The 123,133-nt window shown below is 40.2% G+C and overlaps 2 protein-coding genes across 3 annotated transcripts in view; both read left to right on the forward strand.

The window, feature by feature from the left end:
• LOC131446936 (uncharacterized) overlaps positions 1–1,676 on the forward strand; it is a 4,116-nt gene extending 2,440 nt beyond the window's left edge. The window contains exons 2-3 of one of the 2 annotated variants that reach the window (XM_058618334.1): positions 1–993; positions 1,445–1,676. The exon at positions 1–993 is cut by the window's left edge and continues 617 nt beyond it. In XM_058618334.1, the coding sequence (XP_058474317.1) occupies positions 1–993; positions 1,445–1,455 (1,004 nt within the window). In that variant the 3' untranslated portion in view covers positions 1,456–1,676. The other variant, XM_058618333.1, reaches the window with a different exon arrangement.
• A 63,658-nt stretch (positions 1,677–65,334) lies between these two features.
• angpt1 (angiopoietin 1) lies at positions 65,335–121,260 on the forward strand. Its single transcript, XM_058619965.1, has 9 exons — positions 65,335–66,240; positions 90,291–90,446; positions 91,016–91,137; positions 92,215–92,447; positions 98,632–98,759; positions 100,271–100,372; positions 103,357–103,523; positions 114,161–114,291; positions 119,425–121,260. The coding sequence occupies exons 1-9, from the start codon at positions 65,827–65,829 to the stop codon at positions 119,586–119,588; spliced, it is 1,617 nt and encodes a 538-aa protein (XP_058475948.1). The 5' UTR covers positions 65,335–65,826; the 3' UTR covers positions 119,589–121,260.
• The last annotated feature ends 1,873 nt before the right edge of the window (positions 121,261–123,133 follow it).

Below are 123,133 nucleotides of genomic sequence, written 5' to 3' on the forward strand. Positions count from 1 at the left end.
GCACGTTTATCATCGAGGAACTGAAAGAGATTATAAATGAAGTGGGACCTCAGAAGGTCTTTGCTGTCATAACTGATGACGCCCCTGAGATGATGACAGTTTGGACTCAGGTAGAAGAAGCTTTCCCGCACATTTTAGCTATTGGCTGCACAGCGTGTGGCATCCAGCAGCTCTTTGATGACATAGTGGCACAGCCATCTGTGAAGGCATTGTGCAGGAGAGCTGAGCAGGTGGTGAGGCATGTTAAAGAAAAGAAATTATTAGCAGAGACCTTCAGGTGCTGGCAGACTACCAAGAGAAGAAGCAATACTCCCAATGGGACGACGCTGGCACTGCCCACCAGCTCTGGCTGGTCTGGTGTGCTTAACATGTTCAACAGCCTCCTGGAGGGTCAGAGCTCCTTACAAGAAATGGCTGTCTCACCCACGCTCAATGTTGATGCATCCATCAGGGCCACTTTGCAGGATTCTACATTTTGGAAAGGGTTGATGAGCAGTCATAACCTGCTCTACTTGATTGGGAATTCTATTGATTACATGAAAAGAGAAGACGCTGTGCTCAGTGGCGTTGTTGACATGTTCAGTCAGCTGAGATACCACATTGGAGCCTCACTGTCTGGGTCTGTGCTGCACAGCGCGGAGCAGAAAGCCGTGTTGACTTCATTAGACCGGTGTCAGGAGTTCTGCGTGAAGCCCATCCACGCAGCGGCGTACATGCTTGATCCAAAGTATGTTGGGCAGCAGACGCTCTCCGGGGAGCAGATCAACAGCGCTTACTATGTGATAACCAACCTGTCACACCATCTAAACCTTGATGAGGGAAAAGTGCTCGGCAGCTTTGCGAGGTTCTCAGCCAAGCAGGGCCTGTGGAAAGGGGCTGGGATCTGGAGCTCATGCCAGCACGTGTCCGCGTCCACTTGGTGGAAAGGGCTGTGTTCCTCCGAGCCGCTGTCGGCCATTGCCTCCGCCATCCTCCAGATCCCTCCAACAGCGGGTGCGTGTGAGAGGCTGTGGTCACGTTTCTGTAGCACAAAGATCGAAGGTTCTTTCACAGCTGACAGGGCCCAGAAACTGGTAGCAGTGCAGGCCAATCTTAATCTTTTAGAGCCAAGTGATTGTGACTTTGCTCCGCTGGAGAGTGAGGAGGAGAGGAAAGTTTCGTTCCAGTCTGAGACTCAGTAGAACAACAAATACAGTATATAGAGCAGAGCACATGGGCTGTTTAGAAGGACATTTAAAGAATAGTCACAGAAAATCAGAGACAGCGTATTAATCAGGATGTAAATGAATGAATTAAGAACTTTCCTAGCTCTTAATGCACTGTGCTCACATTCCATATGGACTCACTGATTAAATGTGTTTTGATCCTATATAATACATATTAATGTAGTGTTTTGTTTCCATTTGAACAAATATGTATCATTTTACATTCACAACATTTGCAGATGAAGTGTGATGCAGGGTGAGGGACAAAATACAGACCACTGAGAAGCTGTTATCGAAGCCAACAATAAGCCAGCACTGCTAACGGAGAGGTACCCGGATGTGGAACCGTGACTTAGCTGGTAATTAATCAACATTCATTTTGTCCTTAACACTGCACTGTACATTTACCTGTGTTTCAAAGTTTTTTGTCACATTGATAAAAGGGTGTTATTAAAGGCACAGTATTTATAGCAGATTTTGTCAGTTCTGAGTTCATGACTTTCACTTCCTAAATTGTACTTCAACAGGACATGTGATGTTTTCTAATTTTTTAAAACATAGAAGCACAGTGTGAGCACAGCGCGGACACAGAGACAGACAAACACACAAACACAGCGCACATAAACAGAGTCACAGACAAGAACAAGCTCTTTATTTTACGATTGCATGCAAATGGAATGCAAAACAATGAAGCAGTAGTCCAGCAGCTCCTGTTTCCCCCCACAAGCTAACAGTATTTGGTCTCTCATTGGAGTGTGATGAGTGAGCTGCTTCTAAACTACAATGTTCTTGTAGGCAAAGCCTGTCTAATTGTGAGATAAAATGAGGAGCATATTCTTTGATCCTTTTTCTTAGTTGAGAACAAGGAGCTTTCTTGAACTGGTTTGTTGGAATTAAACCACCATGAAAACTGGACACACTATAAATAAAGATGAATTAACAACGAAAAATGCTTGCACAGCAAAGCAAAACATGAAAATAAAACAAGTTACCTTGTTGGCTGCAAGTGTCATGTTTTTTCTCAGTAAGGTACTTCAGGTCTTGCTCATGTGAGTCCTATGTAGCGACAGCTTCCCCTTTCTCCCAGATTTCAAAATAAAAGCACTTGTAGTAAATAACCATAAATAATAGATGTAACCGACATTTGGGTGGGTTACAGCAAAATAGATGAAAGTGACATGTTATAGAAAACAAGAATGCCTTTTATTGTCAATGAATGTGACATTAAACAAATGTGGTGTCTCTCATTAAAGGAAAACTCTATACATTTAACCACACAGGAAAAACTGGTGATTCATGGCTCTCAAACTGTGGTTATGGAGTAAAATCAGGATTTTGGGAGTGTGCATAGAAAAGGAAAGAAATAAAAAATAACAAACTAAATGATAATAATGATAAAGTAAGTTCACTATACCAGTGTGTGAAGCATATGTGAGGAAGAGGAGAATGATGAAAGAGTTAATGATCTTATTGGGAATAAATCTGCCTCCTGTGAAAAGTCTGTAGCTGACTTTGTTTAAAAACAAATTTACACCACTGTATTTTAACTTTGGTATTTTAAGGTGTTACTTCAATAGCTCAATATTTTTCCAGGTGGTACTTGGTATAAAATCCACAGCTGTAGATTATTCAAATGCAATTCACAGTCAAACATTCAATTCCTCACACAATCCCACTTCAAAATACCTGAACTGTCCCTTTAAGGAGCAAATAACTCTCAGTCAAACTTAAGCACGTTTCACAAAAGTTTAAGTGAAGCATAAATCAAAGTTTCAGTTTGTAGCAAAATAAATACCAAAACCGGCAGCATTCCAGATAACTGCTGGAGTGATTTTATTGTCATCAATTTTTAATTTCAGGAATTAAATCAAAACGTCAGAGCAGGAGCAGCACGATGTGCAGATTACCGCTGCAGTGATGAATTGATGTGTTCTCTAAGACGCTCACTGTTCCTCATCAGCCTCGGTTCTGTGCTTTGTCTCACGGAGGCTGCAGGGCTGTGAGGTCTGGGCCGTGTAAATACCAGCATTAATAATCTTAATAGGAACAAGCCAGAAATGGTTGTGGAGGTAAGTCTGCCTTGAAGGCAGCAGACCTGCTGTAAATCTCACACCCTGTTCTCTCCGCTCCATACATCACTCACTGAAACTATCACTATCACACCCCCCCCACTCTCTGTCGCACAGAGGCTTCACTCTTCTGCCCATCGTCTCTTTTGCATGTTTTTTGTTTCTGTCAGTGGTGATAACAGATGTGTGGGCGGTAATTAAGAGTGATGGTACATATCACTTGACAGCTGCGGGTCCTCGTGATGTATGCCGTTTGTGACAGATGGTGACGTGTTGCCGTTATATATATATAAGTGATGCAGTCATAGAAGACAGAATGTATGAAATGACTGTTCTCCTTCTTGTGCTTGTATCCTCGTTTCATCTTTTGCAGAAGGTTTATCAGTATAATGATGTGTGTTATCAGCTCTTGAAGTGGTGTCACAATGCAGTGCTGTTCAGAATTCAACAAAGGCTAACTTTGTTAACTGCAGGCTGTAATGTCTTATTGTCAACACATGTCCTATAGCTTCTGTAGCACAAGAACAGTGATTTCATTTATAGATTGAGATCTTTGAAAATTCATACATTTTTGATATTAATATAGTTTATGTAAATATATATAGATATAAAATAATATAGCAGGAGAAGATTTTTTAAACAAAATGAAAATAAAAAAAGGTCTGACATTTTACTCTGCTATACTAATTCTTTTTTTTTATTTCCAACAAAATTAAAACAAGTGGCTGTAAATCCAGACTTGTTCCACCATGCCACTGACACATTTAGTCACCATATATATGTGTTTTTATTTTTAACTATATAACGTTCCATATCAAAACACTTTTATTTTGATATTCTGTAAAATCTCATCATGAACATCATTATTGCCATATCCTGGTGGAATAATGAATTATGGGCCACATGGTTGGTGTAGTGGTTAGCACGCTTGCCTGGGATCGAGGTGTTTCTGCATGGAGTTTGCATGCCGTGTGTGCGTGAGTTTTATCAGGGCTCTCCAGCTTCCTCTCACAGACCAAAAACATGCAATATGTAAGTTGGACATTCTAAATTGACTGTAGTGTGAGAGTGAATGTGTCATGCACCGTCAATTGGGTTAGTTAGTTTTAGTTCAGTGTCACTTCCTGTTTTATTCTGGTAAGGGGTTTCGTCTACTTCCTGTGAGCACCTTGTCTGCCTTGTTCTGTGTCTCGTCTGATTCCCTGATTGTTTTCACCTGGTGCTCCTCACCCTCACTCCCTACTTATACTCCCTTCTCCCACTTTCTGTTGCCAGTGCGTCTTATGTGTGTTGTCAGCGTCCGCGTCACTTCAGGGTTTGAACAAAGATATTTTGCTGTGTTAGTCTAGCTTACGTTCTTGTTTGGTTCTCAGTTATTTTAAGTCAAGTTTAGCTTAGAGTTTAGCCTTTTTCCGAGCTGACCGAGCAAACCCTTACTGAACAGATTTTCTTTACCCAAAATCGTTTGACTTATTCACTTGACTGGCCCCCCTCAATGACCAGACTAGAAGCTCATTGAACACCCAGGTCACCCCCAAACCTTTAACCCAATGGTATAATGCCATTCCATGGCAGCAGATTTCTTCTTCTTTCAACTTCTACCTTTAGGGTTCACCACAGTCGATCATCTGGGAACATCTTGCCCGATCGTTTGTCTCCTCTTGTGTTAACATCCATGAACCCAGGCAGCAGGTTTCACTTTAGAAAAAAGTGGTTTTGTGGATTACGTGGATTAAAATTAACCTATATACATGTATAATAGGAAGTGACCACTACACATGAAATCATACCGGTATATTCAAGGTTTACCAAAAGAGTACAACTCTTAACCTCACTTGATCCGTCCACTACTAAAGAATGTTATTATTGGCAACTTCTCACAGTTTTCCAGCATAATTGCTTTCAAATTGAATAATGCAGCAAAATACAAAAGCCTATCACAAATACATAAGCCCAACAGAATATGTATCTGTTTGCTGTGGTTGGAATTAACACAATAAATTCAGAAAATGGGGTCAAATATGTGCCTCTAGAATTTAATAGTAAATCAAATGGAGAAGGCGTCCTAGAGGCCAACGTGTTTGAAGTTTAATTATTAATTCTTACAATATTTCGATTTGGTAAAAAATAAATAATGTTTATTCCTTAATTCTTAAGAGATTACTATTATTGATTTTTGACAATTTCTGTTGTTGGTGCAAATAGAAAAGCAATTTCTCATCTGTTTCCCCCTGCAACACACATTTGTACAAAGATCACGACATTGGACAAACGTTTGTGCAAATGTAATTTGCTCATGCTCGTTACAACACATTGACTGATGTATATTTACATGAGGAAATTACATTTCCGCATGGGCACCGTTCACCAAGGAGGAAACACAAGCTCCTAAAAGCATTAACTAAAAATTCATGGGAATTGTGACCGGGATGCTGATTAATCTGTGGATTCCATGTGAGTGTCTCTAAACGCCATGACAGGAAATGTAGGTGTGTCTCTTAACTCTTGCCACGTTGCACTGCAGAGCGAGAGGCACCATGTGGTACAACACACAGCTCAGTTAGCACTGTATTACTGCTGAATAATTGATGTCAGATGAGATGGAGTGTAATTTTGTTATCTAATCAGGTTTGCAGAGCAAAGTATGGTTGCTGCAACACGCAGCTGGTGCCAATCCAACTGTAACTCCCCCCATCAAGGCCTGATAGTATTATCAAGGCCTGGAACAATGGCTGGCTTTAGCCACAGTGTGTGTATGAGGCAGTCAGAGAGAGCAAGAGAGGAACTGATGGGCAGCTCACGTTGCTAACAAAAGCAAGCTTTGTCTGGGGATCATTGAGAGGAGAAACTTATATTTTCACTCTAGTATCAATGACTGAATATGAAACCCTGAGGGGAGAGAAGGTACAGAGTGAGATTTCATCAACAAGTCTTTCCCTGCTCATTCTGCCTCTGCACATGTTTTATTTATTTTTTTATTCAAGTTAAGGTTTGGGTTTTCTTATTGTTTTTTTGTTAAAGGTCAAGTGTATATCTAGGGGAGTTTATTGAAAAGTCTATGCATGTTTGTACACATGTTTGGTTTTATAGCCTCAAAATCAAATGACCTGGGGTCAATATGAGCTAAAAATTATATCACTATATTACAACATGATATAGTAATAAAGACCCAATTCACTTGCACTGCCATGTTTCTACAGCAGCCCGATGGACAAATCAGCCAGAGTGTACATTTTAAATTGGAAGCTTACGATGCAAATGGAAAAATAACTACATTTCTGCTATCCTAAGGCCTAACAAGTTTGTGCCATAGCATGTAAGAGAAGGACGGGGTTGAGTGGACGAGTCCTCCGTTTCTTACAATCTGCAGTCTTATCATAATATGTCACATTGTACTTTATTATGACTGTAGGTTAAGACATTTTTAGGATTTATAAAAATATTGATTCTCCATTGCTCCACAACATCGAGAGGAGTCCATTCTGGGAAGAGACCTGAGGTTAGACCCAGGACATGCTGGACAAACCACTTCTCGCTGCTACTTTGAGAACACCTCAGTATCCACCAGTAGGAGTTGCTTGATTTAGCCAGGGACATGATTGTCTGGGGTGCCCTGCTGAGACTGCTGCCCCTGCAACCTGGGTAAGTGACAACAAGACAAAATTGATTCTCCACTGTCTGTGCGGTAATTAATAAGCAAAACAATTAGCCCCTGCTTTGAAAACTAGCTTTGATTTGGCTAACCTAGCTTAACTTAATGACTGAAGGTTTCAATTTAAAAAAACATAATACTTGATTAAGTTCCAAAACTTTTGTATTGAAGGTAGAGTTTGTAGAGATGAGCTGTCTGATGTTTCCATCTCTAGGGTTTCTACCTGAAAGTCAATCAAAATTCTGGGCTATTGCAGAGAGCCAGAATGTTGTGGGATGCAGAGTCAAGCATGTGATCCATCCAGCTACGCAAATTATCTTTTAAGTTTATGGCCTGACTATATAAATCTTGCTGGTGAGAGCACATGGAAGCAAACCTATTTGGTTTTACTGCTGTGGAAGCACAATCTTGAGGTGTGCTAGCTAAATCAGGTGCGCTATCTGGTGCCTCCCAAGACTGTGGCCTTTTGCAGAGGGCTGAGTTTGATTCTGGCTTGTGGCCTTTTGCTGCATGTCTACTCCTTGCAAAGTTTTACCTCATCTATTATATTATATTATATTATATTATACTACTCCTACTTTGGACTGAATTTCCTTTTCCCTACACGGCAGTTATGCTAACTGTTTAGATAAAAGTATTTAGCCACTCCTCTGTGTCTTCATTACCAGTTGCAGTTCACCTACCTGGTTGTAACACACAGCGTAAACTCCAGGGTGGATATCTGAGGCTTTGACCGCTGATCCACCCTGCCACCAAATTTGTGAACCTAATGGGACGTTTCTGATTCCGAAACACAGACATTTTCACATTTTTGACCTTGATATAAATTTAATTTGCTTTAGATTCCGGTCTGACTCCGTCGCGGTTGCAACCAGATTACAAACTGCCTCCTCAGCTTCATCTCTCTCACCAAACCCAAGTGCGTCAGTAGGTTGCGGCTTAATATAGAGATGACCATTGTGTCCGGGCACTAAGGCCGTGTAACTATGCTAACATTCAGACTACTATAATAACAGACTGGCAACAATTTGTGGCTGCAACCTCCCAGCATTTTCTCATTCCTCACCCAGGATAACACCGACCCACTCGTCAACCCACTCCCTCACCACCCTGATTATAAAAAAAAAGAAAAGAAAACAGATATTTGTGCCAAGAAGGCTGTGACTACTACTTGTCATTACCGCAGCAAGGAGCCAGAGAAGTGGTGTGGGGTTTAGATGCTTGGGTTGCAGATATGCAAAGTAACCTGGTGGCAAGGAGAAACTGGGCAGCTCCCCCCTCCTGTGTCTCCTGTTCTTGCTGCTCTCAGCACTTCGTAATGCTTTTATAATTACATTCCACTACAGCTGAATCACGATGAGGTGATCACAGCACATGTAGATATATATATTATATATATATATATATATATATATACCAGCTGCTAAAACTTGTACTAACATCAGGTAGAGCTGTAGTGGTGAAAGATAAGTTACTTAAAGTACCAAAAGCAAAACGTAATAATACTCCAATACCTGTACTCCCAAACTCACTCAGAGAACTGCTAAATGTACTTCAGAAAAAAAGCAATTGATTGATTGATAAATTATTATATTATATCATTAGAATTTAATGTTCATACAGCGATGTCTAACCATCCGTTTACTGCTTCATTATTATTATTATTATTATTATTATTATCATTATTATTATAAGCAGTAGCATCACCTCTATGGCACTTTTCATGAATAAAATGTTCTCAAAGTGCTTTTAATTAAACTTGAGACACAAATTAACACCATGACCATTAAAAGTGGATAATGGTGAAAATCAAAACCCAGTATGAAAAGCATATGTTTGTTGCTGGAGTCAAAACGTAACTAGTGGTGTAGGTCGAGGTCTAACATTAAATCAAATAAATTTGAGGTGAATTATAAATAAAATGGTATATGACACTGATTTGCCATTTTATTAGGTACACATGACACCCAGGGAGTTGCTGCCATATGATTGGCCAAATAGTATGTGCAGCAAGTGACACTGTCTATCCTTAGACCCTCACACTGAATGAGGGAAAAACCCCACAAAACCCTTGTACAGGGAAAAAAATGTGACAAACCTCAGGAAGGGCCAGAGAGGCGGGATCCCTCTCCCAGACACGTGTAGCCTCATAAAGAGGCCAGTTAGTGTTTACTGTAAACAAAACTGGTAGGAGCCGGCTTCACACATGACCTCATTTATTTCAACAAACAATGGCTTTAGCTGAATGCTGATTGGACTCACCTGGATGAGTCCAAACGTAAATAGTTGTAGCTCTGCTGGAGACGATTCCATTTGCACTACACAGAAGGTTGAGCTATTTCATCTTTTCATCATTAAAGTCATTTTTATTTGTTGTTGTACCGAGACCTGGTTATCAGTAAGAACTAAAGGCACAGAGTCTGGAGAAGAACACAAAACGAAGACAGCTGAAATGAGAAGGATCTTAGACTCAGCTGTTCAAACACTCTGTGCTCCTGCCACTGGCCAATCGAAACTATGGGAACAGTGATGGTCACAAAGTCATGCACAATATCTCTCTGAGCAACAGGGGGACGTATGATGAGATGAGATTGAGATTGAGATTCAACTTTATTGTCATTGAAAATACAAGTTTCGGGTAACAAAATGAGGTTTGCATCTCACCAGAAGTGCACCAAGCAGAAGTGCAAGAATATGAATATGTACAGAAGTAGATTTGTTCTATGGATAAATATAAATATAAAAAGAACAAATATGAATATGAATGAGCGTGCAGCACGGTGGATCAGAATCAGAATCAGAATCAGAATCAGCTTTATTGGCCAAGTATGTAACACATACAAGGAATTCGACTCCGGTTTTTCAAACACACGCTGTACATGAAACATAGACATCAACATAACTTAACAGACTGCATCTTCTGTGCTCCTATTGCTGCGGTAGGCAAACTGGTATGGGTCCAGTGTGGGTGGGAGGCAGTTCTTCATGTGTGCCAGGACCAGTCGCTCAAAGCACTTCATAATAATGGGTGTGAGTGCTACAGGGCGATAGTCATTCAGGCACGTCGGGCTGGAGTGTTTCGGCACTGGGACGATGGAGGTAGCTTTGAGGCATGCTGGCACAGCTGCTTGGGCGAGGGACAGGTTAAATATGTCCGTAAAAACCCCTGTATGCTGTTCCGCACATGCCCTAAGCACACGCCCGGGGGTGCCATCTGGACCAGCAGCCTTTCGGGTGTTGATGCGGCTCAGTGCAGCATGGACGTCTGTGGGGGTTAATGAGAGGGGCTGGTCATCTGCAGGGGGTCCGGTATAAAAGTGATTTAGCTCGTTCAGGAAGGAGACATCTGTTGTTATTGGGGTGGAGTAGCTGGGTTTGTAGTCACTGATGGCCTGGATGCCCTGCCACATGCGTCTGGGGTCGAAAGTTGGAGAAGTGTTCCTCTACCTTCTGCTTGTAGCAGTGCTTGGCCTTGATGATGCCCCCCCTCAGGTTTGCCCTGGATGTGCTGTAGGCATGTGCAACACTGACGATGGTGGTGTTGATATAGTCCAGCACAGAGGAGGTGTAGCTGTTGATATCTGTGTAAGAACCACAGGTAGCCTGAGAAGCAAACATACTCCAGTCTGTGTGATGGAACTTGTCCTGAAGTACAGTGGCTGTCCCCACTGGCCACACTTTGATGTTTGTCACTGATGGCTTCACACGTTGGATGAGTATGAACAGTCAAAATGACCGCTAGGGTCTTTATCGTAGATGCATAATTTTTTTTTGCCAATTTTCGAATGTTTCGGTGGACGAATTTTCGGTGCATCTTTAGCGACCACCAAAGAGCAGCTGGCACTGGATCAAATGCACCCTTTTTAGAGACTTACTCCATGGAGCTCCACTTGGACACCTTACTAGATAGCCATCACTCCTGGAAAACTACAACTTTGTTGTAGGTCTACCCACTTGCGTACAGAGGCACTTTCATCTAGGTCCGGTGGTCACGCCTCTTGGAAAGTGGGAGCTGACTACAACTTTTCCAGACTCATACTCAATATCATTTCTGAGTCTGGTGTTAGCTATTCTAGTCTAACACTGCTGAATTCATATCCAAAAAGGATAAAGTAAAAGTACAGATCCCGACCTGAGCTGCTCCTGGAGCGTGTTGCAGAACTCTTCAAGTGGCAAAAACCTCTGTGATGCCAAGTACGCAGCTCTAACTGCTACCACATGTTACAGTTACTCCCACTTGCAACCACTGAGGCCCTTCTGGTGGGTAAAGAAAAGATGAACGATCTGAAAAGCAGAACATTCTGCAGAAACATTTATCTGTTTCTACTTTAAACATGTGTGTTTTATTGTTTCTAAGATGCAGATTGTGTGTTCTCAGCAACATAAACCACTAAACAAGCCAGTGTGTTTTATATGCTAATTATAACCCAAACAGACACACTAAATAAGCGAGGCGGGTGTATTGATTTTCATCCAGCTCATTATTGGGGCCGATATAACCAGCCAGATTCTTTCCTCTGCTCCAAAAAGTTGGATGGAGCGATCAAAAGGATTACTAACCCGCGTTATTGTTCTCTCTCTGAGGATTTAATGTTTATTTAAGGTGACAAACAGTTTTCTGAGCAATACCAGGAAGTATTCAGTGTAAAGAACTTGGTGGGATTCATGGGAAATTTTAAAAAGAGGAGATGATAGAAGAAAAATAATAAGAAACATTTGTTTCACATGTTTGGAGGTCCAACTTTTCTTAATTGTTGTTGTCCAAGCCTTTGAGTCTAAATGTATCAATTAGTGGAATTTCAGAAGTACTGGCAGACAACACTTGGGAAGGGCAGGTAGATATACACTGCATGGCCAAAAGAAAAGTCGCAACCTGGATTTAACTAAGCAAATAGGTGCAGTTGGTCAGGTCTAGGTTCAACAACATTATGTGCCCAAAGAATGAGGTCAGCTGACTACCTGAATATACTGAATTACCAGATTATTCCATCAAAGCATTTTTTTCTTCCCTGATGACATGGGCATATTCCAAGATAACAATACCAGGATTCATCAGGCTCAAATTGTGAAAGAGTGGTTCAGGGAGTTCGGGGAGCATGAGACATCCTTTTCACACATGGATTGGCCACCACAGAGTCCAGACCTTAATCCCATTGAGAATCTTTGGGATGTGCTGGAGAAGGCTTTGCTCAGTGGCCCGACTCTCCCATCATCAATACAAGATCTTGGTGAAAAATGAATGCAACACTGGACGGAAATAAATCTTGTGACATTGCAGTAGCTTATGGAAACAATGCCACAGTGAATGAGTGCCGTAATCATAGCTAAAGGCGGTCCAACCAGGTGGCAACTTTCTTTTGGCCAGGCAGTGTACATTGATGAGGGGAGACAATTAGTCACAGGTGAAACAAATTGGGGCAGGTGCATGTACTCAAAGAGGCAGGAAACACAGAAAGTGAAGACTGACAACATAAAAATAATTAAAAAAATAACTAGTACCGCGCGCGGTTCTGAACGGGTTCGAGCCGACCCACGCGGGTCGCCGTGTGCCACGGCTCCCCGCGTGCCTCGCGCTCTCACCCGTTCATTCACCGCGCGCGGTACTAGTTATTTTCAGTACTAGTTATTTTCAGCGGCGTCCCCGCGCATGTCGATCCAAATTTCGGGGGGATCGGGCAACGTATGGCAAAGTTATAGGGCACTTCCTGTTTAAAATGGCTGACTTCCTGTTCGGTCAAATGCGCGTCCGTTAACGAGTACAGGGAAGTTCCCTTGTCTTACATATCAAGTTTTGTTCAGATCGGTCAATCTTAGAGTTTACTTCCTGTTTCGGGCATTCCACTTCCTGTTGGGAGGTCATCTTTTGCAGACATGCTCAGGACAGGTCCCTGGTGTCACATATAAGCTTTCGTGCAAATCGGACAACGTACGGCAAAGTTAGAGGGCACTTCCTGTTTAAAATGGCCAACTTCCTGTTTGTCTCTGGAAACATGTTCAGGGACAGTCCCGTAACTCACATATCTAGTTTCGTGTCAATCGGACAATGTAAGACTTTACTTCCTGTTTCGGGCGTTCCACTTCCTGTAGGGAGGTGACCTTTTACGGAGATGCTCAGGACAGGTCCCTGGTGTCACATATAAGGTTTTGTGCAGATCGGACAATGTACGGCAAAGTTAGAAGGCACTTCCTGTTTAAAATGGCCGACTTCCTGTTCGGTCAACGGCGTCTCCGTAAACATATTCAGGGAAGGTCCCGTAACTCACATATAAGGTTTCGTGCAAATCGGACAACGTACGGCAAAGTTAGAGGGCACTTCCTGTTTAAAATGGCCGACTTCCTGTTCGTCTCCGGAAACATGTTCAGGGAAGGTCCCGTAACTCACATATCTAGTTTCGTGTCAATCGGACAATGTAAGACTTTACTTCCTGTTTCGGGCGTTCCACTTCCTGTAGGGAGGTGACCTTCTACGGACATGTAGAGGAAGGGTCTGGGGTCCCACATACTAAGTTTCAAGTGGATACAACAATCCCTGTTGGAGCAGCATCAAAAACTATAAATGTAATTCTGTCTGCTATCACCAGGGGGCGCTGTATTTGAAAATGAATATTTTCATATAGACGTGTTCAGGGCCGGACTGTCATCAATCCTTGCAAGTTTGGTTCAGATCGGACCAGGATTGGCAAAGTTGTAACAGTTTGTTTTTTTAGAATTTTCTACCACCACCAGGAGGCGCTGTTTTCAAAATGTACCGTTTCAGCAACACAGTCGTCTTCAGCAACTAACCATCATCAACTATAGCAAGTTTGGTTGGGATCAGACCTTCCATCGCGAAGTTATAAGAGTTTCATTGTCTGTTATGAAAAATTATTATTATCTCCAATTTTGGCGCCCCCTATCTCGTACGCCATACAATATTTTAAAAAGCTTTTGATAACTTTTGATGCTCAACTCGTCTACATTGATCTCACCAAGTTTGAAGGTGATCGCACAAAAGCTCTAGGAGGAGATAATTGAAATACCAGCTGTCATATTGTCTGCTGTCACCAGGGGGCGCTGTTTTCGAAATTTATTATTTTCATATAGACGTCTTTAGGGCCGGACTATCATCAATCCTAGCAAGTTTGGTTCAGATTGGACCAGGATTCACGAAGTTGTAGCAGTTTGATTTTTTGTCCCAAAAATCCGACTTTGCGTCGTTGCCATGGCAACACCGTTAAACGATTTGTCGTCATATTGATCACGCATCATCTACCATGTGTTTTGACTGTTGTCACCAATTTTGAGTGCGGTACGATTATCTGTGTAAAAGTTATTCCCGAAATCGTAAAAAAACTTTTTTTTGGTGTATTTTCTTTCACCACAAGGAGGCGCTGTTTTCAAACTTCACCGTTTTTTCATAGACGTCTTCAGCCATGGCCCATCATCAATCATAGCAAGTTTGGTTCGGATCGGACCTTCCATCGCAAAGTTATAAGAGTTTTGTTTTTCTGATGCGAAACATCAGAATCATCACGAACTTTGCCGCCCCCTATCTCGTGCGCCGTGCGACATTTGAAAAAACTTTTGATACCGTGAGCTCCTCAACTGGTCCACAGGGACCTCACCAAGTTTGAAGGTGATCGCACGAAAACTCTAGGAGGAGTTAGTTCAAATACCATTGCTGCGAATTCGCCAAAATCGCCAAAAAATGGCCAATCAACCCAAGATGGCGGCTTTCCTGTTGGGTTTGGATCATGGTCATAATGTAATTTTTTCTTCATCCTGACCCACTACACATGTGTACCGATTTTCGTGCATGTGCGATAATTGTGTTGGTCATGGTGAATTTTGACAGGTCGCTTCGCACGTTTTGGCCCCTCCCACATTCAATTTTCGACGCACATTCCCCGAACCTTTTTCAGACGTAAATTTACACCACGATTGATGCGGTCACAAAAATTGGTGAGTTTTGGGGTATGGGAAAGGCCTCAAAAACGCGATTTACTTTAAGGAATAATAAGAATAAAAATAACTAGTACCGCGCGCGGTTCTGAACGGGTTCGAGCCGACCCACGCGGGTCGCCGTGTGCCACGGCTCCCCGCGTGCCTCGCGCTCTCACCCGTTCATTCACCGCGCGCGGTACTAGTTATTTTTAGTACTAGTTATTTTCAGCGGCGTCCCCGTGCATGTCGATCCAAATTTCGGGGGGGATCGCGGCAACGTATGGCAAAGTTATAGGGCACTTCCTGTTTAAAATGGCCGACTTCCTGTTCGGTCAAATGCGCGTCCGTAAACGTGTTCAGGGAACTTCCCTTGTCTTACATATCAAGTTTTGTTCAGATCGGACAATCTTAGAGTTTACTTCCTGTTTCGGGCATTCCACTTCCTGTTGGGAGGTCACCTTTTGCAGACATGCTCAGGACAGGTCCCTGGTGTCACATATAAGGTTTTGTGCAAATCGGACAATGTACTGCAAAGTTAGAGGGCACTTCCTGTTTAAAATGGCCAACTTCCTGTTCATCTCTGGAAACATGTTCAGGGAAGGTCCCGTAACTCACATATCTAGTTTTGTGTCAATCGGACAATGTAAGACTTTACTTCCTGTTTCGGGCGTTCCACTTCCTGTAGGGAGGTGACCTTTTACGGACATGCTCAGGACAGGTCCCTGGTGTCACATATAAGATTATGTGCAAATCGGACAACGTACGGCAAAGTTAGAGGGCACTTCCTGTTTAAAATGGCCGACTTCCTGTTTGTCTCCGGAAACATGTTCAGGGAAGGTCCTGTAACTCACATATCTAGTTTCGTGTCAATCGGACAATGTAAGACTTTACTTCCTGTTTCGGGTGTTCCACTTCCTGTAGGGAGGTGACCTTTTACGGACATGTTGAGGAAGGGTCTGGGGTCCCACATACTAAGTTTCAAGCGGATACAACAATCCCTGTTGGAGCAGCATCAAAAACTATAAATGTAATTCTGTCTGCTGTCACCAGGGGGCGCTGTATTTGAAAATGAATATTTTCATATAGACGTGTTCAGGGCCGGACTGTCATCAATCCTTGCAAGTTTGGTTCAGATCGGACCAGGATTAGCAAAGTTGTAACAGTTTGTTTTTTTAGAATTTTCTACCACCACCAGGAGGCGCTGTTTTCAAAATGTACCGTTTCAGCAACATAGTCGTCTTCAGCAACTAACCATCATCAACTATAGCAAGTTTGGTTGGGATCAGACCTTCCATCGCGAAGTTATAAGAGTTTCATTGTCTGTTATGAAAAATTATTATTATCTCCAATTTTGGCGCCCCCTATCTCCTACGCCATACAATATTTTAAAAAGCTTTTGATAACTTTTGATGCTCAACTCGTCCACATTGATCTCAGCAAGTTTGAAGGTGATCGCACAAAAGCTCTAGGAGGAGATAATTGAAATACAAGCTGTCATATTGTCTGCTGTCACCAGGGGGCGCTGTTTTCGAAATTGAATATTTTCATATAAACGTCTTTAGGGCCGGACTATCATCAATCCTAGCAAGTTTGGTTCAGATCGGACCAGGATTCACGAAGTTGTAGCAGTTTGATTTTTTGTCCCAAAAATCCGACTTTGCGTCGTTGCCATGGCAACACCGTTAAACGTTTTGTCGTCATATTGATCACGCACCATCTACCATGTGTTTTGACTGTTGTCACCAATTTTGAGTGCGGTACGATTATCTGTGTAAAAGTTATTCCCGAAATCGTAAAAAAAAATTTTTTTTGTGTATTTTCTTTCACCACAAGGAGGCGCTGTTTTCAAACTTCACCGTTTTTTCATAGACGTCTTCAGCCATGGCCCATCATCAATCATAGCAAGTTTGGTTCGGATCGGACCTTCCATCGCAAAGTTATAAGAGTTTTGTTTTTCTGATGCGAAACATCAGAATCATCACGAACTTTGCCGCCCCCTATCTCGTGCGCCGTGCGACATTTGAAAAAACATTTGATACCGTGAGCTCCTCAACTGGTCCACAGGGACCTCACCAAGTTTGAAGGTGATCGCACGAAAACTCTAGGAGGAGTTAGTTCAAATACCATTGCTGCGAATTCGCCAAAATCGCCAAAAAATGGCCAATCAACTCAAGATGGCGGATTTCCTGTTGGGTTTGGATCATGGTCATAATGTAATTTTTTCTTCATCCTGACCCACTACACATGTGTACCGAATTTCGTGCATGTGCGATAATTGTGTTGGTCATGGTGAATTTGGACAGGTGGCGCCGCACTTATTGGCCCCTCCCACATTCAATTTTCGACGCACATTCCCCGAACCTTTTTCAGACGTAAATTTACACCACGATTGATGCGGTCACAAAAATCTGTGAGTTTTGGGGTATGGGAAAGGCCTCAAAAAGGCAATTTACTTTAAGGAATAATAAGAATAATAATAATAATAATAATAATAATCCTTCCAGTTTCAATAGGGTTCTTGCAACCTTGTTGCTCGAACCCTAATAATAATAATCCTTCCAGTTTCAATAGGTTTCTTGCAACCTTGTTGCTCGAACCCTAAAAAAACACTTGAAAACCAAGAAGAGACCATATAGTCAATTGTGGGACCTAAACATCTTCTTCTCGTGGCTCTCTTGATTGTCTCTTCCTCCATTAACAAGCAATGGTTTAACTGCTCAGGAAACACAGGTTGGAAAGTAGTATATGACTGTGGCAGTGGGGTGTGGTGAGGTGAGAGCAGCGGCTGCTGGGAGAGAGGGAGGAGTGGCTCAGCCGGTGATCAGACAGCTGGACAGAATCAGGTAATCAGTCAGCTATATAAGCACACTTGTAACCTGGTTCTGGTCTCTTGCAGTAGTCTGGGTCCAGAAAGAGGGAGCAAGAGCGAGAAAGAGAGCGAGCGCGTCAAGCTGAGCGACAGCGGTGTTTTTGTTAAATTATTTTTGGTGGACTTTTTTCTGTTAAGACAATAAGGGATTATTTTCCACCACAAAGCTGACTCTTCCTTCCTTTGAACAAGCTGCGAGTGGTGAAGTTCACAGACTGGTTACCATGGAGATGGAGATGACTGAATAAATTGTACACGTCATGCAACTTGTTAAAAAATAATAATAATTCAGCCACAATTATTAAAAGAAAAACGAGGCCATAGACGCTTTCCCAGAGTTTTCCTTGTGGAAAAGTAGCTGTCACTGTGAAGTGTCATGTAGCCTCTCCAGGCCAGAGAAAACGAACACAAGCTAAGAGCTCGAGAGTACGTTTCCCCGTCACCTCATACAGTTTGTTATTATACGCGACGTGTGAGGTCCACACTGCATACGTACATCATACAAAGGAGATTATCTTTTTATTAAAGACTCATTCACAGAATGCCATTCACTAAGGCCTAGTGCAGTTTTTCCGTGGTTCCTGTAGCTGCTCTGATGATTTTGTCCAAAGTCTGCCTTTATAACAATACGTCATGTTTTTACGTGATGAAAAAGAATGGTACTTAGCCACCATGAAAACCTAACATCATGCAAAGCAGTCACCCTTGTAATACATTTTCTACTGAATGAATGTCGTGTCTGTTGTCTGCACTGTAACAGAAATAAAACGTAAGGCTATGCAAGCAAATAAAAAGCTGACTTAGCCAGACTGTGGCTCACAGGTGTGTGACAGAATATATAAAAGCATGTTATTACAGGTGTGTGACCACATGTTGACATGCCCTCCCTCCTCTGCTGACAGGGTGTTATACTGTTGAGTCTCCTCTGACCCTGAAGGCTGGCTGAGCACGCTGCAGTGGACTGTAACCTAACCACCATGACATTATGACTTAGCCTCAGTTTTGCCGTTTGGAATGTCATGACGGAGAGGGTCTCAGGGAGTTGGTGCACAATCCTAAATCACCGCTGTGATAAATTCAAATGAAATATCAATCATGTGAAGCCACCGACGAGGATGACCAGTCGACCACATGAACATTTAACGGCTTATTATTAACTGGAAAATCTTGAAATATCACTGAAAACGTGAGGAAAATGGAAAGCTTGGCGTGTCAATGGGAAGAAGCAACAAAACAATAACTGCTTGGCACTATTGTTGTGTTGGTCGGGAATGAAATCTCAGTATTTCCCCTAAACCATGGGTGATTAAAATGAATATATAGCCTATGTCTGTAAATATACATGTAGCTGTGCATACTCCCACCACTGACATGTACATCTTATGGCTCTTTGCCCTTTGCAATGGTGTTATATTATCATATATACTGCTTTGACTGTGAGAGCACAGTCTCTCTCTGTTATTACTTAAACAACCTTTGTGAAAAGGTCGGCACTGAAATATCTGCAAACATTCAGATTCTTTCATAAAGATGTTTCTTCCATCCATCCAGAAATCTGTGCTTGCAAGGATAACTACACTAGGCTGTGAATTTACATTTGAGAAGTTGTTGTGGTAAATAATTGAAGTTAATGCATTTTACTCTACTCTACTGTTAGTAAATATTACAGTGCTACATGAAATACAGTATGTAAAAAAAATGCTTTTTCCAGCATGGACAGTGATGATTTTCATCCAATTTTGATGTCAGAAACTATAAAAAAAACAACATGTATCCTCATGTTGTTTCTACTAGTTGAGCCTAATAACCAGTAATAATAAATGTATAAAATGAAAATCTGACACTAGTTTCAATCATGTTATTAATTAGGAAAATATTAAACAAATTAAAAAATGACTAACAGGAGAAAAATAATGACAGAGGAAGAGAAAACAAAGTTAAAGAGTCACAGAGAAAATTATAAGACACACTCAAAGACACATTTGTGCATGAAAAGGTTGTTTTTATAGCATTGCAAGTGCAGAACTAGACATCATTAGTCAAGAAGTCTGAGCTGGTTTGTGTGTACATTCAAACACAGTGATAAAGAGGACTCAAGTCCATCTGTGTGTGTGTGTGTGTGGGTAAATCTTGCCTGCGAAGGCATCTGTGGCATTTGCAGACTGTTATCTGCCTGAGTCCCCACAGTCTCCAGAGTCTGAAAGGAAATAATCCAAACATCTGACACTTTCTGTCTCACCAAGTCTAAAAACAAGTATGTGCCGCTGACTTTCTGGTGCTTTATCTGATATGACTCACAGTTAAACTACAGGTAAATATGCAGGAGAAAATTTGATGTTGTTTGCTGCACTTACTGCCATCAAAGCTGTGAAGACAACAATCCCATGATCCCAGACTAATGTCATGTTCCATTTGAAGTTGGAACTCAGAAAAGCAACCTCACATACCCATACCCATCCATGTTTTTTTTCTCCATATTCTTTGTGGAACTCTCTCTGAAGCACTAACTTGTGATGTAAATGGGACACAGCACATGTCTTTAGTTATGGTTTTCATTAAGAAAGCCCTAGTGGCAGAAATGACGTACACGTTAGGTTCCAGGTTCCAGATTAAGTATCCACTCAGCTGTTAATTATGTCAAATGGGCAGGTCTAACAAAAGCTGCTATCATTAGCTCGTCCAGTTCATTATCACACCACCTACAGCTATGGTAACAACTTTAATGATGAACAAGCTAATTTACTATGTCCATCAGGTTTATGGGGTTTTAGCGTAAAATAATACAAGCCCTTTCTTGGCTTGATTTAACCAATCAAGCCTAGTTCTAAATATTACTACCTTCTGCCCAAAAGTTGTGTGACTTGATTTCATTCACAAGGGTATATATATTTCATTTTTTACCTATTGAGATCCCTATGAAGTTCTATTACACGCAGTGAAATAGAGTTAATTTCTAAAAAAGTGATGACAGCACCTATATTATGCCAACATGTTGTTCTACTTCAAAATGTTTCAGATAAGATACAAAATTACAGCCAATTCTTTTGCCCACTGAAATACAAATAAAGGAAAATACAGTTTTCTCATGCCAATAATATTATCCCAGTCACCATTATCTGGTCAAAAAGTTGCTTCTGTCTCAAAATGACTTCATTCATGAGGGTTATATTTGCTAGATTTATGCCAGCTCAGTTTTCTTCTGTAAAATACCGATAAATTGTAATATAATCAGTAAAATACTGTATTTTATTTTATTTTTGTTATTTTATGAAAGTTAGATTTGACAGATAAACCCCACTTTCTTTGCATTTTGAAGTACCTGATAAAAGCTGACTTTTGATGAATTAAAATACACTTTTTAACTTATCAGAAAGGGCAAGGAAAGTGTGAGACAGACATTCAACACTACGGCACATCTTCCTGATCTCAAAATGTATGAAATACTGTACATACTGTACATATGCTATATTATCTCATAATATACAGAGCGCTGACATCACGTCCAACCACCATTTAATTCTCCCTGGAAACAAATCTGTCTCTTCACAGTTTACACTACTGCAACGCTTTCTTCAGATTGGATTTCCATTGATTCTGCACCTTCCATGTCATTCCTATACCAACACAGTAATATGGATTTCAGTAAGTCTTTGTGTTGACAATGAGGCAGGAATGATAGCACCAGCCACTTTCTCATTTGGAATTCATTGGAAACTATAAATTGACACGCTGTCAGCACCCTCTCTAGTGTGTGGCTTATCAATTTATTAATAGTAGATTTAATTTAGATTTATTTCAAACTTGCTGTGGGATTTTGACTTTTTGGTAGATTGTATGGAAGAATTAAATAGTTTGGAGCATTTGTCAATATAGTGTGTCTCTCAGCAGTGATGGAAAACCAACGACTGAGCATGAATGCCCTCCCCATCATCTGGAGAACAACTTTCCAGAACTTGTCTGAAGGTTCATTCAGCGGAAGTCAGTTGCAGAGAGTTTGTAACCACCTCTACATACATACAGACTACTTTGGGAGATAGGAGTGCAAGGAAAGACCCACCAGACCTTTCTGGTGCTGCAGAAAGTCAGTGGCTGTGCTTAAAGAGGAAGGATTCCACCTGGGCAGTCAGGTGAGTGAACCCGGGACGCTTGGTTTCACTGCTGAACCCTCCTGAAGGTGCGGTGGGACCCGCAGAGTGCCTTCACTTACAGGACCATCCCATAGTGTCTCAAGTATGCAAGAAAGGGGTATAATACAATTATATCAAATACAATAGTGTTACAATTAGTATAATAATAATATAATAATTGTAACACTACAGTTAAGAGCAGGGAGCCTATTGATTTTCTTGTGGCGCTCGTCATTTCAGCGACGCACTTTGCAGACGGTCCCTGGGCACTCGCCTCACACCTGTCTCGCTGCCGCTGCAAATAGAGACACATGTTATTCTTCCAGCATGGAATTCAGGTCACTTGGATGTAAATGCTACTGTAGCTCATTGAGTACACAATCCTGATTGGGAAGAGACTACGTTTGTGTTTATAGAACGTTTTTGAAAGTTATTGAAAGTCTGAATCTGTCAATATCTTTCCAACTTTACTGGACTGGCGAACCACAGGTCACTTTGGGCGCTTTTGCCAGAAAACATCAACTTCCGGTTGGAGAATATGAAAAAAACTGGCATTTGTATGTTTCTGTCTGCGAGGGATTTTAATTTTTGTTATTATAACTAGAACATGAAAAACAAATCATTTTTTAAATTTAGTCCATCCCTTTCTGACCTTGACAAAGAAAAAAACCGTTGTAATTCAATTTAGATTTTTGTATTTTAAAACGAAAATCAAACAACCACTCATTATTTAGTTTTTTTAATATCGGTTAACTTTGAAGTTTTGGGTTCAACCACAGAAATCAAACAGAAAAAGGAGATTTCACATAAATTCAAACAAAAAAAAAATGTTTATGGCATTTTGAAATCAGCTTCAAACACAATTATTTTTATCCATACTACCATCTTTCTGGGTGTGTGGCTTCTTATGTTCAGAAATAGCATATTGAAATAGTGCCGCACAGGTGCGCTGTCTTCATTATAAACTTTATACATTATAAAATAAAGTTAATGAAAACATGGTTCGTAGAACCGGAAGGCACAATTAATAAAAATAAAAAATAAAAACATGTTGGTGTTAGAATGTTAAAAAATAGCATTGAAATAAACAGAGTGAAATGATAGCATGCTTTGATTGGTCTGTGTTCTTTCTTTCCGTGTTTATCCTCCCTGTCAGCTGTGTAGACAGTAAGTGGGATGTTTTTCTTCCACCCCTGGGGTTGCCTTGGAAACCCAGGAGGAAAACGCATTCGGAGGCTGTGCAAACTGAGGTGTGGGCAGGGACGTGTTTTTTCACAACCTGCAGGGTCCATCAGCGAGCCAAACAACTGACCGCATGTCAGGATACATGGACACCAGCCAGCATTTGTTCACAGTAAGAGCTTTCAGACAGAGCCTGCACTGACAGACAGTGAGTGAATGCAGGTCCACAGAAAGTTAATGTGAGGTTTACCTCAGGAGAACTCAGCTGCCTACACTTTGAAAAACCCCAAACGCCCTCGTACTTTAACAAGTGTGATTTTTATTTGAGGAAAGATCCAAACAAAAATATCAATCTTGAATTCCCCACCACTGAAAATATTGTATGTTTTATAACAACGTAAATAGTGTTCTGTGAGTTTTCTTAAAGTCTTACACTGTACATGACTCTCAACTCAATTTACAATGGAAGTAGCCATTCACGACCAGAGCTAACCGCTACGACCATCCTACTTCCTGGGCTTCACTACATCCATGTTCTGGTACCCCAATAGGCTAATTGACCTTGTGTGTGTGTGTGTGTTTGACGTATAAAACAAAGTCAACGCAGTTTCACACAGTCGTGCAGTGATGACTCCGCCCACATTGGTAGGACAAGGGAGGAAAGGGGACTGAGACTGACTTCAAAACAAAACTTCAAACAACCCTCATTGCAACACATTGGAACACGGTGATATCTTACTCTTGCAGTTTGAAAAATATCATACACTGTCATAATAATAAATCATATTCATGGGGCGGTCCATACCCAAGTGGAAAGGGAACTCGGCTTTTAACCAGAGGGTTGCCAGTTCATATCCCTGCAGGCCAAGGACTCCAGTACCAACGAGCAAGGTCCTCAAATCAAATCCCCCTTGGAACCTTGCTCAGGGGGAACCCAGCAAGAGTCCCAATGACTGAGCGAGAGCAAGGTACCCCATCCCCATTGATTGGGTTAATTGGACACTCTCAATTGATCCTAACCATGGGGGGTGGGGGGGCACATCCAGTGTACTCCTACTGCTGGTCCCAAACCCGGATAAATGAGAGGGTTGTGTCAGGAAGGACATCTGGTATAAAAATCTCTGCCAAACCAAATATGTGGGTCAATGAAAAAGCATGTGATCAACTGGGGCGACTCCTAGAGAGGGAGAAGGTGGAAGAAAACAAAATAAATCGTGCCAACATGGAGATCCAAGGAACAGAGGAAAGTAACTTTGGCTAAGCCTGTTTTGAACCTAATATCTTGTCAAATTTGCATAAAACGTAGTTTTCCTTGAGCTAAATTCCGTAGCACAGAGAGATAACATGACAGCGCCATGTTTTGCACAAACAGTGAGTCATCTGAAGGGAGCTGCAAACTCTAAAGTGTTTAATCAACTCACGAAACTTTTAACACAGATTCCCTTTCAGGTTCATTAGCCCGATCAGCTGCTCAGTATGAAATCTAGACCAGCTTTAATTTATAATTCCTTGATCCTCCTCTGTCCCAGAAATCAAATCCCCACCCCGATTGGCTGCCTTTTCTTTTTTTTCTCCCATAACGATACATATTCATCACGGTAACGAGGGCGTTCTCCACTGCCGTCACTCTGGTTAATGATAATTGCATCAGTTTCTCTTTTCTCCTCTTTGGAAATAAGCCACCAAAGCGTTGCTTTTTGCAATGACACTAATTTAATTTCATCCCCCAACGTTTTTAGCAAAATCTTTTTTCTTGTAGCATGTCACTTTGCCTCCTACTGTCATCCTCACTGCTTTGCCACTTCTCTCCAATACATCCAAATGCAATGCCAGCGCTCATGCATTTTTAAAAAGAGCAGAGGGACATGCTTGTTGGAGTGCTGCTCATACTCGTTTGTGAAGGAGAAACACTGATGTAAAAAGTGCAAAAGTGGTCTCGACTCAGCCGAACACAGGCTATTTTAGACTCTCCTTGGATGCTTCCTTTAGAATATTACTGTACAAGAGGTTGAGTGTTGAGTATTCTTATTCTGGATTCACACACCACATCATTCTGTGTCAGATCAACATGACCTCACCATCGTCAATGAATGTGCACCAAATACTAGACTTTGTGTAGTTTTGTAATCATTGCAAGGTCATCTTGTCTTGTGTCATCATGTTTCTGAAACACACCATGAGACAGAGAAAACACGGGGCTTTCAGTGGTGTCCCATTTCGACGCAGAAGAGACCTGCAGATGTCTCTGAAAACAAGTCAAATAAAAATGGCTACATCAGTCTTTTTATTCATGGTTTTACCCACAAAAGCCAAGCTGCATTTCTGGGAAGAGCAGCAGTGGTTATGGGAAATTTCAGGTTGACGGTCGATTTTTTTGCAGATGAAATCCATCCATTCATCCATCCATCCATCCATCCGTAAGCAAGGGAAGTAGCCTATTACAGTGCCAACATAGTGTCAATGAACCATTCACATTCACACGTAAAGTAAATGTTGTTATTACTGTAATAGCATGTCCTTATTACCACACTAGCAACGTGGAAATTACAATCAAAACAAGTTAAGATACGCTAACCTTTCATTAGTCTCACTATGTGGAAACTTACATTATTACAGCAGTAATGACATAATCTATGTACAAACATAAAAATACATCAACTATAGATTATATACATAGAATTCACAGTATATACATTAAGTAACCACAATCAATACAAAAGGAGCTAATATTTCCAATTCAATCCAGGATTTCTATGAGATTCAGAATACAACATCTAGAAATATGATGACATTAACATAATATTAACACAATTTACACAACTTTTAATTCATTATACGACATTGAGTGGGAATTTCCTTATTTGTAGTGATATTGCATTGGGCAGTCCATGGATGAGCGGAAGGGAATTGTGCTTGTAATTGAAGGGTTGCTTGTTCAAATCCTCGCCAGGTCAAGGGCTGGGTTACCCCTGAGCAAGGTACCCAATCCCCATTGCCCATTTTTAACTGCACACTAAGTTGACCAAGAGGCATTTGAAATCTCCGCCAAATCAAACATGAAAATCATCCACTGTGGCGACTCTGAGAGAGGGAGAAGCTGAAAGGAAAAACAAACTGTAAACCATGGTTCTCAAACTGTGTGAGCTGCATTGGTGGTACTAATACTACTCTTCCACTGTACAGTATACTACGGTATGTGATCAGAGTGAAGTATTTTGAACGGAGAGCATAGAACATATGCATAATTGTAAATGAAATTATAATAATTAGAGTCACAGTATAGAGAGCTCAATATGTTCTTTAGTTTGAGAAACACTGGGATAGCATGAGACAATTTAAGAATCTGAAGTGTTCATTTTACCTTTTTGTTGAATTGTGGCACACAGCTGGACTACCTGGAGAAATTCAAATTAATGTTGCTGGATTAAATAATGTTTCTCACAAGCATCTGGCACAAGTCAGGACATGCAAACGCCTAAATAAAAAGACTTTGCTTGAATTGGGATTCAAACCAGCTATTAAACTATTGATGTAGAGACCATCTACATGGATGTTAATTGCTAAACCATGATGAACAGTATTGCATATTCTTGGAGCAACATTTCCAGAATATGAATATTTTACATTCAGAATAAGAATAATATACTGTGTAATAGAGTTGTAAATTATCAAACAGGCCCCCCAAAAAACTGCATCATAAAATATAATAATGTCCTGTATGCAGTTAATAAGCAGAGTCACAGCACGTCAGCCACTCCACAATTCTCCGCTTGCAAGCACAAGTTCTAATAATGCATTTCAGAGTCTGTATTTTATTGTCACACAAATCAAGCATTACCAATTACACAGGACTTGCACAGTGTATAATTTATCCGTGCATTGCTCTGAGTGGCTGGTTGTCAGAACAGCTCACACAGAACAAACGCTGACGCAACACCCGTGACAAATCCCACCATTTCATTTATAAAGATTAAGTGAGAAATTGGCTTTGAAGCCAGTGATCATTCACTGAAACGCCCGTATTGTAAAGTTGAGACGATACTGAAAGTCTCGACTCCTCATTTTACCTCACGCAGAGTCCTTGTCTCGCTCTGTGTAAATCTGTTTGGCTTTTGGGATTTGTGTGTAGCTTTGACAAATTACTCCACCAACTCAACACCAACACTTTCCAGGTGTGCAACGACGTGAACCTGAGTCACATGGTGTTTTTGCAGCCAAGTGCAACACCTTGAATCCGTCTTTGGGAGAGGCTCCTTCAAAGTCTGTCATGACATGTATTTGTACAGTTCAATATGTTGAGACTTCAAAGTTTCTGGAACGAGAACAGGAAGACAGTGGGAGGGAGTCAGGAGGAAGTTATTCCATCCAGCATCGTGTGCGGCCCTTTCGTGCACTTTTTGCCTTCAGGCATGGTGAGGTGACAACTTCATTTAAATGACTCCTCCAAACACATTACGACTTCTTAGCCTTTTCAATATTTAATTTTGCTTTTTGTTTAAAGCAGAACTTTGCAGGATTATTACCCTAAATTTACAGCTTCAGAGTCATCCCGCCATCCCAGAGTCTTCGGAATCAGGTGGTTTTGCACAACACACACCCTACCAGTGTAGCCTGTGTATAGAACTGGTTAAATGTCTTTTTGAAAGCAATCAGAGCTCGGGATCCTGCTGGTCAAGTCAGTTTCTGCTCAGTTAGTCAAAATCCATCATTTACACGTGACTGCACAAGTAAATAAACAGCATGAAGAGCAGGGTCATGCATTAAATGCACTTTTAAATAATACACTGCATTTGTGTTCAAATAATATTGAAAGCGTCTTATCTAATAGAGAATAGTCAACTTTGACCTATTGCCAATAAGGATGGTGTTACATCACATTCATCTGGACCACATTCATTACATCAAAGCCATTTATCCTGGGAGGCGATTCATTAGACGGCAGAAAGCAATCAGACTGTGCATCTGTAATTACCAGTCATCTCTCCATACCATTAAATATCACACTAATATCTGAGCCTTGTATCGCTATTATGCACTGCTTAATTAAAAATTCAAATCAAGGTCCCTCTAATTACACATTAGCTGACATGGAAGTGGCTACACCATTGTGTGTGTGTAGGTCTGGTTGTGAGTTTCATGGAAATGTCATTAATGGAACTTTGTTCGTGTTAGTCAAACTTTAAAGGGTAAAATTAATCCTGGCGCTGAGTGTGTCCGCCGCTGACATATCATGTGCTCGGAAGCAAAAACACAGCAGATGAAAAACAGCTCTCAGTCAGTGCTGAAGTGAAAGTACACATGTTTAATCCTCGTGTTGCTCAGTTGTCACAGATCAGTGTGAGGTCAGGTCGGTGTCATATACCACTGCTCTGTCATGTCCCTCAGCATCACCTGACACAAGGTATAATTCCTCTACACAATGGGCTTTCATCTGACTCCAATATAAACCCACGCAGAGTGGGTCATGATTCCCATGATTCCCATTGAATCGTGGGAATTGTTGTCATGTCGACATCAGAATAGTAAGTATACTTTACCAACACTGAATCAAACATTAATAATCCTGTGTTATGCTTTAATTTAAACTAGGGACGAGTCAGTACGATGCTCAGTATCCGTCCGATTACTGTTTTATCGCGTCAAGTTTGTTGATTTTAGTCACTCATGTTTTGTTTTCATATGCACTTCCTGTTTTATTTTGTATTCACCTTTCCCTCTCATTTCAGACCCTGACTTCCTCCCCTTGTGTGATTTCCCACCACTGTGACTGTCTGCCCCGCCCCTGATTGCTTTCACCTGTTACCACTTACTGTCATGTCGCCAGTTCGTGTTGTTTGGTCCATGAGTTACGTCGTCAAGTTCTTTCATAGCAAGTTATTCATGTTTCCCTGGTTTTGTTTACTCGTGTTGAGATTTGTTTGATCCTCCTGATGAACGCCTTTTGTTATCGTTTTTGATCCTCCTTGTGAGCATTTTTTTGTTTATATTCTTACGAAGTAAACTTTTTGTTTAACTTTACATTGATTTTGAGTCCTCTAGTCTCGTGTCTAAAAGCTTAACAGATACTGGTTAAAATCACAGGATATCAGACATATCAGACAATTTTTGCATCCAATACAATCCAAAAATCCTACATGTTTCACTATACGGACTCAAAAATCACCATAGGCATTTTTTATCTTTCTTTATGGGAAAAGAACATTTGTTACACTGTTTGAAATGACAGAAATGTGTTGTTAACAGCTTCTCAGTTTGAAAGGTACAAAATGAAAATGATTGATATCGGCATCGGACACGGAAAAGTGGTTATTTAAACACACAAATGCTAATAAAAGGGCTGAATAATTACAGGTATACCTCGGTGGTTGAAGAAGTGATATGAAATTGCATGTGACACATGGCGAAATACAGATGTAGTGATACACAGAGGAGCGAGACTCAAAACATGCACCTCTATCTGCTGCTTATTTATATGGAAATGATTTGAAAGAAAGTCAAGGCTTGTGGAAACTCATCAAATCCTGCACAGACAGCTGTAGTGAGTGTCAGCGCTGTCATATTGACCCAACCTCGTCAGCGCTTATGTGGCACGAGGGCGGAGGGTTGATAGGATAAGGATAATCTGCAGATTTTGTTCAATAGTACAATTCTGACAACACCACCCTGGAGATGTTAAAGCCAGGGAAAGTATTTCATCTGGAAATGAAAAAAGATCTATACACCCACACAAGGGCACACAGGTTCATTATTATACCAAGGAGCAAGAGACGTGGTTCCATCCAACAAGAATCTTTATTCCATGTTGCACATGTAAAATTAAAACACCATATACAGTACAAACGTCATTTTCAATTTTCACTGCATTCATAAATTGAGCATCATGACTACGGTATAAAATACAAAGAAAAAGAAAGACGTACCGAGAGCGATCCACGAGAGGGGAACAGGGAAGAGCTCAGAGACAGCCTCCCATTTTATAGAATACCATCTGCTGGGACTGATTGACAATTAAAGGGACACACAAGAGCGTCATTCATGGCATCTAAAGAACATCTTTAAGGACTAAAACAAAGGGCATGGAAGAGAATCTGTCATAAAAACAGTAGAAAATGACGTGAAAAGAAGAAACAGGAGACAAAAGGAGAGGAGAGTGAGGGAAATGAGGATGTAGGTTTTTTACATAAAACATGGAGAAAATGCTACAGTAACATGAGGGAGTTCATCTGCAGGTAAAACATTGATTTGGAGATGTGGGACCTTTAAATCACCCCACAGCTAAACTTCACCACCTTTCTCTTAAATCAAACAAGACAAGCAGAACGGTCCTGACTGGGGAAAAAAGGTGACACACAGAAATAAACAGAGAAGCAAAATGTAAAATAATAATAATAACTGTCTCCATGGGTAGTCGTATGTGTGCTGATCTCTCATTTTGTCTCATTTGGACGACCTCCAGCTCACACAGGCCCCGTGGGCTGCAGCGCTCTACTGTACATGCGTAGGCACCACTTCCTCTTTCTCATGGAACCAACAAGGTTTGAGTCGACCATGGGAATTTCCTTGCACTGCAAACATCTCCCATTTAACCTGCACTGTGAGCAAAGAGATTCCATTCACCCTTTTATTGGCCCTCGTGGAATTTCATTCTCTCTGCTTGTTATTGTTCAGAAAAATTTGCCTCCTTTCATTTCAGATTTTTCAGATTCATGCTTCCAAATATGTTTTGCCCACATTCCACATTCTTATTCCACTTAAAAGACAAATGGGAGCACATTTTAATGTTTGTATTTCAGAGGCGCATTTATTAAAAACCCTAAGTTGTCTTTTATTTTGAAATGGAAATCATTCAAAAAATATGGGGCACTGTCACCTCACTGTGCATCTCACCGTGAAACCATTGATGTGGAAGAAGCAGAGAACAGAACGTTCCACTTTAGGGGCCGTGACAAACTCAAAACAACAATCTGACGGCAAAGACACTAATTGACGAGGCGACGACGAGGAAACTGCTGAGTCATCTCAGACTTCATATGTGAACAACTTCTGCAAACCCATTCAAACACAGAGGGCTGTTTTTTTCTGTCTGTTGAACTGGTTTGAACTCATCCAATAGTTTTCATTAAGGGGACCACACTGAATGGATTTCTGAAGCTACTCTGCACTGAAGTGAACTCAGGTGATGTCAATTAAAGTCAAGTCACATTATTGTGTCCGCTGTCTCTTTAAGTGACCTGAATTGTATTAAGGCAAATTGAAATGCGCTACAGTGCTACAGCGCAGTGATGGACTGAACCACAACGCCCTGCACGTGGTACACAATACACAATACACAATAAGGAAGTAGACAACTTATTGACATCATCCATGTTTATGTTGATCACTATATAAGCAACAAGGAGGCAGATTTTGTGTGAAAATGGTGACTTGAAACTGCATTATTTCATATGGAAATCAAAACAGAGAATAGAAAAATAACCAAAAAGAAGCCGTGTTTAGAAAGTTTGATCTTAAAAAAGGGTTATATAGAACAGTGCTTCCCAAATACACAGCTATCAAACTACTGTGACCCAAAGTTTGTGCATAATGGAGCCACTAATTTACAGCCTTATATGTAACAAATAATATACTTTTGAATTGGTAAACAAATGATTTCCAGGAGGTGATTTACAGCTTAATTGTACACAGAAATGTATACTCATAAATTTTTGAATAAAAGGTTGGGCAAAAGATTTCTGGGGACCCAAATAAAATCTCCTAAGATCCATATCTGGGTAACAACCCACATTTTGAAGTAGATAAGAATAAGCATTATTTTATATGTTTGTAAAAGGTTGTTGCTCCTAAAACAATGAAGGCTTTATTTTGAAAAACAAACACACATCTGTAAAAGGAAGCATACATTTATTTAATCCTACCCCTTCTCCACTATTTCATAACTAATAATCATCACTTGACTTTATATTTACATAATTTTGCATGTGCAAACCCCCCCCCAAAGAAATACAAACACATATTTATTATACACAAACAACCTAAATAATATATGATAAAACATGTGAATAAACAAGTAAATAAATAATTATGGGAAAAGACTGAAATGAACTAGGCCACTGTATTGGCTTATGATTTAGAAAATGGAAGCTAAGCTGTTCCTTCATTCCAAATTCTCCACCATTCACCAACAACTGTGACCCAGAGGACTTTGATCTCAGGAGAACACAAACTATGTTTAGGATGGTGCAGAATCCTCGCTCATGCCTCATGTGGTTTTCTGCTCCGCGCAGTCGGACTGTTTTGAAACCAAGACGCAAGACGGAGCATGGCACGAGATTGTTGGCTGCTTGAACTGGTCACACTTGGCACGGGCATCCTATTAAATGTGGGAGAACGCCATTCTGCAAGCTAAGTCAACTTGGCTGCATATATCAAATATTTGAGCGGTAGCAATGGCAGCGCATCACAGGATCTGAAGTCAGGAGGGTGGAGAGGTGGTCAGAGGTGGAGTCTCCCTTCAGTCTCCCTTCAGTCTCCCTCCCTGTTCCACATTTATCTGAGGGACTTTTTTAACAAATAGGGGTGGGCAAGATACATTGTCAAAGATAAAATCATGGTTGTTGTTTTTAAGATTGACATTATTGAGTTTTTAAATGGCTTCGCTGCATCCTCTTTGCCACTTGGGTTAGCCACACCTAGTTATGCTAATATGGAGAAAACATAGAGGCACCAGCTAAGCTAACTAAGTCTTTGAATTCTTGTATTATTTGCTCTTGCTTGTTTGCTGCACAAGTCACCTTCAATATTTCTACACTGTAGTTCAATTATAAGTCTTTGCATTTGTACTTGAATGCTTGAAGTTAAAAGAAAAACAAATAGGAGTTTTTTCTCATTAATACAGACAGACGTTCCTTAGCCACTGCATAACTGTGTTTGTTGTCGTGTTGTTGCAAAATCCGCTGACTCATTGTAACTCATTGTAATGCTGCTTTTCCTCTCAGGTAGCCCACAGTGCTGTGTGAGTGAGAGGGGGAGTGGCTACAGTAGAGCAGCCAATGTGTGCTTCTTTTACCGATCTTTTGCATTACTTATCCAAACAACGTCAAACTTGGCACTGCACTTACTCATGCCCATAGAAATACACCTGTCAAGTTTATAGTTATTTGGTTTTATTTTGTAGTTTTAAATTCTGCTTTGGGCCCCGTACAAACTTGGACCGGCACTGCTCACTCAATAGTTCACTATAGTACAGATAAATAAATCCAAAACATGATAATAAATAAATAAGTAAATGCTTGAGATCATTTTCGGAGCAGGACTCTCTGAGAGTATTCGTGAATTATAAATATATGAAGGTCTATACAAGTACTGAATATAAAAGGATCTATTTTAAAACCCGACACATTTCCAGAAATCCAAACATTTTGGACAAGCTCAAAACACATGAATAAAGTCCCCCTCTCTCACAGTTCCTCTAGCACAGATTAGAGGTATTGCGATATTTTGAGGTGGTAAATGGTTTTTTTGTGTGTGTGTTTTTATCACATGGATTTGATGAGGTGTTTTGGCAGCTGAATCAAATCTTTTGGCTGTGAGGAGGAGTTTTCATATCAGCTTTCACTGTATTAAAACCATCTGGCAGACAATGCAGAAATGTGTTGGGTGAGAATATCAGTGTACAGACAAACTGCCGTTCTGATTTAACACATTGAGTCCACGTGTGTCCCAAACTCTCCTCATCAGACAGGAAGTACAGCAGAGTAAAGTAAGCGCAGACATGACATGACTAAAAACCTTAATTTATGACATGTTTCATTGCACAGAAAGTAGAAGACTATTGGAACATTTTATTTCTTTAAGGCTTTATTTGGCAGCAGTCAAATCGGCTAAATGCAGGTGAGCATTAGCCTCGCTAAAATAAATATAAAACAGACTTTACTGAATAAAATATGATATAGTTATCATTTGTAACTGACATTTTAATAACATTATGTATGTCTCATATGACACATGGGTTTTTGGTCTGACAGTTTGGTGAATTAAGCTATCTTGAAATCACAGCATTCATTATTAAATTGTACATTTATTTCCAATATTAATGATTCATGTCATCATTATTTTGGATCAACAGCTTCTCAGTTCGATTAGACTTCACTGTGACAGGACACAATGTGCAAAATGTGTGAAATGTCATATTTCATATGCAATTACCATATCACTTAAATATGCGGTGACATATTTATATTATATAACCTTTATTATTAATATGTATTATTATATATTATTGTTTGCTACTGTGTGCTTTTTGTCAGACTTCTGTGGGTTTTTTCAATCTCAGAATTCTGACCCAAAAATCTTCACATGCGATCTTAATCGTCCTCTGTAGTAACAGGCATACTTTGATTTGAGGATGACACTTTATGAACCCTCTTACTTCTCTGCTTCTTCTTTTTTTAAATACTTACTTTCTTGCTGCAAAAATGTGCTGCGCTAAATCTCGCTCAGCGTATACGTATTCCTCTCTTGTTGACAAATAAAACGTACATTTGTGAGGATAGAGAGCGGTACCTGTTTTTAATAGCTGCCATTTCCCCAGCCTCCAGCACTGACTGCACAAAAACATATCCAGTTCTCTTGAGTCACCTCAGTGAGCCAGCTGTGAGTACTTTATATCTCAGACTGAAATATTAGGCCCATAGGGTTAGTGTATGCTGAAGCAACACTCACCTATTCAGATATCAAGTTGCAGCTATGGCATTTATAAAAACCCATAACAGAGGAGGCAAGGCCTCCTTACAGCAGAGTGTAACTCTAGACTATTGTGTTCCTTCTCCGCTAAAAGAGTGAAATAGCCTGTTTTTATTCACAGTCACAGTCGCCGGTGGGTGGATATGGATTTATTCTCTCAGCTTTTGTGTCGCAAAAAAACTAGTAAATAAAAGGCAAGTCTACCACGGCCTTTGCACCCACTCACCTTCCACCCATGTTCTCATCAAACAGGAAAAAGCTCTTTATATGCAGATGATAAATACTATTATTCTATAATAATAATCATATAGACTCCATATATTATGCCATTAAATCATTGTTGTGTGTTGATGATTCAGAAGCCTGGTAACGAGCTGTTCATCTAAATGAAGTGTTTTGGAGCAGGGCAACTAAAACATGCAGGGCAGTGTTCCCTGAGGACCAGGGTTAGATGTGTGGCATATTTTCATATAAACTACTGTATTGCCATCTAGTGGTTGCTTAGTGTGTGTGCATTACTGAGCACACACGTACACACACACTGATTTTACACACAAACACACTGACACAGGAGAAATATCTGTCGTCACATGTACAACAACCCACCAGGGGACACTTTAGGACAATTTTACCTCCCACAAGGAAGGACAGAGAGGATACATGGAGCCTAAACACCATCACCACCTCCCTGTGGTGCAGCACCACATGGCTCTGGGACATAAACAAAATCAAATTGTCCTCAGGGGGTAAAGTGGAAAGCAGTTTCCATCAATTCAGCCGGGATATTAAGGTGAAACGGGCACAGACTGTGTGTGTTCAGTCTGTGATGAATCATTGTTGGACTCAACGGTGTCGACCTCATGCTCCGTCTCTGCTTTGACCCTGAGGCAGCAGACTCTCGTTTTTTTATCACAGATGCTGCATTTAATAGTCTGATAGCGGTGACCTTGGATTCATTTGGTCTCACTGTTTTTAAAACACAGACAAAGTAATGAACTTCATTAAAGGACAGGACACATGAAACCATTAAAAAAAAGATTAATAGCTGAAGGTTATGGGGAATTGAGGCTGGTTTATTTAATGATTTTACAAACTGATCATGTTTGGCAATCACGTTTTTGTAAATTCCATCTGAATCTACCATGGAAATCTAAAATAATGTGATTTCCATTATTTTAGTGACTGGAAGTAAAACAAAGACTAAAAGATTAAGATATTATCTTTAAAACAGGGTTAGAAAATATCTTCAGAATAACAATCACTGCCTCTCTATGTGAAGTAATTTCACGTAATGTTTGTTGTTTTGATAAAAGTCTGGGCTAACAGCAAGAAGATCATCTGTTTGAATCCTGGAAATCCAGGACATATTTTCATTGTCATTATTTAAAATTACTCTTACAGGTTCACGTTACTGTAAATGCCTTTACATTTGCATTTTCCTGTTTTTTTTCCCTGTATTTCAGTGATATTCATGTGTGGCCATATGAGACGATCTTCATGAAGCAATACTAAATACTAACCCCCCCCCCACCCCCCCACTCCCAAAAAAGGCAGCTGCTTCCTGTAATAAACAACATGCAGGGATGAGAGTACATGAGGAGTTATTTCCTGTACTGCAGAATGACTGACTATGACCATACATTTACTCACACACACACACACACACACACGTGTGTTTTGTGTTCTGAGGAAATGTACAAGGATGCATCTGGACACAAAATGGAAACAATATAGGAGCGTAAATCTCTCAACAATTTCCCATAAGACTTAAAACATTGAGACATACAGTATGGCCACACACACACACACACACACACACACACACACTCATTTGTAGAAAAAAGTCAACAATAATCTGACATTTACAAGACACGCAGCAGGCTGTAGACCCTGTAGTCTGCTGAGTGATGACCTCGCTGCTAGACAGTGTGTCATCAACTTCAACTTCAAAGCCTTAAATAAAGCTGTTTATGGGTTAAGAGTTTGTTTTAGGGTTAGACTTACTCTTAGGTTAAGGGTTAGGCATTATATGTGATGGTTAAGGTTAGTGTAAAGGGCTATGGAATACATAATGACGACGAGTCCAAAGACTCACAAAAACCACACGTGACAGAGTAGAACGTTGTCTCACAATGTTGTGGATTGATCTGCGGACACACAGACATCACAGCAGAAGATACAGAGAAAGTAAACTAACACTGTAACAAACACTTTTATAATTATTTTAGTTTTGTTTTCCAGCAGGTGGCACTCTCGCCTCACTGTGCCTTAAAGTGACAACTCTACAAAGTGATGAATCAGAGGCAATTTACACAGACGCTAACCCTGATGATTTCTTTTATCTTCCTGCAGCTATTATTCAATCAATCATGTTGTAGTTTATTTATAGTACTATAAGAGTACTATACGTTTTGCTTATAGTACTCCTTTCATCCATGTCATCTGTTACTGAATATATATATATATATATATATATATATATATATATATATAGGAGGAAATGCATATACAGTACATACTCACATACTCTTATACAGTACATACTCACATAAAACCCTTCTGTTTATTTGTATATTCAGGGATGGGCACGGCCTTGTATGAAAAGTGGTACATGAATAAAGTTTGATTGATCCATTGATTGACAGTAATGAGTCACACTAATGCTATTAAATAGGAAACACAGAGAAAACCAGGAAATATTGTATTATTACATCAAATGATTCAAAATATCATTCATAATTTTTTATATAAAAGCAAAATTAAAATGTCCTTCCAGCTTTGTGTTAGTCTTTGTTTTAGTTTTTATAAACATTTACATACAACACTGTAAAATGCAAAAATGACACAGACGTGCTGTCTAATCCAACTTAAATCACCTGAATGAAGAATGCCTCTTTAACAAATGTGCGTCATCTCTACCTCAGCTGGGATGAATCACTAAATCATCGCCTTGTCTGTGGATGTTACATTTGTGCCGACGCTATTCCCACTGTGACAATTTACAACTCGGATCCTCCTCTTTTCATGACAGATACTGAATTCCCAAACCGACAGATAGTGAAAGGAAAAACGATAACACGCACATGACTGATGATTTATTGACTTGACATGTCATGTTGGTGGGCCAACTAAAAACAAAACAAAAAAAAAGGTCATGAGACAATTCCTGCAATGACTGAGAGAAACCAGCTTTCTTTTCCTCTGATTTTCACCGAGACCCCACCTAAAAGGTCCCCCCCCCCCCCCCCCCGCTCGCTATCAGCAGGACTGCTGAGTCTTTCTAGAGATAATGTCCGTCTAATAAATACTTTCCTCGCCTCCACTTTGTCCCTGTCCCACCCCAGAGCTGTGGCTATCAGAGGTGTCCATGGCCCATCAGCCCCCGAGGATTTGCTTGACCATAACTGACCGACACACACTCCTTTGATCTCTGACGCACATATGCTTCCTCACAGGTCATCTGCACAACTGACTCTGAGGTTCTGACCGGGGTTTAATGGAGAAATCACCTTCCACACTAACTGCTACTGTTGGAGTACTCGAGTCCAGGATTTTGACTTGTGTCCTGATTTCCAGATTCTGTGACTCGTCTTGGACTCGACTGTTGCCTGCGTTTGGATTTGGAAGACGGAAACAAGGAACACTCAGAGTTAAACACTGAGGACAACACTGACAACTGCCAGGTCTTTGAATACGTCTCTCTCAAGAGAGAAAGAGAGAAAAAATGAAATGTTAATGGAAGTGAATTTGTGTTATGTGTGATGAATTATCAACAGAACTTGAAGTTTGAAGTGGTTTCAAAAGCATTGGATTTTGTTGGAGGAGGCTTTTTGTGCCACACAAATTGAATATTTACACATGAAGGCACATAAAGGGCTGTCAGAGATCAGATATTTGGGTAAAGAATGAAAGCAGGGAAAGCAGAACAGATCTAGAACAGTGGTTCCCAAAGACTGGGTCGGGACCCACAGGAGATTTATTTTTCAGGCCTTTACCTTTATTTGTTAAATAATGTGCACAAAATAAGGACGCGGTTCATTTATCAAATATCTATATATCTTGGAAGTGGCCAGTCAACCTGTTCTAAATGATATATGTTGATAAATCAGTTGAGAAGTGGCAGTAAAAATAGTCAAATATGTTATAACATGACCTATTCATAGGTATTGCACTCTATATTTGATTTATTTTTCATAATGATCCGGTATGAAGTGAAATCTTGATCCAATCTGGTGTGAAATTTCACGTGTTCTTCCTTAGCCCATATCCCACCCTCTCACCAAAATGTGTTCCCTACTTTTCAGGTAAACTAAAACAACTACAACATAACGTCATTGGTTAAAATAACAGAAAATCTTGCCTAAAAGAAAACTCAATACGTTGAAAAATATTGAAAATGAAAGGCTACTGAAAAGATGAAGGCCAAGACATTTTCATCCTTGAAGTCATTTTTCCTTTAGTCAGAAATTCTGTCCACACTGACTTTTACTGCAAGGGAGACACGCAGGGGTTTTGTCTCAGGCCAAGTGTCGCTGTTAAAGCTCTGTCTGTCCACTCTATGGTCTGTGCACCACACTGCTATCAACTGTCTGGTCTGTTTCCTAAGTCATTACACACACACACACACACACACACATACACACAGATGCCCCTGTGACCCCGTCTCAGTCGCGTGCCTACAGACTGATGAATAAGAGGCTCTGGACGCAGCAGGCTTCAGTTACCTCTGACATTCACCACATTGTGTGGCGCTGACATCCATCGCTAAAGTATGTCCACTCAGACAGACACACACACAAGGCAGTGAAGATGGAGTACGACACTGTGGCTCTGAGATTCTGTTACATCATCTGAAATAGAAAATCCTCTTCTCTCTTTGTGCTCCCTTTACATCTGACATTAAAATGTGTTTCCTGTGATCAGATTGCAATGGGATAGCACCTAATCACTTATAAGTAACTGCTTCTGAAAATCTTTGCAGAAGAAGGGGGAGGACGACCGTGATCGGATAGCTATCAGATCTCGATGTGGACACCGGAGACACATGTTAATACTAGGTGTAAATGCATGTGGTGAGGTGCTATCTGATCAGAGAATGCATTCTGATGCCAGCTGTAAAGGAGCCTTATTTGTCTCATCAGTAATCCCTTCAGGGAAGGAACTGAAAGAAGTCGGAGCTGGGAGTGACGTCACCTCCGAGTTCACAACGTTCTTGAGAGAAGTTTGAAAAACCATGGATGCAAACATATCCTGGCCTATGTTAGCAATTCCAGTCGACAACAAGGCTCAACATGGTATTTGGTGCACAGCAAGGCGTTTTTGTGTTATGTCCCCACCAACATTTGGAAAATGCATCACAGCCGAGCAGAAATATCGCTGAGGAGACGAGAGAGAGAGACAGAGAGAGAGCAGGTGTTCTGTGTTCTGAGTTCTTAGGGCCAAACTTAAAGCATACAGGCAAATCTCTCTGGCCTGCATTACTTAACACACGTCATTCTGTTCATGCCTATTCATTTTCTCTTTTGTAGACATCATGTTGCCAAAAAAGAGATCAGTGTGCAACATTCTTTTTTAACCACTCGTAAAATTATGGAAGCCCATTTGTGCCAGAAAAAAAGAGGTAAAACTTAGCCTAGATAATAAAAATATCCTCAAAGTAAGTCAAAATTATGAGGATCGACTATTTTATCTCATAATTTAAAATTTTTATCTCATAATTATGGTGTATGTGTGTGTATGTGTGTACGCCTTTGTGTTGCTGATGCATTACGTAAAAACAAGTCAATAAGTAAATATCTACAGTGTCAGGGTTATTTAAAATCCTGGAAAACAACACAACTGTAGGTAGTTTCCCTTTCTTTCTAATGGATCTATCAGCTCTATGTCTAACTATGTAACATAAACACTCAGTCTCTGGGGTGGAGGTTGGTGAGTCATTTTTTTGGATGCTGTCTTTCGTAGCTGCTACGTCTTCCATCAGTGGTGACAGATGTGGACTCAGTGATTGAATGAGCGTGAAACCTCGGGGTTTTCACCTTTCTCTCGATGACACGTGATGACAACATCAGCAACATGCCCGCGTATGTTAGCTCACATCATTACACATACTTTTAAAACAAAACTTTTGTAAAGTATTCACAGGAGCGTAAAACATGGGCAACTTCCATAGTGGATGATATATATAAAGGACAATTTTGTCCTCCCTGTCGTTATTGTGCAGCCTTTTCCTCAGGTGCTGCTCTGCAGCTGGTGCCCGTCAAATGTCCATAGGAGGCAGAGCTTATGTAAATCGCACAGCTGATTCCTCAATCTGCCTCAGTGTTCCTGTCACTGGGGTGACAGTGAAGTTTAAAGGTGAATGTGCAATATTCCCCGGAGTAATCAAATGTGTGTGTGTTCTAACACAAGTGTTTGTATCATTTCTCAAAAAAAAAGCCACTGTTTTGCTGTTTTAAGCCAATGATTATGTGAGCATGACGAAAATAGATCATTCAGTTTTATCTGAAATGTTGTATCCGTGCCATAAACTATATGTACTGCTCTGGTCTTGACCAGGACACTCTTGCATAGGAGATTTTTGATCTCTTTGAGTTGAATTCCTTGTTAAGTTATAACAAAACAGTTTAGAAACTGCTTAGAAACAAAGACGCACACTTTGCTCTTATCTGGTGATTTTACTTTAATACAATGTCTAATAGATAAACCCAATCATTATTGGACACCACATTATTATTGAATAGATAGAACAGGTTCAATAACGGGGATTAATGAGATGATTACTTCTCGTAGAAATGGAAGTAAAAAACTTAATTTCTTTGAAAAATGCATTTAAAATTCCTTTTTTCTTGTATTTGAAAAGACTTTGTTAAAGAATCGTGTGGATGCTTAATTTCAACCTAATTGGAAAAAGGGGTGAAATTGCTGTTCAGTCTAATTTAATGAAAAAGTGCACCATGACTAACCTACTCGAGAGACTCCAGGAGGAACGCCCTACATTAGCTTTGAAGTATGGAAAACAGCACTTGTAGTTATATCCATGCAAAACATGTTATTTCAAAGAGAAGCAGCTCAAATGAACATGTGATTAACAGCTTCTTTTTCTGCTCACACTGTGACTCACAGTAACAATATTTTACAACGTGATGCCAGAATTTAAAAATGGCCTTCAAAGGGATGACAAATCACCAACCAGATCTAAGATAACACACTCGTTTTCCCCTCTAAATGTCCCACACAAGTCTGGAACTCATTTCTGTCTGTTGTCAGATAAGGACAGGAGCAGCACTTTTTTTGTGTGACACTCTACAGAAACGTGGGTTTGAGCTGCCGGTCACACAAAGAGTCCTTTCAGCTACCAAGGCAGAAATATCCTTTCAACGCAGATGCCATCTTTCCAGCCTCATAGGGGACACTCGAGAGAGACGTGGCGGTAACACGCTTGGAAACGTTTTTGGCAGCTTGTGGCCAGACATAGCTCAGGTATGTGTGGTGAAGAGGGAATAAAACACAACACCGGAGTGAAATGAAGCAGCTCTCTGGAATAACCCGCTGTATTGATGTCAGATTTATTAAGGGACCACTCTGGGGGAACGCGTCAGTTTTCAGATTAATCACATTTACGCTCAGTCACATACACAGACGCACACCGCGCTGGCGGGGTCGAGACACTGCAATTACATTGGAAATCCTTCGCTAAACCTCTTTTCATCGATCGCGCCGCAGCTCGTTGGCGCGCGTTCTGCGACTCCTGTCACATTAGACACGTCAAGTGGACAGTTGTGTGCATCCCGATGCCAAATCAAACACATCGTATCATAGGAAGAGTGTGGCATTGCAGCACTGGAGTCACATCGAGGCGTGTGCAACAAATTGACCATAATCCCCAGCAGCTGTTGAAGTGATTGTATAATTATAGATAAACAGAGACATCTCACACTGTTGGGATCTCTCAGGGCAACGCACTCTATAGGGTGGTCTGTTTGCACAATGTGACAATGTGGATGAATTAGGATGGATTGGTCATTGAAGCGTGTTATTTAGGAAATAAAAAGGAACCCTGTCTTAATGAAACATGATGGCACACACTGTGTTTTTTTATTTACTTTACTTAACTTTATTTACAAATGACTTCCTGATCCCTGCAGGTGCGACGTCAACTGAGGAGGATATTGTGGAGGACGTCCTCTTGCCTGAAGGGTAACACTGGGACGATACCAATGTTTGGGACTAATTCAATCTTGCAATGATTGGATTGGAGTAGATGTGTGTCTTAGTGCACTAATGCAGTTGTTCCCAAGCTTGCTGGAAGAGGTTTCATGTGCAGTGCTGGAGCAGCTGTCAGTGGCTGGTAAAAATAGAGAGGTGTAAGAGAGTGAAAGACGCTCACGCCCTCTCTGTCCTGACACCTTGCAGCAGATATGAAATGCAATTAATTCAGTGGTCCTTCCATGGTGGGTACAATCGCCCGACACTTCGGTGACACCAGGTCATGGAACTCGAGAGCAGAAAAGGCCAAACTCCCCTCTCATGCTTCAAGTCTTGAACATGTGGTCTCACACAATAGACTTTAAAATGGCTGTAATCTGTCATCTATGTAGGCTCTGTTCTGTTAGGAGCATGTTTTTTTACATGACAACACCTGAACACAACACTTTTGGGCTATAAAAACTCGAGGGACTGAGCTAATGCTGCATTCTATTTACATCGGACCTCGGACGTTGGACTGAAGTGACATGGGTCATGGTAAAAGTAGCCGTGTTTGTATAGTAGCAGCCGTCTTTCAATCCCAAATATTGGTAAGGTTGCTCCAATTTTCGGAAATTCTGAGTTCCGACTACAATTGTAATGGACCATAAAGACGGAGGATGTAACTGCATCTGGCTCAAGTGGGGTTCAAACACAAAAAGCAGATACCTGTTCTCTTTGGCTTAGTTTGGTTTGCCAAGAAGTTAAACCTTCTGTTAACAATCCTGTTGCCGCCGACAGGATTTGGCATCTCATAGACCACTCCTAGACCATTTGTAATATCTAGAAAAATTCAAAATCTATGGACTGGCGACCTGTCCAGGGTGTGACCCCGCCTTTCGCCCTATGTCAGCTCAGAACGGCACAGCACCCCCCGCGACCCTCATATGGAGGATAAAGAGGTAGAAGGTGGATGGATGGATACCGAGAGCAGAGAAATAGAGCTTTGCGCATATATACTTGTCATTACGGTAGCCCTCTGGACTTCCACGTCAGCTTCTCATTACTGTAATTCCTAAACGGTTGAATCACTGCCAGATATTGAAAGTGAAAGCACTCACTCATTGATCCAGTCCAGTGGGTAAGAATTAGTGACATCTTATGGTGAGTATAACACTCTCTTTACCTAAGTTCAGTAAACTACGGTGACCTCCACATACCAGACAGGTTGGTGGCTTGCACTTCAAAAAATTTTGTTAGAGCAAATGAAAAATTATTTATAGTGAGTGATTTTGAAACTCTTCCCTGACTTTTACCCTTTTTTACGTGACAGAATGGTAATGGAAAAACAAGCTAAAAGAATCCCTTATCTGAGATATTTATTGTTCTTTTCGGATAAAGTTCCCTCTAAAATCTCCAAGTCTGCCCTGCAGTGCCAGTTAGGCTGCATTATATCACCACAGCAAAGACAAAGTAGTCTGGCAGCAGTGCCAGCATTGCATTGTATCACAGTGTTCAGTTTCCAGGCAGAAGCTGGACTGCATCTGGTCCTTTATCCAGCTCCAAGGTGACAGGGGAGGGCCAGTAAAGAGGGTGCTCGGGTGCACACCAGAGGGGCATAAAGCTGTCTGCACTTAACAAGAATTTAGTTACAGCTGCACTCACAGATCCTCAACACAAAGGTGTGAACATAAAGAAATTGGCCTCGATAAGTTTAGAATTGAGTGTTCATGTAAATTGTTTGCAATCATTATTTCTCAGTTGTAAAGTTAGCTTTGCAGTTATACAGCGATACTCGGTATAATTTTGTCCTCAGTGTATTCAGTGTATTCAGTCCCCTCTAGCGACTCTTTTTCAAAAAAGCGAGTGACAAATCCAGCTACTTATTCTGGTGTTATTGGAGATATTTAGGGACTAAAACTTTACTTGAACATGCCGTGGGCCCTCGTCCCAAAGCACTCACAGGCGGCCCAGATATTCACCCCTCCTTGTCCAGACTACCATTGAATCGTGAATGTGCCAAACTGCCGCTGGCTGATCCATAAATAGAAAAGACCACACTGCTTATCATCATTTTGTCACATTGCCATTGACAGTTTTTAGTCCATTTAGATAGACAGAGTTAATTAGACTGTGTACAAGTAAAACTGTTCATGTTTTACTGTGACTTCTTGTAGTTAAGTGGAGCACATGGTTAAAAGACCAAACCAGACTTCAGAAAAGTAAACTAATAAGAACCCAAAAAAAACTATGTAACTCCACCAGACGATAAAGCCCAGATAAAGGAGGAGGGCTGGAATTTAACATTAACAAAAAATAAAAAACAAAACGACAGAAGAAAGTTCATATGTAGTTCTATGCATATTAAGGGTGTGTTTTTTTTTTTTACTAATTTTTATCTATTACCCACAGTATGCTTAGTGGGATAATTAGCATCCCACTTAGCTTACTTTTCCACCTAGCCTATGTTTATATATATATGAATGTGTATATTTTAATTTACATCAAATTATCTCATAATTTTTATGAATCTAATGTTATAATGTCACAATATGTTACTTCAATGTAATGATGCTGTACTCTGCTGTACTTCTAGCCTGTTTTGTGTAGCATGGGTGCAAATCAAGTGCTATGCTAAACATGCTAATGAATATGCTCAAATATAATATATGTCATGATGCATTATGTGCAGTGGTTGAAGTGAAGTGAATTCCAATGATGAAATGTTGAAATTGGTACGTTTTCTTGAGTATACACCAGTGTCTGTAACCCCTGTGACATTAGCTTGAATGTTTGGAAGTCTTTGTGGTGTAGCCTGCTAACAAGCAGTTGGCTAAATCATTTTGTTTTTGTGGTTTCTTCAGCTTGTGTTTTTTTTCTCTTTTCTTTTTTAAACCACAGAGTTGGCCGTAGTGACACCAAACTGTGTTTTGTTGTAAGCAGAATAAAAGGATGTTTGAAGCCAAAAGTGTTATGTTTGACCAGGTTGTCACATTAGCTCAGTTTGCCTCATGTTTGACTTTAGATTATCTTTTGCTCTAAAATACAGCACCAAAAACCATTTCACCGTCCTCTTTTGTCAAAGATGCAGATTGACCTAAAGTTAAACTGTCAGTGATGAATAATTTAGCTGTTTCCTTGTTGATATTAATCACTGATTATCTGCTGGAAACAAGACTGCTGAGTTGAAGTGGAACAACAGACTAATTTAACATTGATCAGGATCTCATCTTACATTATTAGAACACTTTGTCTTTGGCAGGGAACTTCTCTGTTCAAGCCAGAGGTTTTTTTCTTTTCTGACCTACTGAATTTCCTACTCAAGACAGTGCCCAGATAAAAAATATGACATAATATTCAGATACACATCAGAAACCCTTTTCTTTTTTTAAACAAACAAGTTCAAAAGTTTGTTTTTAGATTTATTTTCTCTCTCTTATAATCACAGTTGCTGCCAAACGTCTTTTGTGAAGTTCCGTGTGAAGCCCCAGCATGGGAGCTCATCCTCACACTCCACAGTCTCCTGCTGTGGTGTGATTTTATTACAAACATTACACACACATTAACTCTAACTCTCCATTCCTGAACTTGAGAATCAACTAGTGTCCAACATCCATTCGTTATCCGTTAAGAAGGCTGAAAGAAACAATTATGGCCACCGGACAATCAGTGATATCGAGTTTTACTTCTGCATTTAAGCCACACACCAGTAAACTGGCAACCCTCTGATTACAAGCCCAAATTCCCTTCCATTTACAACGGAGCCCACACCAAAGTTTTCTCTTACCCTCCTTGTTTAGAGGCTGATGCTTATCAGAGGTGATGGTTTCATTATATTACAAATGGACTTGACAAATCTTAAGAGGAGTAAACAAGGTCACAGCTGAGGTAATGTGAGACCACCAACTCTTTTAGAGCAACAGCATTTCTCGAGTATCTGCCAAAGAAAATGGAAAGAAATGCTCATTTTCATCAGTTTATGCTATGGCAACACTGTTTAGGAATTCTAATAGTTCCATTGGCAACAGGTGGCTAAAGTCCTTTGTAATCACTAAAGAGGAAAAATGCTGTTTACATCATAAACGCATATTTATATTTACTTTATGTAATAAACTGAGGAATTTTACAGTTTCATACATTGGTCCCAAATGACCTTTGAGTCCCGTCAAAAAGTAGATGGAGATGCACTTTAAATAAACTGAAGATCCCTTTACTTAGACGCGGTAAATGTATTCTATTTACTGAAAGATTAAACAATACTATAACTACACCTGTCAGTATCTTCTTTCTCAGTCATCTCATCCACCCCAGCTCACCAGCCCCTCCTCCTCACCTGCCAGCCACTCCCTGCTCATTAGTCCAACTCTCCCCACCTGTTGCACTCACCAATCAACCCAGTATATAAACTCACCTCTCAGTTCACTCAGTGCCAGATTGTTCTATGTTGCCAGTACTAGTCTCTCCGGCGTTTTTCGGATTGATTCCCCGGTACCGACCCTGCCTTTCCCCGACCTGCCTGCTCTGTCTCTGCCCCGGTGATCTACTCTGACTTCTGCCTGCTCCCTGCCTGACTTCTGCCTGCTTGTTCCTGTGGCGGAACAGCCCTGCACTGGACCTGTCATCTCCCTTGTGTGGGCTTGTTGTCTTGGGCTCAAGTTCCCTCTGCATTTCACGGTACGGAGCTCAGCCTATGAATTATCGTGTGTGTGTGTTTGGGTCCAGTCCTGTAAGTGATAAGATTATTGGAATGAACAACATAAATACACAAAGTAATGGAAAAAAAACAGTTTTAGGGGATACAGCAGCAAACTATAGTATAGTGTCCCCCCCCCACTATGGTAGAACATTTGATGATGTGCTAATATGTGTTGTTTTTGTTCCCTCTACATTGCATTATATTTGTAAAGAGGGTTTGCCATTGCTGTGTTGTAAGGCTTATAATGAGTAAAATGCTATAAAAGTCAGTAAAGAATAATGAGCAAAGCCACAAAAGTATGACAGGTTTACTCTCTCTCGTGAAGTGACACTGAACAGAGAGAATGCAATATGTCAATAGCTACATTCAGGGATGAGAATTGGACTTAAGGAGTTGTAAAAGGGAGAGGTTATCAGTCTTTTTTTTTATTATCATAGCTGCAATTATAAAACAGCACATAAATGAAAATAAGCAGCATTTCCACCCCAAAAACCCTCACTGAATTCCCATTGCATATACAAGAAGTCAAACACTAATTCCAAGCATGAGCCAATAACGCCTTACACAATTCTTAGCTTTTCACCTCTTTCTGTGAAATAAATGTTTGGTTATTTTAGATGTGCTTTCTAACTTGCACAATTTAAACTGGAGCGTGCCAGTTTCCCACAAACTGAGTTAAATGTTTGAGTGAAGAGTTGTACTTTAAGCCTGTGAAGCCAAATGGAAAGGAGTAAGGATCTGTCATGGGTTTGTCTCTTTTTATTTTCCATTAAATTTATAAAGATGACCACATGGCTCTTCAGAGGTCAAGGGGTCTACTGTAACTGTTTCTTTGCCCATTCTCCACTCATAACCCTGCCTAAAAACCACAAAGGTACACAATATGTCAAGACAATGAGTCATTCATTAAAAGAACATTTTAGGTACTGTTGAAAGCCTTCTCTGGAATTAAATTATTGCTGTTTCATGTTGAAAATCGGGGCACGGACATTGTATTATCAAAAGCACATTTCATATCAAAGGTAAGAAGGACAGTTGATTTACAGTCTTACGAGAAGTTCCTGTTATAATGTTGCCAAAGAGCTGAGTTATCATGAACTTAAGTTGGCCCAACCTGCTCTGAAATCCGCAGAGAAACGAGCCATCACAAGTAACTTGGGGATTTAAACCAATCCTCCTCTTTAGTACCTTTGTCCAACAGATAAAGGTGCTTGTCAGACCTGAAAAGAAGCATTGACAGGCCAAACGTTTTAACAAGCCCTACAAAAACCATCATTTGTAGGCAACTCTCCATTAATGGAGAGCTTTTCTGGCAACCACAACTCTGCATATGAAGGTGTTTAGTGTATAATGTCTCACTCAACATGGCATGATGAAACAGGGAGGGATAAAAAGGAGGGATATAGTGTCAGTCTGGCTGGTTTCCACTGTCGTGTGCAGTGTTGTGTGATAGACAAGCCACGGGTGAAATAAAAGGTTCTGACCTAGACTTTCCCGCCTTTACAGATAATGGTAGCAATGAAAAGACACAATACTTACTAATTATTAAGGTCATTCCAGGCTTTGATTTTTCAATCTTTTGCTGCTAAGAAACTGCATTTTATCTTGGCATCAAACAAAGCTCAACTCTCATTTTCCTCATTTTTACACAAGACAACCTTGAGAGTGGTCTGTCATAGGTTTAAGATAAATCATATTCATGACCATACGTTTGGATCCCACATGTTCAAACTCTGCTTTTTATGTTGCTGTAGAGCCCTCCAACTAAAAAGTTCATTTAGTCATTCACTAACGCTTTATCCTCCACATGAGGGTCGAGGGGAAAGCTGGAGCAAATCCCAGCTGACACAGGGCGAAAGTCGAGTTAAGTTGACCTTTGCATGTTTTTGCAAACTCCACTCAGAAAAGGCCTTTGGTTGAACTGGTATCCAAACTTGTGACCTTCTTTCTGTGAGTCAACAATGCTAGCCGCTTCACCAATATGTTCCCACTAAAATGTTGAATTATTCACTTACTCACTCACTCACTCACTCACTTGTATTCTACCGCTTTATCCTCCCCATGAGGGTCACGGGGGGGCGCTGGTGCCAATCTCAGCTGACAGGGTACATCCTGGACAGGTCGCCAGTCCATCAGTGCCACATATAGAGACAAACAACCATTCACTCTCACACTCAGTCAATTTAGGGAGTCCAATTTGCCTAATCCCCAAATCTGCATGTTTTTGGACTGGGAGGAAAGTGCAAAACCCGGAGAAAACACCACCCGCACACTTGTATGCAAATTCCACAAAGAAGGTTGAACGGGGATCCGAACTTGTGACCTTGTGATTCAACAATGCTAGCCACTGCACCACCATGTTCCCACTAAAATGTTGAATTAATAAAAAAAAAAAAATATATATATATATATATATTACAAATTTATAGAATAGGTTGAATTTCAGAGTTTCACTTACCTTTTCACTCAGTTATCTTAAATTTGCAAAAAGTGTTTAATTTACAATTAAATTAGGCTTTTTATTTATTTGTACCATGCTACCAAGTTTTCAGTTTCTAACCAACGCTACAATAAATGACTGAATCATTTTTGCTTTTCCCAGTGCATGGTGAGCATAATTATGTCTGCCGATATGTGAAAAGTGGAAGCTCTGTGCACCTCCAGGCGTTCCTTCTGTCAACCGTTAAAGCAGGAGAAACAAACAGAGCCAGAGAGATCAGCAGGTTGGTCAACCCTTCATGTCGTGGGGGTCATGGACCATGTGGCGGTGCTTTTGCAACCCATTTGCTAAATTAGTTTCCATTTATTTTTACTTGGTAATAGCCACTTTATTGTGTGACAACTTCATAGATACACACCCTCAAAGTGGTGCTAAGGAGCCACGGTGGTGTGTCCTGAAGGCAAGGCAATAGGGCCAGTCATTGATTATGTTTAGCGTTGGCCCTCTGACCCATGCAACAAAGTGACGTGATGTAAACCACTGGTGCACGTCTGGCTTTATTTGATGTGACAGATCACTAGTCAACATATACACAGCAGAGCTAAGTTTATACACCACTTCTCCACCTTCCAACTAATTTCCTGACATTAATTTGAAGTGGTCAAATTGCTCTTTTTTTAAGGGAATCGATTCATCAGTCATGACAGTTTAATGATAACATTTATTTCTGATGAGCAGCCGAGGAATTTACTCCAAGAAGCAACTCAGGTCAACTTCTTTCCTTACAAAGTGTGAAGGTAGAACATGAGGATCTGGTTTGTAGCGAAGTCAGTTTTTCTGGCAGATCACTGAAACCTACCCGCCCCAAATCACCAGGTGAATAACTGCCAGTTTGCTAAGAGACAAGTGTGACATGTTCTTTTTGCTATTTTAGTTTTAATAGACAGCTAATAGCCCTGCTTTTTGTGAGGCATTTAAGGTCCGCGGGAAATTCCATCACTCACTACCCTGACCTCATTGTGTTTCCAGTGGTTGAGGCAATCGTCAGACAGTGACTTGATGATGCCTCACAGGTTATAACCTTATTCAGAGAAGCAGTAAGTGGAAATTTGGGTTGCATGTTTTTAATGTATCAATTTTTATTTTTCCCAACCACACTCCCTGACTTTAAACTTTAAGTCTGTAAACGTCTCCAGTTATCAGTGGGCGCTGTCAGGCGAAGCAAGAGGTGCTATCAACAATAGTGATATGTGTTATTTATTTATTTATTCATATCACTTTGACGTTAAACACGATCCCACGCAACTCGCTAAATCTTGCAGCACTGCATAAGATCAACTTTTTTGGCAAGAGGGAAAAAAAATTAATTGCTTTGGCTCACGTGACCTTTTAACTTCACAAATGTGCCTCGTTATGTGGTCATATCTGTCGGGTGCTTTTTTCCGTATGGCTGTCATGAATGTGTGATCTTATAAGCTTCAAATATATTATGTTATTAATTAAATGTTGGCACAGTAGCAGGTTTGGCACCAATCAGCAGAAAATCACTACAGCATGATCTGATTTGAAGTGGGTGGTCACCAACTGTGTTTTGTGCACAAATGAAAATAACCACCCTAAATGGTAAAAGCATGTAATATTAGTCTGTTTAGAATAATATTTTGGTGTTTAATCTCAGTGAGCAGCTATAAATATCCTTTTGGAGGCAAATCAGCAATTAATTTAACAGACTTCATGGCAGTTTGACATTTTAACGTCACTTTTAATGACAACAGCGTCAGATTCAATGATGTTATTCATGAGCACATCACTGTTTTGATTTTTTTTCCTGCAGTGAACTTGTGTCCTGGTCACACATGGTCACAAAAAAAAAAAAAAGTGAGAGAAAACCTTTGAGTTACATTGTCATTGGTGTGGTGGAAAGGCAACGAGGAAACACAAGCAAAACAATCCCTTAAATTTCTCCAAGAATGCATGACTTGCTTGAAAATGAGGCAAAAGGTTAAAACCAACAATTATTCCTCTGGATAACATGTTTATTTGCTCCTCTCTCCTGATGTGTGCTGATTTTGGTGACTGAAACATGACATGACTTTCACAAATGAAAATATGTAAATATAATTTCAAAATAAGTTCCTATAGCATTACATTCATCAAACTTAGTGTAACATTAACCGTGGCAATGAGCCTGAGCTGATGACAGCACATTGTGCAGCAGGTTACCTGGGTAGGTGGCGACATATGTGGTTCACCTTTGATTAAAAAAGGTTTCAAACTACCTTTGTTATGTGTATTTAAAGGCACAGCATTGATAGAAGACTTCATGATGACACAAGAATGACCAAAAACTGCATGCTACATTACTATAACCTTTCATAAGGGTATAAGTCAACAGTGTATGTTGGCAGCAAAGCCAAGTGAATTTGAAAGTAGAAACCTGACGATGACCACTGCTTTATAATCAGTCAAGTAAACTGATGAAGCAATTGAACAACAAGCAACCTAAACCCTGAGTGGTATCACCATTTACCATCATCAAGCTGCTGATTAATGTCAGGGCGCCAATTTATGTTGTCATCAGGTGATTCAAATGTAGAGGGCAGAATTGGAAACAGACCATTTTGTGCATGTACGAAAGAAAAGAAAAAAAGAGGGTAGGAGAAATATAGTAAGGCAAAAGACTAACTATTATGACCCCCCCCACACACACACACACATTTTACTTGCAGTACACATTAAGAAAAACTAATTACAGGAATATAATCAACAAAAAAAAGTGGTAATCTAACATCTACAGCTAAAAAGAGATAAAATCTACATAGTAAAGACAATAAATATTACACTTATACATGTAACTTGTTGAATGTTTGTAGGCCTTTTAAAAATTGGTTAATTAGGAACTACATTAAAGAATAAAGGGACTATAGCATGTGTAAACTAAAAAACAAAAAAAAATCTGGATTTGACAAACTGGCTTATAGTTTTACATATTTTGGCCAAGCAGAATCAAAAAAGTAATAGCCTGATGCACATTTAGACAGATTTTTCTAAATAAAATGATGCCTTGTGTCAATGTTCATCTGGTCAATAACTGGTTATTGTTTGTACAATGCACAGTTACATAAAGTTGCATTTCAATTTGACTGAAACCAATGTCATGCATATTTATAACGTTAAGTGCAGAAAATTGTGTTTAAGAACAGTGGGCCCAGAATCGAGCCTTGGGGCACTCCAAACAACTTATTGGATAATTTATCGGATAATTGCGTCAATAAAAAAAGAGATGAGGAAAGACGTATAACATTATTTGTCTCGAGGGCCATGGTACAAGTACATTTGATTTCCTTTTATTTATTAAGGCAAATAGTTTTTGGTCTTTTGCAAATGAAACATGACATTGGCTTGCAGTGTTTCTGATTTATACTAGCACTCAACATTGGTTTCTCATTGCCCACTTGTACATAATATTGATTTATTACGACATAACAAAAAACAGTGTTGCATAAAGGAGTTTGTGTTTCTGTGACACAGAATATATCTTCATGTTTTACATTTTGTAGAATTTCTTCTTTTCTCTGACACAAATAAATCCTTTGGGATTTACTGTAGCATGCTAGCTAACATACATTTCCAACCATAGTTTTCTGACAAATATTTAAACCATTTTTGATTAGTTTTTAACAGACTTCCAGCAGCATTTTGTCACAGTTTAAGGGAACTATTTAACAATTCAAGTTTTCTTGAATTTAATAAATCACATTGTTCTCTGTGTTTGCTGCGTTAGGTTTCTTCATGCCGTCACTTGAAGATAACAGTTTTAAAGATGAATGTTCTATCAAATACAGAATCGCAACGATCCATCTTCTCTCAGGAGTTTTTATATTATACATCTCCTGACACACCAGAGACATTGCGAACATTCTTAGGCTCTTTGCAAACTAACCTTTGGTCCATTAAGGGATTACCATCATGACAGAATCGACAAAAACCCTGCTCAGTCTGGTGCTGGCTGTATCATACCTCATAATGTTCACAAACAGAGATGTGAGTAGGTGTAGGGACACGTACAGAACAAGCCTTGTTCACTGGACCTCTTATCAGATGTCTTACCCTCCATCCGTCATGCGGTATGCAAGGAGTCATGTTGAGGGGAGTCAGCTCTGAGGTAAGGCTGGAGGTTTAAGCAGCCTCTTCCTTATTCATCTCCACCTCATAGACTGTCTCTTTCTCTTTCTTTCAATGTGATGCATGGCAAAGACACAGACAACGATTAAACATATTAAGTGTATCTTTGGCAAATTGTGTGCGACATGAGTTTTCAGCACTGGTTTCCTGTCTGTGTAGATTATTATTCATTCAGGTCATAGTTATCCAAAAAAAAAAACACTGAATCCGCAGCAACTGAACTTGTTTTCTTTAAGATGTTCCACCTCTCATCCAAAGGTGAAACATATTTGAGAAAGTCGTTACTCCAGTTTACTGTGAGTGCTGAACAAGACATCCAAGAAGAAAATTCAAGCATGACCTCAGTCTAGTGCATCACACACCTACGCACTGACTCCATACGTGCCGTTGTTTCCATACTTATGTGAAACAGCCATGTGCTGACATCATGCTCTGCCCATTACCGCAGAGAAAAATCCAACATGAGAGATGGCAGCAAGCTGGCTGACCATTCATTTAAAGAGAATAAACAAGGATTTTGCTAGTGGTAAAATTAGCAAAGTAAGATAATATAGTCCGCCTTACTGTGTATCCTCTGATGTATGACACTGGACAATGTAAACTATCTGAAGCCAACAATAGGCGTCGTCATGATTGATGTCAAACAGTGGTCCAAGTAGCCAGGCTAAATTAGTTACCACTAATTAAAGCAGCATTTCTGCCTCATATCCCACAGCAGATCAGGTTTCATCATTCCCATTGTGTCATGCAGTGCTGACAAACACTAGGGTGCAAGTGCCACACTATATCAATGCATTTGTTCTTCCTGACTGACAGAGACTGACAAGCATGTTTCTGTTCATGACCACTATCTGATTGTGTAACCTTACTCCTATTGTGAAGGAAACATTGTGATATCAACAGTCATCAGGTTGTACCAGGCGTCAGCCTAACATTGTCCAAAATGTTAAAGTTCACGTTATCTGATGTGGCAGAAAACGATGGAAAAATGAGCAGAAAATATAAGCTAAAGGCAGAGGAATGTGATGGGCAAGGGTTTTATAGTCATGAATCCTGGAAACCTGGAGCCTGAGCACGTAGGACAATTTATGGACGTGATTTGTTCCTTTTTTTTTTTTTGAAGGAATTGCTAAAAATCCTGGAAGATTTTCAGTACAAGATTTGCATCCTCAGGTCACTGAATTCTTCATTTTTTGGGATCAAGGTTCTGGATTCTGAAGACCTCCCACCAGACACTGAACATTGACTGACACATGCTTTTGCATTCATTGTTTTAGACTTTCAAGACTTGAGTGTAGAGAAGGTGCAGAAGTCTTCTTCTCTCTCAGATCAGTTATACGATGTCTAACCTTACTTTAATGGCTCTGTGCTTCTGCACTCTTTTGTCTACAATTTTGTGTCTCTTTAAATAATTGTATCATCCAGAATCTGGTTTGGAAAGATGGTCCCGATTCCCGTAACAGCATCCATGTTTAATATCATCTTATTAAAAATGACAGGCAATGTGGTTCAGGACATTTAGATCAGAAGGCACATTTTAAAGTCATTCAACTTTAGAAAGACATTAATCAAAAGTCAACAGCAGCAGCAGGGAGATTTGGTCCAACTTGCTTTTGTCAACCGTGACACATCACCCATATGCGACCCACCACTGACTCAGCAGCCTCCAGTTTAATGACTGTTTCTTTTGGTTACATGAACATTTTCTCTGTACTTTGGTCAATCTGGGCCACTAACCAATGAGACTTGATTGAGAGACGTAGGAAGTGACAATGCTTCATTGCTGATATCTATGTAGAATATGCACAGTCGGTGTATGTGACTGTTTTTTTGTGTTCTGCAGACCTGCATTCTCGAGTGTTTACTCACTAGTTGAGGAACAGAGAGTAACATACCCAGAGTTCCACAGCAGATATGCAGAGTCTGGCCAAACCTTGTCCGACCTTTGCAACAACCAAGCACTGCAACAGCAAAGGTCAGACTTTCTTTGGGCAGTCACTCAACGATTGCAAAATAAACACAAGTATCTCAAGTGAAATCATTTAAGTCTGGGACAAATACAAGGACATTGATTTGCAGTAAGTTATTGCTCACAGACATATACATGAACATTTAAAAAATCACCCTGAACTTAAAACTCAACTGATGAATTGGTGAAACAGAGGGAAAAAAGAGCCAGTTTTTTTTTGGATGTCTTGTGGCAATGCTACTGTGGCTTTCTTTGAACTGTTGCACCAACAGGAGAATGGTTACTTTCAATGTGAATATCCCCTTTTTCCAAATGTCTTCTTCTGTTTCTGTTTTGAAAGAAGAGGTGAGTGTAAGGAAAGAACGCCCCCTTCACAACTGAAATAAAAGATCCAGCATCATAATGCCGGACACAACCCACCTTTCCTTTCAGTTCACCGGGGTCTGAACTCTGCCTCACGAGGGGAGGATGGCAGGGATTGAGGAGGGACTGCAAAAGCAGATAGGCGTCATGCCTGTGGGGAGTGCAGACTGAGGGCCAAAGGAAGCGAGGAAACAAGGACTGACAGCCACTTTGTGCTAATGGCTCCGTGGTGTCACTCTTCCATCGGGTCTCACCCTAATGACATCATCGCTTTTTAGAAAACCCATCAAATCCTCCACTTGAGCCCGTATTGATGGCAGCAATTAATAAGCATTTATTTATAGATGAGTGGAGTCTTTTTAAAACCAGATGATTATGATTATGATGGCACTCATTGGTTTGTGAAATTGCATTTATTTGAGTTTTTTGGCAGCTTCATGTGGGTTTATTAAAACCAGAAGTAACCATATTTAGAATAGTGGGGGCCGAATGGGAGCTCTTCCACAGCACATCTACCACTACCACGACTATGCCCCAATACATGATGTGGTTTATTATTACTTTTACTTTAAATGGAACCATATTTAACTAAACTGACACTATGCTGTATTAAAGACAACAAGGAAACATGGGCTCAGACTTCTCCCTGGATTTAAACTTTTCTTTGAGAAGTCAGATATTTTCCTCTAGACTTCATTTAACAACAATGGAGTCGTCTCCATGGCCATTCAAGAAACTACAGTTTTCAGCCTAGATTTTAAGGTATTGAGGGATTAACTTAATTCCTTAAAATCTTCCACCAGCTGAGTACCAAGCTCTTAATCTTCTCTTAATATGTTCTCTTAAAAGAAAACTGTTGGGGGTCAATGTCAGGATTGTTTTCAGTTTGGATTTTGGACAAGCAGATTTTTCTAAATTGAGCTTATTACTCTTAAGACTTCAGACAATGGGCCATGAGTTAAAGCTTAACTCTGCGCACACACACACATAACAACGGTTCTTCAAAGAATCCACATTTCCTTAACCAGTTAAATATGAACTAGTGTGCATGACAATGCTAGATGCTAACAAGCTTGTCATGTGTGGGATTATGCTGCGTGCCATTTATATCAGAACTCATACATTGGAACTGGGAGTGACGTCACCCTCAAGCTCAGTTGTTAACAATGCATTCAGAATCAGCTGTTTTAGATAGTTTTACATAATTATTGCGTTTCCTTGATTTAGTTGCAGAATTTATGTATAAATAACAGCCTGAAATGAGCCACCACTGGCAGACTTTAAGATGTAAAAGTACTATGTAAACAGTACTATGTGTACAACTGATTGACTGTGAAACAATTATGACATTATGTGTGATTGATGGTAGCAAAAAACAAAGTTTGCAAAGTTTGTATGGTGGTAACCATCTTCCAATCCCATGTTAGGGAGGTTGACGTGCTGCCTTTTTCTTGGCCTTCTTTTCTTGGCCTTCTTGCCTGTTCATAATGATAGATTGGAATTTTGGAGACATATAATGACTTATTTACAGAGTTGATGCTACACCTACTAATACTGACGGCACTGTTCTGCTTTAAGGTAATGTCTGCGACAGTGTAGGATTGTCATACTGGTTTGTGGAGAAATTGTGTAGACGCTGCAAACAAATCACTCTGTGGAGCGATTGTTGATTTCCCTTAGGTACTGTGAGTAGATTACACGTTTGTTATGCTAGAGTGTACACAGAATGTCACTGTGTGTTCATGTACACGATTATATCTGTGATTCAGAAAAAGGAAACAGAGTGAAGAGCAAGTTTTATGTGGACATGACATCCTTCCTGCACCATCAACATGACATGAACACATGAACACATGAACACAAACTGTGACATAGACGTTGTGGCAGTGACCGTTACATAAGGAATGCACCATTGGAAAGTTTTGACTACAAATGGAACGTGTCCCCTCACGGTCACAAAGGACAGGACTCAGAATATGACAAGTCCACCTGGAACTCAATTCACTGTATTAGCACTTGGCAACAGATCCTCCCTCTGATGACTCATTGGTATGGATGCTGGCACTGCTCCAGCATTGCCATGATACTGTGTTTGAGAAAGAGTGTGTGTGTGTGTGTGTGTGTGCACTATAATCACCATCTCCATGACAAATGGTGAAGCTCAGCAAGCGAAGGACACGGTGCCATCAGAGTTTTGGCAGTGTGATTCCACAGTTTAATCAAATTCAAATTTTCCCAGTTGAAAGAAGATGGTAAACACTGAGGGCGCCAGCGCCATTCAAGCGAGTCTGAATGAGTTGCTGAGGAGTCAAACAGAACGCTTTCACTTTATCTCCTGTGACAACTGCATTTGTAACCCACAGTGTTTTTTGTTCCCGGCAAAGGATTAAGGATCAAAGACTCCAATTTACTATTGCAAAGTGTTAATCATTTTTAGATGTCCCACATTTAATAGTGAATAATTAAAAAAAATGAAGATATATGTGTATATGGATGGTATAATAAAAGGTTACATACTGTCAGGTTTGGTCCTTGTCTGCATAGTATTTGTATTTTACGTCTCATTTGACCTGTTTTGCCTCCATGTTTTTATCACTTAATACATTTCATTTGAATTTCCCCGATGGGAGATTAATAATAGTACATCTTATCATATCGTGTTGTATCTTGTCTTGCCTTGTCTTATAATCGAGCTAAAATACACAATTTAAAATTAGATTGTTACCTTGATAATTCAGGGTCGGAAAATTATTAAAAGCTATTTTTAGAAACACTTCACTGAGTCACTGAGTGCAAAGTGAATATCTTTGGGTTTTGGAAACCTCTTTAAACAAAACAAAGACTTTCAACGTGTCACCTTTGGCTCTTGGACTCTGTGTTGGAGACTGTGATAATCTGTGGATTATACAAAAATGAAAACAACTGCTCTCTGTTACAATGGTGGTCTTTTTTAGCAAAGTTGCTACTTGGATGACCCGAAAGATGAACAGTAAGGTTGCACAAGTGCACGTCTGCCTTAACAGCAGGTTTAAATCCTTGCACGCTTCTCTATTGTTATTATTATTATTATTATTATTATAATACTGCATCTCATTCTGCTTCTGCTTCCTGTGTCTTCTTCACGATGTCTGTCCAAATAAGGCAAAACAGGCCAAAATGGTTACTCATGAAATAGGTTGATTGCTATTTCACTCTGAAAAACGCATACTTATCGTAAACAATGTTCCATTTCCCCCGCAAATAAACAGACAAAATGGATTGCCAGTCAAAATGAGGGATGGTCATGATATTTCTAAAAAGAACATGGTCAGTTTAATCCTAAGAACACATTATTTTATTAACTCTGACCGGACATCTTCAGTGCACAGCCCTAAAAGTGCCATTGGTCATTGATGGAGCAGCATTCATGTTACATTTAAGGGCTTACAGGAACAATTGACATCCACTGTTACTCTGAAGCTGAAACACTGTTTAAAATACATGGTAGTAACAGTGATACAACATGTTCAAGCACATTTTATGAGGTGGGGGCTTTTGTATTGTCCCTGGGACTTAAGGGATGCAGTGGTGACACCAGGAAGGACTGAAAAAAGCTTGAAAGGCTCTGATCCTCCACGTTCCCACATCATATATTAAATGTCACTTTACATGCGGAAGGCACTGTCAGTCAGATTGATGTTGAGTTATACACAATGTCCTCCCAAACTTCTCACAAAGCAAAACACAAGCCAGATTCCCATGGAGGCCTGTTGCCTCCAGGCGTCTCTCCCAATCCGACGTGACCCGCACTCTGCCTGACTGTCACTAAATCATTATTGCACTTCACTGAGCTTTAGATCTCAATAAATTTAGATTACAGCAAGAACCCAGATCTGAGATTAGAGCATGTCTTTCCTCTTAAGTTCTGCAGCATGTTCAAGTGAGACAAGCTAATGCTGCGTGGCTGTAATTCAGTGACTCACTATATGGAGAAAAGGATTTGGGCGCCTGACTGTATACTAACATTCTTCCATATTCTTGTAAGACTTTCCTCAAGATTTTGACGTGTTGAAGAGTGAATTTGTGTCCATTCATTGTGTAGACCATGTATGAGGTTAGGCACTGATGTTTAAACTAGAAGACCTGGCTCACAATCTCTGTTCCAGTCAGGGCTCTGTGTGGCACAACATGACCAACAGAGGCCTCCAGAGGCTTGTTGCCTGAATGGGGTGAAGTCTGCCATCTCTGATTGCCTTGTTTTATTTGTTTTTATTGTGTTTTATTATATGGCTGTAACGTTGACCTGTGTGTTATGCCTTTAAATTTATTTTATTTGTGTTTTTATATGTATATGATTGCCTTGTGTGAGCTTTTAAGTCTATCATTTATATACTTTGGTCCACTGTGGTTGTTTTAAACCAGGTTCAGCAGTTAAAAACAAATGTTTCCTTTCGTAATATTGTTCATAAGACTCATCAGAAAGTCCACCTTTGCCAAGTGAAGAAATGATATTTAAAATGTGCTTAATGAAAACAGTTATTAAAAGTATATTGATAGTGACAGATTTGCAACTTCAAGTTCAAGTTCATGTTTTATTTAATTATTTTAGTTTTTTAAAAAACTAGCTCTCTGATTTCACGCAGAGGTAGGTAAAAACAAGGTTGGTTATTTTTAGCCAACGAGTGTTGAGTGATTTGATGAATAATTGGCTCTGCGAGTCACTTGAAATCATTCTTAATATCTTCAGCTGAGTTGTTTTTTGAAAACAAGCAACATTCACTGAAGACTAGACACAACATCTCCCACCCCGATGTCCTTGCCGATCATAGAAGTGATGTGCCGTTTTAATTTTTGCTCACTCGGGGTTGATCAGAGGTAGCAATTATCTCCCACTTAGTTTCCATTGGAAGCAGCAACTTGGCGCCCCAACTCTAGGACAGCAGGGAGGCGTACGCCAACCAAAGACAAGCATGCTGATAGATATTTGCGCATGCTTTGTGTCCTGGCCAGTCCTGGGTTATAAGAGGTTTATTATCTTGGGTCTCCTTTGTGCATTCTCCCACACAGAGGGCCCGACTCTCTGCTGCCTCCTGCTATCACTGAATATACATGCACAACACAAATACAGTATGAGATATAAGCATGAAAAGGCAGTAAACGTGTGTGCATGTACATCATAGCACACATACATGCACTGTCACACAGATCTGGATGTTTTAGACTCAAGAGGAATTTTGAAGTTGGGCCAGAATCCAAACAGCTGTGCCTCCCAGAGTCAGAGACTTTTAATGGACTGGTTATAACAGGGACATGACTTTTGACCCAAAAGCCTCTCTGTGCTCTGTTTTCTCATTCTGCTTCTTTCCTCTGGCCGATGATGAGGGTACATTCCATCTGCCAATTCTCATTCTTGGATTTCACATTTCAGTTCTTGCAAACAAAACAACAAAGAGGGCAAGTATATGATATGATAGGGTTGCGTATAAAATATAAAAAATGCACTCTTTGCAGAATTTAATTCTAATTCCCAGAGACTGGGTCAAGACTCACAGAAGTGTCATGGGAGATTTTTGTTTTGTTATGTTGCCAAATATATTTTATCCAGCAATTTCCCGGACTTATGGAATAACACATTCATAAAATTAACTTGTGATTAATCTATCAAACTGTTTATCAACTGAAAGTGACTGGTTTATATATTTAAAATAAAATAAAGCATGTAACAGAAATGGCAGTGAAAAAAAATCCCGATTTATGTTGTGAACTGGGAAGCAATGGTTCACCAGTGGTGTCAAACATATGGCCCGCGGGAAAGGAACAGGCACAAGAGTGAGATCCATCTAACTGTATACTGCAGGCGGACACACACAGGCGAGCTGTGGATGTCCAGTGCAGCGGTGCAGTGGTAACTGGCGGGTGTTGTGTGTGAATTATTTCTCGTTACGGTTGATCAACTTCTGTGTTCAAGCTATCAAAATGAAGGACAGCCTTCAGATTTCTCCGTCATGGTCGAAAAATATCCGTCAATGATGCAGAATTCTGGGTTAACTGTGTTGAATATTGCATGTTTGTTGGACAGGCTGGTGTGAGTATTTTAAAAACGTCTCATCTGCTGGGATGTTACGCACATCTTATCTGGGGTTTACAGAGAAAAAGAGAAAATATCCATTGAGTGACAGGGGTGAAAAAAATCTCTGTTGATGCCTGAGGTCAGAGGAGAATAGCTAGACTGGTTATAATTTCCTTTCTACCATCTCAAATCACTCATCACAACTAAGGTATGCAGATGGTATGCAGATGATCAACACACAACACATCGAACCTTAAAACAGATGGGTTTCAGCAGCAGAAGACTTCCTGCCAGGAAACAGAGGCCACAAAATCACCAAAATGGGTCAACTGAAGATTGGTAAAACATTACCTGGTCTGATGAGTCCTGATTTCTGCTGCAGTATTCGATTGGTATGATCAGAATTTGGTGTAAACAACATTACAGTATAGATCCATTAAGCCTTCAATGGATCAGACTTGTAGTGGTTGTGTAATGGTCTGGGGGAGCATTTTCTTCTGATTATAGATGCCCAGAACTTCACTCAGTCAGTAGTTGTTTTAGCAATTAACCCCTGAGGGATTCAACATGGCTTAAAATGGAAAAAAGTGTTTAAATCACAGCATCATGAATGTGTTAAATGTTATAATTTGTTGGTAACTTCTGCAGACACTGACTATAAAACATAACTGCATGGCTTGGCTGACAGCTTACCTCAAAGAGTCAATAGTTATTTGAATATCATCAATTGAATGTTGTTGTCTTTTGGGTTCGTCTTTGCCAGCATATGTAATGCATATGAACATTGTATGATGCCATTTTTAAAATGCCCATAATCAGCTGTTTGTAGATGATACCATCATGTGACTGACCGTGAAGCAATGGTCATATTTGCCCAAAAGTTGTTTCTTTTTTACTTCCCTGTGGTCTCCGTACTTCTTCTAGAAAACTAGCTGGATCCGCTTCAAAACGTGTCAAGTTCTTCTATGACATGACCAGCCTGGTGTGCTTTTGCTCAAGGGTCAAAAGCTATTGGCACCCACCGAGCTGAAACCCTCGACATGCCAAGTTTGTTGTGCAGAATGTCCTGTACTCCTTCACGGGAGATGCTTACAGCATCTGATTAACAGTCAAACGTCTGTCATCCATCACCATCAGTGTTTTCTTGGGTGGTTGCTGTGGACCTTGGGTCATCTTCAAGACTCTCCCTACCCTCCTTGGATTGATCTGCCCACTGTTACACAGTTGCTAACGCTGGAGCATCATCCCCTAATGTAGCAACGATGTCAGCATGAGTGTTAGCCACCAAGGAATACCTGGCCCTTCAGTCAATATATGACTGTTTTTACGCAAGCTCAGTGTCAGGATTCTTCGCTCCCTCCTTCTCATCACCAACCAGCCACTCCCTCTTCATCAGCTCAACTCCACTCACCTGTTCACAGCAGCTGCACCTGATCACTAATCAGCCCACTATAAATACTCTTCTCCACCATGGAGTCATTCGTACTAGTCTCTCCATCATTTTTTGGACTGGTTCCCCGGTGATGGACCGAGCCTTCCGCCCCCTGATTGACGGATTGTGCCTGCTCCCCGCCTGTCTTCTGTCTGCTTGTTGTGACGGAGCATCTCAGCCTCAGATCCGTTTCCTGCTATCTCCTCAGTGTCGGTTCATTCGCTGCTTTAGCCACAGAAATCACCGGCTGCACCCCACAAAGCAAGTTTACATGACTGTGCGGTCTTTGAATTATCCTTTTGAAAAGGTGAAAAATAAAAGTCATTACCGACTGTCTGTCTGCCTACGTGTGCTGCGTTTTAGTTCCTCTCCCGACCCGTTACACTCGGAGGATAATGACTCACCCCATCACAAATCCTCCACAGAATATAACTGTTGTCCTCTGGCAGACAAAACAGAGTTCCAATAGGCAAACTTAATTGTAAGTGCTTTGTGCCTACATCTATCACACTTTTAAATAATGCTGCTTCAGGCTGTAGGGATTGTGCAATGGATTTATTGAGATTGATACAGTGTGTTTTGATTTTATGCAGCTGTTTTTATTGCTTTCTAATTATGTTTATTGTAATATGCTATGATTATTGCTTTTATTCTATTGCAAGGGCATTTATATGCACAACATGAGTCCTAGAAAATGTCCCCATGGAACAACAAAACACATACTTTGATTGATTGACAGCGCTGTTTTGTCATTTACTTTATAGACAGGCGATTTAGTCATTGGCTATAAAATAATAATTGTCAGCCATAAAATAAATGCAATATAAAAGACTGGATGAAAAAGATCATCTCTATAAAGATCTAAGTTTGCATGATGATGTGTCTCTGTTACACAATAACAATTCTCTTGAAATATACCTTCCATGTGTAATAAAGCACCTGTCAGTGTATAGTGCTGCATAAGAGGGAGTAGAGATGTATGTAGAGGAGGAGATAAATTAAACACACACATTTAGGCAAAGTTTCTGTGTCAACACACAGAAGAGAAGAAGGCAGGTCAACCGCATGAGTCTGCAGTCAGAGAGCCTGTAAACTGATCCTTATACTCCAAGCACATCCTCTGTGCTGGGGTCCCCACTCTGCCAGGATCACACACACACACATACACTCGTCCGTGCACATACTCACATTCCTCTGCAGGCTCTGCAAGGGGCAGGCACAGTGTGCTGAAGCTTGGAGCTGTTCCTCACAGTAAGCGTCTCTCTCTCTTTCTCTCTCACTCTTCCCCCAGTCGTCCAGCCAGACAGCAAAGGAGAAAGGGAAGGCAGAGACACCAGGGGAGGTCTGACGACACCATCCCACCTCACCTACACTAAAGCCACAGACTGATAAAAGCATGCACGCAGCCTGCTCTCATCTGACTTTGATCCAGAGGAACATCAAGGTTTTATAACAAGACTGAGACACTGAAAGTAATGTGTGCACACTTCACTGCCAGGACGAGATCTTAAAGGAGCTTTGAGGGACTTGGCATGTCTAAGTGTCCGTGTTAAGAGTCTGCTGTGGCTTTCAATACTGGCGCTCCAATGTAAGGATGGATGACACATGTTCCAGGCCAACGGTGTTCTTCACCGTTTTCTGATCCAACTTTAAAAAAGGAAACTTTCAGCCAAGAAGAAGAAGAAGAAGACGACACAGCTGAAGAAACAAAAACTCAATTGTAACTTTTAAATTAAAAGATGCTGAGGTACAACTTTGGCCACCACTTGCTCTCGCTGGCGGCCCTTCTGGTAATTGCGAGCTGCGGAGGAGGGGAGCCAAGAAGAGGGACGGAAAGCAGCACCAGTGGCACAGGTGGCAGCAGCAGCAGCAGCAGTGGATCAAATGGCAGCAGCAGCAGCAGCAGTAGTAGTAGTAATTACAGCAACAGACGTTTCCACAGGATCCAGCATGGCCAGTGCACCTATACCTTCATCCTGCCTGAGGAAGAGGGAGCTGGCGGAGGCTCGTGCAAGGAGGCAAAAGCCGGTAGCCCGCAGTACAACGCCAACTCCCTGCAGAGGGACGCTCCACCACCTGAGCCAGAGTTTCCCACCCAGAAGATCCAGCAGCTCGAGAACATTATGGAGAACTATACCCAGTGGTTGCACAAGGTAAGGAGGTGGCGGGCTAATTGCAGCAACTTTACCTTTTATAATAAATATTTCTAAATGATTTCAAAGAGAATAATCTTTCAAGTAGTGGACAGAAAAAGGAATGCTGTTGAATCGTCCTGATGGGCACTTGCAGGAAACTGTATCCGCTTCTTTTGTAGTGGTCACACTGCAGTACATAGTTTATTGAGATATTTATGTTTCGCTGGGTGTGTGGTCTCCACAGAGCATGTGTTTGTGGCTTCACAAGATAACTTGTTTGGTTTCTCGATGAGGCTCTCAGACTAAAACCCAGCTTGTGTTTGCTGTTTTCTCGTCGTCAACGCCTTGTTTGTCAAAGTGTCTGTCGGGAGGAGAGTTTGTGTAGTTTAGACATTGAGTTCTCTGGGTTTTTGTCGGTGTCACGCTGCCACAGAGGACATTTTCACACAAAACGATGGCAACGTGGACAAGAATTGCTCAAAAAGTGCATCCAATCGTGTTCACTAAAAACAAATAGCTACTTTTAAGCCAGAGTCACCCATCACTCTGTACAGGATATCAACTCTGCTGTGTTGTTATGTAACTGTTTTGGACCTTTTGTCCTGACAACCACGAGGCATCCGCACACATTCATCTTAAATATGAATCCAACACATCACGTCTCTGTCCTTTTCTGGCCAACTATCCAAACTCTTTGTTTTTTCCTGCGTAAATTACCTCTGACTAAATTCCACACATGTCCAGTTGAGTGTCACAGATCGTCGCTCACACAGCAGAGGTAGTTGAATGTCAGTCACCCCCTGTTCTGCAGCGGGCTGTCTCTTTAATGGCAGGAAGTCAGATAGAGTCCCCAGAGACGCTCTGAGGAGGAAGAGAATGCTCCCTTTATTTATCCAAGTCAAGGATGTGTGAGTATAACCAAAGAAATATAGACTCACACAAGAGAAAACTGAATCCTAACCAGTTTGATGTCTCAATAGAATAAAAATAAACACAAACTGATTATGTTGATGCTTTTGAAGTACTTTTAAATGACTGTGTTTATTTATAGAACCACCAAGGTGTTTACTTTGTTCAGATATGGTTCTAATGTTAATGAGGTGTGAATCACAAGGCTGTTGCTGATAATGCTTTGCAGCCGCGCTGCTTTTTTAAAGTTTGAGACTTTGTGTCTCCAAAGACAGCCCCGAAACAAGAACATGAATCAAATAAACAAACTTCCCACATTCGGCAGAACCAGCTGTTGTGCTCTTTGACTTCCCCCGCAATATTGTGATCCTCAAATGGGATTTCCAGGTTTAATATGTGAGCAACTGCTACAGTGAAGTGAATAAACAAGGTAATGGAAAGTTACATCGTAATGTGGACCCGGACGATTCTGCATTGATGCGGTGACATTGCCTGTTGATTCTCCCGTTGCTTAAGCTGCAGAATCTAAATCTGTAAATAAATGTTTCATTTCTAGAACTATTTCAATACAAATACTACTAAATTTGGAACAAATGAATTCATTTAGAACCCCAGTGTGAACAGACTTTGTACAACTCTTCTTTGTATATAGTTATTTGTGTGTATATAGTCAGAGTTTTGTGGGATAAGCAATGAGCATCAAAAAGTCACCTAATGGCAGGCAGAATAAAGTAGAGCTGATGTAGCTGATGAGCATGTTCACCAAAGTGAGATTGGGGCCATGAGATTCTCCTGAATACATATTTCTGTAAGAGAACGAGGACTGTTCTATACTTTTCCTGTACATATGCAGATAAATGACATTACATTACATGTCATTTAGCAGACGCTTTTATCCAAAGCGACTTACAAGGTAATTGAGTACAATCAGCCAGGGGTGGAATCGAACTTGCGACCATGATGTCTTTGGCACACAGGGTACCGGTCTTAACCACTGAGCCACTCCACCCCCACACGCATAAATGTAAGAAGGAACAACTGGAAAAGAAACATGGATGGAGGTCAGATTAGGTCATGTAAAAATATGTGGAGGCCGGCTGCTTCTTGTATCAGGCAAAATCAAATAAAATATCGACCTACAATAAAGTTACAATTTTATTAGACCTTAAAAAAAAATCAACAGTTCATTGAGATTTCAATAATCGATAACATACCAAGGCTTTCTTACATATCGTCACAGACACAGCTCTTTAAAAGGTGAAAAACATCAAATGCGACTTGAGCTTAATTAAACAATAAGGTGTGGAGGTCCATATAGAGGGTCACATGAAATGCTGTCCCTTTGGCCCCAAAGGTGCACTTTACTACTTACTAGTGATGCCTGCCCCACTGGTGCACAGTAGGTGCCCTTTTAATTTTCACCCATGCCCGAACCAAATATCTGTGCACACCACTGGTGAAATCTAATTAGAACCAGATTGTTTTAATAATCAGCCAATCCCACAAGTTTATTCATTAGCAATCAGCGTGTCCTCCCAAATGTGTCTGGCCTCCTCCTCCGCTGCATTCCCGAATTCCAAATTCTCTGAGAGTAAACATTTCACCCTGCAGGTTTAAGGAAACAGCCATTCCTCATCAATTTACGAGGCTTCAGTCAAAATACATCAGACACGATGTTGATCTAGTCTGTGACTGGGGAGGCAAGTGTCAGAGGATACCCAATAAACGTCCAAATTCAAATGAAATATTGAATGAGGGCTGTTTTGAGATCAGCTTATTATTCATGGTGCATGTCAATGTGTCCCAATGTGTTTACCCAGGTATATGGATAAAATATGTATACATATATATATATATATATATATATATATATATATATATATATATATATATATATATATATATGTATATATGTATATATGTATATATGTATAATATATGTGTGTATATATATATAAAAGTACTGTATGCACACTTTTGATTGATGACATCAAAAAGCCCCCAAAAGTGATCCATGTGTCAAGAAAGAGCAGAGGTGAAATAACAGCAGCTTTATCTTTGCTCGATGGACCTCATTTGTCTATGATGGCACGATAAACATGACTGCAGCAGTGGTAGAGTGAAGGTTTGACTAATGAGACCTTAGATGTAAAAGTGGGCGAGTGTAAAAAAAAAAACTGATGACACTGATGTTATCCTACAGATGTGAGATTTAAAGAAAAAAACAACAACAATGATCCTATATAGCAGCTTTTTCACTACAATTCAAATCCCCCGAAACGTGCAATTGGAAATGAAAAAACACCAAACAAAAATAGTTAACAGATCAGAATAAGAAAGGAATTTCAGGGAAAGTTTAAACACACACTGGTAATTCAGGCTAATTATGCTGCATGGGACACACACACACACACACACACATCGGGATGCAGTTAACATTTTTCATTAGACAGAAGATTAAGTGTCCCGCTCAGTCCATCTATCTTAATCACACCAGCGTTTTTACTCCTTGTCTGAAAGAAAACTGGCCATGATGTTGCTCCAGCCGGCTCTGATGAAAGAGAAGGATGGAAGAGAGACAGAGTTCCAGATAGCACTACTGTGCCTGGCCGCTCAGTCCAGTGTGGGGGGTGGACAGTTAGAGTGATGCAGCTAGCAGCTGCTGGGGAAGCATTTCAAGTCTGAGATCTTTCCTTCCTCAATGCAGGAGTAAAGTATATGGACCCTGATAACATTCCTGACCAGTCAAAGGTGACTTGTGTTTGTCCAAGGATTACTCCTCTGGTCAGCCTGCAAGGCGAGACACCTCAAACGAGCCTTGTTCTCGTCGCTGAGTGAAAATGCAGCAGGAAAGGAAAGTAAATTCACATGTAAAACAATGTTTCTAAGTAGCACAAGTAAGTAAAACTGACCCGTGCCGCTTTTTAAAAAAAGGAAGAATAAATCAAGAAAGCAGACGACAAATGGACAAGCAATGAACTTGGAGGATTGATCGATTTTATTCAATCCTCCAGTCAAATGCACACATGGATTGTTATTAGCAGATTTAAATGATGTGCATTCAATTAAGTTTTAATTCCATTTACCTTCAAATGATTCATTCAAGTCAAAACGATATTAGGTGTTACAGATATGGCTGAAAATGAGTCGATACCTGATGCACAATTTTGCTCTTGTTATGATTTATAGTGGGGGATTTGGGTCACACCCTCATACAGAGAGGTTGGGAAACACTGAGATAAATGTGTATTTTGACAAATACCAACCAGGATTGATGGGAACACCAACAGGAGTCTTCTGGTACTTTGTTGCACAAATGTCCAAGGCCCTGATTCAAATGTGCTTTACAGATATTTTTGGCAAATCTTTATCATTTATGTTCCTGATAAAATTGAAATAAAGAGCTCAAATCCTCTCTCGCTCTGTTAAAAGGAGCCAGGAGTTTGTCAGCTTACTAAAGGGATTGGCAAACTGTTAAACTTCAAAATGTAAGGGAAAAATGCTATTAATCTTGGGTTGTTTTTTTTGTTTGTTTAGTTTTTTGCCAAAACTAAATAATGTGCACCTTCCAAAATGTTGAAGGATATCTTTAAAACCAGTAAATAAACAGGTGGGACTGGTTACTGTCATTACTTGTACCAATTCCATACTTAAATCATGGTTTCAATCGAAATTTAAATAAGAAAATGGCAGAGAATAATAAAAAAATGTCCAATTTTATTAGAATTTATTATACAATTCTACATTTAAGAGTCTCAAATCATAGAAACTCTCAAACTGATCAATCTATTATGAACATAGTTGATTGCAGACTGATTATATACTGTACATTATATATTTACATATTTCTTTTCCATTAAAACACACACGCCAGTTCCCGAAAACAGAATTGGCTGTTCCAGAGCTTTTATTAAATTAAATTAAGTTAAATCAGAAATGTGAAAAATTCAAATGGAGCAAATAAGATTAGGAAAACTTCGATTTCGCAACTTTATAGTTTTCAGCAATCTTAATAAATGATTATGGTTTTAACATGTCACGGGGTGTTTGTTGTAGCTGCTGGGCTTCAGGGGTCCTGAAGGATCAGTCCTATCTCCCAGTGCGTCCTGAGAACGTCCTTCTTACCTTTCTAATAATTCAAGGACAATAAAACCTTGGCACTGACAAAAGGTTGAGCACGCCAAATGATGCCTCTGTTGTTGGGAGTGAATGTAACAGATCCTCTCGTCTCCCTCCTGGTGGAGACAGTGGAGCGAGGCAGATCGCAGAGTTTCATGAGAAAGACGGTCTGTGCCAAACTAAGCTGTCGACCGAAATAGATGGAGAAAAACTATTGTCGCTGTCTTATCCCAGTCAAATTCTCATCATTCTGCCTTTCGGCGAACACAACTGTGCTGCAGCATGTGGGCTAGCAGCTTGTTTCATGTCCATTCTGGGAGTTCATACAAGAAAGAGTGAATATGTTCCTGTACTAAAGACGAGGACAGGGCCACACAGAGTGCCTCGGGACCCGAGGAGAAACCTATCTATTTTCCAGGGTGACTTCCTCGATGAGCGTTTATTTTCACTTATGACGTGCGCCAAAACTAACAATCGCATGATGCAGAAGGGCTTGGGGACGCTCTGAGGGATAAAGAGTTCCTTCTTCCTGACCCCAAAACTTGTAAAGAGGAAACCATGGTAATAGCTTAAGGACACTGCAATAACAGCTTCCAGAAAAAAGTTGTTGGATGTACTCGCACGATGGCAGAAAGAAAAAGGAAATGGAGCTTTAGGCTTAGCATGTCATGGGAATAGGATGAAAAGACGAAAATACAGCCCGGGATTGTTAATGTTGGGGATTTTCAGGAAAAGGGGCATTATGGGTGTTTAGTAGTTTTGTCACGGTCAATAACTTGAGCCACTTTGTTGTTTTTTTGTTTAAATCATATTTCATTGCAGCAAATGGCATGAATCAAACTGAACAGGCAGGTATATGCCTGCACATAGGAGCAATGAATGAAGTCGTAAATTTCAAGTTGGCAATTTTGGCTTTACACTTGAATCTGTCGCGTTTATCTTATTGCAGCTATAAAGCAAGCATGTGGTTCCTTTCCCATCACTCATTTTAGCCATTCGCTCTCTGGTGGTAACTTAAGTGGAGATTTATTTTGTTTTAATTACCAGGTTATACGTTTGGCGAACTGGATACAGGATTTATGGCATCCCGTCTGAAAACACTGATGCTAGCTTGTAGCTTTGCACCCACTGCTGCATCTGTGGAGTAAATGGAGTGTTTCCTCTGATACGTTTGTGTTTCCACTCACTCTAGAGTGTATTCACTCCAGTAATGCGGCTCATTTTTCTTCATTTGATCGTTGAAGGTTTTATGCATGCGAGTGCTCTACAGCGTGAAAAAACTGACAAAGAGCAACATTAGCATTGATTCTCACACTTCACTCAACAGTCCACAATGTTCTTCCTTTTGTTGTTTTGTCTTTATTTGCGTAATAAGATTCCCGTTCAAAATGTGAAACGTATGCTTGTGCAGGTTTTTGTCCATTTGGGCTGCTGTAGAAACATGGCAGTGCAAGATGGCCGAACACCTTTGCCTTAAGTACAAGTACATGTAAAAGGCTTATTGAAAAACCAAACAATTCGTATTTTAAAGCAATTATACACTTAGATGATCATACTTTTTGGTAGAAAGGTAAACTGGACATTTATCAGGGCTCGCAAAACCAAAATATATTATAAATTAATTGCCATTTAGTGGAGCCATGGTACAGTCTAAAGATATTCTCCTCATCGTCCTTAATATTGTAGTAAACAACAAAAAGAAAGTCAGTAAGAAAGCTTACTAAAACACCCGCAGTAATAGTGGCTTGCTTACTGTGTTGGCTTTGTCTATAAAAGACATTAAAACACTCGTGAAGCTGCAGAGTTGAGAGTCTGTAGCTACAACAAGGATGAAATTACCTCATGTAAGACCATGTGTGTGTGTGTGAAAGAAACAGCCTTTTATGCAGTGGTGGTCATTCTATCCTCTGTCAATATAAAAACATTGATTGTAGCAGCTTTAGAAGAATTATGGATTCAATTGCTCTTCAGCGAGTTGTAGAGGTGAAAGTGATATTCAAATATTTTATTGCACTATGAGGCGTTTGAATGTTTTCTTACAAAAATGGCTGAAACAAGAGCAAACTTTTTTTTTTTAAAGAATGAGTATAAATAATATTATGTTGGGCAGACAAGAGGAAGCTGTTAGTAGTGAATAAGTGTGTTACGGTCACAAAGATCATGACTGTATCTCTGCCACTGCTAAAGCTGAGTGATTAAGAGATAATAAAGGTTTAGATAGAGCGAAACATTAGACATTAAAGTCACAATTAATACTGTGGTGTTATCACAGCCTGATGATTGTGCTTGAACTTACTTGAGTCATACAACCAGCTTATCGTTGTTGTATTTTTGTTGTAGATAAACAGAGCCAGGGATCATTTTTACTTTCTCGTATCTGTTGCTGTTTATTTTCCTCCAGATTTCAGGTTCATTTTGGCTGTAAATCAAAGTTTGATGACGGTCAAGGGAAGTGAATCACCATGGAAAAAAATGTATGAGAGGTTGAGGCCCTTGCAGTGAATACCACAGGATGTCGACACAGTGTGAATTTACAATAATGTGTCAGACGTTTTTTAACTTCCAGGGAAAGATAACACTGAGAAACATGCATGTTTCCTTGCTGATTCTGGCACAGGAGAATGAAAGTTTTAATGCGCCTGCTAAATGCCTCATTTTAGGCTCGTCCAAGTTTTCTGAGAGTTGTCTCTGAAAATGATTTCTCCCAACGTTGATTCTTTGAGCTCTCTGAAGGACCAGAGATTCCTGAGGCGTCTCTGAAGGCCGGTGCTCCCCACAGAACCTCTCTGACTCCATCTCCCCCGACAGATTTTGCATTCTGAGTGGATGTTTGACCGTCAGTTGTCCAGCACTTTGATTTCAAAAATAAGAAACTGAAGAATCCAAATTAGACTTAGAATCCTTCAGGACTGAGGGGAAGCATGTGAAATAGCGGTGCGTGTATTCTTCTCATAGCATCACAGAATAAGCACTCATGCCAGTACCCACACTATTCCATTTATAGTCGGAACTCGGAATTTCCACCCCCTGAATCTGGATTTCCAACTTCACATATTTTGAGTGAGGATTCCATGATGGCTGCGCTCTTACATACACTGCTTCTTTAACTGTTAATAATACTGAGTCACACCTTGGTTGACATCAAATTCAAGGACTTTACGGCGCCCGTGGCGTCCACTTTTATTGATTTGCAGCACGATCTGCATCTGGACAAGTGATTGTCCTTGGGATCTTGGTCAAAGCCAGTCCTTGTAATTTTCTTTGGTGAGACAGAGATCTTGGAATTTGCATTTCCCAGACATCACGTCATTTGCCCTCTCTTGCTTCATGTTACTTTCTCATTACTTTCTGCATGGAATCTCACATCAACGTAGGAGAGAGACAGTGTCCACAACACCGCAAGTAATTATGACTCGACATTTGTCGTGCGTAGGCCTCGTCCTTGTACATAAAGCAATGCAGGGCATGAAACAGTAGGTGGTGTCGTAACAAACAAGAAAGACATTTCAACTTTACTTTTTCAAATTCACAAACTTTCAATGATTTGCAATCACAGCACTTTGGTATTTGTTTGCTACAAACGGATCCGGTCCAGCCTACATCCAGGACATGATCAAAACCTACACCCCAGCCCGCCCACTTCGCTCTGCATCAACAAACCGGCTCGCTGCCCCCTCACTGAGAGGATCGCAGAGGCATTTACAGAACTCGAGACTGTTCACTGTCCTCGCTCCCAAATGGTGGAACGAGCTCCCCATCGACATCCGGACAGCGGAAAGCCTCCACATCTTCCGCCGCCGACTAAAAACACATTTCTTCCGACTCTACCTCGACTAAGACGATAATGACAAAAAAAAAAAAAAATAAATAAATAAATAAATAAAAATATATATATATATATATATATATATATATATATATATATATATATCGCACTTATGACTAGCACTTCATAGTTTGATTTACTTGAAGCTCTTACTTACTTCTAGCTCTTATTTGTACCCAAATGTTTAAATGCACTTATTGTAAGTCGCTTTGGATAAAAGCGTCTGCTAAATGACATGTAATGTAATGTAATGTAATGTTTGACAGTCGTAGTTTGATTTTTGTCATTTTTGTTGTTACGCTGTTTGCATGGAGCGAAATACCTTGTAAAAGTTACTGATTGGCATTGTTAACAATGACGAGCCTATAGCCTGCAGCAATAGAAGACCAGGAAAGCAGCAAGAAAAACATCACAAAATAAAGCACTGGGTGTTACGTTAAAAAACTTTCTTTTTGTGTTCTTTTCTTTTTTCATTCTGTGTTTTATTGTTTTTTATTGTGCCTTTTGTACCTTTTAATGCTGCTGCCGCTGCTGTTGTTGAAATGTGCTATATAAATCAACTTCTTCACTCTGTTGCACTAGCTGAGAGATGCTGCCTCAGCAGAATAAGAGAGGAACTGTTTTTATGATTGTTTCAGTGATGATGATGATGTCATGCACAAAAACACACTATTGAATGTTTTAATGCATAAACACAGACAGCTTCTCTGTGAGTGTCACACACAGCAGCTCTCTCTGAGGTATAAACACCATTCACATAAGTTGCAGATATTTATAACAATTCATGTTAATATCGTGTGCAGCCGTAGCCGAGGTGAACCCAGTGTCGCTGGCAAGGATGCCGTATAAGCCAACTACAGAATCTGCAAAAAAGGGAACCTATCCCAAATTGGGTGTTTTCCCCTGACATGCTAGAGTCTTAACTTAACACAATGACAACAATCATGGCCGCCACCAAAGAGCAGCTGTCTTCGATTCGGGTGTTTCAAAGCGCCTTGCCTGCCTCAGACAAAAATCATTGGACACCATCACTAATTAAAAAGTTAGACATCGCTGCTAGAAAACCACAACAAGCACATTTGTAGACATATTTTCCGTCGCTCGGGATCATTGGTCTGATTGGTCGTACGGCTATCCAATAGTGACTGCACCATTTTTCAGAAAAACATTCCATACTCTTGTTTTTTTTATTGTTTTCCCTGTTGTATCAAACTCGTACCGAAGTGTGACGCCAAAACCGAGGTATGCATGGAACCATGATTTGTGTGACCCTTCACACCCCGAGAGTGAATGGGAAAGGGAAAACTACGTAGACGTGGACCGAGCACAAGATACAGGGTGAAAGATAAACACTTTCACTCCCGCGCAGTGTGGGCTACAAAGACCTTCAAGTGACTAATGGTTGGCCCTATTATTTTTGTTTTGTTCTTGCGGTGCTGGGATGGGAGCCACTAGTTCTTAAAGCCGTTGTCACAATTGGGAATTACCTCACTTATTTATTTAATCTCCTCGTCTCTCTGTGTTGCTGAGAGACAGGAGTTGCTGGGTGAATATCATGTGATGCATTCATTTACAGTTACAGATGATGGTAGACAGTCTGGAGCTGTGCGGAGTGGCAGGCTGATTACATTCTGTGTCTGTTTTATGTGGGTGGTTTGGGCCGTGGAGCGTGTTAGCGTGTCCCACTTTATTAGTTGAGTGCTGTGATTGGTGAGCCATCTCATTCAGGGTCACTCACACACAGACAGAGATATAGAAGTTCATGATCTGCATAATGTGCTTTGAAAACAGAAACACTCTAACTCCTAACTGTATCCAGAGCAGTGTTTGCCTTGTCTGGGACCTGAGCCAGACCTTCTGACGTTCCACACGCATTACCGTGGCAGGAGTTGGCACAGAGACTGCAGATGTGAAGGGGAGACATAGTAAAATGATGGAGCTCCTGGTGTTACAGTTTATTGTTTTATAATGTAGTACATCACCAGTCAGAAGTCCTCATAAAAATCACCGTCTCTGTCTGAGCAGCTTTGATGGATAGCAAAGTGCCAATACCACATTTTTTATCCTAATACACTTTTTTTTTTTCTTTTTTTTTAATCTGGCTGTTGGATAAATCCATTTTTTTGGTGATATTTAGGATTTAAAAGGTAGCTGCAAGCAGCAATATCCAGTCCTTGCATCCGTGCCCCCATGCCATCTCATCATGGATGTCTTCAAAGTGGGACTTTTATCAATCATAGCAAGTTTGGTTCAGATCAGACTCTCTATAGTGGAGTTTCTGATAATTTGCCCCACTCACTTCTTATTTGCCATTCCTCTTCACCGAACCTTTTCCACACGTACATTTTAACCATGACTCACGTGTGTGCATAATCTTATGAGTTTTTGCATTTTCAAGCGCTCAAAAACACAGTTCATTGGAAGGAAGATATTAATGGGTCCTCACACGGCTCTGACCATCTTGCTTTAATATGGATACCTCAATATTATTAATGAAAATCTACTCAAAGCATTAAGGCGGGAGTGGAGGTTTTCTTTTCTGTTTTATGTCACTGATAAATTGATCTGATTTTTATGATTTGACAAATCAAAACATTGTAAGCCAGCCTCATTTGATATTTGGAGCAGTCATAGTCAAAATGGTTAGTGAGCTCATTTATTTAGATATTTATAAGACAAGCAGAAACTTTACTATTCACTCGACATGTGTCTGGCCACCTGTTTTATGAGAGTTTCAATAGTCAGTCACATTTCAATTCTTGAGTCTTTGTTTTAGTTTTGGTCTCCACCCACTCCAGAGGGAAAAGTCTGGTTCTTTAGCTGCTAAATGCTCCTCAAGCTCAACACAGTTTTCTTTTCTGCCACTTGGTACTGGAAAGGAAGCAACAAGTGAGTTTCCCAGAGCTTTGTTGCTGAAAACAGCAACCCGACGGGGCTTCACATCATTCACAGAACTGAAGCTGGGAGACTATGACCTCTTAAGCAGGAACTTTCTTTGCAGATTCCATTCGTAAATACTCACACACATCATCAGAGATGGAAAGAGAGAGAGAGAGAGAGAGAGACAGAGAGCGCCTGCAAATTGTAACATCATCCCAAAAGTAAGAGTGCCTCACTGTAACGGGCAGTCTGACTGTGAAATGTCCTGCTGTACATCGACCAAACAGGAACTCGCCCATAAATCTGTCATGGATCGGACAGATGGATGTCTGTGTTTATAACTAAAATACAAATGGTTCTTAATGTTTGTTTAAATGGACATGCAGCAGTCCTGAGACGGAGAGGATAATCCTCCGGAGGCCTGTGTGTATATTTCTGCATGTGTGAGCATATGGATGAATCTGTGTCACACGAATGTCCAGTTCTGCCCATGAGTGTTTGAAGCACACATGAGTCTGGATTTGGATGTGAGCACCTCCAGCTTAACTCGTGGCCCTTAAAGGATAAAACTTGATGTTCTGTCTCTCAACCCAAGTTGAAGCTTGGACAGAACGCAGCTTGTCACAATTTGTCCAAAGCTTTCAAACAGCACTTCTGTTATGAATTAAGATATATATGTTCAAGTGATGCATGAATTATATTCAGGCAATAATATGAATTACAGCCTGCCCCAGACTAGGGGATCATTGGCCAGATTTCAGTACTGATCTGGCCCTTCTGACGATCTGGGGGCCTTTCCAATTTAAGGCTGATTTAAACAAATTGTCTGGCCAAATGATCCTGTAGTGTGAGGGATTAACAGATGGGATTTTAACAGAATCTTCCCAATTTCAAATGTGTTTAATACTTTGTGATTGGGGCATGACTCCTCAATAACCAATAAGAGTGAGTTGACCGGGAAACAATTGTTGCATTCTTTTGTTTAGAACTGGAACTTGTACAAGCCAAGTTGATTCCGTCTTCTCAGCCATGACTTCATCCACTGTTTTTTTTGCGTTTCTCAGCACAGAACATTGCACAGTTATTAACTGACAAGGCTGACAGTCCACGTATGTCTGTTTACATTTTGAAGTCATGTTAAATCATGTAAGTCTTGGTCCCTGAGATCCCAGATCCCTGGAATCACCGCCCTAGAATCATTTGATTAAATGACAATCCTGCGTCTTGACTGGATGGTCTAGTCTGTGCTTTATCAGGATTAGAAAAATTAAAATTGGCATTTTTTTATTTTGAAAATGAAGCTATCTTCTCTTGACAGTGAAAGACAGATTGCATCAAAATGAGTAATGACTTCTGGACTACAATTCTGGACAGCAATTATCTGCTGTTCATGCACTAAAACCAATCTTGTGGTTGTAAAGAAAGGCTACATAAACAAAGGCTGTGGTTTTATTTACCAAAATCAACGAAAGAACAGAGAAAGCAAAGGTAAACTGAACAAACACATACACAAATTCAAAAAGTACACAACAACCTCATGGCTCTGCCCTCATCCAAAGCCCAAGTGGTTTCTTATACCCCTCCTAGCCCCGCCCCTAATTGGACTAGACCAGTGTTTCCCAACCCTGGTCCTCAGGGAACACTGCCCTGCTCCAACACACCTGATTCAGATGAACAGCTCGTTATCAGGCTTCTGCAGAGCTCGATGACGAGCTGACCATCTGAATCAGGTGTGTTGGAGCAGTGCAACATCTAAAACATGCAGGGCAGTGTTCCCTGATGACCAGGGTTGGGAAACACTGGACAAGACCATTGCATAAGGTAAAGGTAGGTAAACTAAAACAGACAAAACTCCACAAAACTACATTATCATGAACTGGAAAAAAAAACATGATTCCAATGTATTTCTTGGTATTAACTAAGTAACCTAACTGTGGGCTCAGCTAACCAACCACTGGTGGCTTCACTGAGCCTGATTGCATGAAAAGGTAGAAGGGAAACTTTTCACGGTGGTAGTTCTCGAAAACCACAGCTGTTGAACACAAGATTACAGTCCTTACGTTTTAACTGTGGGAGCTTTTGGAGGAACATCAAAAAGACCAATCTCTGAGCCAAAAAGACTCTTTCTAATGATAAATTAGGTCAACAGCTGATATCGTTTGTATCCATGTTGAATGAACATGATAGTCTCACTCGTTGATTCCCTATAGCGATCATTTTTGACCAGAATACTTTGAATAAACCACTCAAGAAACCATTCAAGATGTTTTAATTTAGTTTATTCAAATGATTTGTGTCGACAATGATCATGAGATCTTGAGTCAATAAGATAAAAAATGCAATATGGGAAAAGGAAAGTTGTAAAATTGGACCAATTATGCAAATAGAATATGTAGAGACTGACAATCTGCTCTACTTATAACTTTTTTTTATTATTATTTTCTTATCTCTTATCTTATCTTTCTTATATGGTTGTATTATTTTATAGGATTACAAAATGTTTATATTTCATGTTTCATGTTATTCTGAGTCCAGAAAGTTAATTCTCAATCTTGGAAATGGTAGTTGACAATAGAAAAAGCAAATCTCACCTTTGGGTCCATTTAGCGCCTTAAATTTCCTGAAATTTATGCTTGGCCAAGCTACAGGAAGAGATTTTGTGTTTGGGTAAATACAGCAGAATGGCTGATCTGAGCTCATACATGTCCATAGATATTATGGGATATTCCAGGATGTTTCACTTTGTTTTCAGAACATAATGATTAACAGTTCAGTTGCTCTTGTTTTGGTTATTTGATCCATCCTCTGCTTATTGCTCTGTTTAAAAAGACAAATTGTGCGTTTTGGCCAAAGAAATACAAAAATAAACCAAAACCTGGGCACATCAAAGGCCAGGAATTAGAGATACTCTGTGTGTCCTCCAGGCTTCTTCTTCTTTCCCTCGGTCTTATTTTTCCCACTAGAAATTATCCCAAAATAAAAGTCTATTTGACAAACTGTGCTGTCAGATTCCCAGGCATGTTTCAACTAATTATAGGAAAATGAATCACAAGAATATTTATCCTGCAGCCGTTTTAGGAAGAGCTATATCACAGTGAACGACGGTCAATGAAGACACAAAAAAACACAAACCTTATCAGCATCCTCATCTGTCATCAGGTGAAGGTTTGACAAGGGCAACGTTTTTTAACGTTGGTGCATGGCAGTGACACAGTAGTGGCTATATGGATGAACTACACATTATCATTAACCATGGCGTCTACTTTTCCTCCTCCCCCAATAGTCATTGGTGAACTGCAGGTCAGACTAAAGCAGTTCCATGTGGAGATGTTAGTCAAGCGACCTTGTCTTCCTGCTCATCTCCTCTGTTTGGACTGGATGTTGGTTCAGCTTCACTTTGGGAGAAATTTGAAATTTAGGCACTTTTGCCTAGACACACACTAGACCATAATGTACCACCATCACTACTTAAAACTGCCTCATGCGGCCACTTTTATGATATATACAGTAGGTCGGTGTGGGTTAGCCTCCAGTAAAAGCAACAATGGGGGAGAAGAAAATGAGTCATAGGTAACATAATCTGGATGTGATGTGATGTGATAGCGTCAGTCCATCTTGGGTGAGTGAAGTGAAGGAAAGCAGGGACTGAAAGAGAGAAGTTGGGGGGGGGGGAGAAAAACACGGGGCGATAGAGTGATAAAGTGAGTAACCGAGAACGTTTAAGGCTGTGGTTGGCAAATGCTGTGGTGATTGTAACCCTGAAGGACTGGAGGGAAGGGTTTATAAACTATGCCCGTCCTCGCTTAATGTGAGATGTGGGATGTTAGGAAGAAAGATAAACATAAATGTGACGTTGAAGGAAACAACCTCTGTCGTTCCATGCCCATTCATTTTGATTAGGAGAGACACTTGGCATGATAGATTGAGGTGCTGGCACTCAACACGGAACGCTGCAGCCATTTTCTTCTATATGTTTTTGCCCTAGCTAGGAGGTTTAACATACAACAGCATGCGTAGGAATGTTTCTGTGGTGGCTAAGGGTGAAACAAAACATGTCGTTTTGCATCTACATCTACCACCTTTTGGCAGAGGGACCCCCCTGCTGTGATGTTTAGAGTGGTACACAGGAATGTTGTCTCAAATATTTGGATGCCCGATCCTCGGGACAGTGGGTTGGTGGTTTATTTCTGTGTACTTTGGTAAAGGGGGCAGACTGACATGACCTGTAGTACGGACACAGACACAAAACAAGCCATCAATATGCACATTCCTGCTTGGATGTGTCCCTGAGGAAAGATTCCCATGTTGGACAACTGCGTCACAGCATCTACAGAGTGCTTCTCTGCTCATACTCACCGCTTAAGTCCTTACCAGGTCTGAGTTTGGTTTGGTTGTTTGGGTTTTGTTACGCTTTCCCATGTCCTGGCTGGATACAAGGACTTCCTCTCCCATACAGCCTGATACGCATAATTAATTGGTGTAATTTTTAGGGCCACTTTCCCTTTAGAGAACAGCACTGAAACTGGAGGATTTGTGAAAATATACATTCATGGCTAAGCTCCAGTGCACTGTATTTGTTTTCATTTTACATGGATGGAAGCCACATGATGCCTCTGATAGTGATCTTTGTATCTGCTTGATGTAGGAGTCAGACATGACAGGAGACAAAGTACAGTGTGTGAGACTGTCTGGGAGAGGGTTGAGTGGGTCCTGTTTCATCCAAAGCATAGGTCTGAAACGCACTGCCCGTGACCCTCATGCGGCCCCCTAGTCGTTTTCCTGCAGCCCGCCACTTCAGATCAAGTTATTCCTCTCCACTTTGATATGGAATGATATAAGGTTCACGATACTGTGAGCCATTAGCTTGCATTTTCTGTTGTCATATGCTAAAGCAATCCATGCCAGTTGTGCCATAAGCATTGGCTACTTTTTGCCTGGGTTGTAAAATGACGTGTGCATTTACATTAGCATAAAATGGTTCAATCTATCAATATCATTATTAATTTTTCCAAACAATAGATCCCAAAACACTCCCTATAACACGGCATATGTCAATGTATGTTTGCCAGATAGATCAGCCAGTTTCAATTTGTAATTTGACGATAGCTCAGACTTTGTGGAACACATTTGACGTGTCTTTTCCAAAGACTAATTCAGAACCATTTTCACACCTTATGCTACAGAGATTTTAAAAGCTTTTCCTCCACAGGCAGTTTTGATTTGCATGTGCTACTATGTGATTATCCGATAAAGCAGAGCCAAATGGTTCTTGTCCAGACCAACTCTGAGAATTCATTTCCGGAAAGAATTTTGATCATAAAACAAGCAACTGTCCACACATTGCACCAATCCCAATAAGAGCAAAGTAAACATTTCTATTGGATGTGCTCACACCTTCTCCACTGAATCTTGTTCTTATGTTGAGATGAAAGTTGATGTTTATCTTATCATTATTGTCAAAAACCTCATTTGTATACCATGTGTTACTTTTGAAAATGGCGTACCATGCCAGTTCATCATGTGACAGGTATTGTAGGTATGTCCTTTAGACAAAACACTGACAGAACTCTTTATTTCAAAAGCTAATTTCACATTGTGTGATTTCTGGAAGTGATTCATACTAGAAAATGCAGATCACATTGTGAAGTGTGTGTCTGGGTGTAACAGTGATGATCATAACTGGGAAAGCACATTGATATTTTAAAAACATGTCATCTATTCTCCCAGCACATTTATTAATTGCTTCATTCATTATATTTATATTTCATTTATTGCTTTATTCATTGTCTATTGCTTTATCCTCCACATGAGGGTCGTGGGGGCCGTGAGGGTCCCAGCTGACACAACCTGGTCGGACGTCACCAGTCCGTCGCAGGACCAACAACCATTCTCACTCCCATTCACACCTGTGGTCAATTTAGTGTGCCCAATTTACTTTTGCATGTTTTTGGGAGGGAACCAGATTTCCTGGAGAAAACCCACACACATGCAAAATCCACACAGAAAGTCGCAAACCCAGGTTTATTGTAAAGCAACAATGCAAGCCATTACTCCACAATGTGTCCCATTTAAAGATATTTCACTTTATATCCTTTGACTGCCAAGTAGTGTTTTCAAAAAATCTTCTTAAATTCAAAGCTGGGCTTCTTCTGATGTAACTTCAAATACATTAGCTAAACACAGAACTCATTAGTCACATAACAGAGTCAACAAATTGGAATTTGACATCGCATTTCCACTCTATTTTTACAATTCCTGGTTCATTTGAATTTACGGAATTACTATTTAAAAGAACATGTGGTTTACACATATTTGAAAAAAATCTGGAAAATTAGTTTGGCAGAGATTGGAGGCTCTGATTAGTTTTTCCTTAGAAACAAGCCACCAGGCCAAAAGACTCTACCATCAGCCAAATGTTCTTACTCTCTTTCATTCTCTGCCCTGTTGACAAACCATTGTGAAAGACATCGTTTGAAGTTTGGAAGAAGGTCTGCTTTTTGACTTGCCAAACTATTTTTGGGCACCTCAAACTAAGCACCATGATTTACTCAGTGATTTATATAGAGGAACATTTGGTTTGTTTTCAGGTTGTGTACACAGGCCTCATTATGTTCTTGCAAATGTGCAATCGAAACGCAGTTGACATCAGCACAATAGCATCTTGACAGCAAGACAAAGGGAGAAAGGCAAGAGGCAAAGAACGATCCAAAGGAGTGAAGAAAATGGCTCAGGCTGTAGAGGGGTTTGTTTTTGGTATGACAATCAGTTTTTGTGGCTCAGGGGATCTGGAGTCAACTGTTCAGGGTGAGAAACAGGGACGAGGCAGGAACCAGACCACCTACCATGTTTCAAATGCCTATTCTACCAAATATCAGGGGAATTCATCACTAAATAGGTCGATCGCTAAGTTGAGCCGGCCTTTCATGCCCGTCAAAGACCATTTGCACAGTGACAGTCAAAGTTCTTGATTACAAAAAGACTGGGATGTGAGATGTAGACAAAAAGCTGTTTGCCGTTTCATTTTGTGCTGTCAGCTTCAAATGTTTCAAATTTTCAAAATATAGTTGAGCTTCTGTAAGTTACAGGAACTGAGTGAAAACACTCTTTATCCAATATATTGTAGACTTCATAGCTACATCGCTAAATACATTAAGGCTGAAGCGGCTAGCAAATGAAATGTTTTTAAGTTTATGGACCAACCTCTGAGTTTGACAACATAGCACTATTTCAGAGAAATGGTTGCCTCGTGTGTAATGCACACAACTAAGCTATAGCTAGCCAAACATGATTCATGATTACAATGCATTATGTTAGAGCTGAGTTTTGTTTCATCCATCCCTGAAACTTTAGCTCTGGAGTCTTGCTTTTGAAGATGCATACTAATTGCAGATAATGAACTTGAAAAGTCTTTCTATGTACACTGTTTCAGTGTGTTAGTACATCCTTGACTGGCATGGGGTAGTTGTGTTAGCTTGATTATACTCAAGGAGGGGGTTGTACGATTGTTCAGTTAGATCAGCCCTCAACTTTAAGAATTATTTTCCTACTCAAACATGTTATACGCTGGAAATGCATTGCATTTACAGGCTACAAGCTCTGTTTGTGATTTGGTTTGATTTTGTCTGTTGCACCACCGATTGCTTTTCTTCCAGTCAGGGAAGCAACTATAGCCAAGGTTATATCTCATTCTACATGTTTATTAATGTAGTTATGGTCCATTATTGTTTGTCATCATCTCGCTTATGTGATAATTCTCTGCTGCTGTTTTCACTTTCAATCTCAGCCTGTTGCTCACATACTAAAGCTAACCAAATACTGTATGTTCAATGTTTATAAAAATCCAACAGACAGTGAGACAGTATGTGTCTGTCCATGAATGTCCCATCTTCTTTCTGAATTTCAGAGAATTTGGCAACTATACCTAAACCTATAAGTGTTGGCTTATCTTTTTCTTTCTTATTTTTGTGTTTCCTCGTCACTTCTTGGCCAGTCTCTATTTTGGGAGCGCTATTATGTGAAAGGAGAAAAAAAAATGTGGCAGCAATTGAGTTAACGTCTGGATGTCGGCCACCGGGGTGAAGGTCACGTAGGTCAACTGTGAGTTGTTACTCACTTAATCTTGACAGAGTTTAAGACAGAGAGCCTTAAAGGTGGTTTTAAAAACAAACAACCCAGTGACTAAGTAAGACAGGTCACTGCGATACAAACAGAAGTTAGCCGTATCTGCAATGTCAAAGAGTGGCAGTGCAGTAAGGCAGGGTTAACTCCTCCTAAAGCCTTGCTCGAAAGAATTATAGGCCCAGGTTTTAAGGAGGGGTGTCAAATTCACCTTTAATTGTCAGTGGGTGATAAGAAGGAGTGAGTGTATTTGCTGGCGTTGGTCCAAAAGTGGCTTACGATACACCAGGAGGTGCCGATTTAGGGGGAGGGTAAAAGCCTGCATGCTCTTCTCTATTGAAGTAGCCTGAAATGGACGTAGACCTGAGCGCAAGGGATGTATCCCAGAGACCAGGCCTAACGAGTCGCACAATCACCTCCCCACATTCACACACACTCACAGAGCCAGAGATAAGCAGAGATGTGACAGAGCACCAGCAGTAAGTGCCTTATACAGTCCAGGCCTGCCGTTGTCTAACTCTCACACTGTGTCTCTGGACTGAAAAAAAGAGAAAAAGATCAAGACCACCACCCCCACTTTTGGAATGGAAGTGACTCCAAATGGGAAATGTCAGAAAAGTGGTAAACATCTGTGCTAATCTGTTACATAGATAGCAAGGATTACCATCTTTAAGGATTACCCTGTTCTTGGCTTTCAAGTGATGGCAATTTAGCAGCTTCTCCATGATAATTGACAGAATATTTGATGCCTGTGTGTGCAGGTTTATGCACAAGCATGCTCTTGTGACAACATTGTGATTTGAATAACGATAGTTTGCCATCAGTGATGAACAATTAAGTGCACTTAATACACTGTCTAAACTCTCAAATGTGTACATGCAGTCAAAGTAGTAATGGGTTTTCATGGGATGTCAGAAAGCATCATTAGTAAAGTCACAGGCAGTTCACATAAAGCCAGAATGTGCCAAACATCTTTAAACCTTTACCTCATCATTAAGTACCACTGAGGGATGCATAATCTGTGTTTATGTGACTCTCATTTAGCAAATGATCATTTTGGAAGACCAATCCCTAGATTTAGCAGTATCTTAAAGCAGAATCTAGTTTTATTTTACCTTCTGGAATGTCTATTATAAATCTCTACGAACCAGATTTATTTTTACTTTGAGGGAAGTGTTATTTCACTTGACTGGTGTGTAGACTTAGGTTTTCAACTGAAAACATTTCAATAAGACTTTTGAAATATCCCATGAAAGAATAAGTTAAATAAAGGACACACTCCATAGCTTTGTATCTGAAGCCATATTTGGTCTGATATGATCAGTGGCATACGGTGGCTAATCTCAGCTAACTTGAGGTAAACATTGCTGTATAAGGGATATTGGATGTATGGTTAAGGCTGACATCATGTTTTTGGGTTTCTTTTTTAACCCTATATTAACACAGTCCATGCAAAAGCTTACCAAATTGTAAGCTGAGTCTACTCCAATGACGCACTGTGTGTCATTTCATTGGCTTTTTTGACCCTGTTACTTGATGAAAATGGACAGAAAACAGCACTGTGAATAAAATGAATTGGCTCCAGTGTCAGTTTAACTTAAAATAATTGGCTTATTCTCTGGAGAGAATCTTATGCTGACATATAAGAACCTCAGGTCAATCACCATCACATATGCAGTCACATATTGCACTCATTTATTTCACCACCACAATCAAATTCCAAAATGATGTAAATTTGCTTTTCACTTCTGGCAATAGAAACACGTATTGTGTTCATTGCTGACAATAGATTCTATTTAGAGTGACTGACTGCATGCAACAACACAACATTTAACTGGAGTCAAGCTTAGAAACCCTCTAAATACCCTAACACCCACATAGGCTTATTTTATAGCTTCCCAAGTGGTGATTCTACATGATTGGATGTGTTTGTTTAATCTTTCTCCTTGGTACTTTCCATTTATGGGCCCCCCCACCAGATCCAGCCATGACTCAGCCACATTCCCTCAGAGACAAACCATGAAGTGCTCAGTTTCCCTCAGTCATCTGTCCCTTCCATGTCTTCTGTGTCTCTCAAGATGACTCCCACTGTGTAGAGCCGTTCATTGTCCTTAAAGAGTAACTAAACCCCTGGTCTGAGGCTAACTTCGCCCTGGTTCGCATAGCTCCACCAATTTTCACTGCATCCACCCGCTTCCACACAGCTGCACAGCAAGACCAGTTTTTTTTGGGATTCTTCTCGCATGGATATACACTGTAAATGTTGTTAACGCAACAAATGCAGCAGTATTTTTACCGGCTGAAGAAACAGGAGCACACTGAGCTTGCGATCTTTCCTTGATGTAGTAAAACTTTCTTTCCTACTTCCTTTCCCACTCGTGCTCAATCTTGCTGAATTTATGCGGCTCTGCCGCGGCATCTCCCTCCCATATTGGGGGTGTGGCTAGAGGAAGACGGTTGGTGACAAAGCAGCAGGGAATGGACGAAGGCCCGGGAAGAGCCAGCTAATAGGAAAATGTAATGTGAGGTGTTTACCCAGAGAAGGCAGTACACACATCCATTTTTAACACAAAATACGTAATTCAAATCACTGAATAATATTACCAGATAACCATATTCTCAAGGTTTTTACCTGAAATCAGTGGTTTTGGGGTTTAGTTACTTTTTAAACAGTGGCTACAACAACCTGAGGAGATGAGTAAACTGTCGTGCAAAGACTACTGGTGCAAGATGGTCTAAGCTGTCAAGTTTAAGGATGGAAAAAAACATATAGTGTTGAGAAAAATGTCAATTTCTACATGGACTGCAAACCATTTCCAAAGTCATTTTCTATGGTTCATTATCTGAGTAATCCATCATTACTTTGAGCATGGACTCCAGCATGGACTCTGTTTTCTTTCCAATTTCTTGGGCCAGACCATTGTACATTCTGTGGAAAGTGACACTTGTATAAGCATCATGTATTTCACACTTAGTAGAAGCTGTATTAAATCTGAAAACTGCCCAGAACTAATGTTGCATTTGACTTTAATATATATATATATATATATATATATATGTGTATATGTATATGTACACATTAAGTTCAGGAACTCTTGTTTTGGAAACCTATTCTTTACCTTCAGATGCACGGTACAAAAGTTTGCCCCATAAATTGAATTACGCCCTCACACAGATTCTACAGAAGAAAGGTTGCTGAATGGGAACTGTTGCTCAGATCACACCACATATGATATTGTTCTCTTTGACAATGATTTGTCTTGGCTTAGACGTGCCAGAGAAATGGCAGTTATGGCCTATTGATGAGCCAAAGCAGAACTCAAAAAACATCTTTTGTAGATCAAGTGGTTGAGATTCTCCCTGCTGGCCGCGTTGAATCATCTTCAGACTGTGAAGACGGCATTTAAAAATCAAATCAAGTTATATTTACTGTATCTGTAAAACAAAAGGATGTCTATTGCCATATCCCTCTATCTAATAGGTTCAGTTGAGGTAATGCAATGATGTAAAGCACAATAATGCACAAGGAGACAAAGTCCAAGGATGGAAAGAGTCAGTGGGTTTAATTAAAGGTTCAGTATGTAACATTTAGGTTGTTTTATTGGCAGAAATTGAATCCACAACCCATAAGTATATTTGTATACAGTACATAATGGCTTTAAAATAATAATTTGTTCTTTAGAATAAGCCCTTTAATGTACTTTAGGGAAGGCCATGCTTGATTGGAGGACGCCATCTTACTGAATTAACAAACAAGTGGTAACTTATTGTGACCTATACCTTATCATGCCTCTGTGTAAAAGCGCATTGCTTTATATTCATATACAAATGCATGCAGTACTTCTGCACCTACATCTGGCTGCATGTGTCTGTACTGACTAACCCTGTACTGGTTTATTTCAGTGCCAGTCATATTATAGAACGATTATTGTTGTTGAAATGCAGTTAAAGGTCCAGTGCGTAAAGAGTGAAGATTGTAACAAATGGAGGAGGAACATGGCAAGATGGTGGCTTCTGTAAAGTAAATACATAATACAGTTATAAAGCTATGAAAACAACATGCGTTTTTATTTTATTTCATTTTATTTCATTTTAAAGCGATTATACGTAAGTATACAAACATACTTATGAGTAGTATATTACATTGCTGCCAATACACCTTAACCATACTTGACCTGTATGGACTGGAAATCTAAACTTTTTTTTGTTGTTGCAGATTGAAAACTACATTAAAGAGAGCATGAAGACAGAGATGGCTCAACTGCAGCAGAGTGCGGTCCACAACCACACTGCAGCCATGTTGGAAATGGGCACTAACCTCCTCTCTCAGACGGCAGAACAGACGCGCAAGTTAACCGACGTTGAGACACAGGTAACACCTAATAAACTCACTCATGATAATGTGCAGTGAGATGTACTCGCTCTGTATTCTCTCTTCGCTTTCTTTCTCTCACGCACATGCTGTAACACTAAGACTGCTCCATTAACCCAGCCATTCCACACTCAACTGCCCCAAAAAAGGTTACAGGGAATTGGCCAAAGTCAATAGGGATGCTATATAAATGTCTGTTCCACCGCTGAGTTATTTGGCTCAGGCTCCTTTCTCTGTTTAAGGAGGAGGTGATGGAAAGTTGTAAAGTTAGTGGTTAGTAACTTTTGCTTAAGCACTAAGATGATAACTGCAATGTTTAAAGAAGGTAATTATATAGCAGAGATTAATATCGTCTAAGTATTGCCATGTGACAAAAGGAAAACAAAGTTGATGTGTGCTTTTAATGTGCAGAGTTTCTTTTTTTTTAACTCTTAAAGCAGGCCTCAGCTTTTGTATTTTTCTTTCAGGGTTTGGTGCAGATAATATATATGTGTGCTATACCTTCAGCTAAAGCACAGTGTGTTAGTATTCTTGTATTCCTTACATCTATGTATTTCTTTTCATGGCAGGTCCTGAATCAGACGTCAAGGCTTGAAATCCAGATGCTCGAAAATTCTCTTTCCACTAACAAGTTGGAGAAACAGTTAATGGTTCAGACCAATGAGATCAGCAAACTGCATGACAAGAACAGGTAAACAGACATCACGGCAGGCACATCAATCTCAACAAAAAGCAGCAAAGATATTGTGGAGAAATAAAAGATGATACAGCAACAGATGGACAAAAAAAAAACCTTTACTGGAACTACCGCTGTTCTCAGCAGGGTTACATAAATACAATCAAAAGCTTGCTACCAGCTTTCATTGACTGCCACTTACTTTGTCCATTTACCAAAACAATTTTCACTTGTATAAATAACTGCATAATCGAGACTCATTTGCCCTGTGATGTTCCGTAAATCAGCCTCAAATCCATGTGGCTACACTTTCCAAGTTGGTCCGCTGTGTATTTGTTGCAACACAGAGGAGGTAAAATATGCCTTTTGGATGTATCTCCATGTCTCCAGAGCTTGTACTTTACAACGATTGGTCCTGGGGGATTGATTATATAGTGCTTAAAAGGGTTTGGTCCACATTTCTTGTTGGTGTTTCCATGGAGAGACGTTTGCAATCACTTTAGAGGAAAAAAAACGAAGAAAACCAATAGAAAGCAGAATCTCCAGAGAGTCTGAGTTTTAAATTCTTCTTGTGGTTCGTGCAGATAGATCTCTGAGGTCATTTTCTCTAAGCTTTTGCAATTATGACATGTTTCCATCTTACGCATGTCATCAATTCTTTTTCCTTTATCAAATCAATAACTCAGGGGAAAGATGACTACTTAATGAATGAAGTTCATTTCATCTTTTAGGAAGTAAATTGTATATTTCTGAAGCTCAGACACTGTCAGGGTTTATTCATTTCCTCTCAAATCTGTGACGTGCATGACGAAGGGTATTGTTTGTACTCTGCAGAGAACAAAGCCACCAAACCTATGAAGACGTCAGTGGTTGTATTTCTGTATTACTGAGCATGAGCTAGTGGGAAGGGTGTGCATCACTGCAATTAAGTGCCATTACTCTCAGTTTTCATCAGAGGAATAGCAGGATTTTAATATAGAAGAATCCTATCAATTATCCCCAAAATGAGTGGTTTTATTGAAACAGTGACAAAACAAGATTCAACCATTTAAATCCTGTAAATTAAACCTCACTCCAATTTTCTTTCTCCAGCCTCATGGAGCAGAAGATGCTTGAGATGGAGACGCGACACCATGAGGAGCTGGAGACGCTGAAGACTGAGAAGGGGAGTCTCCAGACCTTGGTAGGGAGGCAGAGTGGGGTTATCAGGGAGCTTGAGACCCAGCTGAACCGAGCCACGGGAAACAGCACGGCCCTGCAGCGACAGCAGCAGGAGATGATGGATACCGTCCACAACCTGCTCAACCTCTGCTCCAAAGATGGAGGTAAGTTATCTGGAATCAGTGGCTTACATGTCAGGAGGTTTGGCACGTTTTAAGCCGCCCAATGGTCTTTTATTCAATTGTAGATTTGGCAGTTGTGTCGTACGACTGATGGAGATGAATAAAAGCCATAACATATTTGAGGTGGAAGTAAATGTTTAATCTAGCGGACAAGTCTGATACACTGGCTGAGCTACTGAGACGGGATCCAGCAGCTCATAGCTGGAATAATCAGTGGTTTAGATTGATGACAAGAACAAGCAGGGCTGTGAAGTTTGAAGTTAAACAAAGAGGCGCGAGAGCAACAATCGTGATTTATACTGTGGAAGGCCAGCCAAAAACCATTGTGTGCTCAGATACATCGTGAGCAAAGGTGTATTTTTACAGTATTTTTAGCAGGAAGTAGCAGGAAACAGTAGCTCGAGGGGTGGATTATTTATCACTTTATCTGTCTGTCTATAGAATGGTAACGTTTTACATAGACGCCACTGTGAGGTTGAGATTATTGGAATTGTTGAATTTTCATTGAGTTAGGTTTATCTCCACAGGATTAACCTAAAACCTTAAGTAAAGGAAGGAAACTTTATCAGTACTTTGTGGCAAAGATACAGACAACGAAATTAGCTAATATAACAATGACTATCACAATTGTCATGGGTGATTTTTTTAAAAACCTAAACACAAGGACTGGAAAAAAAAATATCACTACTTTGTCCCACTTTATCTCTTTCTCACGCAAGAATACGTTGTTTTTCCTGATTCACTCTCTGGATGATGGAAGAATCTCTGCAACATCATTACACAAAAATGTTTCACCCTGATTAAAATATTTCAACTCTTCAATTGAAGAAACACAAGGAGTCCCGCAAAGACACCAATAGTGTAGTGTAGTGTAGAGTGTAGGAGGTCAGAGATACTTTAGTCTTGAAAGTGAGAGAGAAAATGTAATTAACGTTTAGCTCAGCGCACATTTTTCCACCATGTACAGCATAAAATAACACTAGCATGGATGTTATTCTTTGATTCGTAAATTTCCCTGAAGCAGAATCGGAATCATCTAGGATGTACTGGCTTGGTCCACACTGAGGAGGGTTTGTGTTTATTTTTTCAGTCAAGGAGAGCTCACGTCAGTCAGCTGTCAGTTGCTCGTACACCCAATCCAAGTTTTGTTCACCTCCACTGGCGACAGCTCTAACCCAAGAAAAATGCCGCATCGACCCTTTCCAGACCACAATGAGCAAAATAATGTTTGCGGACTGGCTGTGAGTGAATTAAACTCAAAGCAGCACTCAACTTGTTTTGGATTACCAACTTCCTCCAATCAGAATTCACAGCAACAACATCCTTGGTTTTTATGATCCTTACAAAATTATGATGCCACGCGTTCTGTAAACTTTACCCCATGCTGACAGACACAGGGATGCATGAGCGTCATTCTCTGCTTCAGTGAGCACAGCATGAAGAAACACACACAATCTTACCATAACCAGGTTTGGCTGCCGCTCCTAAACCAGCATGGTGTCCTTCTCTTGCAACAGTCTCTTTCACGCTTTAATTTTGTAATTATGAGGTAATAGGCTTATTTTTTATTCCCTCAGAGTCTATTCCTTCTGTGGGACCAGGGATTTCCACTGACTCCACATTTAACCCGGCAGTAATTCAACCTTTCTCATTTTGTGAGACACAGTGAACTCATTTACCCCCTATCGCGGCCATTTAAACTTGAAACCCACTTGATCCTATAACAGTGGCTTTAAATCCTGGTAGTCACAAGATATTTTACATTGAACGTCTGTGTTTGGGGATTGACTGCAACCTCATTTCCATTTGTGGATTTCCTGCAGAGACGCCTGGAGACCCCACAGTGCCTCTTGATGTTTCCCATCAGACAGGAAACAACGGGGGCATGAAGGGATGTAGGAGTCACGAGTGGATAACTGTTGCACATGATTAACACATGCCCCGTATTTATCATTCTGCTCCCTTTTGTTATTTTAATGTTCCCTGCAATAAATGTCACAGGATAGTTTAACTCGCGTTCACACTCTCATCGGTTTATTCTGGATTTGTGTATGTTGTATTTAATTACCAAAGGTCTTCTGAGACCGTCTTGGCGTGACTGGTCTTTCTGTATCACTCAGGTTGGACCTGATTTCACATGTTCCAGTCTCACTTTTATTGCATCTGTAACCTGTTGTATTTGATTGATTTCACTGGAAGCTATCCTAGATAGCTTTTAGTGCTACGTTTAGTGTTCATAGCTGGATATCTCAAGTCATACCCTTACCCATAATTGGTGGCTGCCTTAAAGAGAGGTGAAAGAAATGGAACGTGACCACAGCGGCTCTGTGGTTGGTCTTTTCCTGATCCACGGCTGGGTGTGCAGGTCAGAGGTCTCCCCTTTCCTTCAACCCCGTCTAGAATAAGTCAAACTGTTACAGCTCCTGAGGGAGAACTTGTCCAAAGGAGGTGAAGGAGTATGTAGATCTCACTGATCGTCCGACGCATTGCCCCTTGTTTTAAGCACAGAAGAAGAAAAGCTCTTGTTTTTTCTGCGTTCACGGCAGGGATTTTGTTTGTTTGAGATTCTCATTTTAGGCGAAGGGTTTGTGTTTCATGCCATGGAGTGGCGTCTGCTTGCGTCAGGCTCTGTTTTGAAAACTGAGTCTGGGCATTTCCTTTAAGCATGGACTCAAATCATCCTTGACTTTGCTTTGGGGATCATGACAGATGCTTAGAAAGGGGAGTTGTTTCACTAAATCTCAATAAACAAATTTCTTGTTTTCCATTTCTCCATCAATGGCTTTTCCTACGATTAAGGTTTCTCAACCATTACAATGCAAACTGTGGGTTTGGACAGTGTTTTTGATGTGGCCAAATTCAGCCATGGAGCTCTTGTTTAGGTTGTAATCATTACCTAAAAGTCATTAGGGTGCAATGAGCCACACGCTATTAACAGTAATTGATCTCAGCTTTGGAAAGCCGTGTAAAATACCTGGCTGTTGAATATGAATTTGTTTTACTGTGTTTTATTATTCCACTTAGTGAATGGCAGTCATCACTTTCACAGCTGCTCACTCATGAGTCAAAGAGAGTGTAATTATTTTAGGGTCCCATGAAAAAAAAAAGAAGAAATTTAGAGTGTAATGCCTCAGCGCTAGAGTTTGGGTAAGGGTTCTATTTTAAAGTGCAACATGATTATGTTCTTACTTCAGTGACCATGAAAAAGATGTGGAAAAACAGATTTGTGTTGTCTCCAACTGGCAGATTCATTTCATTATGACCATATGAAATCCAGGTGAAGGCGCTAATTTCTTCTACTACTTGATTTTGGCAGTTGCAACGCTCACTGCACGTTTTGCAGCTGAGTTTGTAAACAGTACAAGATCCGCAATGAAACCTCCTGCAAATGTGAACATATTCTAACTTTCCTCTCAAATTACATTTTAAAAGATTGAAAATGTTGTACATGTTTTAACCAGTGTGCAAAGTCTAATGTTATTACCTCACAAGATTACAGGAAGGAGGTTGAGGTTGGTATGTGTGTGTGTAAACAAAGCATGGTTTAAGTAGATTTAGGCCACTAACATGCTTGGTTAAGTCCACGGAAAGACTGTGGCTTTGGCTGTAAAAGTTAATGCTTTCCATTTTCCTGTGCATCAACTCAGTGTTGACTTTGTCAGAGCTTACACAGCCTCTTAACTGCAGTAAGAGTACGTGAGTTGCCTGAACATGACAACCGTGGCTTGCAAGGACCTTTTAAGCAATAAAATGCTTTGACATGTTTTCAGATTTCCTTGATGAACCAAAAAATCTTTGGGATTTCTACCAAAAGTGCAAATGACACGTGAGAACATTCTAGCGTTTAGCACCTAATTCTTTACAAAGCACTTCAAAGGCAGTAGGGTGTGCAGCAATGACCACATATAACTTGAACTAACTCATAAATCTTTTTTTTTTGTAATCCATTTCACATTGTACTGTGGGAATGAACTGGAAGTGCTTTGCATCCTTCATATATGAATACACCAGAGAAACTAATTGGTTGTTGTATGAATAACTTCAACCCTCAGCAGTATTTAAAGACCGATTATAGTCACATGGGGGCTGTGATGTCCATTTAGCTCCATTATTCACCCGTTCTTAGCTCAAGTACTTTGGCTCATTTGGCAAGGGTACTGATTTATGCAAACACCGAAGCCCTGCTGGTCCTTTCACATGAACCCCCTACTGAATACAAGTCCCCACTGAACCACAAAATATTTTCTGTAAATAAATATTGGGACATAAATAATATTTGTAGAGCTGGGCAGCAAGCTGTTCAAGGGCACTGCGCCTCCACTGCAGCATCCCGTCCATCAGCAGACAGCTTCTAAAGGCAATTGTGAAATAATTGTTCACACTGTTTTCAATGATCTCCCTGCCCTCTAAAATACCCCCCACTGAGTGACAGCGAGGGGTAAATTACCACCTGACAGGGCCACCCTTTGTTGTATTAGAGTCTGGTGTGCAAGGGTCCACTCCGTCAACCTGTAGCAGCAGGGGATTCTTGTTCCTGACACTGAATACTTTGTCAAAATGCTCGCATGGTACGCCCAAATATAAGCTCCCTTCTTCCACCGGGAAGTTTGCTGCAGGGGGAGGGATCACAGCGAAGGCAGAGGTCTGCTGACACATTTCACTTTTCACTCCCGTCCTCTTCCACCTCCTCACGTCCAATAATAAAAAACAATGGTGTGAAAACTGAGATGAAGACGGGAGAACGGGCGAAGAAAGGTGAAAATCGGAAGGAGTTTTTTTGGTCAATAAACCGAGGGCTTCAAAGACAAATATAAACCACTTGTTATAACAGGAACTTGAAATTTATAGCTTGTAGTATTTTGTCCTTAGTGTCTTGCTTGGTTTCAAAATCCGCACCACCATGATTAACCACAGATGGACATGGATGCAGCTGGTCTGTCAGAATCTGAAGCCCTCTCTCTCTCAGAGTGAAGAATCCCGTTGGACGCTCTCAGATTCTGTCTGGTGTTATAAGATATTCACAGTGAGACCTTTTCAATAAGCTTCTGACTCCCCTTTACATTCTCCCCTGTCAGATAAAGATGTGGAATTTGATAAATTGCTCCGTTTAGAGTTTGTTGGAAATGTATGGTTTCATAAAAAGTCGTGGGACGTTTTTTTTTTTGTTTTTTTTTTCATGCCTGTGTGACAAACAAGGTTGTATGAAGGGTAACAGGAACTCAGTCACTTGTACTTTATTTAAAGTGCTATTATTATGCTCTGTGTTTATTTGATCCCTTCTCAAAATACTGTAGCTTCAACACCTGAGCTCTGGCATTCAGGTCAGTCATGTCAAATCTAAGACTGTTCCTTTCATCGTTCTACTGGACAGATAACACACGTCAGCTACTGTGTACCTTCTTACCTTCAGATAAAGGGGAAGTCTGAGCCTGGTACTTATGTTAATAAATGCTGATTTGAAAAAAATTACAATTAAAATTAGACATAGACATTTCCCTCAGTCCTCTTATCACTGCAACTATTTGGCTAGAGCCAAAATATAAAAATGACATTTATTTGTGAGCTTTAGAGCTACCTGTCTCCCCAGCTTCCACGATTTATGTTAAGCTAATCAAAGTTTATGACATTTACTGCCCCAAAAATATGAATAAGCTCATATCTTTTAGTGTCCCTTTAATTAAATTGCATACCTACAGGTTGTTGCAAGAGGAATAACCTTAAAAAACAACTTTCAGTATATTTTTTATAACCATAATCACACATTGTGCTCATTTTAATATCTAGTTACAGTTTTTTCTAAAGGGTTTATAAGTGGGTTCTTATTTAGCATGTCACATTTCATTATATAAATGTTCAGATAAATTGTATCTAATAAATCACATTAAAAAAGGGCATCTGTGATTTGTTGCTTGCAAAATACTTTACGTCTGTACACGTGTCTGTACTGTGCATCCAATAAAGCTAATTTTTGCCATTAAAATAAATAGTAGTAACATTAGTAAGATTAATCTGTAAGCACTAAATTGTCTATAATTGTTTATTAATGATCATGCTGAAAACCATATTAATAACCTTATTATAAACCAAATCATATTTTTCATGTTTTATTTCTGACTCAGTATTTTACATAGAAAATAAAACTCCATCGTGTCTTGTGTTCCCACAGTTGTTCCTAACAGTACGAAGGTTGAAGAAGAGGAGAAGAAGTTCCGTGACTGTGCTGACCTCTTCCAGGCCGGCTTCCATAAGAACGCCATCTACAACATCCAGCTCAATTCCCAGGAGACCAAAAAGGTGAGAAGCCGCGATGTCATGTGAAAATGTCTTGTCTTCTCACCGCGTCCGGGCAGCTCTGTTATTTTTCTTTGAGTTGGGAATCAGCCGGTGACGAGTGCAAATGACGGCTGCTAACTGCTGCAGGGCGACCTGGGAGCTTAAAATACACTTGGCAGTCGAGCGGAGAGCAGCAGTGGCGTGAGAGTATCGAGACAGGTGTAAAACAGTGAGCTGATCAGGACGGTGTGTCTGTGTCTGTGTCTTCTCTGTCCCCACACTTATCTCACGTACTCTCGATAGTTGGATGATGATTTTATTTCTAAGAGGTTGACAAAAGGTTTGGCTGGGTGTTGATTTGTGACTCCCATGGCAGCTGGAAAAAAAAGAAAAACCTACACACAGCACTTTTACTTTAAATTTGCAATAACATAAGATAAAATAGATTTTAGTTACAGCTGCAAAATTAAAGGTCCTGTGTGTAAGAATTAGTGACATATAATGATTAAAAGTGCATCGGGGAACTGAGGAGGCATTTGCATACCAGAGAGGATGCAAACACTTCTCTTCACTCTGCTGTCGTCCCACTCTCAGTGCGGTTTACCGGCTTTTTCCATGCGTTGCGTACGCTACTGTCTTATAATACCAAACAAGCGTCTATTTGTGCTGCTGAAGAAACCTGTCAGCGCAATATTGCAGCCTCCTTAAAGCAAGAGCCTAATTTTTGATGTGATTAAGCTAAACATTATACAAACATACTTAAGGGTAGTACATCTTACACACAGGAACCTGAATACCAAAGAACAACAGAGATTGTGTGCATAAAATGACAGAAGGGACCAAAGAATTAAAAAAAACTGCCTTTTCGAAAGAAAAAAAAGGGTTTACACTTGACTCTGGAGGTAAATACCTTTCGTGTGTCTTTTTTTGTGCGTATATACCATGAATGATGAGCTTGTCTTAGGGAGAATGATTCTGTCAGGGCTACTTCCTTAATTACACCCAGACTGTGTTTGTGTGTGTTCAGCTGTGTGTGCTGGCCGAGGAGCGAGACCCTCTCCACTCTACCCTGGGGTCTCCTCCTCAAAACAAAGCGCGGCACTTGCAGATAGAGGCACCGGCCCTGCCTTATCAGCTTACACACACTGAGGTCCAAGGTTAAGGGCCACATTACACCCAGGTGTCTGCTGGTATGTGTCCAGACTGGACCTCCACTTTGATCCTGCTGAAACAAGGCCCTCTGATGAGGAACATCTCTGGGGAGTTGGTGAGGGATAAGTAGACGCTGATTATGTTTGAGGAGGACATAGATACGATGCATTCCCAGAGATGATTCATCATGAAAGCCTGGGAAGAGGAGTGTCTGAAAATGGTTGTCCAAATGACCCTCCATTGTTCTTTAATGCCACTGAGACTCACGCTGAATTTTGAATCCATTAAATCTGTAGTTTGGGTTACGTATATGTCCTCTACTAACTTCATACATCTGTGTTTTCTCCCACCCTTCCACTTCACTCTGGTCAATCATGTAGGTGTATTGCAACATGGAAACAGCAGGTGGCGGATGGACGGTCATCCAGCGCAGAAATGACGGCAGCGTGGACTTCCAGAGAACGTGGAAGGATTACAAGACGGTGAGTGAAGACAAAGACACACGCCTCCGGCAGCAGGACACTCATACGTGTCCATGAGGCGTAAATGACCAATATGTCTGATGAGCAGAACATCCTGTTCCAAAAATACACTTCTGCGAGTGGATTGTGACCTTTTCAAAGTGTCGAAAAACAGAGGCAGGATTCATTCCATTCACTCCAGGACGTTTCGGAGTGCTTCATCCAGATGTCATTTGTCCTCAGCAGTACCTCCCCTTTTGTTACTGTGTGTGCAATACTACCCAGAGTGTCCTCAGATGAAGTCGCAGTGATATACTGTTATTCTTACTCTTTTCTGACAGGAAATGATGACCTAAATCTGGGGGAAAACACACAAACACAGTTGTTTAGTCTCTGTTTATATCCTGGATACTGGTGATTCATCTGTTTGACATTAAGAAAAGAAATCAATGCATATTTGCATTAAGCCCAAACTAAGCTGCGTATACATGTTCACTTTGGTTTATTATTGCGTGCAGGTTGCAGTGCTTGTGTTTGACTTAGAAGTCGCCTGCGTTTACCTTCCTTTATCGCTGTATGAGCTTTTTCCTCCCTGAATCCCTTGTTCGGAGCATTCTGTTTCCACTTGAATTGTTTTCCCCCTCTCTGCTGCTGCTTTTGATTGACCATCTACACGACGAGTCATGTTTTGGGTGCGAAACGAGCCAAGGAACTCTCACAGCAGACCAAATGAAAGCAAACAACTGTGATGAAATTATTTATAGCCTTGAAATCTCCACATCAGCTGTTTTAAGGAAATATTTGAGCAGAGCTTTTGGACAAAAATCAACTTAAACAGCATATCAGCATTTGGGAACAAGAGGGAAGGTCATGGTTTTGTCAACGTGACCAGGGTCTCTCAGTGTTTGGGGGTAAAAACAAGGAGAGTAAATGGTATGAAGGGAAGTGGAACAGACACATGAGAAAATAAAGACATGGCCACCTTTAAGCTTTAAACAGGTGTATGCAGTACAGCGCTGGGAAGAGGGACGCTCATAGATCACGCCACTGATCTCAGAGCTAAGTGTGACAGTTGGTCTCCTTTAGAAAGGCTGGATGTGATTAACAGTGTTTTATTGTGTTATTAAGTTTTTTCATTCTTGGGGCACCAGGGGTTTGTGCTCACACATGTAATGGCCTTGGAAGATTTGAAAACCTTTCAGTGAAAAAGTCACTGGTTCTTAGTCGGACCATGGAGAGTATTTTGGGAACAGGGGGTGGAGTGCACATTAAAATGAAAAGGATACAGTATCTCCAGAACATCTGAACAAATCACAGTAGGTCTAGCAAAATGTCCTGTACTGTTCCCTTTTAATCTCCTTAAAATGTTTACAACATTAATGCCACAGGTGTCGTCCATCAAACATACTGTATAGAAGTCATTTGTAGCCACTGCTTAGATATGTGTGCTGTGTAATTAGTAGGGAGTGGAGCATCCTGAGTTGAGGTGGTGCAATGGTGGAGGTTTTGTTCATGGTGATGGATCATGGAAAGCGATGGGGCAGTTTAAATTATGACAGCATGCAACAGATTGGTAAGTGTAAATTGTATTATTTGCATGTGAGCAAGTATGATTTAGCCTGGATGAACCCAGCTGAGTCTGCCAGTGCTTTGATTTCACTCTGCGGACACGTCTGGCAAGTGAGGCCAACTTCAGAATCTCCAAAATACGGGAACCAATCCCAAACCCCTGGCATGCTAAATGTGATGATGACAGAGAAGCGACATCTAGCATCCAACATGGCGGCTGCTAAAGAGCAATACTGTGCATTTGATCTAGTGAGAGGTATAAGTGGAAGTGGAAGTTAGTTCTGGAAGTTTTGCTGAAATTGTTAAGATAATGAATTGTTGTATTTACAGTAAGTGAATGCAACAAAGAAATATTACTACAACTTCAACTATAGTTTATCCTTGTGATGGCCAGAGGTTTTGAAACTCAGTTGTGAGTCATCAACATTTACAATTGTTTATTTTTATGTGAAAATTGAGTTTAACTAGGGATTCGAACCAATTGCAACAATACGACGGACCAACTCATTGTCTCTTCAGAGCTTCGCAGTGTTGATCAGGTTTGCGTGAGAACAAACATCGGGACACTGTAAGAGAAATCATCCCATCCGCAGAGATTGACTCCACGCCTGTTCTTCAGCCAGGTTTTCTGCAGATAAACCACAGTCCCAGTTGGAGGCATTGGACCAAGCTAAAAGCCAGTCAGAAGGGAGTGTCTCATCAGGAGTTAGATCAATTGTTAAGAGGGAGGGAGCGGGAGGAGAGAAAGCTGTTATATGGGCCCCAGTCACTTTCTCTTCCACCCACTCGGCAGGACATGCCTCAGGCCAGAGGAATGCCCCATATTTACTTTCCCTCTTTCCCATTCCTCATCACCACACACGCTCAGCACAAACACACACTTTGCCTCCACCCCTCGCTTCCACATTTTTCTTTTCACCTCCGTCTTTAATGGAGCGGTTTAGACCATCCTGTCAGAGGTGTAATGTCATCCTGCTTTGCGCTATATTCCCCTTTGCAATCTCGCCGCTGTCAGAAGCACTTTGCCTGTGACCGGCAGCCACAACGATCAAATACTCTAGTGTTGCGGTTGTTTGAAGGCGTGCCCCGTCATGCAGAGTATATTTTGGGGAAAGAAGTTTTCAAGTAATAATGAGTTTAACATGTGTGACTTGAGTCGAATGCAAATAGGTGGACGTGTCCATTTCACCTGGTACCAATTTACACTGTTAGTGATGGATACATCAATCCATGTCAAGGATGAAGAAGAAAAAAAAACTCAATGTGAAAATAATTATTTAAAAAAAATTATTGTTTTAAGAAAGTGTTCATTCTGATTCCATTTTTAAAGAGACACAATATAATAATATATAATAGTTTTTATATTTTAATAATATATAAAAACTATTCTTTTTCCTGTGGTATTTGGATGCTAATGACTGTGTTTTTCTTCACAGGGTTTTGGGAGCTTGTCTGCAGAGCACTGGCTGGGGAATGAATATGTTTATCAGTTGACCAGCCAGAGGCAGTATGCCCTCCGTGTTGAACTGACAGACTGGGATGGACACCAGGCCTTCTCTCTTTATGACCGCTTCCAAATTGGCAGTGAGAAACAAAACTACAGGTAAGAGCTGCTCGATAAAGAGTGGGATAGCAGGATTTTCAGGTCAAAGAATCCACAGAAATGAAAATAATATACTTTCAGCCAACTTTCATTATCTATTATGAAAAACATGGAGGGGAATGATCTGTTTTTGCAGAGTTTCCTTGGGATTTGAAATGAAATCGCATTTGCACCACATGTTAAAGTGATACAGACTTCAGGTGGAAACCTGAATGAATGCATGGATATGAAAGTTAAACGAAGACATTATTTTAAACCACATTAGCAGCACTGGTGGAAATGCTGGCCTGTTGCTCTGTTGCTCTATTTAATTTGATTCAGACAAAGGAAACAATTGGATTTTCGTGGCATTAAATACAGATATTCAGAATGATTGTTAATAACTTCCACGCTCTCTTTGTCTAGCGCCACCATGTGGTTTGCATTTGTTGTTTTTGTAATCAATATTTTACACAGTCTATTATTCAAAATCTTACTAATCATTGTTGCCAAGCTCAACTGTAGCTATTAATATTAATTTGTCTGCAAAACAAAAATGGTGTACATGGTTAGCACATTCATTGCTACGTTGCATATTTAGTGCTAACTAGCTAGCATGCTATACCACGACCCCTGATCTTATGCGGTGCGTCCCATTTACATATAATAGGTGGAAGTGGTCCAAGATGGAACCAAGATGACTGAGTTCCACTTGAGAGGTTGTAGAGAACATGGATGCAAACTTACCCGGGGCTAGTTACTGTTAGCAATTGCTCTACACAATATTTTGCATAGTAACATGTCCACTCATCAAATTTAATTCGCACAATGTGTTTTTGCTATAAATGCAACTGCAAGCCATCTTGGAATGCTAAATGGGGGTTTGCATTATGTATTTACTGCTGTAACGTGCATTAGCATATGTACAGACATTGTGCAGTGAAAGCAGCTGAGTTCAGAGTTCAACCCGCCACTTTGTTACACATGCAAAACCGAGAGCAGACGTTTAGTACACAGAGGGGAAAGAAAGGTCAAATGTGTTAAGATATACTTCAATCATGTCATTCTCTTATATAATTATGTGGTGAGACTTTTCTAATTTGAAAATTCTTTCCGACCCTGATGTATCATTTGTCATTGTGTCCTTGTTGCAAACCTTCCATTGATGGATGCCTCGTCTTTGTGTGTTGCGGGGGCGAAACTTTTTTGTTTTCTTTTGAGGGGGTTAATGATAACAGCCCTCAAACTATGGCAGATGCTTGGCCTCACTTTGACGTGGAAAACTACTGCAAATTCCACACACTTCCATGCAATATAGCTGCTCTGGCGTCTCCAATTGTGAAGTTTTCACTTGATGGTTAGCCCACTCTGATAAGAGGTCCCTTTGGTTTCGAAATGTCTTGGAATGACAAAAGAAGGATGTGATATTGAAGCTTAAAAGCCTTCTACCTCTTCCATTCCTGACACCCACACTCTTAGAATAGAACACAGGTTTTCAAGTGTTTCCTTACATCAGGCAGACCGTTAAACTTGTTGCCATGTCCAATTTTGGGAATTGTCTCCCATTGAGGGGGGTTTGACTTTGCAATGTTTCAAACTTAAGGAATTTATACGTGCAGCGGGCTTTGGGGGTTTTCTCTGAGGACCGGAGGAATAGATTTCAATCAGGCCAAGGAGATGAGAGTTTTTTGTTTTGAACTTCTCTCAATGTTGAGGTTTTGTGTGACCACAGTATTAGGATCAAACCTATCTGTTGTTACCTTAGGTCATTATTTTGCTCCGTTCTGACTGCATTATGTGGTAAACACAGTGCTATGGAAGCGTGCAGGAGCAAATTGAAAGTATTAAAGCAGTACCTGCTGTATATTTGAAGTCTGATTGCCAGAAAAAACACTGACGTTGTACAATTTTGTAAACCACAAATATGTTATATTTGAATTGGTTTTAAAGTGACACAATTTAGTTTCAACCTTTCAAATGTCTCCACGATTACAGCCAAATCCTACACATACAAATACATTTTATTTTTGTTCATTTGTTGTTTTCTTACGGTTTTCCGGTTGCCACCAACCCCCACTCTTTCAATTTTGCCTCAGGTTCTTGAGAACTTTGTCATTTTAGAAATGTACATACAGTATAATACACATGCAACAAAACACCACATACACTGAGTTTCTATGATGGAAAATCTTGATTGATACTGTTATACAACACGTCTTATTGTTGGCAGAAAGGTTTGACAGTGATATTATATCATTTGGTTTACCTCTTTATTTCAGCTACAATAATACACTTTTTTGTGTCTGTAGGCTCCCACATTTTGAAAATCAAGTCAGGTTTGAAAATCCTAGGCTTTAGGGCATCACCTTTCATTCACACAATCATATCTGCTTTATTATAATCCCATACCTAACCTTTTGTTCTAATGCATTCGAAAAACAGTTGCTTTTGACCCACTGAGGCAAGCAAATGGCAAAGGGCATCCCCAGCCACACCAGGTTGTTTTGAATGCAGGCTCGTGCTGTTTAGAATCAACATTATGAGCTCTATAAATAGATTTGTTCTTGAAAAATAGTCGTGGTATGATAATGGCACGTTGTTCCTCTGAAACACAGGCCCAAACAAACAGACGCTGCCACGCTCTCCTGTGCTTTGGACTTTGGCACCTTCCTGCTTTTAAATGTCGAATAATCTGTGACAAGTTCTCCAGATTACATTTACTGCTGTGAAACACAAGAATCGCTGTAAGTGATATGGCTTGTGTTTGAGTTAGTTTTGGACTGTTTTCTTCAATCCATGGGGGTTTACTGGAATACAGTGTACGTCAGCATGACTCGGGCAAACATTAACAAAGACCACATATGGTACAGTAAAGCTGGCTTTCTCTCCTTTACACACACACAAACACACACTTTAAAAAAGAGCCATATTTACGTTTAAGTACTTTGAAGCCGCCGCTCACTTTTCTTACTTGCTATCATCTATATCAATAAATTGATACAAAATCCAATCGTTAAAATATTTGAATGATATTTTCAAAGTAAGGTACTATTTCTGTTCACCCATAGCTTCCATTTGGTGATGTTTTCTTTTAAATTCTAAGATTGGGAACACGTTCAGAGTACTTAGAGCCTCTGAAGTAATGTTTCAGTGTCTGGCAGCAGTGTAGTGGTAGTGAAAGAGACAGAATGCGTCAGGGTCGATCTCAAAAACAGCAATATTTCAAGAAATATGATGTGTGTGCTCAATGTCCCAGGGCCACCATTCAAGCATGGATAATTCATCAATTTATCAATGCAGGGAAAATCCTGTTTTCCTCAGTTAATACCTTTGGACTTCATTTAAGGCCATTTTCAGGAAGGCTTTCCTGCTGTCCTCTTCTTTATTCCATCAATCAAAACCCATAACTGACAGCATCGTGTTAACACAGCTGTGTCCCAGCAGTGGGATGGTTTATGTTCAAGGGCTTTGAGGTCCAAGGATTTACCGAAAAAGAGATCGATCAGTGTAAAGAGAAGAATGGAATTCTGCATTTTCTGCACTCACTGTGTTATTGGTGGACATTCTAGTGTTGATAATTGGTAGTTTAAGGTGGTTGTTGGTTTCCTTAGAATGAATTAGCTTTATCCATTGTGGACTGTACTCCTTGTAAATGAGTAAATAAATATTGAAACCAATTATTCATAGTTTTACAGTATTTCAGCCACATAAAATAACAATAACTTGTAATGATAATTTGTAGACAAAAGAATGTGCTGATTTGTGCATAATGAACATGTATTATTTTGTTTTTTGTACATATTAGTCTCCAAAATGTGGTCTTGTATCATTCTTGAAGACCATTATAACATTCTTCCCTGATATTGCCGTCTGGCATCAGTAGCACTGCTTTAATGTGAACATATAAACGTTCTATAGGCTGCACTTTGAGGACTAAGTTAGGTTTGACTGGAGCTACAAAGTTCCCACTGAACCACAGACTCATAATGTTGTGAAATTAGCTCCTTCACTTGTTATCCCTCATTGTGACTGAGGTCAACATAATTGCAGGGGTTACTGTTCCCTATCATCATCATCATCATCATCATTGTCAGATGATGATTTGGCTGAAGCGTGGGTTGCAGAAAAGAAAATAGTGAAATCCAATATAATTTGGTGACCTGTAAATATTGTTGCAACAATAACCACCAGATCAACACATAAAGGTAATCGCCTTCATTTATCAACATTTCTTTGGTTCAAAATGTGGACTTTGTGGTGAATGTTTTGAAAGATAATTCACAAAAGAGGCTGTGAAGCGAGCGTACAGAAAACATGCAGATGTCGTGAAAAAGTGAAAAATAGCCCTTAAAGGACTTTTGACATTCTGTTCAACATAATACACCCTGTGTTTATGGCCGTGTGTGCATCACTTCTCTCCAAAAATAGGTAACTTTCATTTATCTCTTTCAAAGCAGTGAAATCTGAGTCACTGAATGTCAAGGTGTAATAAATGCATCCCATAATGCAAATGCACCCCGGGCACTCGGGACAACCGTCATTTCCAAAAAGGTTTCCAACACTTTGTTGGGTTGAGTGTATGCACGGACACAAATGGGAATTTTTTTTCATAATGTTCAAAGCTTACCAGCTGGAACAAAGAACTTATGTTTATTCTTGAACGAGCCATTTCATATTTATTCAATATCCCCTCTTGTCCGGGACAGCCAAGTTCTTAAATGCAGTGATTTCTCCATAGTGTGCGGTAATGGCCCGAGTTCCCCGTGGAATCAGATACATCTATGTTTCTATGTTTTTCATGTGGGGATTTAGAGAAAAAAATTGGCAAAGGTTTGGAATTTTTTTAAAAACATGGTGACCTTTCACTTTTCCAAGTCTCACACTGAGATAATTGTAGATATCTCAAGTTATGCCTTTCTGAACCTCATCCACACAAGCTCCACACTTTCTGAATACAAGAGATAAAACATTGTAGAATTTATGGATTACCCATATTAACCTCCTCGTCCCTGACCCTCTTTTTGCTAAACAGAGTATTTCTCTGCAATTATTATTTATTATGTGAATTTTCTTGATATCAAAATAACGACAAAACTTGTGAGGTTCCACCAGAAGTGTAAGCATTGCTGTAGATGCCACTGTGTCAGAGTAAATGCAGATGGAACCCAGCATCGATAATAAATATTGCATTTTAAAGTAAATATCACCATTAAAAATATGAAGTAGGAACTTAAAAACTTATGTAACCAGTGCCACTTTTCAATGTTTACACTGTTCCGGTGTTTTCGGCTCCTGCTGGTTTGATCGATTGGTTTAAACTGTGTTTGGTGAACATGAGAATGGTTTTTATGAGCTTTTAGTTGAGTTTCTGACCTTTCTGTGGGTATGCAGCATGTCTGTGTTTATTAAAGTTAGACATGGCTTTATGACGTGTTTGTTGCTGCAGGGGCGTCAGGGAAGACTACGTTTACATTTCTGTTCAGATTCAGAAAAATCATCAGAAATCATAATTAGAGAAAAAATAGAATGAATATAATAATGAAAGATATTCCCAAATCAAGGTCTGCCTGGGACTTTTATCCAGACCTTTCAAACTCATTTAATCATTTAATGCATTTAACACATCCCCATGAAAACCAACCAAATTCTGCCAATTTAAGCGCTATGGATAAAGATAATCAGTATAAATTAATATATTACATTAGTATATATTAATGCATTGATTCTAAGGTCAAAAATTTATTTTGACACACAAACCCAACAGGTTTACAGAAAGTAAATTAAGAAACATTTACCTCAGTCAACCATATTACATAGGACAGGTTAAAAAAAAAAAAAAAGAAACATACCATATCAATGAAGCTATAGGACGACTAAGGAGCAGCCAAGCAGGTCTAAGCCAGCCTAACACCTCTGTGGCCTCGCAGTAGGAAGCAAACCCTCGGTCAGGATGATTAACCCCGTCAATGGGCCAATCAGACTGCAGTTCAGTAGGCTAATGCCTGCCAGGTGTATAAAGCTTGAGCTGGACTCTCTGCGGACTGGGTCGTTGCCATCGTGAATGAAGATGAAAGGAAACACGTGTGCTGAGCTTGGACTGTCTAAGTGCTGCAACCACTTTCACTTCAGACTTTCATGTATTATTGGGATCTCTTACACCCTCTTTTCCAGAAACACGTGAACTTTGAACGGACAGAAAAAAGAAAAGAGAGCCATGTCAAATGTCCCTGCACAGAGTCTGCTTGGCTGTAATCTAGCAGATCGCTCCTGTGTGGGCAGAGGTTGCCATCTCTGCTGTATATCAAGGCAACATCAGCAAGTGCTTTTCTACAAATGCTCAGATTGAGCTGTTTGCCTGCGTTTTGAAGAACAGCTCTAAAAATATTCAAACTTAATGTCCTTTTAAATATGTTCATTCCAAAGTATTTGGTCCATTTATCATAGCAAAGTCATATTAAGTTGTTATTAGTACAAGGTTGAACACAGAATCACAGATTTTCATCTGTAAGAACAGCGTTTGTTTTAATGCTGTTTAATGACAACGGTTTCCAGATCGAGAGAGTGATGATATGTCACCCAGTGAAACCAAGTTTTCCTTGGAAATGGTCTCGGATAAACATACCCCGGTCATCTGATTCCTCACCTGACCCTGCTACAAGGTTTCCCCCACGTTCACAGTTTGCTGCGACACTGCTACAGATTATAGATTCATTGTGTTTGAAACTGAATCTGTAGCAAAGCTCTGAGGTTCTGGTTTACGCAGATGAGCAAAGAATCGTCGTGTGAGCGCACACACACACAGTCACAGACAAGGACGAGCTGTGGATGTGCAGTGCAGCTGACTGTGTGTGTGGAACAATCACTGATCTGTTTTGTTTATTCAAGTAAAAATGGTTTTATTTTACAATTCAACAGTTTTTTTCACCCCATGTGTGAAATCTCTAAAGACAGGACGTGTTCTAGTGATATCTAGTGTCTTTTCACACTGACTTTAGTTTCTTTTCGTTGACAGAAGTTGGTAACTCTGTCAAACAATCTCCAAACACAAGACAATGAATGACAGCGTAAGAGACAGCTGGGAATATGACGTCATAGTTTTACTAAAGTATCGTATTTGCTGTCTACACATAAGCGCAGTGACCGGTGTTTTGAGATTTTCCCACTCTGGGAGTAATTTTAAAAAAATACCGTTTCATGTCCCAGGTTTCAGGACAGAACGCCTCATATTCATCTAAACCTGTTTCCCTGCGGATGGCGCTAAGTCTCTCCTGTCTGACTGACTGTAGGCAAGTGACTGTTTCGCGCGGCTAATTCCTGGCTTTCACGTTTTTATCGCGTTTTTATCGCGTTAGTCTCGGCTGTATTAACCGTTAACTTTGACGGACCTAGTTAAAATATAATTATTATTGTTTATTCATAAATTGTCTGTTTTTTTTTAAAAAAAGAAAAAGAAAAAAAAGAAAGAATAGTAAAGAATTTTACAGGAAAACAGTTTCAGTGCTTGAATCTTATCCTTGATTCATGTCTGACTTCTCAGAGAAGCTCAGTGAGCCGACTCAAACGTGGGTATAAAGACATGAACTCCAAATAAAAGCGTTTTTTTTACAAGTTCTCCAAAATATATATGTTTTCTTGTTTTTATGACATTTTCTCTAATATATTTGTTAAGCACTGTACATGAGTATAAAATAGTATCATATATATATATATATATATATATATATACATATATGTGTATATATATGTGTGTATATATATATATATATATATATATATATGTATTTAATTAACATCACCAAACAGTATTTACCCATCACTTATCACTCTGACAGGAACTGCAGTTGGGCTGGAGGTTGTTGATTGGCCAAATAAGCAGCACAGCTGGTAAACACGGCCACAGCGCGTCAAAGTGTCACGCTGAAAATCCTACTTCATGCAGCGATTCGTCAGCACGGCAGCGTTCATAAAAGCTTAAGAGAGTGAATGTGTTGCACGGTCTGGTCTTTATCAGAGCGGTAGCAGACCTCATCCTTTGGCATGTTGCATGTTTTGTGCCTCAGAAACAGGAATTAACTGATGGAAGTAATGCTATACCCATAAGTGACTTACTGAGTTGTGGGGGTGAGACATCTTGTAGATGGAGACATCTACTACGAGCGTCACAGATGGACATCGTTTTCACAGAAACCTACATGTTTATGTACGCGCACAAGCGTTCATGATATAGATATAGATATATATGTGTATATATATATATCTATATATATATATGTATATGTGTTTGTGTGTGTATATATATATATATATATACTGTATATATATACATACATATACATATGTACATAGATGCTCTCAGGCCCTTATCCAAAGTTGACATGTCCACCGGTCATTTGCCTCCACTGATTAGACACATGTCTCACACCCCATACATAGGATTACACATGGTGGTTTAGTGGCTTAGTGAATTCCCCAGTGAACTCCCTGCAGTCACACGTTTTAGTCTGCTGTTTAAAACCAGCCATTTACACAGCTGTACAAATACAGGAGTCGTTCACGTTTAAATGACTCTTTCCTGGGGAGTCTGCTGCCTCTTTGTTTGAGATGTTCAACCTGATGGGCTCATACAGCTTATGAGGGGCAGGTCGGAGTGTGCGTGTGCATGCAGAGTGTCCAACGTCTCCTGAAAACATAGAGACATTGTTTTCATATTTGTTACGTTCTCATCGGAAAACCCGAACTGGGTGCAAGGTTCATTCCACACCCATGGTCTCCCGTTGTTGTGAGACAAACTGAGGATATTACTTTCTTTGGAAAGTCAGCTTTTTTTTATAATCAAGACATCATTGGCTCAGTGCTGCACTTTGCATGTGAAATCGTTTCTATTGGGAAAAAAGCAAAGAGAAACAAAGAGAAACAAAGAGAGAGGAGGAAAACAAAGCTAACATGTGATATGACAAGAAAGAGGAAGGCGTGTCCTGCTGCTGTTGATCGAGCTGTCAGTGCGATGCAGTAGCTGTCACATCTGAACGCAGGCTTTTCCTGTCAGTTTATAATGTGACACACCCAGGAGAAATCTGCCTTCCCAGACCCATACAATCTTAATTTGTGTGTGAACAAATGCAGCTTGGGAGTGACTCTTTGTTACCCTCTTTAAATAATTCACCGCTGTCCTCAGCAGATGCTGACTCGATTACAGCCTCACGACATTCATGTATGTACATCCATCAGAGTTGTGTGCAGCACATGCACCGTACATGTGCTATGACAAGGTTATTCAATTACAAACTCAAAGAACCAAGACATTTTAGCTGGGCCAGACATTTTCCACAGCCAGTAAGCAGCAGGTGATGACACATTTTAAATCAGACACTTAACCTCTGCAGGTACAAGCAATGATGTGTTGGTCATACCTGTCACATAAAACAAACAAAGCAGTGCACAGTAATAACAGTAACAGTTGTTTCCTATATGACCCACGTGCAACTCAGAGAGCATACAAAAGAACCATCAATGGTATCAAACCTATCAGGCTACGTGGAGTGGTGCATTCATGGTCAGGTCTACTGTAGGAATGTACGGTATGCAGTATTCATAGAGGAACAGTGATCCACCCTCACAAAAAACAATTAAACAATTAAACCCCACACATATGCTAAAGCACACCAGCCCAAGAATACATTATTATTCAGTTAACAAATGAAATAATAAAACCACCAAGTACTGCAATTTAAGCAATTAATAGTTGGTTGTTGTGTAACACTTACATGATCTATTGTCTAGTACATATTAAGTAAATAACACAAATTTTGAACTGATTCATTAAAAAGAGTGATGTCACACATTGGCTCATAAACATAGTGTAATCATGCAGTAGTTTATTCTGAGTTATTTCGGTATTCATCTTGGTTTCTGGTCATCCCATCATGAGCTCTAAGTTTTGCATTAAGTTTAGAGTATTTTACCTTTTTTCTTTCGATCCAGAAGCCTTGTGCTGTTTTACTTTCCTATAACATCTTCCGTTTTGGCTGAGCAGGACTTAAGGAGACCCACATACTGCAGAGTCTGCATTGTAACATGCTTTTTAAACATAAAACCATCCAATATAATAAGAACATGAATGGAAGAATGAAGAACATTAGCTTCTGTGCATGAGGAGAAAACCAAGAGAATTATTGCATACTTGGAAAGCAGAGAACCACTTTGAACATGCTCGACCTCTGCAGCCATGTATGGATGATGGGTTTAGCAGGTTGCTTATTGCTCTGTTACTGTGGTTATATGTGGCTATTTAATGATTTAGTCTGTTGTCATTGTATAAATTAACATTCTGTGGCCCTGCAGATGGAAATGTGAGTCCCAGACATTCCTTACACAACATGCTCTTTCCTCTCTTACTTTCCATCTGCAACTCTTTCATGAGCCTGTGTGCTTTTGTTCATTCTTCATTTTATTCTCTCTGTGTACGCGGTTCATGTTGTTCCAGGTGTTCTGCATGGACTCAATCACAACAAAAAGTAAATATCTCTCAGGGGACATAACGTTGCACCATGTTATGCCCTCTCGCTGTCTTTATTGCTTACACCGCTGTACCTTTCCTCCCCCCTCTCCTCCTCTGATGTACTGACTCCCTCCTCGTCTCCCTTCCTCATGTCTTTCAGGCTGTTCCTGAAAAGCCACAGTGGGACTGCAGGCAGACAGAGCAGTCTGGTGATCCACGGAGCAGACTTCAGCACCAAGGACATGGACAACGACAACTGCCTGTGCAAGTGTGCGCTCATGCTCACTGGAGGTGAGTGCAGCAAAGTGTATAACAGTGATGGATTGCTGGGTCCAGAACATACCTCAAACCTGGATTCTCTTGAACCAGAAATCAAGTCATGACACCTTAATGCATTCATTCAAATACAGGGCTCTCAAGTCTTTTGTCACGCACACATTGTATTTCTCACGCTGAAAAAAATAATTATAATATAAATTTCTCTGGTGCGCCACTATCGCTATGTAACCCGGGAGGAAACTGTTCTCATACACGCGTGTTTGCCTTTTTTACTCCTGAGCAGTGCTCACTTTAGCAGATACTCCACCTTGTGGCCAAAATGAGAAGCCACACCTCTCTGTATGTGCTACTTCTCATGACACAAACTGAAGCACAGATACTATTTTGCTACACAGAACAATACACATACAAAACTGGATATTTGAAATGAAATAACTTGAAAAATATATAGGAAGGGGGGCGTGGCTTATTCTGTTATCATTTCTTGTCCTTACACTAGTGTAGCCATATTTCCATCATCTGTTTTTGTTGTTGTTGTTGTTTTGTTTCTTTTTGAAATAACAGTTTGCAGTGCAGCTGCAGTAAATACAGTTTCATCGTTGCATAGTCCATTTCAGTCTGCAACCCCCCCACCCGCCCCCCGCCACTAACACCTCTCACCTACTCCTGCCCTTCCCGATGAAATCTCACTCTGAAGTGACTTCAAAACTCGAGAGCCCTGCAGATATCAGTATTTGCCCTGACGTATCAATTATCTTATTGCAAATTCTATTGGAAGGATGACGATATATCACCAAATTTATATTTTGCCCCCCCCCCCCCAATGTTGCAATTATGAACTGGTATTGCTAGCAATAGCTAGTCCGGTCCATGTTTTTATGTTTCTTGCACTGACTGTCTTATAACCATGTAGCCACATACCCAAATCTCACATGCAGTTGCCTACGTGGGCACTTCTACATCTATCTGCACCCTCCACTGTGGTACTGTGAAACGAGCACGCGAAAAAAGAAAATCCTTGGACACGGCACCAAGTGTCAGACTCTGCTTCTCCTGCTGTGTAACTGGAACCCCGTGACTCTCGCTGTCAAGTGTTGACCTGGTACTAATCAAGCATTTCTGAGCGCAGATGTAAGATCAGCTTTATCTCTTAGGTCATTGTGAATGGAGTTAGTTAAAGGGAGCATCTGATCAACACCCTCAGTCTGTTTGAATCATGACCTGCAGCCTGAGTCAATGCTGGTCTGAACCCAGCACTTTGCAAGCTGTTGTATACACAGAGCATCATCTGATGTATTTCCTGCATTATTAATGAAATGATGTAAGTGTCTGGAATATCTCTGCGCTACATTTATGAAGACAAACACAGCATGGCATGTTAAAGAATATGGAGGAGGACATACTGTGGACATTTCCCCAGCACCAGAACTTACAGTAGGGATAAAGCACTGACAGTAAGAGGTATGGGGTTTTTTTTTGAAAGAAGACATCTTCATGTTTTTTTACAAGACAGTAAAAACCTCTGTCCTGGAAACAGGGAGGATACTCAACCTACATTATACAGGACTGCTGCCGTGCACATTCAATGTTTATGTGTGTGACGGCATTTGAGTGGTCTGTGGTTTATCAACAAGAAGAACATGTTCATGATATTTTGTTGCGCTCGTGCAATGAAATGAAACAACAGGTTGCACAACACACACCTAAAGGTACCATGTGTATGACTATCTCTCACCTCACCCTTCCCTTCCAAGTGTGTTAGAGAACTATGTAGCCATAGACACAGTTTCACCTGAATTTTACACATTGGAACTTTGGCAAACTATGGCCAAAGTTCCTTTGGCAAACTATCGTGACCCGAATCACAATATAAATCATGACGTGCATTCATTTACAGCAATATCTGGAACACATGATATCGTTTTGAATTGGCAAAAAATAATTTCCAAGAGATGTTTGGTAAACTGATTAAAATGTCATCTTATGCATGTCATTAAAATCATATATACATAAATAAACTTAACTAAATGTTTGGTAAAATTCAGCAAATTTGAGGAACCAAAAAATATCTCCCAATCACTTTAAACCAATATTTCCCAAACTTATGATATGGGGACCCAATTTTATATTGATAATATAAATCATTATTAGAGAGTTGTGTGCATATATATATATAAGCATATATAAGTATTTGCCGCAATTTCTGCATTTATACAGGAAGGAAAGGTAATTAAATATATGAGGCATATCTTCGCTAAATTTAGAGCAAACACCTTTTTATTTACAATAATTCACTATAATCTAATACATTAACTTAAAGTACAGTACCTTATCCAGGACATGGGGATTAACTGCATTATTGAAAGGCTGTAAATATTTCAGCAATTTTATTTGACAACCCTGAAAAAAAATTTTGGTGACAAATCTATGGCCTGAATCTATTGGTGTTTCAGTTCTGAAACACCAATGATGTGTCCAATACTCATGAGCAATTGCCTTTGCTCTGTTTTGGTCTCCACCACCACCAGAGAATACCTACGACTGCTAAACGTCAGCAAACTTAACTTTGTCTTTCGGCCATTTTGTAACAAACTTCATGGGAACAGCTTCCTGCTGAGGCTGGAAATGGACAAATAATGTGAAGGGGAACAAAATTGAATAATATTTTTTTTTTTTTTTTTAATTTTAGATACTTTATTAATCCCCTTATGGAAATAATTCTCTGCATTTTGACCCATCCTAGAATTAGGAGTAGTGGGCTGCCACACTGAGTAGCGCCCGGGGAGCAATGGGGGTTGGGTACCTTGCTCAGGGGTAACCCAGCCCTTTCGACCTGGTGGTTACCTGGTGGCGACCTTCCGGTTACAAGCCCAGTTCCCTTTCCACTTGGCCACAGGCTGCCCAATATGAGAGCACTAAAACTAGAAAAGGTTATGAAAAGATACTAAAGCATGTGATGTAATGTGGTCACAGGTTTATGGTTTGAAACGCATCTTAATTAAGAGCTAGTTTGTACAGTATCTTTAACCTTTTGCTCCACTGGTACTCAACCTGTATATAAGCAATCCCATCTGTGTTTTTGATTCCTACTGGTGCCAGTACTGTGTGTACGTGGGCGTCCACCAGTTTCCATTCTTTGCTGTGTACTGTATGTGTTCTACAATGAAGTTGCAATCAATGTGAAATTATAGCTGTGTGATTCCTGCCAGTAACAAGGGCAGAACATTGCCCCTAATTACCAGCAGCTCTGGCTGGGAAGCATGACATATCATGGTGTGGTCCACAGTGGTATTCAGGTCTGTCAGAGGAGAAGCTCAGTCATTTGTGACTGACACATGCCATTCCTCGGGTCGCTTCTATATCGGACTGTATCAGTGAGATTAAAAAAAAACCTGATGCGAGATCACTCGGAAAGAATAGATTTTATAGCCAGGAAATGTTTGTGTCATATTAAACAGAATTGCTGTCTCTCCACTTCTATTTCTAGATTGCTTCTACATTTTAAACCTTTACTGTTACACGTGTACACGTTTCAAGCTTGAATTCAAATTGGACCAATTTTTTTCCTTGATTAAATGTGTTGTGCATTAAACTCCAAGAATATACAATTGTAACAGTTATGACATTAGTGTTTATTCCAGCTCCCTCTTGGAATTCATCTCAGTCTAAATCTTGATTTGGACTCAGGTATGAAGGACTTGAGTTAGACTCTTGTTTGGTGACTAAGGATCTATCCACACAGAAAAGGAACAAAAGCTAAACAATCGTTTTCATTGTCATTTTGGAAAAGGTGTCCTGTAGTTTCCTACGGCAGAGTTTCAGGAAATATCTCCACACAAAACCCACCAAAATTATTCTAAATGCTCTAGTACAGGTCCCTAAGTGGTGCTATAAGGCTACACCAAAAACAGAGAAGAAGACAATGCAAATATCACAGAAACAGAGACAGAATAAACCAAGCCAGGGAGAGGGAAGGGAAATAAAAGAAAGAAAATAAAAGTTTTCATAAAGCAAATAGACCATCAACCTTTGTTGATAGTCATGCATGTATAATATCTAGTAGCAATATCTAGTATATTTTCAGGCTGACTTTAGTTACTTTTCATTGAAAGTAGTTGGCAACACTGTCAATGTCCAAACACAAGAGGAGGAGAATGACAACAACTACAAACATAACACAAAAACACAAAAAATACCATTTCAGGTCACCCAAACCACTATTTCCATGTGGACACGAGTGTCAAACACAAGGAACTTGTGACTTTATATTGACTCTACTATCTGGTTTGATCTTGACCCTTTTCCCAAAACAACAGGCGTAGTTCAGAGGAATCATGTAAAGTGTCACCTTGAAAAGAGAATAATTCCCCTCATGTCCCACTGGACCTAATGCACATGCACTCGGCTTTAAATAGAAAGAGATACAGGAGAAGTCCAGCAACAGGTACTGACATGCCAGTGGACCCAGTGACAGAAACACAATGAATAGATAACACTGAGATGTGTCTGAGCTGAACCATGGAGCGGTAGGAGAGACCAGTGGAAACGCTCAACCTTAAAACTGTAGTGCATTACTTTTTAATTTATATATATATATATATATATATATATATATATATATATATATATATATATATATATATATATATATATATATATATATATATATATATATATATATATATGTGTGTATTTATATATACATTCACACAAATCCACTCTCCATGTTTCTCAGTGTTTAGTTCAGGTTGGTCGACATGTTGCCTTCCATTTGTTGTTGGAACTCAGAATTTCAAGATCCTTTTGAAATTCTGGGTTAGTGCCACGTTGGTTTTTAGTCATCGTCTCTAAATGTGATTATAATTCACAACATCTTGCTGAAGTGAGAAAGACTTAAAACAAGTTCAATAACAATATAAATCAAAAGAGCTACTGCAGGTTTTTCTTCTGAATCGGAACCGGATTTATTTCCGTCATAGTTTTTGTTCTGGTCATTAGTAGAAATGAGAGTGTAATTATTTACAAAATGTGAATATAAATATAAACAACAATCTCTGCAGTGTTTAAGTTGTGCAATATCTCAAAGGTATGACATGTTGCTCACTTCTCCCTTTACTCAAACTAATACTGCACTTCCGTCCTCAGGTTGGTGGTTCGACGCCTGCGGTCCGTCCAACCTTAACGGCATGTACTTCACCCAAGGGCAGCACATAGGGAAGTTGAATGGTATCAAGTGGCACTACTTCAAGGGCCCCAGCTACTCGCTACGAGCCACGGCCATGATGATCCGCCCGCTGGACTTCTCATAGTCCTCTGAACTTCTACCTTCCGTGTAGAAGGGACACTTCCCATTTTATCCTCTTGTCTCATCTCATTTTGCTGACCATGGGAGTCGTCCAATAAATCTTTTCCTCCATGTGGTCCTTCCTCCCCGAGCAGCTGCTACTGCTGTGCTTACTGTTGCTTCCTAACCTTTCCCCTCTTTGAACCGTCATGAGGAGGAAGACAGCTGCGAGATACACTTTTGATTTCTGTTGGGTTTTCCCTCACCTGGAATTTGCGCACATTACGAGCACGGTGTGAGGTCAGCGTGAAGCGTGACGTCAAACTGCGGTCCCTCCATTTATACCTGGGGGCCCTTGACTCTTCTGTGGATGTGAAGCAGCTGTCACAGAGCGGCAGTGACTCTTGAACTGCAGCACAGAGCGTTATTAAGGACACAAATGTGAAACGTGGCTTGTTTTTGTAAAGTATTGCTCACAGAATTATGTGACTGTGTTATAATTTAGTACTTTTGTTATGTATACTCTACCCAAAGTGAGATAAAATTGTCTTTTGTCATGTACAGAGTAAACCGAGTTGCTGACTTTGTTAAGGTGACCTTGTAATCCACATGACGACGTGTTGGTTGTCGTTACTTGCAGCGCTGGCAGTTCCACGTTTGCCGTCTTGACGTGTTGGTGTGATTATTTTTAGAGTTCAAAATGTGAGGTTATTATTGGATTAAATTCTGGGCTCGGATCAATGTAGCTCCATGATTGGCTGAGAAATGTCTTGCACCTGCCAAGATTGGAGTTGTGCGATCACTTTACCTCTGCTGAATAGGAAAAACAAGGACATTAATTTTATTAGCGATATGTCACAATTACATCTGTGTGCTATGGGGGGGTGGAACATTTTTTTTTTTTACATTTGCATGTACGAGTAACAGATATGACATATATTCCTGAGTGTAATGATGATGTAACACGTCATGAGCCTTATATAACCACAAAAATGCTTATATTAAGCTGGTGTCCCACACACAAATATTCATTTTAACAGTCTCTCTATTCCGTTTCAGTTTCTTCTTCTCCTAACTTATGGCAATGACGCAAGAAGCAGCTCATCAGGACAAGTTGCAGCCAAAATATTTGTCATCGACATGATTATTTTATTATACAGTATTAAATTCATGCCAGTTTCTGTTTCTCATCAGCGCAGCTAAGAAAAAAATAAAAAGAGCTGGATTTGGATATGAACCATGAAATTAATGATTCCACCAAGTGATCCGTGTGAACACATACTGTATTTCATAACTTCCAGCTTATAACAACAGACTCTACTGCGGAGTGTTTACCAAAGGTACATGTGGCGAGAAGATAAAATGTATCTGGAACTTGTATAACTGCAATTGACATGTTTATTAGCATACTATAATTTAACATGTGTGTATGTAAATCAGCTTTCCTGAGGAAAGCTACTCTTTTTTTTTTCTCTCCTGTTTTTACTCTGCCAGAAGTACAATGGTCATTTGAAGTTGAGCATAAAACATGGGAGTTAAGATAATAACCCTGGAGAAATGTGCCTTTGATAACTCTGCTTTTACCTCATTCAATTCTAGATTTGCAGATTTATTTAAACATCTTTTTTTGTAACATGTGGTCAGTGTTGTGTTGCTAGATTAAAATAAAAGAGCATGTGATGCACTAATGTTTTCAATCTGTGCTTAGACTGCACTTTTTCATCTAAACCGATGTGATGATGGACATGAGGCTCCAGAAGATGGAAGTGGTTACATCTTTCTTGAAACAGACAAACTGTGGCTTTGAAACAGGTTTCCCTTCATGAGAAATGGAGTCTCTATCTTCATGCTGAGATGCTGCACTGTACTGTGTGTCATGCAAAGCAAGCTTATTTTGCACAGAACGACTTGAGATAAATCACACAGATAGAGGGACGTGTTCTCTTCCGCTTCTTTCAGGACCAAACCAGATGGTGCAAAGATGAGACCTCATTCTCCTGCAACGTCGCTCGAGTGGATATTGTCTCATGCGGTGACTCGCTCTGCTTGCCTGCTTGTGGGAATTTGACAAATTGCCAAAGTGTCAAACGATGCTGTCAGGACCTGTAGTGTCTCCTCATAGTTGACATTCCTGGGCCTAATCAGAGGTTAAACAAATTACTGCAGCTTGCAAACCGCTGTGTGTCCTTCAGCGCCTGCACTGACCCGACACCCTCGCTGGAATGTGTCCTATAGAGAGTCTGAGGCAGCGGAGTGTGAAGTGGGTCTGCACAAGCTGGCAAACACCTATATGGGTCCTAAGATGTGTCCTTTGTTGGTGTCGGAACAGGAGAGGACCACTTGTAAACCGGGGGGGGGGGGGGGGTTGTCTCCGGTGGAAATTCGGGATGTCAAGCAAAGTGTCATTCCACATCACATCTTGACAATACACACATTATGCAGCCACATCACCAACTCTCTTTTATCTCATATTTAAAATGGTGAGGAAGAGCTGAGGGCTGCTGAGCCGACGAGACTCCCACCGGGAGGCGGGGGCCAGAGCTGCATGCAGTCGGACGGCGTTTGGACGCCGACCAGATCAGATATAACAGAATACAGTACATGAAGTATGAACAGTCAGGGCCTTTGAATCCCCCTAAGAGACCACCTGCTCACATGGAAATAAACAAAATCATTGAGGAGACAAAGAGAGAGGAAGTGAAAGTAAAAATAGAACATCTGCCTTCAGCCCTTTGCTCATTCCCTTACATCAGATTTAATCATGCATTTCCCCAAGAATGTGCTTTCATTTGAATTGCTCATGCACAGACCATCATTATTTGAAGTGCACTTCAGGTAAGTAGGACTTCACCTCCTGTGGTCACACAGAGTTTTACTGCAGGGAAGACCATGATGATGAGGAAGATGATGATGTGAATGACAGATAAATTTAACATTTTTGAGTAGAAGTCGATTAAAGCAACACAATGTAGGATTTAGAGTTTAGAGTTTGTGTTGCATTACTGTGCAGAATGTGGTTAGTTTTATGCAAAGACAGATGAAAGCAAGAGCGACGACTGCAAACGGCATTCATTGCATGAAAAGAAGTGTGAAAGAATGACAAATGATGTAATGAATTTCAGAGTTTTTGTACAAAAGTCCGGTGTTTTGCGGCGTGGAATGGTTCACACACAACAAAGACATGTGCAGGTTCTTTGTACAGCTCTCCTGAGGTGTTTTTCAGGTGGAACTTTACCCTCAAAGCATTTGCATTGGACAACTTGGGGGCTTTCTGATTGGCCACCCCACTGGTCACTAGACTGAGACTTTGATTTGTTTGGGTCCAAAACGTTTCCACCTTTCCAAGCTGTCAAAAGCTCTGTTTACTCTGCCTCCACATGCATTGTCGTACCACAGAAGTCCGATGATGGACACCAGCAAGAATGATCCCACCTTCATCAAGTTTACGTTCAAGTTCAGCCCTTTTATTGTGTTTCCAAGTCAAAGATATAAGGAATTTGTAACTGGACAGCGTCTCCTCATTGGGGAAAGGAACTAGAGAAGTGTCAATAAACTTGAATCAAATGTTTT

Source organism: Solea solea, chromosome 20 (assembly GCF_958295425.1).
Source record: "Solea solea chromosome 20, fSolSol10.1, whole genome shotgun sequence".
In the NCBI taxonomy this organism is placed as follows: Eukaryota; Metazoa; Chordata; class Actinopteri; order Pleuronectiformes; family Soleidae; genus Solea; species Solea solea.

What these genes read in the sequence shown, in the direction of transcription:
- angpt1 (XM_058619965.1), top strand. Translation starts at nt 65,827, where the DNA reads ATGCTGAGGTACAACTTTGGCCACCACTTGCTCTCGCTGGCGGCCCTT. An exon ending in TAACCGACGTTGAGACACAG is followed by an intron (nt 90,447 to 91,015) that starts GTAACACCTAAT and finishes TTTTCATGGCAG; the next exon opens with GTCCTGAATCAGACGTCAAG. An exon ending in AGTGAGAAACAAAACTACAG is followed by an intron (nt 103,524 to 114,160) that starts GTAAGAGCTGCT and finishes CATGTCTTTCAG; the next exon opens with GCTGTTCCTGAAAAGCCACA.